This window comes from Patella vulgata, chromosome 9, assembly GCF_932274485.2.
Source record: "Patella vulgata chromosome 9, xgPatVulg1.2, whole genome shotgun sequence".
Lineage (NCBI taxonomy): Eukaryota > Metazoa > Mollusca > Gastropoda > Patellidae > Patella > Patella vulgata.
This window is the reverse complement of record NC_065887.2, coordinates 42,961,042-43,082,427: the sequence shown is the minus strand read 5'-3', so window position 1 is coordinate 43,082,427 and position 121,386 is coordinate 42,961,042. Positions and strand designations below refer to the sequence as shown.

At 37.4% G+C, this 121,386-nt stretch overlaps 2 protein-coding genes and 2 long non-coding RNA genes across 6 annotated transcripts; 3 read left to right on the top strand and 1 right to left on the bottom strand.

Moving 5' to 3' along the window:
• Positions 1 to 5,924: 5,924 nt before the first annotated feature.
• LOC126832354 (uncharacterized) lies at positions 5,925 to 24,685 on the bottom strand. Its single transcript, XR_007684680.2, has 5 exons — positions 24,382 to 24,685; positions 24,139 to 24,214; positions 23,714 to 23,948; positions 16,173 to 16,297; positions 5,925 to 6,360 (listed from the first exon to the last, which is right to left on the bottom strand). It is a non-coding gene; the product is annotated as an uncharacterized LOC126832354 (long non-coding RNA).
• A 33,960-nt stretch (positions 24,686 to 58,645) lies between these two features.
• On the top strand, positions 58,646 to 99,280 carry LOC126831629 (contactin-associated protein 1). 2 transcript variants are annotated; one of them, XM_050562212.2, is made up of 7 exons: positions 58,646 to 58,838; positions 90,682 to 91,052; positions 91,372 to 91,548; positions 91,912 to 92,043; positions 94,052 to 94,435; positions 95,901 to 95,952; positions 97,396 to 99,280. In XM_050562212.2, the coding sequence occupies exons 2-7, from the start codon at positions 90,749 to 90,751 to the stop codon at positions 97,397 to 97,399; spliced, it is 1,053 nt and encodes a 350-aa protein (XP_050418169.1). In that variant the 5' UTR covers positions 58,646 to 58,838; positions 90,682 to 90,748; the 3' UTR covers positions 97,400 to 99,280. The 2 variants fall into 2 exon arrangements, 1 of the variants encoding a protein (XP_050418169.1); XR_007684229.2 differs by lacking the exons at positions 90,682 to 91,052; positions 91,372 to 91,548; positions 91,912 to 92,043; positions 94,052 to 94,435; positions 95,901 to 95,952 and adding exons at positions 86,141 to 86,524; positions 88,097 to 88,148 and having other exon boundaries at positions 58,646 to 59,171.
• A 2,267-nt stretch (positions 99,281 to 101,547) lies between these two features.
• LOC130014300 (uncharacterized) lies at positions 101,548 to 105,477 on the top strand. The gene is made up of 3 exons (XR_008789254.1): positions 101,548 to 101,969; positions 102,825 to 102,956; positions 105,194 to 105,477. It is a non-coding gene; the product is annotated as an uncharacterized LOC130014300 (long non-coding RNA).
• Positions 105,478 to 111,279: 5,802 nt separating this feature from the next.
• LOC130010338 (contactin-associated protein 1-like) lies at positions 111,280 to 121,178 on the top strand. Of its 2 annotated transcripts, XM_050562220.2 has the most exons (6): positions 111,280 to 112,474; positions 112,795 to 112,971; positions 113,336 to 113,467; positions 115,848 to 116,231; positions 118,401 to 118,452; positions 120,141 to 121,178. In XM_050562220.2, exons 1-6 carry the CDS (start codon positions 112,171 to 112,173, stop codon positions 120,142 to 120,144), a joined length of 1,053 nt encoding a protein of 350 aa, XP_050418177.1. In that variant the 5' UTR covers positions 111,280 to 112,170; the 3' UTR covers positions 120,145 to 121,178. The 2 variants fall into 2 exon arrangements, 1 of the variants encoding a protein (XP_050418177.1); XR_008789253.1 differs by lacking the exon at positions 112,795 to 112,971 and having other exon boundaries at positions 111,282 to 112,474.
• Positions 121,179 to 121,386: the final 208 nt, after the last annotated feature.

Here is a 121,386-nt window from a genome sequence, read left to right as displayed (position 1 = left end):
GATCCCCTGCCTTCCATTCTCCACCGTCTCGAGTCTTGGATCGTACGAAAGTGCGCAGTGACTGGACGAGAGATCGGGCTCAACAATCCCCCGCCTTCCGACCGCTTCGTTGCCTTCTAGAGAGAGAACCGTGGGCTAAATGATCCCCTGCCTTCCATTCTCCACCGTCTCGAGTCTTGGATCGTACGAAAGTGCGCAGTGACTGGACGAGAGATCGGGCTCAACAATCCCCCGCCTTCCGACCGCTTCGTTGCCTTCTAGAGAGAGAACCGTGGGCTGAATGATCCCCTGCCATACATTCTCCACCGTCTCGAGTCTTGGATCGTACAAAAGTGCGCAGTGACTGGACGAGAGATCGGGCTCAACAATCCCCCGCCTTCCGACCGCTTCGTTGCCTTCTAGAGAGAGAACCGTGGGCTAAATGATCCCCTGCCTTCCATTCTCCACCGTCTCGGGTCTTGGATCGTACGAAAGTGCGCAGTGACTGGACGAGAGATCGGGCTCAACAATCCCCCGCCTTCCGACCGCTTCGTTGCCTTCTAGAGAGAGAACCGTGGGCTAAATGATCCCCTGCCTTCCATTCTCCACCGTCTCGGGTCTTGGATCGTACGAAAGTGCGCAGTGACTGGACGAGAGATCGGGCTCAACAATCCCCCGCCTTCCGACCGCTTCGTTGCCTTCTAGAGAGAGAACCGTGGGCTAAATGATCCCCTGCCTTCCATTCTCCACCGTCTCGAGTCTTGGATCGTACGAAAGTGCGCAGTGACTGGACGAGAGATCGGGCTCAACAATCCCCCGCCTTCCGACCGCTTCGTTGCCTTCTAGAGAGAGAACTGTGGGCTAAATGATCCCCTGCCTTCCATTCTCCACCGTCTCGAGTCTTGGATCGTACGAAAGTGCGCAGTGACTGGACGAGAGATCGGGCTCAACAATCCCCCGCCTTCCGACCGCTTCGTTGCCTTCGAGAGAGAGAGAACCGTGGCTAAACGATCCCCTACCTTCCGTTCTCCGTTTTCGTCTCCGGGTCGGCCTCGCTCCGTCTCCATCGATTCTTGGATCGTACGAAAGTGCGCAGTGACTGGACGAGAGATCGGGCTCAACAATCCCCCGCCTTCCGACCGCTTCGTTGCCTTCGAGAGAGAGAGAGAACCGTGGCTAAACGATCCCCTACCTACCGTTCTCGCTCCACCGTCTCGCGTCTTGGATCGTACGAAAGTGTGCGGTGACTGGACGAGTGATCGGGCTCAACGATCCCCCGCCTTCCGACCGCTTCGCTGCCTGTGACTTTACATGAGCATTAACTCCTCAGCACTGTACTCAGAGGGAATCCGATGTACCACGCATTTCTCACAGCTCGTCCACATCGTCCCGGAGAGCCAAGCGGAGTTCTCCGGTTTTCGTGACCGTGATAGTCGGTAGGCAGTACACCGACCTTTTATTTCTCGACCATACCTTCTCTAATCTTAAATCTATGGGTCTCCTCCACCCATAGGCTATAAGTTTGAGAACTTCTCAAAGGAACCAGACACCTTTTATTTCTCGACCATACCTTCTCAAATCTTAAATCTATGGGTCTCCTCCATACCATAGGTTATAAGTTTGAGAACTTCTCACGCCCGTGAGAGTGTCAAAGGAACCAGACACCTTTTATTTCTCGACCATATCTTCTCAAATCTTAAATCTATGGGTCTCCTCCATACCATAGGGTATAAGTTTGAGAACTTCTCACGCCCGTGAGAGTGTCAAAGGAACCAGACACCTTTTATTTCTCGACCATACCTTCTCAAATCTTAAATCTATGGGTCTCCTCCATACCATAGGGTATAAGTTTGAGAACTTCTCACGCCCGTGAGAGTGTCAAAGGAACCAGACACCTTTTATTTCTCGACCATATCTTCTCAAATCTTAAAACTATGGGTCTCCTCCACACCATAGACTATAAGTTTGAGAACTTCTCACGCCCGTGAGAGTGTCAAAGGAACCAGACACCTTTTATTTCTCGACCATACCTTGCCTAATCTTAAATCTATGGGTCTCCTCCACAGCATAGGATTTAAGTTTGAGATCTTCCATTAACTCCTCAGCACTGCACTCAAGAGGGAATGCCAGGTACCACCCATTTCCGCGAGCTGTGACCAGGCTCCGAGGAGTTGTCGTCCGCGGGTCGGCCTCGCTCCACCGTCTCCATCAGTCTTGGATCGTACGAAAGTGCGCGGTGACTGGACGAGAGATCGGGCTCAACAATCCCCCGCCTTCCGACCGCTTCGTTGCCTGTGACTTTACATGAGCATTAACTCCTCAGCACTGTACTCAGAGGGAATCCGATGTACCACGCATTTCTCACAGCTCGTCCACATCGTTCCGGAGAGCCAAGCGGAGTTCTCCGGTTTTCGTGACCGTGATAGTCGGTAGGCAGTACACCGACCTTTTATTTCTCGACCATACCTTCTCTAATCTTAAATCTATGGGTCTCCTCCACCCATAGGCTATAAGTTTGAGAACTTCTCAAAGGAACCAGACACCTTTTATTTCTCGACCATACCTTCTCAAATCTTAAATCTATGGGTCTCCTCCATACCATAGGGTATAAGTTTGAGAACTTCTCACGCCCGTGAGAGTGTCAAAGGAACCAGACACCTTTTATTTCTCGACCATACCTTCTCAAATCTTAAATCTATGGGTCTCCTCCACACCATAGACTATAAGTTTGAGAACTTCTCACGCCCGTGAGAGTGTCAAAGGAACCAGACACCTTTTATTTCTCGACCATATCTTCTCAAATCTTAAATCTATGGGTCTCCTCCATACCATAGGGTATAAGTTTGAGAACTTCTCACGCCCGTGAGAGTGTCAAAGGAACCAGACACCTTTTATTTCTCGACCATACCTTCTCAAATCTTAAATCTATGGGTCTCCTCCATACCATAGGGAATAAGTTTGAGAACTTCACACGCCCGTGAGAGTGTCAAAGGAACCAGACTCTTTTTATTTCTCGACCATATCTTCTCAAATCTTAAAACTATGGGTCTCCTCCACACCATAGACTATAAGTTTGAGAACTTCTCACGCCCGTGAGAGTGTCAAAGGAACCAGATACCTTTCATTTCTCGACCATACCTTGCCTAATCTTAAATCTATGGGTCTCCTCCTCAGCATAGTATTTAAGTTTGAGATCTTCCATTAACTCCTCAGCACTGCACTCAAGAGGGAATGCCAGGTACCACCCATTTCCGCGAGCTGTGACCAGGCTCCGAGGAGTTGTCGTCCGCGGGTCGGCCTCGCTCCACCGTCTCCATCAGTCTTGGATCGTACGAAAGTGCGCGGTGACTGGACGAGAGATCGGGCTAAACGATCCCCCGCCTTCCGACCGCTTCGTTGCCTTCGAGAGAGAGAGAGAGAGAAACGTGGGCCGAAGAAGAGAGAAGAAAGGGCATGCCACAAGAGATCCGAATGGGGGACGCAGTCTCAGGTGCCATCCTTCCCCTAGAGCAAGCGGCGCGACAATGGTGACGAGAAGGGTAACCGGGAGCTGCATGAACACACTCTCTAGCCTTCACTCAACTGCCGTGTACGCACCGAGCAAGAGGAGACCGGCCAACCTTCCACTGCGCCTCACTCGTCTCAAGAAACTTGCCCAACCAAATTCTCCGCCAAAGTTCCCTACTGCCCCGCCGAGGACCGGCTGAGCCACATCAGCTTAGCATACTATCACGATTGTTTCAAGCTTGGGCTACAATCAGGATTGTTTCATGCCTTAGGAAACTATCGCCAATTTCGCCAAGCCAGATCAGCTTAGCATACTATCTTGATTGTTTCAAGGCAAGAAAGCCTGGGAAACTATCAAGATTGTGTCAAGCCAGAACAGGTTAGGATACTATCGACCATATTTACAAAGCCAGAACTGTTGAGCTACATTCAAAATTTATAAAGCCAGAACCATTTGGCATATAATCAACCCTTTCCAAGCCAGGACAGCTTAGGATACCATCGCCCGCCATTTGTATCAACCACGTAAAGCTTGGGCTACAATCAGGATTGTTTCATGCCTTAGGAAACTATCGCCAATTTCGCCAAGCCAGATCAGCTTAGCATACTATCAGGATTGTTTCAAGGCAAGAAAGCATGGGGAAACTATCAAGATTGTGTCAAGCCAGAACAGGTTATGATACTATCGACCATATTTACCAAGGCAGAACTGTTGAGCTACATTCAACATATATAAAGCGAGAACCATTTGGCATATAATCAACCCTTTCCAAGCCAGGACAGCTTAGGATACCATCGCCCGCCATTTGTATCAACCACGTAAAGCTTGGGCTACAATCAGGATTGTTTCATGCCTTAGGAAACTATCGCCAATTTCGCCAAGCCAGATCAGCTTAGCATACTATCAGGATTGTTTCAAGGCAAGAAAGCATGGGGAAACTATCAAGATTGTGTCAAGCCAGAACAGGTTATGATACTATCGACCATATTTACCAAGGCAGAACTGTTGAGCTACATTCAACATTTATAAAGCCAGAACCATTTGGCATATAATCAACCCTTTCCAAGCCAGGACAGCTTAGGATACCATCGCCCGCCATTTGTATCAACCACGTAAACCTTTGGCTACAATCAGGATTGTTTCATGCCTTAGGAAACTATCGCCAATTTCGCCAAGCCAGATCAGCTTAGCATACTATCAGGATTGTTTCAAGGCAAGAAAGCATGGGAAACTATCAAGATTGTGTCAAGCCAGAACAGTTTATGATACTATCGACCATATTTACCAAGGCAGAACTGTTGAGCTACATTCAAAATTTATAAAGCCAGAACCATTTGGCATATAATCAACCCTTTCCAAGCCAGGACAGCTTAGGATACCATCGCCCGCCATTTGTATCAACCACGTAAAGCTTGGGCTACAATCAGGATTGTTTCATGCCTTAGGAAACTATCGCCAATTTCGCCAAGCCAGATCAGCTTAGCATACTATCAGGATTGTTTCAAGGCAAGAAAGCATGGGAAACTATCAAGATTGTGTAAAGCCAGAACAGTTTATGATACTATCGACCATATTTACCAAGGCAGAACTGTTGAGCTACATTCAACATTTATAAAGCGAGAACCATTTGGCATATAATCAACCCTTTCCAATCAGTGACAGCTTAGGATACCATCGCCCGCCATTTGTATCAACCACGTAAAGCTTGGGCTACAATCAGGATTGTTTCATGCCTTAGGAAACTATCGCCAATTTCGCCAAGCCAGATCAGCTTAGCATACTATCAGGATTGTTTCAAGGCAAGAAAGCATGGGAAACTATCAAGATTGTGTCAAGCCAGAACAGGTTAGGATACTATCGACCATATTTACCAAGGCAGAACTGTTGAGCTACATTCAACATTTATAAAGCGAGAACCATTTGGCATATAATCAACCCTTTCCAAGCCAGGACAGCTTAGGATACCATCGCCCGCCATTTGTATCAACCACGTAAAGCCTGGGCTACAATCAGGATTGTTTCATGCCTTAGGAAACTATCGCCAATTTCGCCAAGCCAGATCAGCTTAGCATACTATCAGGATTGTTTCAAGCCAAGAAAGCATGGGAAACTATCAAGATTGTGTCAAGCCAGAACAGGTTATGATACTATCGACCATATTTACCAAGGCAGAACTGTTGAGCCACATTCACCATTTATAAAGCCAGAACCATTTGGGATATAATCAACCCTTTCCAAGCCAGGACAACTTAGGATACCATCGTCCGCCATTTTTATCAAGCCCGCAAGGCTTGGGCTACAATCAGTATTATTTCACGCCTTAGGAAAATATCGCCCAATTTCACCAAGCCAGATGAGCTTAGCATACTATCAGCATTGTTTAAGGCAGGAAAGCATGGGATACTATCAGGATTGTTTTAATCCAGGACTGTTTAGGATATTTTTGACCGTCTTTACCAAGCCAGAACGGATGAGCTTACATTCAACAGTTATAAAGCCAGAACAACCTTTACCAAGTCAGGATAGCCCAGGATACCATCGCCCGCCATTTTTGAATATGGAACTTCCTACTTTCTATTTGGATTAGGGTTAGGTATTTAAGATTAAAACCTATAAATTCAGGGTGAGGGGTTAAAGATTAAAACCAATGAGTCCCATTTTCACTATACAAGAAAAGGAGTCACAACATCCATACTGCCACAAACTTAATTTGTGGAAAACACTGAAATTGTTATTTACTTTCTGTGGTGCCACAACAATGAAATATTGAGACACTTAAATGGGAGTCACATCAAACATGAATGCCCAACACTCATGTTCAGATCTTTCAGGAATTAAGGGCAAGGTAAAGTTACACCATTTTGTCACAACACCTGAAAAGATGAAAAAATTATTTCAAAAACAAGAACAATGGCTCTTGGATACAAAAGTCTACAATAAAATACATTACTCACAGACCATTTTTTTTGCTACCACTCGCCCTTTAAACTCATCTTGTGATCACTGAGGTGTTAATTTATGGTGAAAATATCCAGGGGGGATCACGGTGTCTAAGTGGTTAAGACGCTGGCTCGCTAGTCTGGAGGTCGGGTGTTTGATCCCTGCATTGGCCGAGGAAGTTCATCCACATTTTCTGGCGTGGTTCCCCCTAGTCAGTGATGCACGACAAGGACAGCAGTCTAGTCGTTCGAATGGTTAAAAAAACCAAGGTCCCGTGTACACATTGGCGTGCACGTAAAAGATCCCTTGGGGGTTGAAATTCGATATAAGAGTAGACCGTAGTGCCGCTGTCCGGGCAAAATTTACCTCATAGCACACTGTATGGCATATGCCTGTCTTCATTTGTCCAGTTCGGAGCAAAACAGTAGGACGTTAAACCCCATTTCATTTTGCAAAATGTCCCACAATCGCGGTTATACAAGAATTATTTGAACTTTTTGACGTTACTTATCACACGCAACTATTGTCCCATGGTGTGTACAACAACCATCAAGACAAATGTACACATGCATGTACTCGCATGTGCTTTAGCCATTTTGGTATTTCAAGTCCTCCTTCTCCACACTCCAGTCATGCCCTGTTGACCTATCACTGGAGCATGAAAAATCGCCCGGTTGATCGAACCTCCTAACCGAATACAAATTGTGGGAGATCAATTATTTACACACCTATATATTTTTTAAAGCCCCAACCATTGCATTTTCTTTCTGATCACCCATTAAATATAATTCGTACTTTCCAAGACAGCGCAAATGACCTTCATCCTTTGCAGACTATAATTTGCTTTTATATGTGTCATATTATGTGGCATAGTGTTTGACATATATCAGTAAGAGTATGTTGCAAATATTATAATTTGCTGGTAAAGTGTAACTTATGGAATTTAAATTGTCTTTGTCGGAACTCTATTTTGTGAATATTTTGAGAGAAAGGAGAAAATTTGTAAGTTACTGTGGCCACAGATTAAAAATATTTATACTCTGTGCTGTGGCATCATGTAGGTAATCCGAGCCTTCGATAAATAAAATGAATTGAAAGTAGTCTATTTTTAGTAACCAATTTCTTTGCTCAAAATAACCAGTAGCTGCCAGGCAGGATACGCCCACATTTTGCAAGGGATGGATAGAGAACAAGCTAAAAACAAACGGGATTTTTTGTACAATCAGGGGCAATAATCCAGAAAATTATGGTCTGAAATCAAGGGCCATAATTCTGGAAGTTACAATCCGATATGCGCGGATATCGATAGAAACAGATAATTGGGTTATAAACTTACATTTCAAGTTTCAACAAAATCGGATAAAAATTGTGACCTCTTTAGGGTCCACAACCTTGAAATACCATATTTTTGCGCTATTTCACGAACTTCGAACTCCGCCATTCTTAGGGTGTAACGGTGATATATGAAAACTTTTTTTAAAATCAGATAAAATTATGCACCCTAGGGTCCAGAAGCTAAAAACGTGATTTTTCGTACAGAGGCCATAATTCATGAAGTTTCGATCCGATACATGCCAATATCGAAAGCAGTCGAGATCTTTTGGTGATAAACCTATATTTCAAGTTTCGTCAAAATCGGATAAGAATTGTGACCTGTAGAGTGTCCACAAACAAATGGTGGACGGACGGATGTCCAGACGGACAGGGGCGACAACAATATATGTCCACATGAAAATGTGGGCGTATAAAAATACAGTTTTTGCCAAAATGAGACTTAAACTTCCGGTGATACTACAGGCAAAATAATGTGAAAAATGACGCATGCAAACTTGCCTATTTATCGTCAACTGCGCAAGGAACCGGGATCTTTGGGTTATAAACTTACATTTCAAGTTTCAACAAAATCGGATAAAAATTCTGATCTCTATAGGGTCTACAAGCTAAAAACGCGATTTTACGTAAAATCAGGGGCCATAATTCATGAATTTACGGTCCGATATGCGTGATTATCAAAAGGAACCGAGATCTTTGGGTTATAAACTTACATTTCAAGTTTCAACAAAATTGGATAAAAATTGTGACCTCCAAAGTGTCCACAACCTTGATATATCATATTTTTAGGCTATTTGAGTACGAGGGGCTGCCATTTTGTTGGTCAGTTTTGGTACGATTTTTACGAAATTGGAACTCAACTATACTGAGGTTGTAATGGTGGTGATATATTCAAAGGTTTTGTTTTAAATCGGATAAAAATTATGACTGCTATCACTGAGAACTACTAAGTGGTCAATCTGTGCACAGCCCTTATAGAAAATTATGTCTTGGGCGTTATCTCTACGTCTATCGAAAGAAAATTAATTTTCCGACTATTACTCGGCATTACCGCGTTAAAACTGTAAATAAGGTGTGTTAATTAACGAGGGTGAAAAACTGTCTGAGAGGTGAGTTAATTAACGATAGGGGTGAAAAACTGTGCGACGGCGCGTTTTCAGTAGAGGTGTGTTAATTAACCGACCGGTAAAAAATGAATGTCAATGTTGTGTATTGTTTAATTGGCGAGTATAATCAAGGACCAACAGGCTTTATCTGACACGTACGTGTTAAATCAAAATTTGGGAAGTAAAACTGTTTTACCGTGCGATTTATCATTCGACCGTGTGTTTTACGTAGGTCTTTGTATAATTAAAGACAGGTCTTTAGATAGGCGTGTGTGCTCGCTATGAACTACGTTGAACCCTTTTGTATTGCATACTATAAGTTTCATTTAATGAAATAAAAATATGGGCCTTAATCTATCGTATACGGAAAGGCGAATATTATGTTGTCATTTATCAATACCGACCAGTCAGAGCCCAATTTGAATATCCACGGGAATATAGAGAGTAAATTCAGCAAAAACAACCGAACTATATTTCTGCTTTATTATTAAAAGACGCGCACTCACCGTTTGAAATATATTAAATTTATAAAAACGTGCCACGATGCGTAGATTGAGCATCTTACCTTCAATAGCAATATCCATAAAACAGAAATCTCCATATTGATAAATAATACGGCACAACAAACCGAACAGTGGTAATTTCCACACAAATGATATATTTAAACTAAAATTACTTTAGCTTTTCACGTTTCATTACACTATTTGCATATTGTCCGACAGTTTTGGCCCAATTTTCATGAAATTCGAACTCAACAAACATCACCGTGAAAAGGTGATATATTCAAACGTTTTTTTAAATCAGGTAAGAATTGTGACCTCTAGAGGGTCCGCAAGCTAAAAACACGATTTTTCATACAATCAGGTGACATAATCCAGGAAGTTACGATCTGATATGCACAAATATTGACAGTAACCAAGATCTTTGGGTTATAAACATGTATTTCAAGTTTCATCAAAATCGGATCACAATTGTGACTAATTTTTAAATTAAGGGACCACAAGCTAAAAACGTTATTTTTCTTACGATCAAGGACCATAATTCAAGAAAGTACAATCAGATATGTGCGAATATCGAAAAGAACCAAGATCTTTGTGTTATAAACATGCATTTCAAGTTTCATCAAAATTGGATCAAAATTGTGACATTCACATGTGGTTTTTTTTAATTGGATACAAATTTTGACCTCTAGTGGGACAAACTAAAAATGTGATTTTTCATACAATCAAGGGCCATAATTCAGGAAGTTACGATGCGATATGTGCGAATTTCGAAAGAAACCAAGATATTTGGGTTATAAACATGTATTTCAAGTTTCATTAAAATCCGGTCAAAATTGTGACCTTTACAGGTCCATAACCTTGATATACCAAATGTTTACAACATTTGCACATGGGGGGGGGGGGGCATTTTGTCTGACAGTTTTGGTCCGTTTTTCATGAAATTCGAACTCAACCACCAACAATATGGTGTAACGGTGACATATTCAAACGTTTTTTTAAATCAGATAATAATTGTGAACTCTTGAGGGACCACAAGCTAAAAACGCGATTTTTCATACAATCAGGGACCAAGTTCAGCAAGTTACGATCTGATATGCACAAATGTCGAAAGGAAACAAAATCTTTGGGTTATAAACATGCATTTCGAGTTTCATCAAATTGGGTGAAAATTGTGATCTCTAGAGTGTCCATATGAAAATGTAAGGGTATAAAAACTAGATAATGTAAAGGGAATTTGCTGAAAATTTCAGTCAAATTGATCCCTTCATAAAAAGATTTTAGCGATAGAACTTTTGGCCTAGCCTCGATCATTATTACTAAAGTCGGTACGATAAAAAACATAGTCTCAATTATCCATTTAATGATTAAATTATGAATGGATGTCGAACAGGAAATCGGAGCCTAATCCAATAAACATTGCAAGCTAGTTGATTTTGAGCTTGTTTTGTTAATAAATGTCTAATTAAGAATTTAGATAACATTTCAGGCCGAAAGACCTGCAATAGGCAGTTTTAGCTCTTGCATAGTGTATGTATGTTTAAAGAAGTTGGAAATCTAACATCTTCAAAGGGGAGATAATCGAAAAGTTTTTGTTGACATTTTTGGCTTAATCAAATTGGGCCATATGCATGCGTCAGAGAAATGAAATGAAATGGAGTTTAACGTCCTACTGTTCTGCTCCTAACCTGGGCTAATGAAGACGGGCATACGCCATACAGTGTGCTATGAGGGAAATTTTGCCCGGACAGCGGCACTACGGCCTACTCTTATATCGAATTCCAACTGCCAAGGCATGCGTCAGAGTAGTCAATGTCTCGACATAAAAGCCGAGAAATATGAACAGTTACAAATTAGTGAAAGTCGCATCCAAATTGGTTGAAAAACGAAAAAATTCTCTCTGATGTCTAATATAGGTCTATTGTCGTTGATGACATCACTTCCTGTTATCATTTTCAAAGTTTTAGTTATTCACCTTTTGAACTAAATACCTTTCGGATGGTATAGAGTTTTATTTTGTAGAACATGTACTTTTTCCAAACACATGAGAAAAAAAATAATAATCTGAACAAAAACAATAGTTTTTATACGCCCACATTGAAATTGCTTGTGGATGCTCTAGAGGCTGAAGTTAATATCCGATTGACTTTAAATTTATACACAGTGTTTAAGGTCATGAGACGAACAAGCCTATTGATGTTCAGTGATTTCCGATAATTACTGCCAGAGTTATGGCCCTTTATCACTTCAAAATGGGTGGGTGCTCTAGAGGTCAAAGTTGATGATGACTGCCAGAGTTATGGCCCTTGATCACTTCAAAAAATCTTGTAAATGCTCTGTAGGCTAAAGTTAATATCCAATTGACTTTAAATTGATACACAGTGTTTGAGGTCATGAGACGAAGAATCATTGATTTTCAACGATTTCCGATAATTACTGCAAGAGTTATGGCCCTTGATCACTTTGAAAAATCTTGTGACGCTCTAGAGGCTAAAGTTATCCGATTGACTTCAGATTGATACACAGAGTTTAAAGTCTTGAGACAAACAAGTATATTGATTTTCAATGAATCTTGATATAAACATATGTGACAACTCTTGTTTACTGCCCGGACGATTTAGCTGCTGTGGGCGTATGTTTCGTTGCCTGGCAACCTATCTTTATACTACGTAAAACTAATAATCCGAACAAAAATAATAGTTTTTATACTAGGTAAAACTAATAATCTGAACAAAAACAGTAGTTTTTATACCATGTAGTAGTAGTATAAATACTAATAATCTTAGTAGTAACAATAGTCTTTCACCAAAGCCTAGTATGGCCTCTAATAGTTTAAAGAATCCTCCAGCATTGCATAAGAATAATTCATATGTGAGCAGTGGAAAAATGAAGTCAAAATGTGGCAGTTTATAACTGAATTAGAAAAGAGAACCAGAAGTTGCCAAGCAAGATACGCCCACATTTTGCAAGAGATGGATAGAGAAAGCGATTTTTCGTACAATTAGGGCCCATAATTCAGGAAGCTATGGTCTGAAATGCGCGAATATTGAGAGGATCTGCGATATTTGGGATATAAAGATATAATTTAAGTTTCATCGAAATGGGATAAAAATTTTGACCACCAGCTAAAAATTCAGGAAGTTACAATCCGACATGCACGAATATCGAAAGGAACCAAGATCTTTGGGTTATAACGATATATTTCAAGTTTCACCAAAATCGGATAAAATTGTGACTTATAGAGGGTCCACAACCTTGATATACCATATATTTATACTATTTGTGTACGAGGTGCGATCATTATGTCCGGCAATTTTGGTTCAATTTTTATGTGATTCGAACTCAACCATTACATTAGGGTGTAAAGTTAATATATTCAATCGGTTTTTTTTAAATCGGTATATGCAATTACCGAATGGAACCAAATCATTCTGATATCAATATAAATTTAAAGTTTCATCAACATCGGATCAAAATTGTGGCCTCTAGAGGCTCCAAAATCTTAATATACCATATAATTTACACTATCTGCGTACAAGGGGCAACCATTTTGTCCAGCAGTTTTGGCCTGATTTTCACAAAATTCGAACTCAACCATCACTAGGGTGTAACAAAGATATATTCAAACTTTAAATCGGATAAAAATTGTGGCTCCTAGAGAGACCACAAGCTTAAAACGTGATTTTTCGTATAATCAAGGGTCATAATTCAGGAAGTTACGATCCGAAATGCGCAAATATCAAGAGGAACCAAGATCCTTGGGTTATAAACATGTATTTCACAATCGGATCAAAATTGCAGCCACTAGAGGGTCCACAACCTTGATATACCATATATTTATACTATTTGTGTACGAGGTGCGATCATTATGTCCGGCAGTTTTGGTTCAATTTTTATGTGATTCGAACTCAACCATTACATTAGTGTGTAAAGGTAATATATTCAATCGTTTTTTTTTTAAATCGGTATATGCAATTACCGAATGGAACCAAATCATTCTGATATCAATATAAATTTAAAGTTTCATCAACATCGGATCAAAATTGTGGCCTCTAGAAGCTCCAAAATCTTAATATACCATATAATTTACACTATCTGCGTACAAGGGGCAACCATTTTGTCCAGCAGTTTTGGCCTGATTTTCACAAAATTCGAACTCAACCATCACTAGGGTGTAACAATGATATATTCAAACTTTTAATCGGATAAAAATTGTGGCCCCTAGAGAGACCACAAGCTAAAAACGTGATTTTTCGTATAATCAAGGGTCATAATTCAGGAAATATGCGCAAATATCAAGAGGAACCAAGATCCTTGGGTTATAAACATGTATTTCACAATCGGATCAAAATTGCAGCCACTAGAGGGTCCACAACCTTGATATACCATATATTTACACTATTTGCATACGAGGGGGGTGGCCATTAGAAGTCAACAACCATCATTAGGGTGTAATTGTGACCTTTAGAGGTCCATAACCTTGATATACCAAATGTTTACAACATTTGCACATGGGGGGGGGGGGGGGGTGGCGGCTATTTTTTCTGACAGTTTTGGTCCGATTTTCACAAAATTCGAAGTCAACCATCATTAGGGTGTAACGGTGATACATTCAAACGTTTTTTGAAATCGGATAAAAATTGTGCCCTCAAGATTGACCACAAGCTAAAAACACGATTTTTCGTACCATCAAGGGCCATAATTCAGGAAGTTACGATCCGATATATGCAAATATTCAAGGGCACCAAGATCTTTGGGTTATAAACACGAATTCCAAGTTCCATCAAAATCCGATAAAGATTGACCCCTTGAGTGTCCGCAAGCTAATTTGGCCGCAATCATTCTTTTCTCCGAGTTATTGAACGCAAGTAATTATACTGTTAGATACAACAGGTCTGATTTTAACATGAGACTTTTAGTATGTAGAACTTCAGATGAAAACCCTATTATGCTCTATGCTGATCCCTAGGTTAAGAGACCCCCAGTTGTGAGCAAAAGCATACGGGCTCGATGAATGTAAGCGGAACAGAACCTGAAATGCCCCCCAAAATATTTCTGGTTACAAATGGTACAGCCGGTTGTTTGCGAACAGCCCCCCCCCCCCCAAGATAATTTGTAAAATTTGACGAACACAGACTCGTTTTCCTGGCGCGAATCGTGATAGTTGGAACCTAGCACTAAGACAGTTGTATTAAAAAATTCTATTTCTATGTAACACCTCACTGGTTTGTGCAAATAAAATTAATTGTTAGACCATTTATGCCCTATCTTTAAAAATAAGATATTTGAGTAACGTCCTTGTTGAATAAGTATGCCAATAATATATACTCTTCAAAAAAAAGTAGGGGATATTGAAATGGGCACAAAAATTGAACTTATGCAAGAGCTAGTGATACTCGTTTTAAGTATCGGATAAAACTTTTGATCTCTAAATGGTCCATAACCTTGGTATTGTATGGAGAGTTGCCATTTGACTGAAAGTTTCAGTCCGATTTTCAGGAAATTCATAATTATGATGTAATGCCGACACATTTGAACGGTTTTGGAAATAAGATATAAATGGTTTTCTATATCAATTGATGACCACCAGCTGCCAGGCAGGCTACGCCCACAGTTTGCAAGAGATGGATAGAGAACAAGCTAAAAACAAACAGGATTTTTTGTACAATCAGGGGCAATAATCCAGAAAGTTATGGTCTGAAATGCGCAAATATCAAAAGGGACTGAGAAGATCTTTGGGATATAAAGATATGTTTTAAGTTGCATCAGAATCGGATAAAAATTGTGACCGCTAAAGGGTAGACAATATACTTTTACACAATTTTGTTGGGCAGTTTCATTTCAATTTTCCCGAAATTCAAATTCAACCTTCATTATGGTGAAATGGTGAAATATTTGAACGGTTTTTAAAATCGGAAAAAAATTGTGACCTCTAGAAAATCTGCAAGCTAAAAATGCGATTTTTCGAACAATCAGGAGCCATAATCCAGGAAGTTAAGTTTGGGTATCCGTGATTATCAAACGGATCCAAGATTTTAGCGTGTAATGGTGATATATTCACACATCTTTTTTTTTTTTTTTTTAAATCAGACAAAATTGTGACCTCTACAGGGACTACAAGCTAAAAAGGTATTTTCCGTACAATCAGGGGCCATAACCTTCGACAACCTTTGCATATTATACTTTTACACAATTTGCGTACAAAGAGCGCCCATTTTGTCTAGTGGTTTCATTTCGATTTTCAAATGAATATCAAAAGGAACCAATTTCTTTGGGTTATAAACATGTATTTCAAGTTTCATCAAAATCGGATCAAAATTGTGACCTCTAGACGGTCAACAACTTTGAAATATCAGATGTTACACACTATTTGCGTACGAGGGGCGTCCATTTTGTCCGTCGGTTTTAGTCCGATTTTCACGAAATTCAAACTGAGCCAGAATTACGATGTAACGGTGATATTTTTTAACTTTTTTTTAAAATCAGATAATAATTGTGACCTCTAGAGGGAGCTCAAGCTAAAAACGTGATTTTTCATACAATCAGGGGCCAGAATCCATGGAGTTACGGTTCGATACATGCCAATATCGAAAGGAACCGACATCTTAGCGAGATAAACCTATAATTCAAGTTTCGTTGAAATAGAATAAAAATTGTGACATGTAGAGTGTCCACAAACAATTGTGGACGGATGGACAGACAGGGGCGACGACAATATACTTCCACATGAAAATGTGGGCATATAAAAAACCCTGTAGCTTCTTGAACTTTAGCCTGATCATAAAAAAATTAAGAACATTTACATACCTGACCGATGTATCATCAGCATAGTCATCAAGCAATCAGAACTTCACCTGTTCTTTATGTTGTAGGGCTCAAAATATGGATATATTAACCACACATGTACAAGACATGCCCATATTTTCCAAGAACTGTGGGGAAAAAACAAAGCATAGGTGAATCTATCAGCAATGATAACCAGCAGACCTGTCAACTCTACCGCATCACGCAGTAAAGTGCCGCGAAAAGGCCTCATGTACCGCTCTACTGCCCGGTAAGAGATATCTACCGCATTTTCAAACAAAGAGTTTTTTAATATTCTCGCCAAAACTATGGAACTAAGGGAAGCAACTCTTTGCATGTAAACAATAATGATTGCGACTTTCGGTTATTAACATCGATTTGGGATATTGTAAGGTGTAATTTAGCTAAGATTTTTTCTCAAATTCTTTTCAACCTATTTTAGAGTTAATAAAGCGGATATAATTATTGGCACGTGTTCCAAATACTCTTAAAATGCGTAGCGATAAACTAAACAAATAGCGACCAATTTACAGTGGCAGTGGTACGTCGCACGTACGTCACAAGGAATCAAGATATTTTTAAAATCATGCTAACACTAACACAGACAGCTAAGTTAAAACAAAAGAGAAGTGGCAGTGGTAGGCCTACTGCCAGTAGTTACTAATTATTTCTTTCTATAGGCTACATATTCAATTTTGGTTTAATTACATAGGCCTAATGATAAATAATTTTAGATAAGATATGGTTACCATTGTTTGTGTACATTTTATCTAATTACCCATTTAATGCAATTTTTGTATTGTTAATTGTTGGACCTGCAGTTCAGCGTATCATTTCTAAATTAATTACCCTTGGAAGTGCAAATTTACGCTTTTTTGGGAATCTGCCAAATCATGGTTTCTACTGCATTTTTTACACTACCCTACTGCATTTCAGCAGTACCTTGAAATAAATGATTAATTGTGCTGTAATTAAATAGAGATGTTGATAGTTGACCAGAAAATAAAAGAGTGAAGTTAGTAACTAGGATAAACAAAGCAGGTTTCTAAGACACTTAAATCTACTCACTATCTTACAACAGCATCTTTAAACTAAACTAAAGTAATTATAACTACTGGAAATACAAGGCTAGCTGGATAAACAGGACAATGGAAACTGACTAAAATCTTTAAACAGAATATAACACCCTACTAAAATAGTTAAAGAGAATATAGCACCCTACTACACTATCCCCCCAGCACAAGAAGTGGCGTCCTAACCAGTCTATGATCCACCTTAATAAAAACAACAATATACATATAATACAAAAACCAAATAACCAAATCATAATCCATAAACAAATCCAAGTCGTCATCACCTAAAACTGTAAGCAACTACATACATTTGTAATATAACCAACCTAATTAATAATGCAGAAATCAATTATAAAAGTAGATATAGTCACTGAAAATCAAACCCAAACAGTATTCCCTAAAACCCAAGCATCCGATTTCATCCATCCCGATGGTTTTCGTTGACGTTTTAAAGGAACAGGACTTTCTGACGAATGAGAATCTGACACAACTGGAATAGAAATATCCGGTGGTAAAATATCGGGAGCTTTTTGCAAAGAAATATTAATATCAGTAGAACAGTGACCATCAGAAACCAAATTACTATCGTTAATATTAACCACAGACCCATCTGCATCAGAAGACTGAGAAACACCACTACTTACATCAGAAAGAGGAATGACATCACTATTTACATCACTAGTACTGACCCGAGTTATAGGTTCTTCAGAAATACTGCAATCAATTGACAAAGTAGTATCAAGTGACACTTTAGATCGGGGAGCTGGAATAGGGCGCCCTGACGAACAAATAGGTAAGAGAAGATTTCTGTGAAGGGTGCGTCTTTCGGAAGTGCCATCTTTTTGAACAGTGTAAACTGGAATGCTGAAATCAGGCTGTGAAACAACAGTATAACAAATATTTTCCCACTTATCAGCCAATTTATTTTTACCTCTAATTTGAACATTTCTTACCAAAACAATATCTCCATAATGAAGGTTAGCGCCTTTAACTTTTGTATCATAGTGAAACTTGTCTATGTTGAGCCTTTTCTATGTTTTGTTTAGCAATTTCATTAACCAAATTGAATTTATCTTGCAGCTGAGAAGCAAATTGTGTGTATGAAGAATTGATATCAGAAGAATAATTGTCACCAAGAATTATATCCACCGGAAGTTTTGGATTTCTACCAAACATGAGATAAAAAGGAGAATAAGAAGTGGACTCCTATTTTGTTGAATTATATACATATACTAAAAATGAGAGTCTTTCCAGTGAACTTTCTGATCTTCTGTGAGTGTACCAAGCATATTTAATAAAGTTCTGTTAAAACGCTCACATAACCCATTACCCATGGGATGATAGTGTTGTTCTAGATTTATTTATACCTAAGATACTGCATACTTTAATAATATTCGATTCAAAATTTCGACCCTGATCAGAATGAAGTTGTGAAAAAATGCCATATGGTAAGAAGAAATGTTGTATTAAGATTTTAGCGGTGGTTTTAGCGGTCTGGTTTTTTGTTGGTACTGCTACAGCAAACTTTGTGAAATGATCCGTTATAATTAAAATATTCTCAATACCACCTTTAGATGGTTCCAAAGAAAGAAAATCAGTGCAGACTAGTTGTAAAGGTTCTGATGTTGAAATACCGACTAAAGGAGCACGAATATTCTGTTGGGGAGACTTTCGACGGATACATCTGTCACATATACGAACATAATTTTCTACATCTCTACACATATGTGGCCAATAAACTCGAGATTTAACCAAATCCAAGGTTCGATCTCTACCCATATGACCCAAATTGTCATGAAGTGCAGACAATACCAGACGACGAAGAGAAACAGGTAATACAATTTGTAAAATAGGGTCAGATGAAGATGAAAACTTTCTATATAAAATATCTTTTATAATTAAGTTATCCCAGGAACAAAGTATAGCAGCTGTATCCTTATCAACACCATGAAAATCAGTAGGTTTACATCCATTTCTAACTGCTTGAATTATAAACTGAATCCCTACACAATCTTGTTGTGCCTTGTAAACTTTTGACTTATCCATTAAATTTGAATATTCCACAGGAACACTAATAATAAAAGAAACAAAACAATCTAGAACATTCTGACTAAAAGAAAAAGTTTCAATTTTACCAAGATCAACGTCAGTGAAATTAATTATAGCAGATACAACTGTATTATCTAGACTTGAAACTGGAAGTCTTGATAAAGCAGTTAAAGGTTTAGCTATCCTTGAGTAATCTTTAATGTATCTTATAAAATAACCACAAAAACCTAAAAAGCTACGAATTTCAGAAACATTTGAAGGAATCGGCCAGTTCTTAAGTGTAGAAATTTTGTCAGGGTCAGCTTTTACACCATCTTCTGAAATAATATGCTTCCTGAGACGAGAAAATACGGACCCTAAACGAATAAGATGTTCCTCGAATGTTTTGGAAAAAACAATAATGTCATCTATATATGTAAGACAATGAAACAGATGAATATCCGCCATACACCGCTCTAAACAACGCTGGAAAGAACTAGGCGCGTTGGTTAATTCGAAGGGCATAGCATTAAACTCCCAAAAGCCTAAATTGCCAGTTGTAAATGCTGTCTTGGGTTTATCTTCTTCAGCCATTTCTATCTGCTAGTACCCACTTTTTAAATCTAATGAAGAAAAATATTTAGAACCATGAAGCGAATCAAGAGTCTCTTCTATCCTGGGAAGTGCATATGAATCATGGACAGTTCTGGAATTTAGTTTTCGGTAGTCCACACAGAAACGTAGTGAACCGTCTTTTTTTCGAACAAGATCTACTGGAGAAGCAAAGGGACTATTTGAAAACGTCTTTATAACTATGTAAAAGATCTTTAAGTTGGTTAGCTTCTTCTGTACATTTTGAATGAATAGACTGAAAATTAAACAAATCATCAAACGGCTTTACTGAAGAATTATTTGATGATAAAAATGGAGAATTATTTACGACTTCAACTTGCTGAAGTTGACAAAGAACTGCTTTACCAGGAATAGTAATGGGTCTGTCTGAAGAATTTGTGATGTTAATTCTCACTTTATTAGATGACTGTAAAATTACATTTAACTATACCAGGAACAACATGAAGAGAACCAGGAAGTGATATATCATCTAGCGCCATATAACATTTACCGGGTAATGGTTTAGTTAATTTTGAAGTACCAGCCACAAGCATTGACGAATTTGCAGGAATCTTCACCGGATTTGAACTGGACTTTAAAAAACAAGGAACTTTACTAGATTGAACTTGTGTAGTTAAAAGTGAAAATGTGGAATTCCAAACATCTGAATCTGTTGATGTGTTACATAACATTGGAGTCTTAGAATTAAAAGAATTTGTAGGTACAACTAAAATTAAATCTTGCAAATGTTCACTACTATCAGGAATTCTAACAGGAACTGAAATATATCATAAGTATGAAACTTTAATCCCTCCTACGGTACGAACTTCTAATAAATCGTTAAGCGGGTAAATTTGAAAATTAGGTAAAAAACGACGATGAAAATCAGCAGAAATGGTAGAAACCATTGAACCGGAATCCAATAATGCAGAACATAAAATATCATTAATTAAAATATGAGCAACGTTCGATGAACCAACTAAATCGGAAATAAAAGATGAGGCATTCTGTTGACAAGAAACATTAGGACTTACCGACCGCCCCGTGGAATAAGTCCTTGCGAGTTTAAAGAACACTCGATCCCCTCTTCTGTGACCAGGTTGTTGACAAGCGTAACAAATAGGAGTTACCCTGGGACGATAATCGCTTGTATTTAAAAACTGATTCGGTGGGCGAAATGTGGGATTGAACAAAGGAGGAGGAGGAACATGAACTTGACGAGGTGGATCTCTCATATTCGAAGAATTGAACTGTGTAGGTGGCTGTCTATAGTACCTCTGTCGTGGTTGCTGCATCTGGTGCTCCATATCAGATATACGAGAATTAACTGTTTTCAATTGCTCTGACAAACCGGAAATCTGCTGAAGAATTTTATTTTGAAAAGTGTGTGAAGAACTTGAAGTTGTAGATGTTAAATAAAATGATTACCCAGAACTAGCGAAATTAGAAGTGACTGGAAATTATGCATCTCTTCTTCAGCTTTCCTAACTGCAGTCATTAAAACTGAAAATGAAACATCAGCATCAAGAATGTGCCTAGTATTAGATTTGACTTGTGAATTGATCAGGCCATGCCAAAATCTGTCCTTCAATATCTTATTTGAAGAATGTTCAACTAGAATACCAGCATTAATTAATTTTGAAAGAATATGTTTGATTTTACATGCCCATGAGGAAATGGATTTTCCTGCTGCTTTGCAGTGTATAGTTTATTCATCAAGACATCTACAGATAAAATATCAACAAATAATGGGTCAAAGTGCATAAATAAATCAGTTATTGTTTGAGGATTAATACCAATTAAAAATTCAGCAGCTGTACCTCGTGCGGCTCTACGAATGGCATTAATAATAGATGGGATAGAATATTGGCCTTCTCTCTCCAATCCGACAATCTCCAGACGCCATTGATAAGAAACGTCTCCTTTGTTGCTGTCTCCGGAAAATGAAGATAATCGTGGTGAAGATGAAAAAGGCAAGTATGAACAAGTGGGCATTTCAAATCTGGAAACTGAAGAAGATCTTTGAAATGTAGTAATTGGATTCATTTGAACAGATGAAGAATTTTGCTGTAGTGTATGGGGTATGGAAACAGAAGATGCTGATGCCGGATAACTCTGCACTGGTGTTGTATTCTGAAAATTTGATGGTTGACATCTCAATCGATGATGGTGTGGAATTAACATAAAAAGTCTCATTGCCTGATCTTGGGGTTCTTCGCGAAGTAGAATTTCTAACAGTGGAAGTTGTGTGAGCACCTTGGAGTTGAAACCGTGCATGACAAATTTAACAAAGATGAAGATTGATATGAAATGAAATGGAGTTTAACGTCCTACTGTTCTGCTCCTAACCTGGGCTAATGAAGACGGGATGAAGATTGATGAGGACGAGTATCAATCAAAGGGCCATATACTAGTACATCCTTACAAAACTTCATGTTGCATTTCCAAATTTAATTGCAACATTACCACTTTTAATTCATTAGTAATTGAACGAGTTGCGTCTTCATTTGCATTTGCTTCTGCCATTGTGTAAACTAAGCACCGATGTAACAACAAAATATAAATGAATAAATACCAAATAAATGACCTAAAAAAAATTTGGAAATTCACATTACACACCATGTAGATGAAAATATCTACGTGAAAATCAAAATCAAAATGTAGATGAAAATATCTAAGTGAAAATCAAAATCAAACAAAATTTTTGGACTGGAATGTGAAATTCGCTACCGAAAACAATCTACAAAGTTGAAGTCACAACAACAAAACCAGAATATATATCAAAATTAACACCGAAAATCCAAGTCCAAAAGAAATACCCAACTGAAACTTTTCAAACCTCTTCAGAAATGAAAATACAAGAAAACAAAAACAATCAAATACTGGAACGATAAGGTTAAATGAAAATCAAGCAAGTCATGAGCAATCAGTTTACCTTCATTAATTAAAGTCAAGTTACAAGGAAAGAAATGCTGAGGAGAAATAGAAATGGAAAGTCAAGTGCAAGTGTTTTGATAATGTTAAGTTATGGAACTATGTAGAATGTAAACAAATAAAAAATGGCTGTCAATGTCAATAGGTCAATGTCACAGTCAGTAGGTCAATGTCAATGTAACCTATCACCTATAAGAGAAATTTAAAGCTACCCTAATTATAAAATACATATGTCTGTTTTACACAGAATTTAATATTATAATGTTATGTAATTAATAGCACCCTAATAATTATGATTCCAATGATTTAAATATTTATGTAAGGTTGATATTTGTAATGTTAGAAATGTATTTTACCAAATAACCATTGAATGATTGTACTAATATGACCAATGAATTTTATTACTACATAAATGTATAATGTAAGATGTACTATATGAACAATTATTAATAAAATATGTACCTATATACAAGTAGAATAAGTAAATATGTAAAATAACCGGTATTTATTTATGAAGTAAAGAATTTAATGCATTAGTCACCTAGATTATTTATAATAATATAGCTGTCTAAATTACGATATGTGTATTTTACTAACTTTGTAATTTATGTACGTTAATAATAAGAACAAATATTATACACTATAAGTATAAGACTAAGACAGACAATCAAGGCGTCCCCAGATATACATACACATTCACACTTACAACAATAAACTACTCAATATTACAATTAATACAATTATAATAATATATTCATACAAACAAAATGTTTACTTGGCCAACTTTGTAATTTATATACTATGTACGTTAATAATAAGAACAATTAATACAATTATAATAATATATTCATAGAAACAAAATGTTTACTTGGCCAAGTATAAGAAAAAACAACTTACATAGCTCTTTCGCAGAAATCCAGAAAAATCCAAGAATTCCAACACAAACACAAATCAAGTAAGAGTTCGCAAAACACAGATCACAAAACACACCAGGAATCCACCGTCTCTATACCACGTTGGGCGCCATTTTGTAGCTGGAGGATCGCATGATCGACTCCAGGTCGGGGTTGAACAGAACAGTTGAGACCAGTGAACAACAGGACAATATAATATTTTACAGAACAAAAAAACCCTGAAAAGATACAAAATGATTATTTACACAAGTGAATTATTAAATGATATATATTCTATTAATTACTAATTCAGGAGGCAAGTTATAATATAAGTACTATATTATATGTATTAAAATATCAAGACTATATATTTACATTTAATCCGTTATGACAAAGAATGATATAAATATAGATATCAAACTAACATACCCTAAGACGGGTGCTTTCCAGGAAAATAAATGTGACCATAGAGTTGTAAACTTTACAGACAACACAATTAGGAACGCTATAGTATAAAACAATTAACAAGACATTACACAGGGGATAATATATTTAATCAATGTTTATTTATGAAATATAAAGTTACCTAATTTGCTAATAATTAATTTATTAGTTTAGAATTACTTATATAGTTTAAAATGTCTAGTCCAGTCAAACAAATATTAAACCTACCTTGAAATAAATGATGAATTGTGCTGTAATTAAATAGAGATGTTGATAGTTGACCAGATAATAAAAGAGTGAAGTTAGTAACTAGGATAAACAAAGCAGGTTTCTAAGACACTTAAATCTACTCACTATCTTACAATATCATCTTTAAACTAAACTAAAGTAATTATAACTACTGGAAATACAAGGCTAGCTGGATAAACAGGACAATGGAAACTGACTAAAATCTTTAAACAGAATATAACACCCTACTAAAATAGTTAAAGAGAATACAGCACCCTACTACCGCGAACGCGGTTACAGTTTAGAGATGAAGCACCAGAGCATATAGGAAGAACGTCAAAAAACCTCATGAATTGAAATAACAATATGCCCTGAAAGAACAAAAATACATTCCATACTAAACTAATGATACAAGTCAATGTTATACAATCTTAATCATATCACAGTAAACCGAATGATTGACTTACATCTTTGGATAAAGTCTATGAATTATTTCATAAAATCATAATATAGAATCATTCATTCTACACACTTTATTTCACAAAATAAAGTCACATATCAAGCATTCATGTGTTTTAAATTATATGTAATGTAAATGTGTCTTACCAGTTTGTGGAAATGAGCTGTATGAATCTCAGGAACCAGTCATCCAAGTAGAAAAAGAAGAGTGAGAGAAAATACTAATTCATATCTTTTAATAAAATGCGCCACCCAAATAACCAATCAGAATACAGCAAATCATATCACCTGATAAACAACCTCCAAGTGAAATGTACAACAAAACCTTCTAGAACAAAAGTAACTCCTCAATATTTTAGACTAAGGACACAAAGAACAAATTCCACCAAACATAAGAATCAAATCCTAGTTCCCATAAAACCAAGACCAAAACTTCAAAAGTATAACTACAATAGAAACATATATACACCACAACCCATAACATCTTTTTTGACTTTTTTAACTATGAAAAATAAAACTCGAAATCCCATTAATTAAATAACAAGACCAAACAACCAAACGGACAACCTGAAAAGTAGCAAATTAATCCCCGCTACAATAATTTAACAGTATTCCTTGTCGCAAGACCAGATGACATGACCAACTTGAGATAACCAACTTGTGAAGTACAAATTGATTTACGATTACTTTCTTTAAAAAGCTTTCTATCTGATTTAAATTGTTAAACATATAATTATATGTGTTTTTCAAATAATGGAGCCGGAAAACATTCTCCCCAAGGGAGATTACTCCAACCTACAATTTCATCATGTTAGGATCAAGACCAGTAATTTTCTTCATATGCACTACCCAAGGAAGCAGTTAGAACCTCCTCTCTGACCGAAACGACACAATTTCTTAGACTGACCACACAGTTATACTTTTCTAATACGTCCAAGTCAAGAATCACTTTGTTAAAAATTGGAGCAACACCAACATTTAATATGAAAGAAGAACTTCCAATTGTAATAGTAACATCCGGCAATAAGTGACCAGAAATCAGCTTAAAACTGATTCCCTTCAGTCGGACGGCTTTCCCTAGCTGCAACTTCTCCACCCCATTCAAAGCATCAACTTGCATCACAACAAGTGGACGGGCAACACTAAGCTCACCCCAGAAGAGCCCCTCCGAACATGAAGAATATTGTCATGCAGTGGACCTCGATTGCTGGTAGGGTGACCCACCATAAATAAATATCTCCAAATATCTCGACAATTACGCCACAATATTTATATATATATACCAAGCCTTAAATCAGTTTCACACAATTATAGTCACTAAATAAACGATCATGCTGTACTTAATAAGCTATGACCATTTAATGATCTATAAATAATAGGCTGAAACTGGTTCCAAGTTTCGTCCATAACATCCAGACACTTTTGAGTAAAAGATAGGTTACGTGCCCCTGTTTTGAAATTCGTCTCGCTTAACCAGTGTACCGACCATTCTACGTCTGATTGACAGGTCGGGATAATCAAGACTACCTTTTTACGAAACATAACAGAAAGCTGGAACAAGAAATTGAATTTAGAAAAACGCACGTTAGCCAGCTCAACAATTGTTTTAAGAAGCTTGTAAAAGTAAAATGAAACTACTGCTAGTATCACGTTCCTGCTAACGAAAGTGATTCAGAGATATTATTTGTACTAAACCAAAAGATGCCGCTCTTAACGGTACAGTTAATGATAAAGCAATTTAAAAAATAAAACGAACGTAATTTCTAAATCTGCTGTAATAACCAAGAAGCTTAATTTTACTGCTATTCAAAATCGTCTACAATAAATTTTTGACGGCTGTAATAGTTAATAGATTTGTAGAGAATTGCAAGTGCCATGGCTATTTATAGTATTATACTGTCAGAAAGTTGGTCTCGACACGGCTAATGTGCACGCTTCAGTGGTAGTCTCGAACTATCAGCGGTGGACTGTATTGCTGGATGTGAAATGGTGATCACAATTCAAGATAGCGGCTGGAGAAAGTGGTTTTCATCAGCGCTCTGCCTAAAGCAATTCTTCTCAACCTTTTTTCGCCAACGGCACACATTGGAACACATGAAAAAAATAGTGCCACACCTGGCTAAATATATATGAAAAATATTTGAATTTTGCACAATAAAAACATGGCAAGTCATAGACGGCATACAACCGTAGACACAGACTAGTCATAGACACACCCCTGTAAACGTAGGCAGTGATGTTGATAGCTTCCATGAACGATTATAGAAGATTATAGAACTGTCTCGAGCTATTCCACAAAATAATTAAGGACAGATTAAAGATTGATAAGTTGATATTGATAGATGCCGCGCATAGAGTCGGACCCAAATCTTAACCAAACCAGGCTGTTGTCGGACAAGTCCATCCAATACCAACACATCATAGACGCATCATTGTGCGTTTTATGAGACGCGATGAAAGACAATTAGTACAATCAAATAGGAAACAAACTGGCATATCTATATCCGAAGACATGACACAAGTCAATGTGAAACTACAATCAGCTGTACAAAAACACCCCCTTGTGAAATCAGCGTGGTTTTTCGAAATGGTAAGGTTCGAGCAGAGGGCCATAGTGGCAAAACTTGCCATGTTGAATTATACCCTGATGTAAATGATCAACTTATAAAGTATTTATCTGGCTGAAGAAATCTTTAAAAACATGTGCAAAGCCAAATTCTGAATGTTGGTTCAACGTATGGTCGTAATCTGTTAAATATACGAGAATAACCCGAATGTGTGTCTCAAAATTATACTACGCATGCAGATGTCTACCCCCACAGTCAATAAACTTAAAATCAAACTAACAGTTCAACTGCTGTGCACACTTCGATGTTCATAATTGGCTACCATATTCTTTGTCATCTACTCGCTTGTTTGAAGTACATGTAAAACCCATGACAGCTATGATAGATGTGCAGATACTGTTATAATAATGCCTGTCGCTGTGTCCACAAACACTAAACTCTACAGCTGATGTGTTCCACCCTTTTACCTCATTTCCTTGTTATCTTATGAGGATTATAGACTAGTTACTGAATACAAAAAAATTATTATATCATTGTATAATATAACATAGCTCCACCTATATATTCTTATGTAATAATGTTAGGAATTGTATAAACTCCAATTGTTTATAAACTGGAAGTATACTAAAATACAATTGTCTTCATGATCACTATCCCTCTTTCTTTCCTTGATTACAGCAAGTGCATTTAATGAGTAAAATTGTATAGTAGCAGACAGCTTTTTTATTTGAAGGACCTTTTAAATATCGAAAATAAATTTAATCATTACAATTTCAAAGAGCATATTTCAAGTAAATGTAATCATATATGTACGAACATATATACTTCCAGCTAAATTTGTTAATACTTAAATATTCTGTACATATAAGTATATTGTATATTCATAAACCTTCCACCATTTTTTTATATGTGCCTTTTACATACCTTACATCATTCCACATAAATTGATAGAGATAGCACACTTAAGCTTGAGACAAACCTGTTTTCTAAAGCACATCATGTAAAACCTTGTAAAATTGTTTGATAGCATAACTATAATCAAAAATCCAGACTACGGTAAATATGTTAATCAATAAAGATATGTGAATTTAGATATAAACGTCATATGTAGCACTTGATAACTTTTAAAAAGGAAAGATTTCGCTGGCACAATTATAATTCATTGAAAAATGTTAACATGAAATAAATACAAAACGTTAAATTTCAAGTATAAACTCCAATTGTGTGGTGTACACACAAAACCAGTCCCCTGCTCATTTGATAAACGCACTCACTCTGTGACTTCTGTCACAGACATAATTACCGTTATAATGTTGTCTTGATTGAAAAAACCAAAAGCAAAATCCCACGCCCGAAAAGGTGGCACAAAAAATCTAATTTCTGTGATATAATATTGGTTACACGTTCTTGTAAATAAACCTAGGTATTTGAATATTATAACCATTATCACCATCCACAACTATTAGTATTATATATATGCATTTATACAATATATGTGGACCCATCACGGCATAATGAGTCGCAATGAGGAATTTTTTAAAATTGAGTTATTGTTATTTTGACATTCTCCAGCTCAATACCTTCAATTTGAATCGGGCAAAATCTGACTGAGCTGTGTCCGTTTGAAGCCACCCAAATCACCAAAGTAAGTTTAGAGAAAATTTCAAAAATCAAGTCAAAGATTTGTTATGTTTCAAAACAAAATCCCATGGCAACCAGGCCATTTATTTGCTGTTTTGTCGTTGAATATTGTTTTCTAAAGGTTTTCAGGGGTGCTGAAGACGAAAATTGTAGTAAAAATTTAATCCAACAATTTCCGCCATCTTTTTTCAAAATGGACGCCAAAATGACAAATTTTCAAGTTTTCACAAGCTTTGTGTTTACTAATGTCATTGTATGTGTTTTTAGGGGTGCTACATCCAAAAATTGTAGTACCAGATTTTATCCATGAAAATGGCGACCAAAATGACAATTCTTATCTGGAGAGCATGCACTGGAATAACCGAGAAATAGGCAATTTTGTATGAGTCAATTATCTTTCGATTTTCATTTGATGCCTAATGCCCATTATGACTAGGTCAAACAAATTTACAGTGTTACTGGAAATGACGTCTTTTGGACAAAAACTATATTTTTAGCCTTAAAACATATATTTTATTCAAATGAGTCTTATTAGGGTTTCACACTGCGTAGCTTGTGTGAAACACTATTGTTTTTGTTCGGATTATTATTCTTCTTCTTCATATTATTATTTTTCCATTTGAGCATATCTCAGAAACTACTCGTCCGATAGTGGGTTTGACTTAAATTTTAAAGCTATTTCTAACGTTCTGCGTCAATGCGAAATGTCCGAAATCACCGAAGTTGTCGTTTTTCGAAATTTTGCCGTAATGGTTTCAACAATGGTCGGATTGTAATATACTATTCAAAAAAAGTAGGGGATATTTGATTTTTAAGCGTTATTAAAGTCACCTAATGAAACTGACGAAGAAACAAATGACAAAATGAAATGAAGTTCACATTCATCGATTTATTCCAAATGATCGTTAGACTAAGTAAGGCACAGACTGACCATTATAAGGGTAAAATGATACCCGGAGTCAAACAGCAAAGTTACCACAGCATCACAACCAAGTCAGTAACGGGTAAATCCTCCTCTGTTTGCCAAACAAGCATTGATCCGACGTGGCATACTCCTAATGAGACGTCTAAGGTCATTTTGGTCCAGATTGTCCCATTCCTGTTGCAACGCAGCAGCAAGTTCTTGGACATTGGCAGGACGTTGTTGACGTTGACGTAACCTCTGTCCAACCATGTCCCAGACATGCTCGATGGGGGAGAGGTCGGGACTCAGTGCTGGCCAAGGTAATGTGGTGATGTTCTGTTGTTGGAGGTAACCTGTAACGATCCTGGCCCTGTGACATCTTGCGTTGTCATCCTGGAAGATGAAACGGCGGCCATGACGTCGTGCGAACGGCACAACATGGACTGCCAAGATGTTGTCCCGGTAGTACTGGCCTGTAACACGCCCTGCAACAACATGTAAAGCCGTTCTTCCAGCAACAGTGATGCCTCCCCACACCATAACAGAACCACCCCCAAATCGATCATGTCTGATGACGTTAACGTCTTGGAAGCGCTCGTTTCGACGACGCCACACCCTCCTACGTCTGTCCAAAAAATCAACAGTGAACCTTGACTCATCTGAAAACATCACATTGCTCCAGCGTCGATTATCCCAGTGTTGACGATCCCTACACCAACGACGTCTTGCCTGAATGTGGTCGACCTGAGCGTGGTCTGTCCTGTACAGATTGTATCACGGTATCTGGACCATAGCCTGCTTATGACAGACTGAGAAACATTCATCGTCCGCGCCACAACCGCCTGTGTTGTGCCGATCTGTAGCATGCCAAGGGCACGTAACCTTTCATTTTGGGTAAGCCGACGCATATCAAAATTTGTTTTCTGGTCACTAAAACAATTAAACTGATGTTTCCACCCTGGAATTCAATGCCACAATGACTGTAACATTCAAAGTCAGAGTCGTGCAAATCTTGGGTTGGACCCCCATGATGATCCCAAGCATCACCTGCATTCCATGCGGTAGCTATTGGTGCGTTTGGGCGTCACATGTAACTGGAAATGTTTCTTCTGTTAGGTTCTATAGTGACTTTTTTCGTAGTCATTTGCATATTTTAGTATTATGCCCCCAAAATCAAATATCCCCTACTTTTTTTGAATAGTATATATATATTAAATACAGAATTCATGTATTCGTTCAAATTTTTAAGTGCAAATTTCTGGGTCGTCCGGTTTCTTCCTTCTGTTAAAGACCCCTACATGCATGAGAATTATTCAAATAAAATAGTATGCTGCCATATTTTAGTTCCAAAGTTGAGTGGGAGTTAAACCCAGTGTTTTTACCAGTGCAAAATCATAGGTAACAAATTGTGTATAATTTATCTAGACATTTATTTCCCTTTGAATCTTAGGTAATTAGCTTTATTCCTTGGCGGCGGGCGGGGGTGGGGAGGGAAAAAATGAACTACCTAGATATAAGCCCCATTGTGTTCATGCTATTGAACATTATCTGTATAACTTTGCTTTGACAACCACCCCACCAGTCATAACTCAACCCGAGGGTATCACAGTGTAGGAAGTAGACGGGGTGGGGCTTACAAGTTTTACCTTTGTGGTCTCTCAACCCAGGGTCTGGGGACTTTCCCTAGGGCTTAATAGAGTAACTAGTACCCTGTGTGTAGCCCCATTACAGATTATCCAGGTAGTACACTACTGGGGAGTGCTCAATGTATTATATACCAGCTTGTTTACTGACTTAGAAAAATAATGGCAACATTTTGGAGGAGATATTGGAAATAGATTGAAGTTTATAAATTATTCTATGAATGACAATATGAATTGACTATGATTAACTTAACAAATGTGTTCACTACCCGTTTTTGGTTTGATTTTTATGTAAAGGAAGATGGAAATCACTTTTCCTTTCTCCCTGTCATAAAATAAATATGCAAGGGTTTTTTTATGGATTTTTTCAGGTCAGTTCACTTTACGAGACATGTACGAACAGTTTCAAAATATTATGAAGATGGGGTCTGTCAGTCAAATCATGGTAAGACATATAATGATGTACATTTAAAAAATATTTGTTAAATTTTTATTTAATTTTCTGTAATTTTTTTTAATTAATTGGTGAATTATCTCCCTTAAAATCAGAATGGAAATTTTAATACATATTCCTGTAGAACAATAATTCAGATGGATGTGGCGTAAGGGCGCTGTATTCTCTGGTCACAATTTAGAGATTTTGACTCTGTAAATACATTATGCAAGAGCTAAATCTGCCTAATGCAAGTCTTTCCTTAGGACTGAAATTATTAATTAGCTTATCAAGACCATAATCAACCCTCAATGACATCGTTAGCCTGTAATATTTACTGGATTTGAATACCTTTTATGACAGATGATTTAACGTAAAAATGGATAATCGAGACTTTGTTATACCAACGTCAGTAATGATGACCGAGACTAGCCTAAAATTGAATTGCTAATATCGCGGTTCAGAGTGAAGCAATTTGACTGAAATTATCAGCACATTCTGTTTCCCTTATCTACTTTTGAACTATTATAGCGAGAACTGTCAGCTCTTTTTCTAAATCTTCCATAATGCTCCTTTAAATATAATATAATATTAAATTAAAAGTGTTAGAACCTATTCAAAATGTTGATTAAAGACAAGGACAAATTATTCTGGTTGGAACAAGTAAACATAATTTACTTGTATTTATGATTATTAATAAAATTATTTTTATATTTTTTCAGGGTATGATACCTGGTTTTAGTCCTGATTTTATATCAAAAGGTACAGAACAAGAATCAATGGCTAGATTGATGAAACTGATGACGATGATGGACAGTATAAATGATACAGGAATATAGATTAATCCAGCAGTAGAAAAATGGGATAGCCCTTAAACCTCCCTCTATCATGTTCCTGAAGTAACGACAGCAAGTTTTACCACATATAGAAGTTGCTACACTGGTTTGGAATTCCCAGGTGGGGTGGATGGCCGAATGGTTAGCGTGAGCGCGCTGTATCATAAGGACTGTCATTGGTTTCGATTCCACGGTTTTACGTGACAAGGAGTAGGGTGGCCTGTCCACCCTCGTGGGTTTTCTACGGGTCTTCTGGTTTCTTCCTACTGCTAAAGACCCCTACATGCAAGCGAATTATTGAAAAAAAGTTGAAGCATATGTTAGTCCCAAAATGACCTAGTTTGTGTTAACCCCCCTCTCTCTCTCTCTCTGCAATTCCCAAACATAACTACGTTACCTATCTTTAACACAGACACGGCCAAGGAAAATTATCTGGACAAAAATTGTTCACATTTTTGCTCAAATCACAAGACCCTTTAATCCTGGGTAAAATTTCAGAAAAAAAAAGTATTCAACTGACGTGGTTTCGATTCCCCGGTTTTAAGTGACAAGGAGTAGGGTCGCCTGTCGAACCTCGTGGGTTTTCTACGGGTCTTTTGGTTTCTTCCTACTGCTAAAGAACCCTACACGCAAGAGAATTATTGAAATAAAATTGAACCATATGTTAGTCCCAAAATGACCTAGTTTGTGTTAAACCCCATTCCTCTCTCTCACCCCCTCTCTATCCCTATCTGTCTCTTTCTGCCTCTGCAATTTTTAAACATAACTACGTTATCTATCTTTAACACAGCCACGTGAACGATAGTGTCCAATCTGAGGTTGTGACACAAACACACTCAAATCAAACATGGCAATCTCCACGGAAACCTTGACACTGAACGAACCTTGAACTTTGCAACCCAATTATCACAGACATTTTACCCTTGAAAGCGCGAGACTTGGAATATGCGATGATCGAGGAATCTGATAGGCTCCCCAGCTGGGTCAGTATCCAATCGAAATTAGTGCCGAAATATGCAGGGTATTACTTGAAGGGCTTGATAAGATGTACAGAGTTAAAGCGAGATAAAGCCTTCTATTGAAGATGCCCCTCTATTAGCCCCCTAACAAAATGTAAACCTGTTAAGGTAAACTTCAGGTAACGTGAGTTTACGTTATTTTCACCGAGCTCAGGGTTGACAATTATATAACTCTATATAGAGAAAGTGTGACCGTGATCGCCGTCTGTGAACAGAAATATTAAATAATAAGGGTCAGTACGTGTTGCTGTCCTTATCACTACTGTCACAACAATTGACTAATGTCTATGGTCAGACTATTATTTAGATATTCTCTTTCAACTCTGGAGAGTATTTCCCTCTTCAAAAATACATTCTTGTTATATGTATTTAGTGCTAATTGTGCCCTGCCTTTCGAAGAAAGCAGGGGACTACTAAAATGGATTCCTCCGTCTGTCTGTCTGTCTATCCATCCATCTGTCTGTCTACTGTCTGTCCGTCACACTTTTTGGGACACAATAACTCTCCTTCTAATTGATCTAGACTGTTCAAACTGTTTATTAGGTCAATTCGAAGTTAAGCATTTTCTGCTTATGGTAAGCAAAGATTAGCAATTTGATTGGTTGATGCTTTGGGACACGATAACTATAGTTTTAATTAGGTGAGAGTGATGAAACTTGGTGTATAGTTTCATTACATCAATACCTTGACTAAGTTCGATAATGAACATTTTCAGCTCAGGGTAAGCAGCGTGATAAGCAAGTCTCCTTCGAATTGAGGTAGAATGTTCAAATTTGGTGTAGGTGTTTATTAGGTCAGTGCCTTGATGGTGTTCGAAGATGAGCATTTCTTCGTAGGGTAAGCACATATGAGCAATTTGATTGGTTGATGCTTTGGGACACGACCACTTTAGTTCTAATTAAGTGAGAGTGAGGACACTTGGTGTATAATTTATCATATTACCTTGACTAAGTTCGATGATGAGAATTTGCTGATTAAGCTAAGGAGCGCTTAGCGATTTGTTTGGCCAAGACTTTGGAACATAACAACTCTGCTTTTAATTGAGGTAGAATGTTTAAACTTGATGTAGATGTTCATTAGGTAAATGTCTTAACTGAGTTCAATGATTAACATTTCGAGCTAGAGCTAAGCACAGCTAAGCAATTTCATTGCTCGATGCTTTGGGGCAAGATAACTTTGATTCTATAAGCGTTTCGATGGATAGTAGGTTGTAGCTTCCGTACCCCTTTAGTCACAGGAGTCTGACCTTCTATCCGTATATATATGCATACACCATGTCCAACCAGACAATATATAATAAAAGAAAGAACACGAATGCAATGCCTGTTGAAGCCTCGATTTTACCTGCTCTCGCTTCGGCTCGGTTTTTTTTCAACAATTTGTAATGTCAGGCAATCAAACCTCTGTCGATTCACTCATATGTTTTTTCTTCAATCTAGTCGTTTTGATTTGCATAAATACTCCCTACAATTGTATGGTATCCATTAAGAATCCTAAACATACCGGATTATATTGTCAGTGAGATCGAATTATCTATTAAGAATTTCCTGTGGTTTGGTAAAAAAAAAACGTTAATAAAAAGTTCCACTATTCTTGGCAGTCATGCCCAAGGAGGTTTAAATATTAATGCTTTTAGACTTGTTTGGCTAAAACGATATATTGATAATTCTTATAATGCTGCATGGAAACACTTATTAAAATTTTATTACTTTTTAAAGACATATTATAAAATGAATTTAGATATACATGTAGAAGTATTTTCTATGAAATGTTTCAAATGTTGTCTTGAAAATATACCAATATTTTATAGAGCTTTGTTAATTGCCTGGAATAAAATTATTAATAATGACACCAGTGGCGGCGCCAAGGGGGGGGGGGCAAATCTAATCTGCCCTCTGTTTGCTCCACCCTCTCTATTCGGATAAGCTGGTGATTTGGCGACGAAAAGTATCTGGTCAGCTCTATTTATCTCGACAACCAGTGTCTAAAATGCTGTCAGGCTGCATTTCCGGCAGTCTATGTCACAAAATATCGTGGCGAAAATATTCATTCACTTTGAGCCACTCACTCTGTGATAGTGATTTGGCGACAGGCAGTATCTGGTAAGCTCTATTTATCTCGACGACCAATGGCTGAAATACTGCCAGACTGCATTTCCGACAGTCAATTTTTTAAAATTTTCGGGGGCTTCGTTGAGGTTCGCAAGTCCGTTCATTTGACACTTTCCTCTCTGGGGTCAGATAGACTAGTGATCAGGCGACAGACTGCATCTGATCAGCTCTATTTATCTCTACAATCGGTGCCTGAATACTGTCAGACAGCATTTCCGACAGTTTATTTTTCAAAATTTTCTTGGGGAGGTCCCCAATACCCCCACAACGACTCGCTACTTTGGCGCTCACAAGGGGACTTAACTCTATTTATCTCTACAACCGGTGTCTGAATACTGTCAGACAGCATTTCCGACAATCTATTTTTCAAATTTTTCTTGGGGAGGTCCCCAATACCCCCACAAGGACTCGCTACTTTGGCGCTCACGAGGGGACTTAGCTCTATTTATCTCTACAATCGGTGTCTGAATACTGTCAGACAGCATTTCCGACAATCTATTTTTCAAATTTTTCTTTGGGAGGTCCCCAATACCCCCACAAGGACTCGCTACTTCGTTGAGGTTCGCATGTTCATTCGTTTTACATTTTGTTCTCTGGTCGGATAAACTAGTGATCGGGCGACGGACGGTATCTGGTCAGACCTATTTACAACGACGATCGGTGCCCGACAGAATACTGTCAGACAGCATTTTCCGCAGCCTATTTTTCAAAATTTTCGGGGGAAGGTCTCCCATTTGGCGCTCGTGATTGGGCTTTGTCGCGGTTCGCAAGTCCGTTAGTTTGACACTTTACCTCAACGATCAGTGCCTGAAATACTGCCGGGCTGCATTTACGGCAGCCTGTTTTTCAAAATTGTCTGAAGGAGACCTCCCTACCCCAAGTTAAAGCTCGTGTCTTTGCCCCCTTAACCTTGGACTTTGCCCTACTTTGCCCCTTCAACCACCGACGGCTGGCACCGCCACTGAATGACACTGGTATAATGCCTACTAGCTATAACGATATTTTAAACCAGCCTTTGTTTGATAATCCACATACTCTATTTAATGGTAAAACTCTACATTTTGATTATTATATAATCTTCAAAACAAGTAGGGGATATTGAAATGCAAATACCCATGGAGGTTGTGATATGATAAATAGTCATGGACGCTTGACATGCTTTTTTGAGAGTATGTTCACAGATGAAGAACCTATCGCGACACGCAATAGCGCCATACACGTCGGAGGGGTTCATTGTCAAATTTGACACTTCCAGGAAGGGTTGGTGAAAACTGCCGCTTGCTGATTTATCCTATCCATGTTTCCTTTCCTATCGGTTCTTGCATAAGATTTACTGTTTAGCGTATCTTTGTTTTAGTGTGTTATGTTTAATTTGATCGGGAGACGTGTTCGTTGACGTCAACGTCAACCGACAACACTGCAAGAATTGACCGTGGCAATGCAAGATGAGTGGGTCAGATTGCCCCAAATCGTGATTGGACTGTTGATTAGGAGCATGCCATGGCGAATTGCTGAATGTTTGAGTATTTGTGGAGCAATTACTCAATATTAAGACAAAAAAAAACGTCCATTTTCACTTTTGACAGTGTATCTCTTTGCGAGTGAAATGGGGCCGTCAGATAAGCCGCCAATAGGAACTGTTTATGTTCATATGTAGGCAATTGGCCTGTTATTAACATACACTGGTTACCTCTAATAAAAACAGCAGTGCATTTCCGCAGTTTTGTATTGTTTCTGAATGTCCCCTACTGTTTTTGAAGAATAGATATTGCACAAGATTGTAAAATTGCTGACATATGTTATTGTGTAATACCGGGTTTGCTCCCTTTAACACATACTAGATTTGTTTGATTGTGATGATAAAGACTTTAATCATGCCAAAATTGAAAAAATGTTCTAATATTATTTGTTCGTCTATACCTCCAGCTTGGTTAAATATTATTGATAACGAAAGCCATGTGATTCATAACGAAATATATTTATGTATCCTTTATGGAGAAAGAACTCTGTCGGTTGAAAATTGTACATCTAAAATATTTTATAATATACTATTCAAAAAAAGTAGGGGATATTTGATTTTGGGGGCATAATACTAAAGTATGCAAATGACTACGAAAAAAGTCACTATAGAACCTAACAGAAGAAACATTTCCAGTTACATGTGACGCCCAAACTCACCAATAGCTACCGCATGGAATGCAGGTGATGCTTGGGATCATCATGGGGGTCCAACCCAAGATTTGCACGACTCTGACTTTGAATGTTACAGTCATTGTGGCATTGAATTCCAGGGTGGAAACATCAGTTTAATTGTTTTAGTGACCAGAAAACAAATTTTGATATGCGTCGGCTTACCCAAAATGAAAGGTTACGTGCCCTTGGCATGCTACAGATCGGCACAACACAGGCGGTTGTGGCGCGGACGATGAATGTTTCTCAGTCTGTCATAAGCAGGCTATGGTCCAGATAACGTGATACACAATCTGTACAGGACAGACCACGCTCAGGACGACCAAGGGCGACAACTCAAGCCCAGGATCGATTTATCCGTACCTTGGCCTTGAGAAATCGTGTCATCACAGCAAATCAGATCAGCGCTCGTCTTCAAACAGACACTGGTGTGAGAGTGAGTGGCCAGACGATTCGGAATCGACTGCATAGGGGTCACCTTCGCGCCCGACGTCCTCGCGTGATCCCTTGTTTGAGAGATCATCACATTCAGGCAAGACGTCGTTGGTGTAGGGATCGTCAACACTGGGATAATCGACGCTGGAGCAATGTGATGTTTTCAGATGAGTCAAGGTTCACTGTTGATTTTTTGGACAGACGTAGGAGGGTGTGGCGTCGTCGAAACGAGCGCTTCCAAGACGTTAACGTCATCAGACATGATCGATTTGGGGGTGGTACTGTTATGGTGTTGGGAGGCATCACTGTTGCTGGAAGAACGGCTTTACATATTGTTGCAGGGCGTGTTACAGGCCAGTACTACCGGGACAACATCTTGGCAGTCCATGTTGTGCCGTTCGCACGACGTCATGGCCGCCGTTTCATCTTCCAGGATGACAACGCAAGATGTCACAGGGCCAGGATCGTTACAGGTTACCTCCAACAACAGAACATCACCACATTACCTTGGCCAGCACTGAGTCCCGACCTCTCCCCCATCGAGCATGTCTGGGACATGCATGGACAGAGGTTACGTCAACGTCAACAACGTCCTGCCAATGTCCAAGAACTTGCTGCTGCGTTGCAACAGGAATGGGACAATCTGGACCAAAATGACCGTAGACGTCTCATTAGGAGTATGCCACGTCGGATCAATGCTTGTTTGGCAAACAGAGGAGGATTTACCCGTTACTGACTTGGTTGTGATGCTGTGGTAACTTTGCTGTTTGACCCCGGGTATCATTTTACCCTTATAATGGTCAGTCTGTGCCTTACTTAGTCTAACGATCATTTGGAATAAATCGATGAATGTGAACTTCATTTCATTTTGTCATTTGTTTCTTCGTCAGTTTCATTAGGTGACTTTAATAACACTTAAAAATCAAATATCCCCTACTTTTTTTGAACAGTATATATTAAGAGACAAATTCTATCAGAAACCAACAAGTGAATTATTTTGGGATCAGTTACACTTTAATATTGTATGGAAAGATGTTTGGGCATCTATGTTTTGTTATTTTAAAAGCAAGGAATGTATTGAAAATGACTATAGAATTGTACATAATATTATATACACCAATGAGAAATTATATAAATATAGACTTATTGATGAACCGTTTTGTACACTCTGCCAAAGAAGACAAATTGAAGATATGAATCATCAACATATCCTGGTATTTTAACATTTCGTGAATATTTAAGATCTAGATTTTTTATCCTGAAGGATTCATCTTGTCTGAGTTTCATCATCTCATTCTGTTTGGTACAAAAAAACATACATTAAGGGGAGTATAAAGAATTATGTACTTATTCTCCTACTTTCATTTGCTCGCCTAGCCATAGTAAAACGTCGCAATATGTTTGTTAAAACTGAGAAAGTAATAGATGTAATCAAATTATTCATTAAATGTACCGAGTCTCATTTTCGATATCTTTTGTTTCATTATAAAGAAAACCACTTAAGAGAACTTTTCGAGATATCGAATGTATTACGTATTATATATACAACTTTTAAAATGTAAATATCCCGTGAAATTATTCTTATAGAATGAAAATAGAATTATGTATTTTGTATATTGTGTGAATAAATATATCTACAAGAAAAAAAAGACACTGGCTCACTAGCCTGGAGATCGCGTGTTCGATCCCTGCATTGACCGAGAAAGTTCATTGTTATTGGTGCAGGACGGATGGGGCATAAATCCTAGGTCCCGTCTATACAATGGTGTGCCGTATATAAACTACTCAGATATCCCAATTTATGATTTCTTCGGTTAGTTTAACAAAAACAATTGAATGAAATGGATTTCACAGCCATTCTCCATCCATCACTAAAATCTGAATATCGAAAAAATAGAATCTTGTTTTCGTAGGGCGCGTTTGAGTTTTATAATTAATAAGGTCGACTATCTCACTTGTCCATTCCAACCTGTGCACGTAAAGATTCCTTGGCAGTTGGAATTCGATATAAGAGTAGGCTATAATGCCGCTGCCCGGGCAAAATGTCCGTCATAGCACACTGTATGGCGTATGTCCGTCTTCATTGGCCCAGTTCGGAACAGAACAGTAGGACGTTAAACCCCTTTTCATTTCATTTCATGTTGGATTGCCCTTATTCATGCTGGAGGGTCCTCGTATTTGTGTTGGATTTCCCTGATCTTCATGCTGGATGGCCCTGATCTTCATGCTGGATGGCCCTGATATTCATGCTGGAAAATCCTGATATTCATGTTGGATTGTCTTGATATTCATGTTGGATTGTCCTGATATTCATGATCAATTAATGGATTTATTATACAATTATTTACGTTGTTGTTTTATTTGTTCATTAAAGAGGGAGACATGGGTTTAACGTCCTCTCGACACAAACTAGGTTTTTGGGAGTAACATATGATTTAATTTTATTTAAATAATTCGCTTGTGCTTAGGGGTCTTTAGCAGTTGGAGGAAATCGGAGGACCTGGAGAAAACCCAATGGGTTGGACAGGCGAACCTACTCCTTGTCAGGTTCAAGCGGGGAATCGAAAACACACCACTTTACTGAATGACAGACCTTGTGATTTCACGCACACCTATTAAACCACTAGACCACCCAATCCGCATTGTTCATTAAATGCACAACCAGTCAGATGTTCATAAATTTTAAAAAATGTATAATTTTACTGTATAGACTGTTAATAATAAATAAACTGGTTTTTTTTCAAAGGGAGCCTCGGTGGTGCAGGACGGAGAGCCTGGCAAGGAACAATGTAGAGTCGATCGGATGGGACTAAAAAACAAGGTCCTGTGTACACACTGACGTACACGTAAAGTAAACCCTAGCAGTTGGAAATTGATATAAGAGTAGGCTGTAGAGTCGCTGTCCGGGCAAAATTTCCATCATAGCACACTGTAAGGCATCTTCACTATCCCATTCGCAGCAGAACAGTGGGACGTTAAACCCTATTTCATTTCATTTCTTCATATCCTATCTATATGAATAAAAACGGTCGGTGTTTGTTTATTTGAAACGCAATTAATTTGTTTGTGACAGTATGAGAAAAAAGGGATAGGGTCAATAGAGTCAAGTCTAAATTTGTATTGTTTTTAAATACTGGTAAAGAACATTGACCGGGTATTCTGTCAAGGCCAATGTCCATATAAGGGTGGAAAGTAACCAATTACATAATTAATTTCATAAATTTGGCTAATTGAATAATTAATAGCAGAAATCTGGGCATATAATAAAGAGTTGGACCTGGGCTCTACTTTTAAATAGCATGTAGAACAGAATTGGTGGCACAACATGCCCATAATCTTGTTGTTAATTTATGATTACATTGCCACTTTGTAAAGTGCCCCTGAACATGTTATATGAAAAGGCGCACTATAAATATGCTGTAATAATAATAATATTCGACCGACTATAGTACTACAGTCTTCGTCTAAGACACACAAAGATGATGGTCCGCATTGCCTTTTTATCTTCAGATTTTAAGTAAAACACACAAAGACTGAGCATGATGCAATCACAACCATCTAGGAATTTCGTCAATCGGTGCGCAATTGTCTAAGGAACAAACACACGACGTTTTATATCGATCGTATTTGAATTATCTAAAGTCATACATGTTTTTGTTGTACTGCATATATATGCTTAACATCAACGTTACATGTAACACTTTGGTCCTTAAGACAATATTATTGGGTCTTTGAAAAATTGTTGCTTCACTCTTTCTATAGAGTCAAATCACACGTACTTAATGAACGTGAATGATATATTTATATATAAAAAACCGTGATATTTTGGTAAAATCCTAACCATTGTCAAAATATCCATCAAATTATATCTGTTTATTGACCTATGGTTGGTAGACCAAATAAGGTAATGTTCGCCCCCCCCCCCCGGTCTTGTGCAATGGAGATGTTTATATTCCATATTTGGGATGGAAAGTAACGTCAAGATCAATCTAAGACGTGCAGAAATTAGGGGGTTATAAAGGAGGGAGTTAAGCGAGACTGGTCAGAGCTCACCCAGGTATTCCAAGCAGCTATTATTTATTGAGAACGAGGAACCCGTAGTGTTATATATTACGATCACGAAGAAAACAAACACAACAAGGAAATCCGATAATACTACAAACGTTATATGAAGCGAGGGTGGGGACTGGGAGTCGGTTGTTGCCAGAAGAGTCAGTGGGTAAACGCCCCCGATTGGAAAAATTAAATTAACATAATATATTTATTTCAGAATAAATATAATTCATCATGGCATCCACTGAAAAATATAATGGTCTAAAGCCAGGAGAGAAATGAGCTATGAGTGGGGTGGGGAATAGGTGAATCATCTAGTTTCGTTTTCTCGTTATGTCACGTATTCTTCACCGCAATGTGGGCCAAAAGGGAAACCAGTTGATCCGTGGTCACAAAGTTACACAGTCTACCCCTAATATCATATAAAGATTGTTTGTAAATAAACAATAATGATCAATATATATTGTTTTTCGGTGGGGGTGGGAGGTTTCAGAAAGAAAGGGCGTCAAATCAATCTTATTGGCCTAATTTGTACTTTTAATATGTTAAAAACAAATGTTAATTATGACGTCACTTTTATTTTTATATAATATAAAAGAAATATTAAAATACAAATCGGAAAAATACATTTTGATATTTAAAGATACATTATTTGAGATTAGATAGAGAGCTGGTAGTTCTCACTATAATAGTTAAAAATTAAATGATATAAAGGCAATATGCTGAAAATTACATTCAAATTGATAACACTATGAACTATGAAGGAAAGTTATGCATAATCCACTAAATATCGCAGGCTAGCGATGCCATCTAGAGTTGATTATGGTCTGAATAAGTTAATGTATGTCTAATTAATAATTTAGATAACATTTCAGACCTAAAGAAAGACCTACAATAGACAGATTTAGCCCTTGCATGATGTATGTTTAATCTAGAATTGATTAATAAGAACACGTGCCCAGAAAACTTGTAGTCACTTGGCCTAGACAGTTGTCCCGGTAAGCATACCTACAATAAAGAATATAAAATTATATCAATAGTACACAACAAAAAAAACACACGGTAGCCAAGCGACAACATATATAAATTTTATAAAGATCGGATAATAAATGTATTCTGGGCGTCATATTTTAAAATTTCAGTCGTAGCTATGAGTGACACCTTCGTACCGGGGAGAGACACGGGTGACAAAGTTTTAACGCCTTGTCGACACTAGCGACCAATGGGGTACATACAATTTTGTTTGTTGCAATTCAAAACATGTCTAGACATTTGCGAAACGTGATTTCGGGCAAAAATATATTTTTCAAGCACCGACAACACGTTCAATCGCAGACAACCACCGTATAAATATATTTAAGTGATGTCCCTTATAAATATCATTAAGTGATGTTCCTTATAAATATCTTTACGTGATGTCCCTTACAAATATCTTTATGTGATATCACAAATTCTTCTGGAAAGCCTTATTGACACGCATATTTTTACTGCTTCCTTAATAAAATAAACTTACGAGAAATTGTAGGTATTTCCATGCTCTCGCTTGAGTTGCTTAATGCATGCTACGTCATCTGTTAGGTTGTCATCTCTAAAAACTACAACAAATGTTAAACACATTAATATAATATAATATTGGATGCCCATGTGTCAAACTCCAAGAATTTTTAATCCAAAGACACCCATCAATTAACTTTGGATTCATTGTCCTTTATATCGAAACCTTGCTGTTAAAGGTGTTCTTTGATTCTGTAGAAATGTTTGTGATAAAGTTTACAGTTTTTACAAAGCTGCATGGTGGCGGGCGTATGTTTCGTTGCCAGTAAAACTATCTTTTAAACGGTAATTCCGAAAACAACCTTGTTTAGAAACTGGACCCACACAGTTCGCCTTTTTTCGACAATAATGATTAAAGGGTCTTCTAGAATATCAAAAGGTACTGGAAAAATTATATTTGCATGGCTTACCGGAACAACTTTTATTGCAGCCATTTTTTGTCCTCCCATTGCCATTATCACAATTCCAGTAATCGTTGATCTGGAATAATCCATGGTCTCTGGAATTGTCAGAATTTGGAGGACTTTGAGCAGCCGTATTAAGTGATGATTCGTACTGAGCCATACATACCCCTTTAGTGAGAATATAAATCAAATATGAAATTATTTACACCTGTATGCATATCTAAATTAAGAATTATATAATAGTTAAATTTACAGAGTTGACATTGATTAGACTCATTCTACCTTGTCATGCATGTCTAAATAATTTGCTAAATGAGCGAAACCTCTAACTCAATATTTTCCATAATATTCGAAATTAAAAACACGAATTAGAATTCAATATTGATGTTGTTATCTTGCCGCGAATATCTAATATTTATGACACAATAGATATTTTAAAATCAGTACACGATTTCGAGTTGCATTTGTAAAGAAAAATCGGGCTATTGAAGATGGGTGTACGCCATACAGTCTGCTCTATCGAATTCTAACTGTTAAGTTGTTCTTTTGCGTGCACGCCAATGTATACATGGAACCTAGGTGTTTTTGTCTCAGACGAACTACTAGACACTGCTTCCTTTGAGGTATCCAAAAGAACTCGGTTTTTATATGAACGGCTGCCATTCCGGCTTTTTAAAAATAATATACATACAATGATGCACATCGTTTCTAGGCACACCGACTCTCACCAACTCCTTAGCTAACTCACACCTTGAAAATACTTTGCTCTCTACTGAAATTTAAAAGTTTATAAATGATTTCCCAAACCATATTGTGGCTGAGTGATGGGTCAAGTGTGGCTTGGTCAAGGGCGGGGGAAGGATGGGCTCGGGGTTCTACTGCAGCTACAGCACACCCATTCAGAATCAGAATTACAAACTGCCATTAATGCCATATATGAATAGAAATAAATACACAGAAAACTAATATAATGGTATTTTCTAGTATGGAGATATCAAGCTAGAAAATGTTGATGAATATGCATATTTGGGCATCATGTTTGATTACAATGGATCATTTATGAAAACAAAGCATAACCTTTATAATAAAGCATCGTCAGCAATGTTTTCTCTTCTACAAAAAGGTAGAAATGAAATGAGGTTTAACGTCCTACTGTTTTGCTCCGAACTGGGCTAATGAAGACGGGCATACGCCATACAGTGTGCTATGAGGGAAATTTTGCCCGGACAGCATCACTACGGCCTACTCTTATATCGAATTCCAACTGTCAAGGGATCTTTTACGTGCACGCCAATGTGTACACGGGACCTCGGTTTTTCGTCTCATCCGAATGACTAGACAGCTGTCCTTGTCAGGCCCTCCGTCCTGCATCCCTGACAAGGGGGAACCACGCCGGAAAATCGGGATGAACTTTCTCGGCCAATGCAGGGATCGAACACCCGACCTCCAGGCTAGCGAGCCAGCGCCTTACCCACTAAGCCACCGTGATCCCCCAAAAAGGTAGAAAAACTGAATCTCGATATTGACACATTGCACACAGGTCCATCTATTTAACTGCCTGGTCGTACCAATTATTTTATAAGGGTGTGAAGTCTGGGGATGTACTGACATTATTATGTTGGAAAGACTCCAACTTCGATTTTGCAAAATCTTACTACTAGTAAAAAGTAGCACTCCTAATGTAATGATCTATGGCGAGCTGGGTATTTATCCACTGCAGGTACTTATAAAATGTAGAATGGTTAGATTCTGGCATAAAATTGTAACTGGATTAAAGTGAAAGTTTACATAATGTATAATATACTGTATAAATCAGATGATCCCAACACGTGGTTAACATGTATAAAAGAGACATTGGAATATTCAAGCTAGTAATATTGACGGTAAATGGTTTTAAAAACAATGTTTGTTATTAAGGTTAAGAGACCAATATCTGCAGGATTGGCATAGTTCTATTAATACCTCAAATAAATGTGCTAATTACTGTCTGTTTAAATCTACTCACAAGCATGAAGAATATTTAACTGCTTTACCTGTAAAATATAGTCGCTATTTTGCTAGATTTAAATGTCGAAGTCACAGACTAGCGATCGAGTCTGGAGTGATTTTACAAATCCCCGGAGAAAATCAAATCTGTGACCTTTGCTCAGATAACGAAATAGGCGATGAATTCCATGCAGTTTTTAAGTGTTCATTTTTCCAGAGTGACCGAATAGAATATTTAAAATCTTATTATCACCAATATCCTTCCTATGTAAATATACAAACTTTTAATTGCCATGGTGCCGAATTAGAAAAACTATGTAAATTGATATCAATTATTGTAAATTAATTAAAATGAACTGTCTAATGTAGATAACTTTATGTGTGAATGTAGCGCATTGTCCAAATTCTGCCATTGATTGTATGAACTATTTTTGTAAACTGTATTCATATGTCTCACAGTGAGATCTGAATAAAGATTATTATTATTATTATTATTATTATTATTATAATAGATCTCAACTGACTCACTGCTTCTGCTTGAATAGATTTCAAACTCCTTCAATCTAAGTTTTCACCTTTTATTTTTTACATTTATTGCCAATTATCTGTCATTTTTTTTTTTTTTTTTTAAACGGCCCAATCGATGTTTCTGAAACTTCTAAAACATGCAGTCATACGTCCAAACTTTGCATAAAGCTATTCCGACATTGATCCAAAAACCGAAAATAGCCGATAAAAAGTCCGGATTTTGAAAACAAATGACAAAATCAAATGATACCATTTGGGATTCTTTTTTTTTTCGAAAATGACGCCTACAATTTTTCGGTAGACTATCGTATGATGTGAGTAGTTCCAAATGGACCCAAATGTGAAAACAAGCGGTTGTCGTGCAAGATAAGCACTCATTTTGCAAGAGATGGACGGAGAACCGGGAAATCAATAGGACTTATCGTCTGATTGTTCCAGTGATTCTCATCGAATTTGAAACACACGTCAGTTAAACACTGTTTCAAGATTTACCATTATAATTTAGTCTGTCATACGCATGCTGACAAAGGTCCAGTTTTAAAAATAGCGCCCTTGTTGGTTAATGCTATTGTATAGTTATAGGGAACTAGTCAATTTGGGGTCAATGAACAAAATATACATTGTGTAATGTGTTGATTCTTTTATGTGCACGCCAATGTGTGCACGGGGCCTTGGTTTTTCGATCGATCCTGCCAGGCCCTTCGTCCTACACAATTCGTTCCACCCGAGCGACTATACGTGGCTTCCTCAGAATGTTAAAACAATTCAATATTTTGGTTTGAGTAGCAGGATTATTATCACCGAGGCTAGGATTTCCGCATGAAGGTCGTCTCATTGCTGTTTCGCAGGTCTAGTTAGTGTTATTATCCCCCGCGCAATTAGACCTCATCGTTTTGTTGTCAATGATGGCCTTTTACAAAACTTGCTAGCCATGTCAACTCCGCAAATGGTATCCGGTGACACGCTAACAATACACTGCCTCACGCACAGCATACAAAAAGGTACTATCTATAGATAACTATGATAGGGTGATGGTCGGTCGGAACTTATAACTGGAGCAAAAACATTTTAAAATTCAAAGAATAAAATTCTTACCTGCAGCAAAAGTAAACAGGGCAACCAAGCAAACGTAAGCTAACATGTTGAAGGTAAAACTCTTCGGTTTATTAGATAAGGTTTAGTAAACTGTGTAGGCCTATTTATACCTGCATTCGAGGATTTAAGATCGCAAAACATAAAAACTGTTGTCATTTATTACAATAAACAGCCTGTGTTACGGTGACATATGAGATGTTGCCGGATTTAAATTTGCTATTCTCGTTTTAAATTTGCTATTCTTAAGAATTCCTCTTGTGCGTTGGGAAATAAACAAGAACTTATTTGAAAGTTATGGAGTCGAGGACACGACACCACGACAATAATAACACGATGTTACGAGAGCATTAATTGTCGTATGACTGTGTTTATGTTGTCATGATGACGTGTTATATCGGGTTATGTCCATTATCAGCCACTATAAATTTGGGCTTCAACTGCACGGACTCAATATGACTTCAATAATTCCATTATGATAAAAAAAAACTCAGGAACACAATATTTATCTCAGTACGTTTTTACATTAGACAGGATACAGCTGAAATGTAAATTTTATAAATTATACGTTACACTAGTTACCAAGAAAATCAGTGTATGGCGACCTTAAAATTAACTCAGATCACCAGAATCCCTTTTTCCCCTGTGATTGGCCATAATGGTCTTCCACGTATGTCGTAATTACGAGATTATTATATCGTAATTACGAGATAATCGGTATATTTATGTTTCATCTGACTGACCCTAATGGTCTTCCATAGTATGCCCGTCTTCATTTCTCAAATGTTGACGCGCATTAAATTACTGTTTACGTGCAAAGTCACACCTAAGCTTAAACCACGCGAATCTGTTTTTTATTTCACAATACTGTTTACTGTTTACGTGGAAAGCCACACCTAAGGTTCAACCACATTAGTTCGCGAATCTGTTTTTTATTTCACAATATAGAATGAATTAAATTCGGTGAGCCTTTATATTCCCAGTTTGCGGTTAATGCATTCCAATATTTGATTAATTTCAAAAAATAGTATAAATCTTATTTGTTGAACTTTTATATCCCCAGTTTGCGGTTAATGTATTCCAAACGAACAAAGTAATGGGTCATTCCATGTCATCTGGACCAATCGTGGGAACCTGGCCCGTTCCCAAAAATTATAAAAAATATATGTTATAGTATATAGCCTTAAACTATATAACCAATTCGAAAAGTTACCTTTCTGGGTCAAAAAGTCACTGAGATATGGCCATTTGAAATTAGGGTGTTGAAACTGAACATAAATTCAGTAATTTATGACAGACCTTAAGATTTCACACACACGCGTTAAACCACTAGACCACCCTACTCCCCCATTCTTTTAAAACACACTGTTCCACTTTTATATTTGTTAACCCCATTTAAAAAGTAGGCCTACTGTAATGAGTGCCATGTAGTAAACATATTCTAGTATCGCATTCGGAGGTCCTAATATCGCCTACGTAGGTCCTAATATCGACTACTCAGGTCCGAAAACCTATTACATAGGATTTGATATCTTCCATATAGTATATCTAATAGTATTGTGACTGTATTGAGAAAAGCTTTCCTGGCGATATAAGGAAGATTCAATTCATCGATGCGGTATCTAACTAAGATTGTATTACTGTGCGTGGTACCGCACTAAGATTGTATTACTGTGCGTGTTACCGCACTAAGGTTATATTACTGTGCGTGGTACCGCACTATGGTTGTATTACTGTGCGTGGTACCGCACTAAGGTTGTATTACTGTGTGCTGTACCGCACTAAGGTTGTATTACTGTGCGTGATACCGCACTAAGGTTATATTACTGTGCGTGGTACCGCACTATGGTTGTATTACTGTGCGTGGTACCGCACTATGGTTGTATTACTGTGTGGTGTACCGCACTAAGGTTGTATTACTGTGCGTGGTACCGCACTAAGATTGTATTACTGTACGTGGTACCTCACTATGGTTGTATTACTGTGCGTGTTACCTCACTATGGTTGTATTACTGTGCGTGGTACCGCACTGTGGTTGTATTACTGCGCGTGGTACCGCGCTATGATTGTATTACTGTGTGCTGTACCGCACTAAGGTTGTATTACTGTGCGTGGTACCGCACTAAGGTTGTATTACTGTGCGTGGTACCGCACTATGGTTTTATTACTGTGCGTGGTACCGCACTAAGGTTGTATTACTGTGCGTGGTACCTCACTAAGATTGTATTACTGTGCGTGGTACCGCACTAAGATTGTATTAATGTGCGTGGTACCGCACTAAGGTTATATTACTCTGCGTGGTACCGCACTATGGTTGTATTACTGCGCGTGGTACCGCGCTATGATTGTATTACTGTGTGCTGTACCGCACTATGGTTGTATTACTGTGCGTGGTACCGCACTAAGATTGTATTACTGTACGTGGTACCTCACTATGGTTGTATTACTAAGATTGTATTATTGTGCGCTGTACCTCACTAAGATTGTTATTACATATTAAACATTAATTATATCCCTGATATCTCTCTAATTAGACAAAATGTATTGAGGTTTTTATTTCGTAAGAAAGGCCTTCATTTCCATTACAGTATTATTGATATTTTGTTATAATTTACTGTCGATAAATCCCTTATTAATCTGATGCACATTACTTGTGAAGTTTTAAAACGACATATAACGCTGTGCTGTGTCGTGCGTCTGTGGTGTCATGTTTTGCCGCTAATTCAGACTTGATTTAAGAACAATGGCACGGTGCCCCACCATAAATAAATATCTCCAAATAGCTCGACAATTACACCACAATATTTATACATATACCAAGCCTTAAATCTGTTTCGCACATTTATAGTCACTAAATAAACGGTCGTGTTGTACTTAATAAGCTATGACCATTTAACCATCGATAAATAATAGACTGCAAATGGTTACGCGCCTTTGTTTTGAAATTAGTCCCGCTTAACCAGTCCGATTGACAGGCCCTGATAATCAAGACTACTTTTTTACGAAACATAACAGAAACTCAAACAAGAAATCGAATTTAGAAACACGCACGTTAGGCAACTCAACAATTGTTTTAAGTACCTTGGAAAAGTAAAATGAAACTACTGCTAGTATCATGTGCTTGCCTAACCCGAGTGTTTCATAGATAGTATCTGTACTAAACCAAAAGATGCTGCTCCTACGCTCCTAACAGTATAGTTAATGATAAAGCAATTTAAAAAATAAAACGATCGTAATTTCAAAAGCTGCTGTAATAAACAAAAAGCTAAATATTACTGCTATTCAGAAACGTCAACAATAGATTTTTTACGGCTGTTATAGTTGATAGATGTGTAGAGAATTTCACATGCGACAGCTCTTTATAGACTCTTGCGCTGGTTCTATCGCCAGAAATCTCTCCGAGACAAGCCATTGAATCGTGCATTTTCGCCATATCGAGTTCAACTTTCAGTAGAGAAAATTTTCGCTGCATGGGGCACCCTAACAATGGTTTCAAGACTTACAGCCTATTTTTATGGTATTTAAAGCTAAAGTCTATAGTTCATTACAAGGTCACAAGTGCACATATTCTAACAAAAATAGCCTTCACATAATTAAAAGCACGACTAAACCAATGTGTTTGACATATAATATTAATTCTATATGAAATGACATGAAATGCTGGGCTAATGAAGACGGGCATACGCCATGCAGTGTGCTATGGGGGAAATTGTGCCCCGGCAGCGGCACTATCGCCTCTCTTATATCGAATTCCAACTGCCAAGGGATCTTTTACATGCATTTAATGTATACACGGGACCTCGGTTTTTCGTCTCATCCGAAGGACTAGACAGCTGTCCTTGTCAGACAATTCTATATGTGACACTACGAGCGACAGGTGTGACTGTCCTGGTCACGGCACCAAAATACATTGATGTGACACTATCCTGGTCAGGGATCTGAAAAAAAACCCCAGATAGATGTGACACTACGATCGATTAAGAACTAACGTTGACTTCCACTTTGTGTATAAACTATTTCCAATGATCAATTAACTGACTGGAACACTGTTTGTGTTAACTATGTTTTATATCTTTATAACACCCATAATACAAAGGTTAAATACAGGAAACTACGCACACAGCTATGGCATTAAATATAAGCTAAATATAAGTTTTCTGTCACTTAGCGCGTATTCTGTGGAGAGAGCCATTCCGGCCGTTAGCCGAGACGGCTAACCGTCCCTTCGTGAACGGTAATGATGTCTGAAAGATGTCTTCTCTTTAGCCTTTCAATAAGCCGAGCAGACTGTGGGTAGGTTACTATTCTAGTCACTGAACATAACCACCAGATGCTGCTGAAAGACTTCATGCTGAGGAACTCCATGTAGGTTACTCATGGAAAAGAACACTGAAGAAAATAATCCGAGAAAAAGAAAAACCGAGGCCGATAGTCCGAGATTTTTCTTTCGAGGGTTTTCTCTGAAGTATTTCTTCCCCAGCATAACTGGTCCAAAATTGAATTCTAATTTGTGTTTTTCATTTCGAAGATTTAGTCTAGTCAATCTAGCATTGAAATTGCCCAACTTGCAACACAATCTTTTCTTAGTGCAAATTGGAGCATGTATTAGCAACATACTAAAAATATACATTAATATAATTTGTGGAAAAGGTATTTTTGGGATGTTTTTAATAAAAAATCGTATAAAAGTGGAAAAATAGGGAAAATTCGCTTTTTTATGATTTTTGAGAAAAAATGAAATTTTTATTGGAGCATGGACTTGTATTAACAAAATTTCTAAACATAAAAAAATATAATTGTTAAAAAAGGTCTTTTTGGGATGGTTTTAAGAGAAAATTGTCAAAATAAAATTATCTACAGATCTTTAAAATCTATGAATTGTGAAAGAAAGGCAAATATTTATTGGGGAATGGATTTATTAACATCCACAACATACTAAAATTAGTAAAGTATAAATAAATATATAATTTGTGGTAAAGGTATTTTGGGGTGAAAAAGTGGAAAATCTATGAATTGTTTTGGGAGAAAGGCACAATTTTATTTGGTGGATGTTTTATATTATACCCCTCCTCCCTTAGTAAGTCAAATAGTTACATTTTAATAAATTATCAAATATTGTCTTATGCTTTCTTTTTCGATAAAACAGTTCTCATATTTAGGTCATTTTTCATCTTCAAGATCTTCATCTGTGATGGCTGTTGAATTAGAACAGTTGATGCCTCTGCATCCTCCACACCCAAACGAGCAACTAAGGCCATTTTTTCGACAACCACATCTGTTATCACAGTTGCAGTGGATTTAACTTCAGCAGAAAATCAGGAGCAGGCTGCTGTGACATTTCAATTGGGAGCAAGTTTTCATTCACTGTTGTCCAACCCCACGCCGTTGGATTCATGTCAATAACACCCTTGTTCAACCAATACTGGCACTGTAGATACACACGCAAGGAATGAAATTGTGCTGCATTTGAAGTGGGTGGAAGTGACTGGACTTGGACATTTACAACACGACCGGCGGACATTGTTTTTGATATAAATTTCCTCCAGCGACATAAATCAATTCCCTCGAATGGAATTCCACCATACAAACTGACAAGTGCTTCTTTTCCAGCTTTAATTATAGTCTGTTTTGACATGTTGTCAGTCATGAACACGTTCGCTTGTTCCTGAAGATATGGATCAGACTTGATTTTCTTTAAAGCAAATTGTTTCCCTATTCCAAAGAACCTACTGGTTGTGTCACAGCCCGTTATAGCATGAATAAATGGGAGCTGATAGCATAGATCTCCACCAATTAATGATTTTGTTTTGGATATATCCAACCTCGTGGGTTTTCTCCGGGTCCTCCGGTTTCCTTCCACTGCTAAAGACCCCTATGCGCATGCGAATTATTGAAATAGAATTGAACCATGTGTTAGTCCCGAAATGATCTAGTTTGTGTCGCGTGGACGTTAAACCCCATATCTCTCTCTCTCTCTCTCTTTGAAACTACTTATATACTCAGCCAAATTAAAAACTTGACACCTCGTCTGCGGTACACTCGGACCCTGCCATCGGCAAATCTCAAAGTGAATCGAGATTCGTCACTAAAGACAACCGAATTCCACTGTCTTTAAGTAAATCTTATGTGTCTTGTGGCCCACACAAGTCGGTTACGGCGATGAAGAGGTGTCAATATTGGTCCATTAAAGGGGCCTCCGAGCTCGAAGACCAGCAGCCTGCAAGCGATTTCGAACATTTTGTGCAGTTACCCTTCCACCAAACATCTCTCTACTTGTGGAGGCTGCAGTGACAAATCTGTTTCTAAGATGACGTAATCGTATTGCTTGATCTTCCTGGAGTGATGTCACACATGGCGCTCCCGTCCTTGGGCGGTCGGCAATAGTTCCAGTTTGAAGCACTCTCATTCTAAGATTAATTATTGTCTGGCGTGAACAATTAAAGGCTCTTGCAACAGTGACCACAGACTGACCAGCATAGAGCCTACATATAGCACGTAGACGTTCTACATTTGAAAGGCGCGGCATTTTCTAACAAAGATGAAAATAACAATTTTAATTTGTTTTTCCAGTTCGAGTTACGTGTGCGTGTTCAGTTTAAGCAAACTTGCATCGATTGACCTCACGAGTTTGTGTTTGCACGTGTTTTTCATGTTTTTCATCTTTATATGCTCAAAAGTCACGTGATCCACGTGACTTTACAATTTTATGAAATTAAAGGCTTCTTACTACTTACCATCGTTAGAAACACTTTAAAATTTATTTGACTTACCAGAAAAAAAAATTTGTTGAAATTCATCAGTGTCAAGTTTTTAATTTGGCTGAGTATATCATGTTCTTCATATCATAGCCTTCCGAGAAATTGTAGGCTTTATTTTCAAGACAAGGGCGTGTCAAAATCGCCAAAACTTGATAATTGGTTTCATATAGCTGTTTTACAAAATACATGTACTAAGTCTGTATCAATTGGGTATAATTTGATAGACAATTGTGGGGAATTTTACATTTCAGTAGAGAGCAAAGTATTTTCATAATATAAAAATATTTTTAAGGGATATCACATAAAAATATCTATAAGGGACATCACATAAGGGATTTATAAGGGACATCACATAAAGGTATTTATAAGGGACATCGCATACAGATATTTATAAGGGATATCACATAAAGGTATTTATAAGGGATATCACATAAATATATTTAATAAGGATATCACATAAATATATTTGTATGGTGTTGGTGTTTAAAAATATATATTTACCGATCTCGCGATGCCGAGATCATTATTTGCAAATGGCTAATTATGTGTGGAATTGCGACATGTACCCAATTTATCGCTAGTGCTGACAAGGCGTTAAAACTTGGTCACCCGGTGTATAGTTTCATTACATCCATACCTTGACTAAGTTCAATAATGAGCATTTCCTGCCTAGGGTAAGCAGAGCGATGGGCAATTTGATTGGCCGAGACTTTGGAACACAATAACTCACCTTCTAATTGAACTAGAATGTTCAAACTTTGTGTAGGTTTTTATTCGGTCAAGGGTAAGCAGAGATAAGCAATTTGATTGGTTGATGCTTTGGGACACGATAACTTTAGTTCTAATTAAATGAGAGTGATGAAACTTGGTGTATAGTTTCATCACACCCATATCTTGACTAAGTGCGATGATGAGCATTTTCTGCCGGGGGTATGCAGAGCAATATGCAATTTGATTGACCAAGACTTTGGAACACAATAACTCACATTCTAATTGAATTAGAATATTCACTCTTGACGTAGGTGTCTATTAGATGAATGCCGATGAGGATTTTCTGCTTAGGGTAAGCAGATATAAGCAATTTGATTGGTTGATGCTTTGGGACACGATAACTTTAGTTCTAATTAAGTCAGAGTGAGAACACTTGGTGTAAATTTTCATTACATCAATACCTTGACTAACTTCGATAATGAACATTTTCTGCCAAGGGTAAGCAGAACGATAAGCAATTTGATTGGTCGAGACTTTGGAACACAATAACTTTCCTTCTAATTGAGGTAGAATATTCAAACTTAGTGTAGGCGTTCATTAGGTGAATCCCTTGATGGAGTTCGATGATGAACATTGTCTGTTTACGGTAGGCAGAGATAAGCAATCTGATTGGTTAATGCTTTTGGGCACGATAACTTTGGTTATAATGAAGTGAGAGCGATGAATGTCCGAATATAGATTCATTATATTATTACCTTGACTAAGTTCGATGGTGAGATTTTTCTGTCCACTCAGGCTAAGGAGCGATAATCAATTTGATTGGTCAAGACTTTGGAACATAACAACTCTGCTTTTAATTGAGGTATAATGTTTAAACGTGATGTAGATGTTTATCAGGTGAATGTCTTGACTTAGTTCAATGATTAACATTTCGAGCTAGAGCTAATCAATATCATTGGTCGATGCTTTGGGACAAGATAATCTTGATGCTATCTGATAGAGAGTGGTGAAACTTAGAAAAGATAGAAAATCTGTAAATATTAAATACAGAATTCATGTATTGGTTCAAAGTTTTGAGTACAAATCTCTGGGTCGTCCAGTTTCTTCCTTCTGTTAAAGACCCCTACATGCAAGAGAATTATTCAAATAAAATGGTATGCTGCCATATTTTAGTTCCACAGTGACGTAGTTTGTGTTGAGTGGAATTTAAACCCTGTGTTTTTACCGCTCTGAAGTGCAAAATTGTGCATAATTTACCTAGACATTTATTTCCCTTTGTGGTTCAGGTAATTAGCTCTAATCCTTGGTAGGCTGGGGAAAATGTACTACCTAGATATAAGCCCCATTGTGTTCATGCTATTGAACATTATCTGTATAACTTTGCTTTGACAACCACCCCACCAGTGTAGGAAGTAGACGGGGTGGGGCTTACAAGTTTTACCTTTGTGGTCTCTCAACCTAGGGTCTGGGGACTTTCCCTAGGGCTTAATAGAGTAACTAGTACCCTGTGTGTAGCCCCATTACAGATTATCCAGGTAGTACACTACTGGAGAGTGCTCAATTTATTATATACCAGCCTTTTTACTGACTTAGAAAAATAATGGCAACATTTTGGAGGAGATATTGGAAATAGATTGAAGTTTATAAATTATTCTATGAATGACAATATGAATTGACTATGATTAACTTAAATGTTTTCACTGCCTGTTTTTGGTTTGATTTTTATGTAAAGGAAGATACAAATCACTTTTCCTTTCTCCATGTCATAAAATAAATAAGCAAGGGTTTTTTTATGAATTTTTTCAGGTCAGTTCATGTACGAACAGTTTCAAAATATTATGAAGATGGAACCTTTCAGTCAAATCATGGTAAGACATATAATGATGTACATTTAAAAAATATTTGTTAATTTTTATTTAATTTCCTGTATTTTTTTCTAAATAATTGATGAATTATCTCTCTTGATCATATATTTTAATTTGAAGTGTGTAATCCAGTCAAGCGCTAAAAATTTACAATGTACTGATGTAAGTAATCCCAAAAAAACACTTCCATACCTACAGTTTCGTTCAATCTATTCCTGTTAAATATGTTTCAACAAATTTGCTTAAAAACAGGTCGCCTGTCCAACCTCGTGGGTTTTCTCTGGGTCCTCCAGTTTTCTCCCACTGCTAAAGACCCCGACGCGCAAGCGAATTATTGAAATAAAATTGAACCATGTGTTAGTCCCGAAATGACCCCTCTCTCTTCTCTCTCTCTCGGGTATTCCAACTAAACTGTGGTAATTAATTTTATTTCTGTCTTAACATTTCAGAACCTAGATTAATTAAATTTGGTGGTAGAAGAACCTTCATAATGGCAACCGATTACCTATAGTTCCCACAGTGGGAAATCAGCTGCTGCTGAAAGACTTCATGCTAAGTCCATGTGAGGTACTATTCTAGTCACTGAACAAAACCATCAGCTGCTGCTGAAAGACTTCATGCTAACTCCATGTAAGGTACTATTCTAGTCACTGAACGTGTGATGAGGTTAGACAGAGAACCCTACTTGTCACGTGAATTGAAGCTACGCAACTTGACTGAATGATCGGTCTTATGACGTAAAGCGCGCCCGTTAACCCATTCTGACACCCAACACCTCTTGGCAGATTGGAGAGGACAATGCATGTGCCCATATTTTTGAAAGTGGATTAGTGCTAATCAGAAATTTAATCTGAATAGCTGATTAAGTCTTAAACTAACATTTTTTATATACTTTGATTAGCCTAATCATTGAGTTAATCATTGTTCGAGAATAACATAAAATGTGGTACTCTGGATTAAATCACCCAAATATCAATGAGATACATCATTAAGAAATTAAGTGCACTGATATCCCATTTTGATGTATTAATCATTTATCGAATTTGAAAACGATCCGTCGAAAACGGACCGAAAACAGAGTTACGACATAATACGCCCACACTGAAATGTGGGCGTATAAAAAGTAAACATTCTTTTAAGTCTGTCATGTTATGATGAAGTGTGCACCAATAAACAAGAGACCGTAGAATACACGACTCGCGGTGTACTGATTGTAAAAATGTTCACTGTGTCTTAAACAGTTGATAAGAAAATCTCATATTTTAACAGTAAGATAACTACATCAATATTGATTGTGGTTCAAAATTGAATTCTAATTTGTGTTTTTCATTTCGAATATTATGGATAATGTTAAGTTAAAGATTTAGCCCTGAGAGAGAGAGAGAGAGAAAGAGAGAGAGGGAGTTTAACGTCCACTCGACAAAGACAAGGTCATTTCGGGACAAACATATGGTTTAATTTTATTTCAATAACTCGCTTGTGCGTATCGTTGTTTAGCAGTGGGAGGAAACCGAAGGACCCAGAGAAAACCCACGTGTTGGGACAGGCAACCCTACTCCTTGTCACGTACAAGCGGTGATTCCTTATGGATATGCTAAGTGGTATGTCTTATATTGTTACATGAAATAGTATCTTTTATTGTCGGTATTGTTTCGTACATATATATTAGTCCTTGTTTGTGATTCCATTATACTTATTAGTGGTAAAAAGGTTTGGTGAGACATGCATGGGCTCTTATATTGTTACATTAAATAGTATCTTTTATTGTCGGTATTGTTTCGTACATATATATTAGTCCTTGTTTGTGATTCCATTATACTTATTAGTGAAAAAAAGGTTTGGTGAGACATGCATGGGCTCTTACAACATTCCTGTATATACATTAAATCTATCCATCACACAGACATGTCAGTGCTTTTATAAATTACATTTATTCTAGCTCACTGAAGCTTGGTAAATAAATAAATGATGTTATCATAATGTACCTTATGACGCTTAACAAGTTCGAAAAAAAAATTATATAAAAGATAATTTTAAAATATCTTGGAAACATTATACGGATACATTGTCTGCTTATATTTATAAAGGATGAGCTGTGCGAAGCGGTGACAAAATAATTGTTGGTAAGATTAGTATTATGAGAAACCCTAAAAACGGAAAGGCAAATTTACAAATAATGATTATTACGAATGTTAAGCCGAGAGACGTTCTTATTCTAGTAAGACCTCCCCCAAACAAAAGAAGGTTTCAGTCAGAAAAAGACAAGCAGCTACGAAGATTCATAGTCCGAATACCAAAATTTTCCTTTTTCATGAACACTCTTTTTCCCGTGGACGCCCCACTCCCACCCCGGGCCCCTTTGACTTCACAGACCCCGGTTCACCGTTCTCAAACATTATGCTTTTCTAATCTACGTCTTATAATTGGACCCCTTTCATCCGGTTTTGTAAAAGGCGATCGTTGACTACAAATCGATAAAGTCTATAGGTACTCTAAAATCACAAAGTTGGTAATCTTTATTTCTCAAATTTTGTATTCATATACAGTCAATATCAATATTTACTAAAATTTCTTTGACGCAAAATATTTAACATAGATCAGCCAAACTTTTCTGCAAGGAAGACCACTAAGCGTGGATATAACAGGAATAACTAAACATGCGTAGCAGTACCCAGACGGCCTTCAGACAGCAGATGTCATATAATTGTTGATTAATGCTAGATGAGTTATAAATTATGTGAATATGAGAACAGTTTGACCTACCAAAACTTCTGTTTATTTAAAACGTAATTTGTTTGACCTACTAAAACTTCTGTTTAGTTAAAACGTAATTAATTTGTTTACAAATTCGAGATTCTGACAGTCCTGATATATCTGTCACCAACAGATATTGTTGTTGTGGTCCATCATACGATAAGAGCCAATTAGTTCATGTTTCAAACTGGTATAATAATTGAAATTTAGTAGAAATTTAGCAGGTATGGCATCAGACTTAAATTTCCGTATTCAGCTAATTTGTAGACGACAAAGGGTGAATAAAACCCGTAGTTATCTTTACCAAAGTGACCAGAAAATGTTAGTACTGACAGGGCCCGACGTTGCTTAACTTCAAATTTGTAAAAAAAAATGAGCCTTTGTCATACTCAATTATAAACCTTGAATCAATTTTTCACTGACTTTTGTTTCAAATTCATGTGAAGCATTGGGACAATCAGAGGATGAATTCTATTGATTTCCGTCCAACTCTTGCAAAATGCGTGCGCATCTTGCATGGCAACCGCTTGTTTTAATGTTTAGGGTCATTTGAAACTACTTATATCATGTTATATTATAGCCTTCCGAGAAATTGTAGGCTTTATTTTTAAGATAAGGGCGTGTCAAAATCGCCAAAACTTGATAATTGGTTTCATATAGCTGTTTTGCAAAATACTGAGTCTGTATTAATTGGGTATAATTAGATAGGCAATTGTGGGGAACTTTACATTTCAGTAGAGAGCAAAGTATTTTCATAACATAAAAATATTTATAAGGGACATCACATAAAAATATTTATAAGGGGCATCACATAAATATATCTATTTATAAGGGATACCACATAAAAATATTTATAAGGGACATCACATAAAGATATTTATAAGGGACATCACATAAATATATTTACATCACATAAATATATATATTTATAAGGGATATCACATAAAAATATTTATAAGGGACATCACATAAAGATATTTATAAGGGATATCAAATAAAGATATTTATAATGGATATCACATAAATATATTTATAAGGGATATCACATAAAGATATTTATAAGGGATATCTCATAAATATATCTGTAAGGGATATCACATAAAGATATTTATAAGGTACATCACATAAATATATTTATAAGGGACATCACATAAATATATTTATAAGGGGTATCACATAAAGATATTTATAAGGTACATCACTTAAATATATTTATAAGGGATATCTCATAAATATATTTGTAAGGGATATCATATAAAAATATTTATAAGGTACATCACTTAAATATATTTATAAGGGATATCACATAAATATATTTATAAGGATATCTCATAAACATATTTATAAGGGGTATCTCATAAATATATTTGTATGGTGTTGGTGTTTGAAAAATATATTTGCCGATCTTGGATTGGAGAGATCATGTTTCACAAATGGCTTATTATGTTTGGAACTGCGACATTATCCGATTTGTCGCTAGTGCTGACAAGGCGTTAAAAACTGGTCACCCGGGTCCCTCTCTATTAAGAAAATGCCACTCTCCACATGGGTACTCTTTCGGGATATAAGAAATACATTAATTAGAAGTGTCACCGAACAAAAATATACGACGATAGCAATCATTGAAATTTGGATATTTAAAAATAAAGAGAGTAGAAGACGCTTTGCCATTGCAGCCAATTTTTTTTTAATTTTACTTTAAGACTATGACGCCCCATCCATTACATAGAACGAGATACCAGTGAGATTTTAAACCCCCGCGGAAATTTGGTAACCTCAACGTTATCTATACTCTTAAACAAATAGTAGGGAATATTCAGAAAAGAGCGAATTCAAGATGGTCGACAGAAGTTAGACGTGTACCTGGTCATAGCAGGTATTTATAAATCATGAGTGGTATACTTTAAATTATGGTTCTAAAAACTGCATAGCTTAGATAAGTATGAAGACGAAGTGTTCTGTGAAATTAGATTAACATTATGTAGAGCCGATTTTAAAATATTTGATGTTTACAAGTGTAGATATTTTTCTCGGTTGACATATACTCAGTTGTGTGAGATTGTTGTGAGTAGATTTTGTAACAGCCAGATTCGTTCAACCTTACACTAAAACAAAAAACATGCCTAAAGTGAAAGAACCGGTTGTATCCAAACTTAGAGGTCGGTCTGTATCCATAAAACGTGAACGTGGAAATCTTGAGTCGAGTGCCAGTTCCCATAGCATTTCTGAGTTTTTAGATGATGTTCTTTCGAATGAATCATCCTTAAAGTCATTCGTTGGAGAATTATTCAAACGAGATCTGATCATGGACCACATTATAAAAATAATTCATCCAACATTAACAGACCCTCTACGCAATCGTATAGATGATTTAGAGAACCGAGTCGATGACTTAGAACAGTATTCTAGGCGACCATGCCTAAAATTTAGTGGCATCCCCGAAACACCTGAAGAAAACACTGATAATATAGTTTTAAATATTATTAACAATGACATACTTCCTGAAAAACAGGCTAAACTCACACTAAGTCAAATTGGCCGAACTCACCGGGTTGGAGCCAAACGCAGAGAAAAGGGCCGTGATATAATAGTACGTTTCAATAGTTATAGAGACAGGGCAAGGATATATGGTTCTAAACTCAACTTAAAACAGAGAAACCTCACCCAGATTCACAAGATATTTATCAATGAAGCCCTCACTCGTAAACGCGCTGCACTTTACAAAAGATGTCGTGATATGTTTAAATCAAAGCTAATTAAAAACTGTTGGACGTATGATGGTCGAGTTTACATACGACCTCTAGCAGACGACCGAAATATTGTCATAACCTGTGAGCAGGACTTCGATAACTTTCATACATCAACAAACAGAATAAATTCACAAGCTAATAAGTCTTTGTTTAACTACAACGAAGCTACTTTATCACATTCTGCAATCAACACATCTTCCGACTGTATAGACGATGATAACAGAGTTGGGCCATTAAAACAACAATCCTTACGAGATTTTGGCGGATTTGCCTCGACCCCACAGCCTGATAAAAAGAAATAATGATGCCTGACAGTATCTTTATATTTTTGAACCAATTTCATTCATCAATATCATTCCCAAACTACTGTACCTTATTGTGTACTGATTTTTCCTGTTTTTCTTAATGTCTACAAATGCATGAATATATATACGTATTTAATTATATACTATTCAAAAAAAGTAGGGGGAAATTTGATTTTTAAGTGTTATTAAGTCACCTAATGAAACTGACGAAGAAACAAATGACAAAATGAAATGAAGTTCACATTCATCGATTTATTCCAAATGATCGTTAGACTAAGTAAGGCACAGACTGACCATTATAAGGGTAAAATGATACCCGGGGTCAAACAGCAAAGTTACCACAGCATGACAACCAAGTCAGTAACGGGTAAATCCTCCTCTGTTTGCCAAACAAGCATTGATCCGACGTGGCATACTCCTAATGAGACGTCTAAGGTCATTTTGGTCCAGATTGTCCCATTCCTGTTGCAACGCAGCAGCAAGTTCTTGGACATTGGCAGGACGTTGTTGACGTTGACGTAACCTTTGTCCAAGCATGTCCCAGACATGCTCGATGGGGGAGAGGTCGGGACTCAGTGCTGGCCAAGGTAATGTGGTGATGTTCTGTTGTTGGAGGTAACCTGTAACGATCCTGGCCCTGTGACATCTTGCGTTGTCATCCTGGAAGATGAAACGGCGGCCATGACGTCGTGCGAACGGCACAACATGGACTGCCAAGATGTTGTCCCGGTAGTACTGGCCTGTAACACGCCCTGCAACAACATGTAAAGCCGTTCTTCCAGCAACAGTGATGCCTCCCCACACCATAACAGAACCACCCCCAAACCGATCATGTCTGATGACGTTAACGTCTTGGAAGCGCTCGTTTCGACGACGCCACACCCTCCTACGTCTGTCCAAAAAATCAACAGTGAACCTTGACTCATCTGAAAACATCACATTGCTCCAGCGTCGATTATCCCAGTGTTGACGATCCCTACACCAACGACGTCTTGCCTGAATGTGATGATCTCTCAAACAAGGGATCACGCGAGAAAGTCGGGCGCGAAGGTGACCCCTATGCAGTCGATTCCGAATCGTCTGGCCACTCACTCTCACACCAGTGTCTGTTTGAAGACGAGCGCTGATCTGATTTGCTGTGATGACACGATTTCTCAAGGCCAAGGTACGGATAAATCGATCCTGGGCTTGAGTTGTCGCCCTTGGTCGACCTGAGCGTGGTCTGTCCTGTACAGATTGTGTATCACGGTATCTGGACCATAGCCTGCTTATGACAGACTGAGAAACATTCATCGTCCGCGCCACAACCGCCTGTGTTGTGCCGATCTGTAGCATGCCAAGGGCACGTAACCTTTCATTTTGGGTAAGCCGACGCATATCAAAATTTGTTTTCTGGTCACTAAAACAATTAAACTGATGTTTCCACCCTGGAATTCAATGCCACAATGACTGTAACATTCAAAGTCAGAGTCGTGCAAATCTTGGGTTGGACCCCCATGATGATCCCAAGCATCACCTGCATTCCATGCGGTAGCTATTGGTGCGTTTGGGCGTAACATGTAACTGGAAATGTTTCTTCTGTTAGGTTCTGTAGTGACTTTTTTCGTAGTCATTTGCATATTTTAGTATTATGCCCCCAAAATCAAATATCCCCTACTTTTTTTTAATAGTATATTTAAACATCAATTGCAAGAGCTGAATCTGCGTATTGCAGGTCTTTTTTAGGCCTGAAATTTTATCTGAATTATTAATTAAGACATTAATTAAAACTTATCCAGACCATAATCAACTCTCGATGTCATCGCTAGCCTGCGATATTTACTGGAGTAGGATCCGATTTGCTGCTCAGCTTGCATTCATGATTTAATCATGAAATGGATAATCGAATTCCATTTACATTATCTAGTTTTTAACTATTATAGTGAGAGATGCCAGCTCTTTACCTAATCGCCCATAATGTATCTTTAAGTTGATGACCAACTGGATAGTACCTCAAATCGTTTCATGCATTCGCCATTGCCCCAATTATCCTTCATGTAATAATAAGTTTGCTTAGAATTTTAAAACAATGACAAAATCTCTCTGTAAAGTAAAGTCATGTACATGTATTTTACTTGTTTGTTCCCTATTGTCTAACTTTTACAGAGTAATATTAGCTTAGACCACTGTTTAGTTTATAATACATAGTTACATGTAGTTATACATTTATATTATTATATAACTAATTATGATATAAAAAGAATCGAATGTATAAAACTATGCCCACATTATTTATGCATTTAAAATGGGCGTATCTTTTAAAAGTTCTCAATTATCTACTTAAAAGTTCCATTCAAATATTAACTAATTGGGTTATCATCTCAGTTTAAACTTTTGATTTCGTTTTTTATTCCATTTAACTTACTGAAATGTAAACAGCCAATTATCTAAATAATTGTCAACTATGGGAACTCAGTCCTTGCATCAAAATTGCATATCGGATTGTTAAACTGACCACCCTCTAAGTATTACCACTTTAACTTTCATCTTCATTTTTTGTCCAAATTGCCTGCTTTAGATATCATCGTACGATATTGTTATATTAACTTAACTATGACCGAAACATTCAATGTTTATGTATTATACTATTGCTTTAACTGTAAATAATTCACTGTTTTTGTCTGTATGTATGTTTTATTTGTTTACTAGTTATTTACATCATGTTCTAATGTCTCTATATCCACCAAAACTAACCACTAAATATTTAAGATCTAACTGTTTGATGATTTCTCAGTCCCCTCGTGCAATACTGGCGCAAGTGCAACACTCATTATATTTTCATTGCTACTGTAATAGTTGACATTTACTACACAGTAAAGCACGAGGCATCTGAGAAATGGCAATGTCGATTAATATCTCTAATAGTTTTATGTGAACTTGATAATTTATGTCTGCTAAGTACTGTTTTAGCCTTATTGTCCCCCGCCTTTCGAAGAAAGCAGGGGACTATTAAAATGGGTTCGTCCGTCTGTCTGTCCGTCTGTCTGTCCGTCACACTTTTTGGGACACAATAACTCTCTTCCTAATTGAGCTAGAATGTTCAAACTTGGTGTATGTGTTTATTAGGTCAATGCCTTGATGGAGTTCGAAGATGAGCATTTTCCGCTTAGGGTAAGCAGAGATAAGCAATTTGATTGGTTGATGCTTTGGGACACGATAACTCTCTTCCTAATTGGGCTAGAATGTTCAAACTTGGTGTATGTGTTGATTAGGTCAATGCCTTGATGGAGTTCGAAGATGAGCATTTTCCGCTTAGGGTAAGCAGTGATAAGCAATTTGATTGGTTGATGCTTTGGGACACGATAACTTTTAATTGAGCTAGAATGTTCAAACTTGGTGTATGTGTTTATTAGGTCAATGCCTTGATGGAGTTCGAAGATGAGCATTTTCCGCTTAGGGTAAGCAGAGATAAGCAATTTGATTGGTTGATACTTTGGGGCACGATAACTCTCTTCCTAATTGAGCTAGAATGTTCAAACTTGGTGTATGTGTTGATTAGGTCAATGCCTTGATGGAGTTCGAAGATGAGCATTTTCCGCTTAGGGTAAGCAGAGATAAGCAATTTGATTGGTTGATGCTTTGGGACCTGATAACTTTAGTTCTAATTAAAAGGGAGAGTGAGGACACTTGGTGTATAGCTTTATTATATCAATACCTTGACTAAGTCTCGATAATGAGCATTTTCTGCTTAGGGTAAGCAGAGCGATAAGCAATTTGATTGGCCGAGACTTTGGAACACATTAACTCCTTTTCTAATTGAGCTAGAATGTTCAAACTTGGTGTAGGTGTTTATTAGGTTAATGTCTTGATGGAGTTCGAAGATGAGCATTTTGTGCTTAGGTTAAGCAGAGATAAGCAATTTGATTGGTCGAGACTTTAGAACACAATAACTCTCATTCTAGTTGAGTTAGAATGTTCACACTTGGCATAGGTGGCTATTAGGTGAATGCCTTGATGGAGTGTGAAGATGAGAATTTTTTGCTTAGAGTAAGCAGGGATAAGCAATTTGATTGGTTGATGCTTTGGGACACGATAACTTTAGTTCTAATTAAGTGAGAGTGAGGACACTTGGTGTATAGCTTTATTATATCATTACCTTGACTAAGTTTGATAATGCGTATTTTCTGCTGTCATGTCATGGCTGAGTTCAATTATTAACATTGGTCGATGCTTTGGGACAAGATAACTTTGATTCTATCTGATAGAGAGTGCTGAAACTTAGTGTATAATTTGATTGCTCGATACTTTTGAAAAAAATAAATGTGCGATTAATTAATGTGTCATCTATTTATTTTGGGATTTCGGCGGGGGACATCAGCCTCACTGTTGGCTTGTTAGTTCTAAGATCAGGAGACGTTCATAAAAATCCTGGACCTTCAAATCACGATTCAAATGAAAACCCATCAGTCTATCACTTAAATGCACGTAGTATAAGACACAAACTTGAAACAATATACAACGATGTCAATGATTACCATATTTGTAGTTTCACTGAGACTCATCTGGATAACTATGTGTTAGATTCATCTCTAAAATGGGACGGTTACCATTTTCCATACCGAAAGGATCGGACTGGGGAGTAACATAGGCCAGGTGGAGTTAGTCTACCACTTCCGGTTTCGGAGTTATGACCCCCGAGCGAAGCCGGTCTGTTCGGGGTTGGCGGCTACACTAGGTCTGCCCCGAGTCTGAAATTTTGGGTATAGAGGTAGCTCGGACCGGGGAGTAACATAGGCCAGGTGGCGTTAGTCTACCACTTCCGGTTTCGGAGTTATGGCCCCCGAGCGAAGTCAATCTGTTCGGGGTTGGCTGCTACATCTGCCCCGAGTCTGAAATTTGGGGTATAGGGGTAGCTCGGACCGGGGAGTAACATAGACCAGGTGGCGTTAGTCTACCACTTCCGGTTTCGGCGTTATGACCCCCGAGCGAAGCCGGTCTGTTCGGGGTTGGCGGCTACACTAGGTCTGCCCCGAGTCTGAAAATTGGGGTATAGGGGTAGCTCGGACCGGGGAGTAACATAGGCCAGGTGGCGTTAGTGTACCACTTCCGGTTTCGGAGTTATGACCCCCGAGCGAAGTCTGTCTGTTCGGGGTTGGCGGCTACACTAGGTCTGCCCCGAGTCTGAAATTTGGGGTATAGGGGTAGCTCGGACGGGGGAGTAACATAGGCCAGGTGGTGTTAGTCTACTACTTCCGGTTTCGGAGTTATGACCCCCGAGCGAAGCCGGGGTTGGCGGCTACACTAGGTCTGCCCCGAGTCTGAAATTTGGGGTATAGGTGGCATTAGTCTACCACTTCCGGTTTCGGAGTTATGACCCCCGAGCGAAACCGGGTATACTGCTAGTATGTTAATAAAACCATTTATTGCAAACGGCGAGATGATCTTGAGGTTACAGGTGTAGAGAGTATTTGGGTGGAATGCAAATTTCCAAACACCGTATTACTTGTTGCCATATTTTACCGCCCGCCAAACAGCACAATTGAATTCTGGTCATTGTTCGAAAGATCCATTGAACTAGCCTATCAAACCACGCTTAAGGTTGTAATTTTAGGTGATCTAAATGATGACTTGCTAGCACCACGTTGCAAGCTACGGGATGTTTTATCTTTAAATAATCTCAGAAATGTTATTGATGAACCTACACGCGTTACTCTGACGTCATCAACCTTATTAGATGTAATTTTAGTAAATGATGAAATTCAGATTAGTTCCAGTGAAACGATTACAGTCATTCCTGACATATCCGATCATAAGGGTGTTTATGCATTATTAGATTTTCCAGTTTCAAGTCCCAGGAATTTTAAACGGGAGATATTTGTATATAAGGATGGTAATTATAATAGGTTAAATACTTTTATCAAAGAACACGATTGGGAGAGTACCTTTGCAAATTCTGATATTAACTTAGTATGTTCAAAATTTTATGAAATTCTAAATAGCTATATTACATTGTGCATACCAAAGAAATCAATAACTATAAGACTAACTGACAAACCGTGGTTCAATACAGAAATACGTAGAGCGATAAGAATCAGAAACAGGTTACACAAAAAAGCTTTGAAAACACAACATGAATGCGATTTAAGAAAATACAAAGTTCAAAGAAATAAAGTAAATAATTTTTAAAAAGCGTTAAAAACAAAATACAAAGAAGAAATCACAAATTTCTTGAATTCTAACGATACAAATAGCCATAATTACTGGAATAATTTAAGGAAAGTATTAGGCCAAAATGTATCAAATGATATTCCTCCACTTTTAGACCCCAATGGAAGAATTGCTCATTCAAATTTTGATAAAGCTGAATTACTTAACAACTATTTCGGATCAATTTCAAATAACACTCAGCAAGGAGAATTACCAAAATTGTCTACTTGATATTCCTTTAGTCGAAGAAAAGGAAATCGCAGATCTTATAAGTACACTGAAATTGAAAAAAGCCAATGGGTTTGATAATATTAGTAACAAGTTACTAAAATATACCAAAACCTCAATATGTGTACCATTAAAATATATCTTTAACAAATCACTAGAATCAGGCGTTTTTCCAACAATTTGGAAAAAAGCAAATGTCCTACCTTTCTATGAAAAAGGAGACAGCTCTCTAGTTTCAAACTACCGACCTATAAGCCTATTAAGTTCTTTGAGTAAATTATTAGAAGGGGTAGTTTTCAAACACCTGTTTAACTACTTTCATGAAAACAATCTCTTGTACAAATACCAATCAGGGTTTCGACCGAACAACTCTACTGTTCATCAACTTTTAGAAGTGTATTGTAGCGATTCGACCCCCTGACCCTTAATGCTGTATCGCGCCCTTTCCCCACAGGCTTCCAGGCGAACGTGCTACACAAATATATATGTGGATCGTTCGTTCCCAGCCTAGAACTACGATCGAAGGATTGACACAAGCCAAGTTTAAAATCTCAACAATTTATTAACAGTTAAAGACTGTAACGATATATATATATTAATACTGTGTAATAATTATAAATACATGCAATATATTATATTTTACAATTCAGTTAAGCTTGTGAGCTATAGGCTATATTTACTATATAATATGGAATAATTTATAAATAAGAATAAGATGCTTGAAGCTATAATATTAATGAATGCAGGTCACGGATGGCAACACGTTATAATTATAAGCGGAACTGTTATACATTAAACAAGTACTGAACTTGTATTACTATTACTATCAATAATTATATAGGCCTATCACTAACAGTGAGTTGTCGATGGAACACACCTCTAGACAATAAATAGTTAAAGTAGTAAAACTATAGTAAACTTATTATAATTATATTAATATGCTAGTTAAATTAATAACAGTAGCAAGTGTCTGAAAATCCAATCCTTGTTAAATTACAACAGGTTTGTTATGGATGCAACAAGTTTGTTATGAATGCAACATGAACATGTTCCGATTACAACATGTTAGCTTTTAAACATTTAGTTATGTTTGCAACATGCACTTTGTAATTGAATAGAACAAGGTTGCTTATGTTGCAGCACGAACTTGTTTAATCACGGTCATAACCGTAAGCAATCCTTACCATATTGAAATGAAAATTGGTTGACAGAGATCCGCAGTGAAAGGCGATCTGTCAAAATAGCCGTCTGATCTCTATTTATAATACCCGCGGAAAACGACTAGCCAATCAGAAGACGGCATGTAGCCGCGCATGCCAAGTGACGTCTCGCGCTTCAGTTCCGCCATGCCGGTTGACAAGCGAACGGAAATAGCTGTGCTGTAGGAAAAATACGAATTACAAAGTTATACAAGCTCGACAACAGCCTATTATGTCGTAGTTTACAAATAAGGTATTCGGGAGTAAATCACATTCAGGACGATCCAAGACAATGCATAGTTTAATGGTTATTTAATGGCGAAGTGTGATTTACGCGAGTGTGAAAATTTGACAAGCGACATGACTATTGCGCACGATAACTGCGCATAGCCCATAATAATAACAAATAGTAAACAATGGAAGCGGAGAAAATACAACTGGATATAATAACGAAATAACATGACAATAATATAGAATGGAGGATGACATAGGAGGCAAATGGTATAATCATTACAGTATCATGATATCTCGTCTGCAATAGACAAGCAACTATATTCCTGCTATGTTTTTTGCGATATATCTAAAGCGTTTGACCGCGTATATTTACCTGGTTTGATACACAAATTAAGTCAATATTGGGTTTCAGGCATGCTAATTACGTGGTTGTCTAGTTATGTCCAAGACCGGACTCAACGGGTATTCGTAAATGGCTCTGTGTCATCAGAAATTACTCTTCAATCAGGAGTTCCCCAGGGATCAGTTTTGGGCCCCTTTTTGTTTTTGACATACATCAATGATGTACAAGATGTACTCCATAATGTGGCTAGATTATTTGCAGACGACACGGCACTTGGGTGTAGCAAACAGTCAGTTTCAGAGATAGAGTCTGATATTCGATAATCAAGCACTTGAAGTGGTTAAATGTCACAAACACTTGGGCATTACCCTTTCAAATGACGCCAAATGGACCATTCATATAGAAACTATTATCTCGTCCACCTCAAAATTATTAAATATTTTGCGTAAACTAAAATTCACCTTTAATAGACAAACTCTAAATAACGTATATTTGATATTCATAAGGCCAAAATTGGAATACGCATGTGAAGTGTGGGATGGGTGTAACGTTTCCAATACCGAAAAACTTGAAAAGGTACAGCTAGAAGCTGCCAGGATTGTGACTGGACTAACTAAAACTTGTTCTCGTGAAGCGCTTTATTTTGAAACCGGATGGAATAAATTGTCAGACAAAAGCGACTAACTACATTTTTTCAAATTAAAAATCAGAGAAACCCAGCATACTTATATGACATTCTAGAATATTATCAACAAACACCACAAAAATATAATTTAAGAAACATTAGCGAATATAGATATCCTTATTGTAAAACAACATTACACCAAACTTCGTACTTCCCCACAACAATTCGAGATTGGGAATTATTAGAGGACCCCATAAAGCAATCAACCAATCTTAAATCCTTCAAATATCTATACAAACAAAAATTACGTTCCTTAATACATAAAGCGCCAATCTACTACTGTAAAGGTAATAGACATGAAAATATTATTCACACTAGAATACGGCATGGGTGTAGTTCGTTGCAAAATGATTTGTATGAAATAAACGTTGTGAATGATCCCACATGTTCTTGTGGCAAATTTATAGAAAATGCCGAACACTATTTCCTGCAATGTCACTTATATGATGTAATTCGTGCCGAACTATTAAATACAGTGTCAAGTTATTCTGTTATAAATATAGATATCCTATTGTGCGGCAATTTAGAATTGTCAATTAAGATGAATACAAACCTTTTCCTTGAAGTTCACAAATATATCAAACTTTCAAAACGATTTAAATAAAAGTTATTGTTAGTAGTTACATCTTAGAATAAATTATTAGCTTTAGCTTTTTTGGTGGATAACATTTCCCCCACCTTTTTTTTTTTTTTTTTTTTTTTATCATTTTGTACATGCATCAGTTCATTTATATCCCATTTATTAAACTTTATTTTTCAATGTTTTAAATATAATTTTATATTCTCTTTATCACCTCTTCACTTATTTTATATAGAGCTTTGCGATAATTCATCTGACCTTACTTATATTACTTATAAATTATTTATTATTGTATATACTATTTCGCAATCTTGTTTGTATTAAATAATGTCTATCATTTCTATGTATGGAAACTTGTGCTCAATCCGTTTGATATTTGTCAATAAAATATGTTTAAACTAGAAACAATACAAAACTGCGGAAATGCACTGCCGTTTTTATTAGAGGTAAGCAGTGTATGTTAATAACAAGCCAATTGCCTACACATGAACATAGACTTATCTGACGGCCCCATTTCACTCGCAAAGAGATACACCGTCAAAAGTGAAAATGGACGTTATTGATTTTTGATTTAAGAATGAGTAATTGCTCCACCAATCCTCAGACATTCAGCAATTCGCCGTGGCATGCTCCTAATCAACCGTCCAATCACGATTTAGGGCAATCTGACCCACTCCTCTTGCAGTACCACGGCCAATTCTTGCAGTGTTGTCGGTTGACGTTGACGTCGACGAACACCTCCCCCGATCATGTCTCAGGGTCAGGACTCATGGCTGGCCAAGGCATATGGACAATATGGTGACGCTGTAGGTAGTCATTCACGACACGAGCGCGGTGAGCACGGGCATTATCATCTTGAGCAAAGGGCAGAACTATTGGTGCCAGGATGTGGCCACGGTAGTACACACCAGTGACCCTTCCTTGAACAATAATGCAAGTCCGTTCTGCCAGTCATGGTGATTCCTCCCCACACTATAACAGACCCACGCCCGAATCTCTCATACTGTCTGACGTTAACGTTAGCATGAAGCTCATTTACACACCTCCAAACGCGAGCACGCCTATCGGTGAAATCCAGAGAAAATCTGGACTCATCTGAGAACATTACACGCGCCCATCGACGATTACTCCAATTTCGTTTCGCAGGACCTGTGTACGAATGTATCGATCCTGGGCTTGTGTAATGGCTCGAGGACGACCTGAACGAGGTCTTTCATCAGAATTGTGTGTTTGTTGGTACCGGCGCCACAGTCTGCTGATCACAGACTGTGACACATTAAGCATGTTGGCTACTGCTCGCTGTGTGGAACCCATTTGAAGCATGCCAATAGCACGTAGACGTTCATCATGTTGAAGACGTCTCATTGCAAATTAAACGTAACACACTAAAGCAAAGATACGCTAAACAGTAAATCTTATGAAAGAACCGATAGGAAAGCAAACATGGATAGGATAAACCAGCAAAGCGGCAGTTTTCATCAACCCTTCCTTGAAGTGTCAAATTTGACAATAGACCCCTCCCAGGTGTATGGCGCTATTGCGTGTCGCGAGTGCAGCTCAGTGGTTCTGTTGGGGCGATAAGTTCTTCATCTGTGAACATACTCTCAAAGCATGTCAAGTGTCCATGACTATTTATCATATCACAACCTGTATTTGCATTTCAATATCCCCTACTTTTTTTGAAGAGTATATTTCTCGTGAACACTCTACAGAACACATTTATTATCCGATCTTTATAAAATTTATATATGCTGACGCTTGGCAACCGTATGTTGTTTTTGTTATGGTGTACTATTGATATAATATTATATTCTTTATTGTAGGTATGGTTACGAGCAGAACTGTCAGGGCAAAGTGACTACAGGTTTTCTAAACACGTATTTTTATCATAATTTTATACGAATAATGAATATCACATACTTTAAACAAATATTTGTTTTAGAGGCTAAAAATACTGTTTTTGCCAAACTGACATTACTTCCGGTGATAATGAAAATTGTTAAATTAGTTTTATGAGATCACAAATGACATTAGGCATCACATGGTGAAAATCGAATAATAACTGACATTTTTATGGACCAATTCGTTCAAGGTCACACATCTAAAGTACCGGAGCTATGTTATATGTATCAAATGTTAAAATTCGACGATTATTGTTAATATTACGACAATATTTCCAAAAACGACGACTTCGATGATTTCGGACATTTCGCATTGTTGCAGAACATTCGAAATAGCTTTAATCTCTAATGGTGACCATCAGTTGATCCAAATCCTAATTGTGCTCTCAACGTTTTATAGGCATTCCTTTAAGGATTCAGAAAAGGTAACTCCCATGGCTGTAGGTAAATTAAGGAAAAGGCCTTAGGGATTATTCACGTTTCAAGATGGTGGCACTTTCGGTTTGATCGACAAACTTCATTTTTTTGTGTACGCATCAGTACACAAATTTTGTTTTCAAGGAAATCCGGGATAAGTCGAATCAAACTGGTGTACTCGCATTCCAAATTTCGTAAAAACGTGCTGAAGAATATGTCAAGTTCGTTTTTAATTCCGGGATGAGATGTCAATGACGTAATTTTCGAAATTCGAAAATAGCAGATTTAAAGTAAATGTTTCAAGGTACTCAAAAACAAAAGAATTAATAAAATATGTTAAAACTTACAGCTAAGTAGATGAATTTTTTTTGTCACTAAAATTCGGTGATGTCGGATACGTAAAACCTTTTGAAAATACATTTAAACTTAACTCATCACCCATTCTGGTGTGGGTGGGGGTGGGGGTCAATGTATCAGAAAGATCATATGGTTAGATTCTGAGAAATCCGATTTGCAGGAAACAAAATGATAATAATAATAATATCAACTTTAAAAAAAAAATCTTAACAAAAAAAATAATATTTTACACAACCCTGATTAGTATTATCATCAATTGTAATTTCTGTGACACTTCACTAAACTTATATAAATTCCTCTCCATACTGTGTTGTATTCCAGCTTTACCTTTTAAAAACTATTAAAATCACCCATTATCATAAAGCTTCACCCAAAGTTATCAATAATGTAATAATGTCTGTAAATATTTAATAAATAAGTCGATTTTAAAACATGATGGCATGTATATGACAATTATACCCACATTTCTTATTTAAATTCTACTCCATACATTATTGTAATCCATTTATACCTTTCAAAATATCTTCGTTAAACGCACAACCTATTATGTAGCACCATGAGCCTTCTGTCTGACGTGGAGAGCGTCTATGGGAAACCGGTCGCCACATCCTACGTATGACCCATGCATCTTTTCTTACTACATATTTCTGTAGCCTTGTGATCGTCTAGGATTTGTCTCTAGCTGTCTTTACTTCTGCTCCACGTTGTGTATTTACTTCTTCTAGTTTCTTAAGACGTTTGTCTTACCAGGAATAATAATGCATAGTTCGCTTCTACATTTTATATAGCATATAACTGAATACAGGTATACAAGCATAGCACAAATTACAATACTATATAGTTAAAACCACTTCTCCACCCTATCCAGCCTCTCGGCTGTCTAGGAACTCAGATTTACCCTCGATCTCTGGAATCTAATGCAAGTCTAACGAATTCTCACCAGTATGATAGTTTTGTAGCTGTTTAAAAACAATGCCGTAACGACGATAGTGCTACAATTCTTCCCCCTTTAAGAATATATATAAAATATAGATATTCTAACTAATTATTCACGCATCAGGCAAATATAATGATTACTATACTATAAAACCAAGCTGTGAAAGAAAAACACAAATAATCAAAAATCAACAATCAAAAGTCAAACGTCGCATGCAAAAGCTCTTCAAAAAGTTCATATGTACTTTAAAGTCCTATGAAAATTCACTAAGCCTAAACCTAACCACAGAAAACACAAATTGTCTTTTTTAAATCTTCAAGTGTCCTAATTTCAAAACACTATAACACATCACATAATATTAATAAAGTTCAGGTTTCACTTTAAATTCTGTCCCAGGAAATCTCAATTTGGTAAACTGATAAACCATTTCTTCGTCTTGGATTTGTATTGGTCTGTTTCAACTACCATAGTGTCATGTTGAAACTTTCTTTTTTTCTTCTAAGTATGATTGGTTTATACAGTTTTATCCGTCAATCAAACATGTCATTGCCATCAGACCAAGAACTAACTATTCCTAAATCTTTATTTTTAAAACTTTATTTTCATATTAATCTAACATTATTATTTCGAAAAATTATTTTTAAATCTTACTCTTAATTAAAATTAACTTTATTTAAGTATTAATAATTTTGATGTGTCCCTTTAATTATAAATCTTGAAACTAACTTTGACCTCTTGACCTAACTCGATCAGTAATTTTATAATTGCGTTTTCTGTTTTAGAATTTCCGTTTGTGTTTTAGAATTCCTACATTGTTATTTTATATTTCACCGTCAGTAATGTGACCTTTTTGACCTAATCATATAAATGTACCATTTTGTATGTGAATTAAAACAAATACACCAACACATGAAACAAGCCCATGGTTACTTATTCCACATTAGTATTACCTAACAGGTTATTTAGAATAGAACTGTCAATCAAATATGATCAGTATATGAATGACACTCCATTCCATCCTACAGTTTGATGCAAAACCCCATTTTCATTTAATTTATAACCATGTCCCAAGTGAATGAGTGCACTTTCATCCACAGGAACATTAGTCTATACACATATACAGTTTACTATATCCTATATATTAACGCATCACGTAAAATTTAACACAGTGTTAGAACCTATTGTTTATTATAATTCGACCTCATGTAAAATTACACATTCCTATCCTCTTGTGTCGACAGCTTAAAGCAATTAGCAGTATATATTAAACGTTAATATTACGTTTCTAAAGCAAAAATTTAATTACATAAAATTATATACTGACAAAATTTACCGTATTCCTCCACATTCCTAAAAAGTGTTGTATTCTTAACTTTAACCTCCTATTAAACTCGTATTGATGACTTTGCGATAATCTCACAATTTAACGAGCCAATGATTTTAGTTTTTCCCCAGGAAAACTATAACCAACATCCCTAGATTAACCATATGGGATTTTCAATATAACCTAACTTTTTAATCAAAAGTTAAATTACAACAACTCTAAGGCCTGGACTAAGGGCCTTAAAATTATATAGTATACGAAACAACAAAAAACACAAATTAACGAATCACAGTAGAAACCACCGCCAACTAGGAAACTAGAGTTAATCACTCACAAACTTCATCCTTAGCTCTGCCGTCGTTCTCACTGCGATCCGGAGACAACATTAGTTCCTTACTTTATTCCCTATTCCGTTTCCTTATTATTCCTTAGTTATATCAAAACTTTACTACAAATTTACTACAGGTCATGTTAACCTGATAATATGCACACCTAACCAGTGATATTATATTGTTTAATATACCTATCAATCAAAACTTATGAATGACTATATTTTATTCTATATATAGTTAAATTTTAAATATTTAGATTCTAATAAGATTTTAACTTTAAATTAATATTATTTGGTCTTTAAACAAATTTAACACATTTAATTTTCCAAACAAAATGTATTTACCCAATTTTTCGAATATCTCCACCAGATTTTTTTTCCACCAAACTTTTTCTGTTGCTGGATTGTACAGGTTTTCTTCTTAACGTCTTCAAATATGTATTCTTCTTTTAAAGTGACTTCTTACCCCAAAGGTCGAAACTGCGTTACGGTATCAAATTAGAATATGTAAGACTATGCAGTGCTATGCAGTCACTGATTAGATGTGGAAAATATGTGATGCTTACTCTCTTTTCTTCTAATCTTCTTCCAAATTTTCTGCTTACCCTAAAGGTCGAAACTGTCACGGCAACCAAATAGAATATGTAGCACCATGAGCCTTCTGTCTGACGTGGAGAGCGTCTATGGGAAACCGGTCGCCACATCCTACGTATGACCCATGCATCTTTTCTTACTACATATTTCTGTATCCTTGTGATCGTCTAGGATTTGTCTCTAGCTGTCTTTACTTCTGCTTCACGTTGTGTATTTACTTCTTCTAGTTTTTTAAGACGTTTGTCTTACCAGGAATAATAATGCATAGTTCGCTTCTACATTTTATATAGCATATAACTGAATACAGGTATACAAGCATAGCACAAATTACAATACTATATAGCTAAAACCACTTCTCCACCCTATCCAGCCTCCCGGCTGTCTAGGAACTCAGATGTACCCTCGATCTCTGGAATCTAATGCAAGTCTAACGAATTCTCACCAGTATGATAGTTTTGTAGCTGTGGGTTTTGGACGTTCAATTATCTAATTGGTCAAATATCATGTAAATAAGTATAGAGATTGGTCAAACAAGCTAAATGATGCAATCGTAATTTTCCGTCACATGTTTCTCGACACAATCTATCCTTGAACTCAGACCCCCTTTCCTGTTATTCTCACGCTATTTCATAAACAGTTAATTTGCGTTTTAAATAAACTCATACCTTAATATACTGACAATAGACAATAATTTGTAAAGATAAAAAATGTTGTTTAACCCATCTTATTTCTCTATTCCTTGTCTATAAGTTTAAAAACAATGTCGCAACGACGATAGTGCTACAATTATCATAAAACTGCCATCAAAAGTCATCAAGTTTATCTAATATTATATGTAAATATTTGATAAATAGGTTTTATAACATGGTGGCCTGTGTACATGACAACTGTAGTCCGATTTATGTCTGGTATACCACATGCTATATGCTCAATATTATAGGGGGTAAATCGATAATATTTGGCACCTAGAAATTGACACAAATGGGTCACAACGCATATAATAATGTAATATGGATGTATATAAACTGATTTACATTCAATTGTTTCTGTTTTTACTGTAATTTCTTATCAGTTATGTTTGGCAAAATACGCCAGAGGTCTCAATCGAATGACAATCTCTAGCATCTATTTATTCCAGTCTACACCGATAGTATTTATTGCATCTCCAGATACGAATATATGGGTCACCGTTTGATATGACTAGTGAAATATACCCAGCCTCTTTTTTCTAGTCCCCTATTACAAATGGCGCTGAAACGCTATATGGTACACGATCCGTGTACCAATAGTAAAATGTTTATTTTGTCTTAAATATTGGATATCAGAAGCCCATCTTTTCCCATCACAACATCAATGTTGATTTAAATTGACAAATAATTTGGGTTTTCAATGTTGAAGATTTTGGATGATATTGAGTTACAGACTTTAAATACATCTAACTTATATAAATGACACATTCTACTCTTTCTGTAATATAAGCCAACCTCACCATGGAGTGTATTTCTAAATTCCGTAAAAATGGAGAATTATCGTAAAATGTATGTCATTGGGGATGCTCCATTCTCATCCCGGAACGGAGCCACGGTGGCTAGGTGGGTAAGACGCTGGCTCGCTAGCCTGGAGGTCGGGTGTTCGATCCCTGCATTGGCCGAGAAAGTTCATCCAGATTTTCCGACGTGGTTTCCCCTTGTCAGTGGTGCAGAACGGAGGGCCTGACAAGGACAGCTGTCTAGTCTTTCGGATGAGACGAAAAACCGAGGTCCCGTGTATACATTAGAATGCACGTAAAAGATCCCTTGGCAGTTGGAATTCGATATAAGAGTAGGCGATAGTGCCGCTGCCCGGGCAAAATTTCCCTCATAGCACACTGTATGGCGTATGCCCGTCTTCATTAGCCCAGTATCGGAGCAAAACAGTAGGACGTTAAACCCAATTTCATTTCATTTCATTTCATCCCGGAACGTCCCGAATTGACAAAATTGCTATCGAGTGACGTGGAATTCAGTTCTGTCACAGTTCTGTCAGTTCCGACAACTAAGGTGGCGTGTGAGTAGAATTGTGGCGTAATTAAACACAACGAATATGTTTCAGCTGTCATGGTTGGTTGAGATATTTTCTTATATAAAGTCGGCGCATGCGTTCTAGCCCCAAATTCCCATTTTCACTCGATTGTCATTATTTTTGAGGTTGACGGAATTGAATTCCGGAATGTTCAATCGAGCATCTCCTAGATGTATTGTGTAAACTAAAATCAAAATTTCTATCCTAGGTTTCAGCTAAACACATATAATCACACTGAGTAAATATGTAATCATTTTCTTTTAATCTTCAAAATAAGAGAAGTATGGTGGCTGATTGGTATCATGTCGTGATGTCGTGGTGTCGCCCTTCATAAGGCCACAACCCGACATCACGACATTATAACCCGACGCCACGACAACCCGACATCACGACATTTTTAACCCGACACTACGACATTTTCACCCGACATTAAGAATGTCGTAATGTCGCGTAAAAATGTCGTATTGTCGCGTAAAAATGTCGTGATGTCGGGTTGTTGTGGTGTCGTGATGTCGGGTTGTCGACAATATTTATCTATGTTGAAGCGGCCACGAGATCAAGTCAGCCCTCACTATCTCATCCTTCACTAAGAATACTTACCCTTCACTAACTGCGAATCAAGATGCCCTAAATTATGGGTCTTAATACGAAATTCCAGATATCATGCTACATATCAGTAGAAAGCACGTTCACTGTTCTTTTCAATATATAAATAATTTTCGGGCACATTTATATTTACTTGCCTTGAAAAGTGAAAGGGGGGCGGGGGTACTTGAAATAAAAATGCGGGGCTTAATCCAAAATTCCGTATTATCTATACTGAAAAGTAAAGTGTTAATCCTCTCTTGAAATGTATTTATTATATTTTCTGCGGAATGCATATATACTTTTTAAAATTAAAATTGATACTGGTTTGGTAGCCTTCACTGTCTGAATTAAAGAGAGTGGCGGGGTGGGCGAGTGTTTAATGTCAACATACGTGTCTTAATACGAAATTCCAGTTATTGTGTCATACATCGGGGGGGGGGGGGGTCGCCTATCCAACTTCGTGGGTTTTCTCCGGGTCCTCCGGTTTCCTCCCACTGCTAAATACCCCTACGCGCAAGCGAATTATTTAAATAAAATTAAACCATACGTTAGTACCGAAATGACCTAGTTTGTGTTGAGTGGACGTTAAACCCCATTTCTCTCTCTCTCTTAATGTCGTGGTGTCGGGTGAAAATATCGTAGTGTCGGGTTAAAAATGTCGTGATGTCGAGAATTCGGGTTGTCGGGTTGTCGTGGTGTCGAGTTATAATGTCGTGATGTCGTGATGTCGGGTTGTCAGGTTGTCGCCTTACGAAGGGCGACACCACGACATCACGGCATGATACCAATCAGCCACCATAGAGAATAATTAGCTCAGTTGCTGAACGTTCTTCAGTACTTTAGGGGGTTGGATGGCTGAATGGTTAGCGTGCGCGCGCTGTATCATAAAGCCTGTCATTGAGTTGACTAGCGTGGGTCGTCTGTCCAACCCCGTGGGTTTTCTCCGGGTCCTCCGGTTTCCACCCACTGCTAAAGACCCCTATGCACAAGCGAATTATTGAAATAAAATTAAACCATATGTTAGTCCCGAAATGACCAACTTTGTGTCGAGTGGACATTAAACCCCATTTTTCTCTCTCTCTCTCTCTCTCGCTCTCTCTCTCTCTCTCTCTCTCTCTCTCTTCAGTACTTGGTTCAGTATAAAGGGGTATTTCATTCAATGCATCCGCTATAATAGCCTTATCACAATATAAAAGCTTCTCATTCAAATCTTTAACAAGTTACACAACTACATTAACTTGGACACATTGTAAAAATTATCCATTTTTTTCTTTTAATCAATGGTTTTGTTTTTTTTCCGGAGAAAATGTGTTAAAAGTGTGAATTATTTCTTCAAATTACCTGTGTTATATTATATTTCTATTGAATATTCAGTATTAAAAAGGAAATTTCCGTGACCAGAAATTTACGAATTATTTCTACTTGCATATGCAACTATAAGTAATCGTATACATATATAACCATTCCTAATAATTATCATGTTATAATATTCATTTTAATTTATTAACCATAATATGTAGAATCATATTTTGTAAATTTTAGTATATTGCAAGTCATGTATATCTAATTTCCATCATTTATAAAAGATCTATAGTAAAAAAAAAAATACTTTTTTACTTTATCGACGAGTGTTGATATGTTTTGATATCAAAAAAGAGGAGTAGGAGATTTTATTTATTACCCAATCCTTTCTTACATGCACAAACAAATAAATATAATCTTCACTTTTACTGAACCTGATTCCATTACGGCGTAGTGATACATCATTTTTTGACACCTATTCAACCATTGCAAAGTCCTTTATATTGACCCAGTGTTTCCATCAAGGTCTATTAAATAAAAATAGTTCATTTTTAATATAAAAAAAAGAAGTTATTTTTTGACAAAAAATGAACTGTTCTTTGAAAATTAGAAAAAGTAGTTCCTTTTTAAATGACCAATCAAACTCATGTAAAGCATTATGGAAGATTAGATAAAGAGCTGGTAGTTCTTACTATAACTCATACAGTCTGAAAGATACATTATGAATTAAATAAACTCATAAGTCTTAAAGATACATTATGGAAGATTAGATAAAGAGCTGGCAGTTCTCACTATCATAGTTAAAAACTAGATAATGTAAAGGGAATTTGCTGAAAATTTCAGTCAAATTGATCCGCTCTGAACTGAGATTTCAGCGATTGAATTTTGGGCCTAGTACGATAAAAACGTAGTCTCTATTATCCATTTCATGATTAACTCATGAATGAAAGTTAAGCCGCAAATGGGATTCTAATCCAGTAAATATCGCAGGCTAGCGTTGACATCGGGAGTTGATTATGGTCCGGATCGGTTAATTAATGTCTAATTAATAATTTATATAACATTTCAGGGCCTGCAATGATACAGTCCTAGGCCTGTAATGATACAGTCCTGGGCCTGTAATGATACAGTCCTGGGCCTGTAATGTTACAGTCCTGGGCCTGTAATGTTACAGTCCTGGGACTGTAATGATACAGTCCTGGGCCTGTAATGATACAGGCCTTACCCAAAATGAAAAAAACAAAACAAACAATGATTTACAAGAAAGGCGCAATAATGGGACCGATCTTGGGGTGGCTGTCCATGGCGTTTCTAGTTGGCCTTAGTCTACCACTTGACCTGTTGAGTGACCTAAATGGAATAAAGCCTGGTTATTTAGTCATACATATTTGGTCACCTATATTACACGGGCCCTTAAGGATGTATCAAAAACGTTGTCCATAAATGTTGGGCGACAGTTTGATACAGCCACAGCGTACATATGAAATGGCGAAACGGCATAAGCCAACTATAAAAATGATAGCATAGACAACTATACGTGACTGAATGTCCATCTGAGGTGTGTAAGGTGTGTGTGTGTGGAGGGGGGGGGGGCTTTGTATGATAGACCTTAACAACTATAACACAAATATAATGAGCCTATCGAAAAAACAAGTGGACACTAACTAGAAACTGTAAGCAACTAATAAAGACCAGTATAACATAAAACAAACAATCGTTATAAAATATAGGTACAACTAATGAAGCATTACTCCCGAAATCGTAATCCGTAAACGAAGCCTAGTCGCTACCAACTGGAAACTGTAACCAACAAATAAAGAATGTTACCACCTAAAACAAACTAATCCATCATAACTGGTGTCGTCCATTAAAACTGCTAAAACGACCACCAATGTACGATGTGGTGTTGTGCATTAAAACTGATAGAGAGACCATCAAGATAGTTAAAGAGACCATCCGGGTACGATGTGGTCTCACGTATTAAAACTATTATAGAGACCACCAAGATACGATATGGTCTCGCGTATTAAAACTGTTGAAGAGACCATTAGGGTACGATATGGTCTCGCGTATTAAAACTGTTAAATACACCATCAAGGTACGATATGGTCTCACGCGTTAAAGTAATATATGGTCTGATACAATTAAACCTGTTAAAGAGACCATCAAGGTGTTATATTATGGTCTCGTGCAATAAAACTGCTAAAAAGACCATCAAGGTACGACATGGTCTCATGCATTAAAATGAGACCATTGATCGTATTTTATCGTTGAACCTTTTCAGCCAAATCGGGATCCAACCGTCTGATTATCGAGCCAGGGCTTTGTCCTTGATCTACCGCGGCTCGTTTTTTTTCGTAACAAAAGCTACTTAGTCTTGCTAAAGTGACGACATTATTATTAATATTTATGGTCAGCGTTCGTAGGAAGGTTGCTTGGTGTTCAGCAAGTCTTATTAGTGTCTTGGTATTCGAGTCTAAATAGCCAACAAGGAAAATGGCGATCTGTTTCACAGAGTATTACGAATGTCTTCTAATATCTCTGTATTTTAGAATTTAATTTGTCGGAGGAAAAAAGTTAATAATTGTGGCTCATTAAGTTGCATCGATGTCATCCTTATCCGTGATTGTCGCAGACAAGCGAATATTCACTGCTGATCAGTGTGGGAAAATGGCAGCCGTTATGAAAAAGTATTTCTCGCCAGACAATAATCTCTGTCATCTAGAAAAATATTCTACGAATAAAAAAGTGCATTAGCGCTGAGATGCACATGCACATTTTCGTGCAATTTAACTGGGATTATTCCCTAATTTGGTCAGCTAGATAATATTGCGTCACTGCCGGTACATTCCATCGTTTAGTTTGATAATCACGAGGGAAATGGTGTCTCATCAATCTGATTAAAACACAGATCCTATTTCGTTTCGTTTTTTATAGTTCAAAATTTCTTTTTACTTGTCTTTACTACACTAGGGTCTGGAAGAGTTGTTATCATTGCATTGATGTGTTCTGGGTGGTGTGTGGATTAGCCAATGAAACGATCTGTTACAGCAAGCTTTAGGCGTGTTTTGCACGGAATTGTGGGAAATCCACTAGAAACATCAATAATGATAGGGTAATTAAATGTCTGACGTCATAGGTTCAAATGCCGCTTGTACGAACTCTGACGTGACCTGTCGCTAAAACTTGCCAGATCCTCAGTAGTGTAGGCCATTAATAGTATAAAAAAACGAAACGAAATATAGATGTGTATTTTAATCAGATTGAATAATTAAATAGAAATGGTAGTACCAGCCAGCCTTTATAAAATTATAAATATAATATCTATTACATGGTGTCCTATCTAATAAAATGTTTAAACAATTTAAAACCAATATAATGCAGGTGCCATAATATTGCACACGGTGTCAACAATGGGGGGGGGGTATAATATAGGTCGTGATGTTGCCAAAAGATCATAATGTAATGCTATGTATATATTATATATATTTCAGGTCATGATGTAGCCAATAAAACGTATGTAACAGGTTACGAAGCAGCCAGAAGTTATGTGGGAACAATAAACTACAATGTTGATCTGCAACAAGTTATAAACATAGTTGATGTCTCAGCCGAATGTGAACAATATATTAAATTTGAATGTCATGGTGTTGAAATAACTGTAGATGTTGGATTAAATACACGTACTGGTACATTAGCAAGTTATTTAATAGGGGGAGTCAAGGGTCAGAATGATTGCGCCTGTCATCTTAATAATGCCTGTGTTGATGATTTGCCTTGTAATTGTCAAAAGAATGATGGTGTATTAAGAGTTGATGAGGGGTATATTCGATATAAAGAAGACCTTCCAATTACTGCTATCTTGATCGGTGATACGGGTATGTATACTGTTTTAGACATTCTGTACACGCCACCCACCCTCCAATGGAAAATTGGAATTCGATCACGTGGTAATCTAATGAGCACTTTGCCCTATTATGTTTTAGACGAACTCGGCGTTATTTCTCATTATGTTCACCTGGGCTTATTAGGCATGAGTAATATAATGACAAGGCATTTCACTTTCTTGAGGTGACTAAGTAATGGATTTCTGATATTGCCTGTGCTTGTTCATCACCCATGTCACTCTCTACATACCAACTACTCTCTGTGTTATACATGTACTGCTTGTTAAGAGAAATATATTAAAGGCGTTCGCTTTCCTTAGTGCGCTTGAGTTCCCCAGCCTTTTGTACCTGCTATATTATGCATGCCACGCGTCATCAGTATCTGGAAAAAATATATTACTATTCATTTGTTGTTCTGTCAAGGGTTTATTCAATGACTATTTACATTTAAATAATTGTTTGTTTGTTTTAATATTATCTACGTTAGATTCGTGGCGTTTCAGATTGTAACAGTATTGGCTCTTCAATACGCAACTCAATAATGCTTTTACAAGTCTCCTTAGTGACATTCTGGTGCGGGAGGCCTGGTCCTCTGTTGTGTTGTGGGAGCCACGATGGCAGGAGTAGTCAAGACGCTGGCTCGCTAGACTGGAGATCGCGTGTTGGAGCAGCTGTCTAGTCGTTCAGATGGGACGAAAACCCTTAAATCCGTGTATGCATTGGCGTGCACATAAAAGATCCCTCCGCAGTTGGAATTCGATATGAGATAAGGCCATAGTGCCACTGCCTGCGCAAAATTTCCCTCATAGTACACTAAATGGCGTGTGCCCGTCTCCATTACCGCAGTCGGAGGAGAACAGTAGGATGTTAAATCCCATTTCATTATTTTTCCGTTGTTTTGTCCGCGCTCTGGTGTTAACCGACGACTATCGTTGTTGTTGTTCTTAGTGTTTAACGTCCGCTTCCATCAAAGGTGATATCGCAGACAAGTTGTTGTTGTTGTTGTTCTTAGTGTTTAACGTCCGCTTCCATCATTTTCATTATCTTAGCGCACGCGCAGGGGTCTTTCCTGGGGGAGGAAACCGGAGTACCCGGAGTAAACCCACGAGGTTGAGAAGGCGCCTCTATTTCCAAGTCACATACGCTCACACCAGGGATCGAAACCACAACCGCAGTCCAGAGGTGATCGACCAGCGTAACACTCTAGATCACTAGGCCATCCCAACTCCCCGACGACTATCGTTCAGCACCCCGCTTTTAATCATTTGAACATTAGTCAGATGTCCAACCCCACACTGTGGCCTGATTGGATAGTCTTCAGATGGACTATGCTCCGATTGAGCAGAAAACATTAGCTACCGACAGATATCGGCTGTGTAACCAACCCTAACAAAGGATGTCAAAGCGATTACATAGCTGGGCTATTGCATAATGCCAGATAAGCTTTCTGCACAAATTACTTCACAGGTCAAAGGACATTAAATAACTCAGGCCAACCATCTGTTAATGAGTTAAACATCTGGTCGTGAGTGATATTAAATTATATCTTTAATGTTTTGACAGGAAGCAGTGATGAGTTCGCATATTATACAATCGGTAATCTCAAGTGTAAAGGGTGAGTAGCCCTGAATATATCTATATTGTTACAAACTTAAGGTTTTGGATAAATAAAGAATCTCCTACGAGTTATTTTTTTATATCAAAAATATCAACATAATTCAATAATGTAAAAAAGAACGAGGCCATGTCGAGTATTTTAAACTTTTTTGGCGAATTTTACTATTTTTAATATAAAAAATTACGAGTAGAAGATTTTATTTACCGCGAAACCCTTTCTTACACCACAAAAAATATATATAATTATTTAGTATAGATTTTATTTTATGTAAAGCGATGTTCAGTAGATTATGAATGTTATCATACAAGCGATGCTCAGTATATTATGAATGTTATCATACAAGCGATGATCAGTATATTATGAATGTTATCATACAAGCGAGAAAGTTAATCGGGATTTTTCGGCCTGGTTCCTTCTTGTCAGTTAGTGGTGGATGACTATAAACATTTCATGGGTAGTTATTTTCCCAACAAAACCACTGACATTCTTTTAATTAATTTCATTTTGAAGTGTGTTAATGAGTTTGATTTGAAAATGTACAATAATTTTATCCCTGCTTTGACACCCCCCCCCCAGCGCCCACGCACCTTAGACTTCCTGTATTTATACTCTGAGAGTCGACAATTCTAGTTTTTGATCTGCAACTGTGCCGTGTTAAGCTAGAGGCAAATGTACCATATGATATGCGGCCCACATTTTCAAGCCCTCCACTCTAAGTGTTTCAACTTATCAATAACAATGTAGAAATTTAATTACTTAACTATGAAAGTAAAATATTTGTTTGTTGTAATATTTATGTGTAGTTATTAAATTAGACCACAGTAATAACACATGTTACATTCACTTTAGGACTAACATATGTTACAATTTATTTAAATAATTGGCTTACCCACAGTAGTCTTTAGCAGTGATAGAGCAAGGAGAAAACCCACGAGGTTCGGCAGGCGAGCCTACTTCTTGTCACAAACAAGCGTTGGGATCTAAACCATGCCACTTGTCGGTCCTAAATACAGATTGGTAGTACACGTGAAAGGTAGCTTGGCGATTCGAAGACTAGGTAGAAGATCACTGACAAGGCTAGAGCTGCCCCCCCCCCCTCTTTGGACGCAATACGATACGAAACCAACGACCGGCTTGCCCATGTCAGTATGAACGCGCCATAAAGCCGAGACACATTGGTTGGGCGCACCCGCGACGAGATAGACGGGTGCCCAACCAATGTTACTCGATGCCGAACATGTTATATATGAGGCGCCCCCCCGCCCCACACCAAATGGTGAGGCGCCTCATAATGAATCACACGATCAAAATTGTGGCATCTAGAGGTCCACAAGTTAAAAATGCGATTTTTCGTACAATCAAGTACCATAATTCAGGAAGTTACGATCCGGTATGCGCGAATATCGAAAGGAACCAATTTCACGAAATTCTAACTCAACCGACATTACGGCGTAACGTATTCGAACGGAACGGGGTTTTTTTAAAATCAGATACTAATAGTGACCTCTAGAGAATTCCGTAAGTTACGATCCGATATGAGTAAATATCAAAAGGGGCCTGTAGAGTGTCCACAAAAAAATTGTGGATGGACGCTCGGACGTCGAGACGGACAGGGGCGACGACAATACACGTTCACATGGAAATGGGCGAAGTATTGTGTTGACGAGACGTTAAACCCCACTCTATTCAAGAAGTTTCGGTCTAGTCATGGCACAATTATCATTTCATATGTATATATTATCACATAAATATAATTTGAAAATCAAATCCAATTATCCCCGATTGATATATATTATTGCACCATGATTATTTACTGCTGAAAATAAAATATATTTTAAATTAATAGTTTGTGAATTATTGTATTTTGTACATAGCCACGAAGACGCCGTATGGCTGTAAGACATTGTCAAATATGTAAATGTAATTACAATAAAGATTGTCTACCCAAATCTTAGTACCGGTATTTTTGGTATATAAACCTGAGGGTTTATTTCAACGATTGAATTTTGGGCCTAGCCTCGACCATCATTACTAAAGTCGGTATGATAAAAAAAAAACATAGTCTCAATTATCCACTTCATAATTATCTCATGAATGAAAGTTAAGCAGCAAATGGGATCCTAATCCAGTAAATATTGCAGGCTAGCGTTGACATCGAGAGTTGGTTATGGTCTGGATAAGTTAATTAATGTCTAATTAATAATTTAGTTCTTGGATAATGTATGTTTAATATATCAGTGATAATAATGTATGTTTAATACATCACTGATTGTACGCCAATCATTATTTTGCCATCGCTCGACTATGGTCACGGCTACACCAGACGTATACAAGTCATTATTACAAAACTAGTTCACTGGCTCTTTAGTTGTCTTAAATAATTCAAGGAATGTATTTTCCTGAAAACATATCAATATTTTATTTTCCAATTAAGACATACTTATCAACCGTGACATTTACGAGAGTAAAATATCAAAACTTGAATATTCTTTGTATTTATTGATTATTTTCATTCATTTACAAAACAAAGAAGAACATAAGGTTGGGGACCAGTGAATAATTTCATTTAGCAAATTAAACTTTGGTAAAGCAACAACATGCCGGAATATGACAAGCTAGTTTTACTGTGTTTATTTCTTAAAACTGTAATGACTGCTAATGGTTGTGAACCCGCGGAAAAAAAATATGTTTTAGAAAACAAAAATGTTTTGGCGAGCCCTTGGACAAGAATGACATCCGTAGAGAGTCGAAGTTTATGTGCTTTTGAATGTCAAATCGAACTGTACTGTGTGGCCTTTGCGTTTAATGAACATGACAGGGAATGTTATCTGTATGATAGAGATATTACCGGTGAAGTTTATGATCAACATTTGAACACAAATATTTACATAAGTAACACAAGTAAGTATTAATTGATTCTTTTTACATGTACTCCTGTCGTAATCAGGGGACGAAATCGTCGGACCGAAGTCCTGACCTACGTGACTGAAGAAAATATGAAGTAAAATGTACAAATGGGATAAAAATAACCATCCAGTTATCTGTGAACAATGATTAACAATATATTTTTATTACATCAATAACTGAAGCGATATTTAAACAACAATGAATTTAACCTTTGGTTTTGCAAAAACAGCAAATACTTTATTAGGAATAACAAATACTTTTATTAGGAATAACAAATACTTTATTAGAAATAAATAAATATTATCCTTTACAGGATGTGGGTTATTACCTACCAAAGAAAACGCATCACCAGAATCAATGCAAGCTACATATGCTGCTGGTGCTAGAGTTAACTACATATGTAGTTCTGGTTGTAATTTAGACGGGTCGCCTCAGGCGCATTGCCTTCCATCTGGTGATTGGCACATTCCAACATTTACATGTAAAGCAAGTAAGTTTCAAATATAAAAAAAAGAAGAAAAACCCGAGTATGTAGAAATAAAACGAGTGAAACGAGGGAGGTGTATTAGAAGGCGACAAGTGGGATTTACTTTTGTTCAAAACCAATTACAACCTGTCATGGGATCTCTAACGTCCTGCCAACGGTTTCATTACACCGAAACCTTGAATAAGTCTGATAATGAGCAATTTGATTGCTAGATGCTTTATGAAAATAGAAATATATAATAGTTAATGGATGTTATTTATTTTATTTTTATTGGGGGGGAGGGGCTGAAGATGGGGGTCAGCTGTACTGCTGGATTATTAATATAATTAACCAAACGCCATTTTATGTATATTATTATTGTTATAGTGAAATCATGCCAGGAAGCTTACAATCTGGGGGTAACTGTTACACCAACCGTAATCATCAGACCAGATCCAAATGAAGAAGCTGTGACGGTATCTTGTGAGATTACAAACAATGTTGTTTATACTGTTATAGGTAAATAGTATTGCCAGTTATAACCCATTAATAGTAAATGTAGGGGGGAGGGGCTGGATCGGGGCGGGGCGGGGGTGAAAAACAATCCTGTGGACAAGACACAAACTACACCAATATGAAACCAAGTGAATGGATCCAAGGGCCCAATGTACAGTCCTGGGCCTGTAATGATACAGTCCTGGGCCTGTAATGATACAGTCCTGGGCCTGTAATGATACAGTCCTGGGCCTGTAATGATACAGTCCTGGGCCTGTAATGATACAGGCCTTGCCCAAAATGAAAAACAAAACAAACAATGATTTACAAGAAAGGCGCAATAATGCGACCGATCTTGAGGGTGGCTGTCCCCTGTATGGCGTTTCTAGTTGGCCTTAGTCTGCCACTTGACCTGTTGAGTGACCTAAATGGAATAAAGCCTGGTTATTTAGTCATACATATTTGGTCACCTAAGGATTTGCATTAAGGATGCATTAAAAACGTTGTCCATAAATATTGGGCGACAGTTTGATACAGCCACAACGTACATATGAAATGGCGAAACGGCATAAGCCAACTATAAAAATGACAGCATAGACAACTATACGTGACTGAATGTCCATCTGAGGTGTGTACGGTGTGTGTGTGTGTGGGGGGGGGGGGGGCTGTGTATGGTACACCTTAAAAGCTATAACACAAATATAATGAGCCTATCTAAAAAAACAAGTGGACACTAACTCGAAACTGTAAGCAACTAATAAAGACCAGTATAACATAAAACAAACAATCTTTATAAAATATAGGTACAACTAATGAAGCATTACTCCCTAAATCGTAATCCGTAAACGAAGCCTAGTCGCTACCAACTGCTAACCGTAACCAACCAATAAAAATTATTATCACCTAGAACAAACTCATGCATTAAAACTGGTGTCATGCATTAAAACTGCTAAAACAACCACCAATGTACGATGTGGTGTCGTGCATTAAAACTGATAGAGAGATCATCAAGATAGTTAAAGAGACCATCCGGGTACGATGTGGTCTCACGTATTAAAACTATTATAGAGACCACCAAGATACGATATGGTCTCGCGCGTTAAGTATAATATATGGTCCCATGCAATTAAACCTATTAAGGAGATCATCAAGATGTTATATTATGGTCTCATGCAATAAAACTGCTAAAAAGACCATCAAGGTACGACATGGTCTCATGCATTAAAATGAAACCATTGATCGTATTATATCGTTGAACCTTTTCAGCAAAAATCGGGATCCAACCGTCTGATTATCAAGCCAGGACTTTGTCGTTGAGCTACCGCGACTCGTTAGTCTTACTAAAATGACGAAAATTATTATTATTATTTTTAGTCTAAATAGCCAACAAGGAAAATGGCAATCTGTTTCACAGAGTATTACGAATGTCTTCTAATATCTCTGTATTTTAGTATTTTAGAATTTAATTTGTCAGAGGAAAAGAATTAATAATTGTGGCTCATTAAGTTGCATCGATGTCATCCTTATCCGTGATTGTCGCAGACTAGCGAATATTCACTGCTAATCAGTGTGGGAAAATGGCAGCTGTTATGAAAAAGTCTTTCTGGGTGGTGTGTAGATTAGCCAATGAAACGATCTGTTACGGCAAGCTTTAGGCGTGTTTTGAACGGAACTGTGGGTAATCCACTAGAAACATCAATGATGATTGGGTAATCAAATGTCTTGTCAGATCCTCATGTAGTGCAAGCCACCAAAAGTATAAAAAAACGAAACGAAATATAGATGTGTATTTTAATCAGATTGAATAATTAAATAGAAATGGTAGTACTAGCCAGCCTTTATAATATTATAAATATACTATCTATTACATGGTGTCCTATCTAATAAAATGTTTTAACAATTTAAAACCAATATAATGCAGGTACCATAATATTGCACACGGTGTCAACAATGGGTGGGGGGTGATAATATAGGTCGTGATGTTGCCAAAAGATCATAATGTAATGCTATATATATATTATATATATTTCAGGTCATGATGTAGCCAATAAAACGTATGTAACAGGTTACGAAGCAGCCAGAAGTTATGTGGGAACAATAAACTACAATGTTGATCTGCAACAAGTTATAAACATAGTTGATGTCTCAGCCGAATGTGAACAATATATTAAATTTGAATGTCATGGTGTTGAAATAACTGTAGATGTTGGATTAAATACACGTACTGGTACATTAGCAACTTATTTAATAGGGGGAGTCAAGGGTCAGAATGATTGCGCCTGTCATCGTAATAATGCCTGTGTTGATGATTTGCCTTGTAATTGTCAAAAGAATGATGGTGTATTAAGAGTTGATGAGGGGTATATTCGATATAAAGAAGACCTTCCAATTACTGCTATCTTGATCGGTGATACGGGTATGTATACTGTTTTAGACATTCTGTACACGCCACCCACCCTCCAATCAGTAGCGGATTATCAGTGAGGCTGGTGAGCCTGCAGCCTCAGGCCCAAAGATTTTGTAAAAAAAAAATTTTTTTTTAGACTTGTCTGATACGATTAAAAACGCATAGACAATGAATTTTAGGTTGGGTGGGGTTTAGGCCCAACGGGAATCAACATAGGCCCTCACCCGAAATTAATTAGGCCCACGCCATTTTAAATCTGCCCTATTGTTTGGAGATCTTATTTTTTAAACGTAGGCCTACAATGTACGTTAAATCCTTGTAAGTTTTCGGTTATGTCTTGCTTAATATATTGTATCCACGTGACGTCATTTATGGGCATATAAACCAATATCAAACGACTTTGGCTTAAGAAAAAATATCTAGCAAATATTATCCTTGAAAATAGGTGTATATACAGTTGGTTTCCGGTGACGTTTCTGCTGTCAAAGCATTTTGTACGACAAATTTCAATAGTTATAACTAATATTTTAATAATATTATAACCTCAGTAACGAATCCCGTTTTTAATGTTAGCAACTACCTTGGCTCTAACTTTAAAAACTAAATAGGCCCTCCAGCAACTGCCGCCTCAGTGTATGCATTGGCGTGCACATAAAAGATCCCTCCGCAGTTGGAATTCGATATGAGATTAGGCCATAGTGCCACTGCCTGCGCAAAATTTCCCTTATAGTACACTAAATGGCGTGTGCCCGTCTCCATTAGCGCAGTCGGGGGAGAACAGTAGGATGTTAAATCCCATTTCATTATTTTTCCGTTGTTTTGTCCGCGCTCTGGTGTTAACCGACGACTATCGTTGTTGTTGTTCTTAGTGTTTAACGTCCGCTTCCATCAAAGGTGATATCGCAGACAAGTTGTCTTTTTTCATTTTCATTATCTTAGCGCACGCGCAGGGGTCTTTCCTGGGGGAGGAAACCGGAGTACCCGGAGTAAACCCACGAGGTTGAGAAGGCGCCTCTATTTCCAAGTCACATACGCTCACACCAGGGATCGAAACCACAACCGCAGTCCAGAGGTGATCGACCAGCGTAACACTCTAGACCACTAGGCCATCCCAACTCCCCGACGACTATCGTTCAGCACCCCGCTTTTAACCCTTTGAACATTGGTCAGATGTACAACCCCAAAAGTCAGCCCCCACACCCACACACTGTGGCCTGATTGGATAGTCTTCAGATGGACTATGCTCCGATTGAGCAGAAAACATTAGCTACCGACAGATATCGGCTGTGTAACCAACCCTAACAAAGGATGTCAAAGCGATTACATAGCTGGGCTATTGCATAATGCCAGATAAGCTTTCTGCACAAATTACTTCACAGGTCAAAGGACATTAAATAATCAGGCCAACCATCTGTTAATGAGTTAAACATCTGGTCGTGAGTGATATTAAATTATATCTTTAATGTTTTAACAGGAGGCAGTGATGAGTTCGCATATTATACAATCGGTAATCTCGTGTGTAAAGGGTGAGTAGCCATGAATATATCTATACTGTTACAAACTTAAGGTTTTGGATAAATAAAGAATCGCCTACGAGTCCTTTTTGATATAAAAAATATCAACATAATTCAATAATGTAAAAGCGAGTATTTTTTGCATATTGGCGAATTTTACTATTTTTAATATAAAAAATACAAGTAGAAGATACTATTTTACCGTGCAATCCTTTCTTACACCACAAAAAATATATATAATTCTTTAGTATTGATTTTATTTTATGTAAAGCGATGCTCAGTATATTATGAATGTTATCATACAAGCGATGCTCAGTATATTATGAATGTTATCATACAAGCGATGCTCAGTATATTATGAATGTTATCATACAAGCGATGCTCAGTATATTATGAATGTTATCATACAAGCGATGCTCAGTTTATTATGAATGTTATCATACAAGCGATGCTCAGTATATTATGAATGTTATCATACAAGCGATGGTCAGTATATTATGAATGTTATCATACAAGCGATGCTCAGTAGATTATGAATGTTATCATACAAGCGATGCTCAGTATATTATGAATGTTATCATACAAGCGATGCTCAGTTTATTATGAATGTTATCATACAAGCGATGCTCAGTATATTATGAATGTTATCATACAAGCGATGCTCAGTATATTATGAATGTTATCATACAAGCGATGCTCAGTTTATTATGAATGTTATCATACAAGCGATGCTCAGTATATTATGAATGTTATCATACAAGCGATGCTCAGTATATTATGAATGTTATCATACAAGCGATGCTCAGTTTATTATGAATGTTATCATACAAGCGAGAAAGTTAATCGGGATTTTTCGGCCTGGTTCATCTTTGTCAGTTAGTAGTGGACGACAGAGGGATAGGCAAGGCACAGTCTATAGTCGTTCGGATGAGGTGTCGGCACAAAATTTCCCTCGTAGCACACTGTATGGCGTATGCCTGTCTTCATTAGCCCAGTATAGGAGCAGAACAGTAGGACGTTAAACCCCATTCCATTTCACTCATGATCCCGGTGTTGGCCGATAAAGTTCATCAGTGGTGCAGGACAGAGGGCCTGGCAATGTACAACATATAGTCCTTCGGATGGGTCGAAAAAACAATTTCTTGTGTGAACATAGGTGTACACATAAAAGTACCTTTGAAAGTTGGAATTCGATATTACAGTAGAAAGTAGTGCCGCTGTCCGGCACTGTATGGTGTATACCCTTCTTCATTAGCCCAGTCGCGGCAGAACAATAGGACGTTAAACCCCATTTGATTTGTATGAATATATTTGATATAACAGGTACCTTTACTTGAGCAGTATAAAACCTCCACAAGTAACAAAAAACGTAGTTTTCTAGTTTTTTATCCCTGTAATATAGCTGTCTACCCTTGGTCGTTATTAATCCAGTTTAATGAAATCATTCCATTGCAGATAATTAAAAGATAAAGTTGGATTAAAGGAGTCACGGTGCCTAAGTGGGTAAGACGCTGGCTCGCTAGCCTGGAGATACATCTAGTTGGATACCTACTGTAAACAGATACATTCATATAAATTATATGGGTTTTATTTTACATAGTTATTGTCAAATTTCTAACCCAGTTTATTTTATAATCATCTAATTAAATTTTCGATGACTATAAACATTTCATGGGTAGTTATTTTCCCAACAAAACCACTGACATTGTTTTAATTAATTTCATTTTGAAGTGTGTTAATGAATTTGATTTGAAAATTTACAATAATTTTATCCCTGCTTTGACCCCCCCCCCCCCCGACCGCGCCCACGCACCTTAGACTTTCTGTATTTATACTCTGAGAGTCGACAATTCTAGTTTTTGATCTGCAACTGTGCCGTGTTAAGCTAGAGGCAAATGTACCATATGATATGCGGCCCACATTTTCAAGCCCTCCACTCTAAGTGTTTCAACTTATCAATAACAATGTAGAAATTTAATTACTTTACTATGAAAGTAAAATATTTGTTTGTTGTAATATTGATGTTTATTTATTAAATTAGACCACAGTAATAACACATGTTACATTCACTGCACTTGCTTAATGGTTTTTACATATAACTGAACATTGATGTTTTTATATTTTATTGTATTCTTGATCCAATTCGTGCCACACCAGTCCAATTCTAGACCGAAATCTTCCCCTCTATATAGTACTATGTACACATATAAAGGTAAACTCCACTAGACACAAACTAAGTCACTTTAGGACTAAAATATGTTACAATTTATTTAAATAATTGGCTTACCCACAGTAGTCTTTAGCAGTGATAGAGCAAGGAGAAAACCCACGTGGTTCGGCAGGCGACCCTACTTCTTGTCACAAACAAGCGTTGGGATCAGGGGCGTACATAACGATTTTGTTTGGGGGGGTGTTTAGCCAAAATGCGACCGACTGATTCCCATACCCCTAGTACGAGTGACGCAGTCAGGAGCCGAGCACCATAGGTGCGAGTTTTGTAGGGGCCATGTGCAGTAGCGGATCTAGATAGGGGTGGGGGGCAAATCTAGGGCGCCACCCTAGCCACAATCCCACCCCACAATGAATGTCAACAAAATACTGGCTTTAACATTAAGTCTTCCGGTAGAACATAGATGATATTGTATAATTATATAGTTGTTTGCCGATCGTTGTCTCGCCGGAAAGCAGTTTTATTTAAGTTGACATAAAGTTTATGTCATATATGATTGTGCCTATAACACTGAGCAACCTGAGAAAATTTTGAAAAATTGAGTCAATATCTTGGCATTTGAGGTCATTGCTGGGAGAAATTCTTGTGGACGAGAGGACCAGAAATGTGAATCAATTAGACAAAATCTCGAGATCTGCCCCTGTCAATTCCGCCTGTTTTGCAAGAGTTGACAGAACTTTTGTATAGTCTGACGCCCCACGATCCACACACCAGTGGTACGACTAATATAACTGGGCAGTTCACTATAACCGTGAATATGATAGTGCTGAGACAGTATAAGACAACAGAGGAGTGGAAGAATGATGTTATAATGGAATCGAGCGCCGCAGGCTCGAAAAAATTTCAGATGTGTAACCGAGCTTTTAATTTTTGGGACTGGGCCTGACAATTTTAGTCAATGTCATGGCAAATGGATCCTCGTTAATGAGAGGATAAGAAATGGGACAGAATCTTGAGGCCTATCTGTCAATGTCGCCTGTGTTGTGAGAGTAGAACTAACAATTCTACAGTCTTTTGACCCACGACTCACTCACTAGTGGTACTACTAACTGGGCAATTCACTGTAACTGTGAATATGATAGTGATGAGATAGTATAAGACAGAGAAGGAGTTGAAGAATGATGGCATAATGGAACTAAGCGCAGATATGTAACTGAGCTTTTAATTTTTGAGGACTGGGCCTGAGGGCACTTTACCTCAATTGGGCACTTACTTGGTCTCTGAAATGCCCTGGACTTTGGGGAGAGATTTTGCAGAATTCTGGTGGTCAGAAAACACCCCATTAATTCATTTAGTCTGAGACCGACTGCGGTGCCATGGGGTGAAAAACATTTTTTTCAAACATGATAAGTTTACAAGGTTATTTTATACTAAAGTTTTGCGTGAGTAGCGTGACGTGTGCAGTGAGCACTTATTTTGATACCGACTGCTCAAATCTTACGACCGACTGCACTGATTTTGCGACCGACTAGTATTTGGGATCTATTCCGGCATTATTTGTTTACCTCATTTATTCATTAAGACGGCGATGCATAATTTTGAGACCGACTGCAGTGACTGCACTTATTTTGAGACCGACTATTTTTCTCCCTGGGGGAAATTTTGTTCTTAGATCTACATACTCACAAAGTTATTTTATACTAAAGTTTTGGGTGAGTAGCGTGACGTGTGCAGTGAGCACTTATTTTGATACCGACTGCTCTTATTTTGCGACCGACTGCACTGAATTTGCGACCGACTATTTGTTTCCTGGGGGGGGGTGTACCCCCCCACCCACCCCCACATTTACGCCCCTGGTTGGGATCTAAACCATGCCACTTGTCGGTCCTAAATACAGATTGGTAGTACACGTGAAAGGTACCTTGGCGATTCGAAGACAAGGCAGAAGATCACTGACAAGGCCGTAGCTAGAGCTGCCCCTCCCGCCCCCCCCCCCCCCTTTGGACGCAATACGAAACCAACGACCAGTGTGCCCATTTTGGTATGACGCGCCAGATCCGAGTCACATTGGTTGGGCGCACCCACGACGAGATTGACGGGTACCCGAACAATGTGACTAAGTTTTAGGGGCGCCTCGCCAAACATGTTATATATGAGGCGACATCTCCCCCTCCCCCCACCAAATGGTAAGGCGCCTCATAATGAATCACACCATGAAAAATTTTGGCATCTAGAGGTACACAAGTTATAAATGCGATTTTTCGTACAATCAAGTACCATAATTCAGGAAGTTGCGATCAAGTATGCGCGGATATCGATAGGAACCAGTATCTTTGGGTTATAAACATCAAAATCAAATCAAAATTGCCGCCAGTAGAGGTTCCACAACCTTGATATACCATAGTTTTTACATTATTTGTGTACGAGGGGAGGCCATTTTGTCCGACAGTTATGGTCCGATGACATCTGTAGAATTCCGGAATTACGATCCGATATGCCCAAATATCAAAAGGGGCCTGTAGAGTGTCCACAAATAAATTGTGGACGGACGCCCGGACGTCGAGACGGACAGGGGCGACGAGAATATACGTTCAAATGGAAATGAGGGAAGTATTGTGTTGACGAGACGTTAAACCCCACTCTATTCAAGTAGTTTCGGTCTAGTCATGGCACAATTATCATTTCATATGTATATATTATCACATAAATATAATTTGAAAATCAAATCCAATTATCCCCGATTGATATATATTATTGCACCGCGATTATTTACTGAAAATAAAATATATTTTAAATTAATAGCTTGTGAATTGTTGTCTTTTGTACATAACCCTGAAGACGCCGTAAGGCTGTAAGACATTGTCAAATAATTACAATAAAGATTGTCCACCCAAATCTTAGTACCGGTATTTTTGGTTTATAAACCTGAGGGTTGATTTCAACGATTGAATTTTGGGCCTAGCCTCGACCATCATTACTAAAGTCGGTATGATAAAAAAAAACATAGTCTCAATTATCCACTTCATGATTATCTCATGAATGAAAGTTAAGCAGCAAATGGGATCCTAATCCAGTAAATATTGCAGGCTAGCGTTGACATCGAGTGTTGGTTATGGTCTGGATAAGTTAATTAATGTCTAATTAATTTAGCTCTTGGATAATGTATGTTTAATATATCAGTGATAATAATGTACGTTTAATATATGACTGATTGTACGCCAATCATTATTTTGCCATCGCTCGACTATGGTCACGGCTACACCAGACGTATACAAGTCATTATTACAAAACTAGTTCACAGGCTCTTTAGTTGTCTTAAATAATTCACGGAATGTATTTTCCTGAAAACAAGATATACCATTATCATATCAATATTTTATTTTCCAATTAAGACCTACTTATTAACCGTGGCATTTACCAGAGTAAAATATCAAAACTTGAATATTCTTGGTATTTATTGATTATTTTCATGCATTTACAAAACAAAGAAGAACATAAGGTTGGGGACCAGTGAATAATTTCATTTAGCAAATGAAACTTTGATAAAGCAGCAACATGACGGAATATGCCAAGCTAGTTTTACTGTGTTTGTTTCTTAAAACTGTAATGACTGCTAATGGTTGTGAACCCGCGGAAAAAAAATATGTTTTAGAAAACAAAAATGTTTTGGCGAGCCGTTGGACAAGAATGACATCCGTAGAGAGTCGAGGTTTGTGTGCTTTTGAGTGTCAAATCGAACTGTACTGTGTGGCCTTTGCGTTTAATGAACATGATAGGGAATGTTATCTGTATGATAGAGATATTACCGGTGAAGTTTATGATCAACATTTGAACACAAATATTTACATAAGTAACACAAGTAAGTATTAATTGATTCTTTTTACATGTACTCCTGTCGTAATCAGGGGGACGAAATCGTCGGACCTAAGTCCTGACCTACGTGACTGAAGAAAATATGAAGTAAAATGTACAAATGGGATAAAAATAACAATCCAGTTATCTGTGAACAATGATTAACAATATATTTTTATTACATCAATAACTGAAGCGATATTTAAACAACAATGAATTTAACCTTTGGTTTTGCAAAAACAGCAAATACTTTATTAGGAATAACAAATACTTTTATTAGGAATAACAAATACTTTATTAGAAATAAATAATTATTATCCTTTACAGGATGTGGGTTATTACCTACCAAAGAAACCGCATCACCAGAATCAATGCAAGCTACATATGCTGCTGGTGCTAGAGTTAACTACATATGTAGTTCTGGTTGTAATTTAGACGGGTCGCCTCAGGCGCATTGCCTTCCATCTGGTGATTGGCACATTCCAACATTTACATGTAAAGCATGTAAGTTTCAAATATAAAAAAAAGAAGAAAAACCCGAGTATGTAGAAATAAAACAAGTGAAACGAAGGAGGTGTATTAGAAGGCGACAAGTGGGATTTACTGTTGTTCAAAACCAATTACAACCTGTCATGGGATCTCTGACGTCCTGCCAACGGTTTCATTACACCGAAACCTTGAATAAGTCTGATAATGAGCAATTTGATTGCTTTATGAAAATAGAAATATATAATAGTTAATGGATGTTATTTATTTTATTTTTTTTTTTGGGGGGGGGGGGTGAAGATAGGGGTCAGCTGTACTGCTGGATTATTAATATAATTAACCAAACGCCATTTTATGTATATTATTATTGTTATAGTGAAATCATGCCAGGAAGCTTACAATCTGGGGATAACAGTTACACCAACCGTAATCATCAGACCAGATCCAAATGAAGAAGCTGTGACGGTATCTTGTGAGATTACAAACAATGTTGTTTATACTATTATAGGTAAATAGTATTACCAGTTATAACCCATTAATAGTAAATGTAGGGGGGAGGGGCTGGATCGGGGCGGGGCGGGGGTGAAAAACAATCCTGTGGACAAGACACAAACTACACCAATATGAAACCAAGTGAATGGATCCAATGTACAGTCATGGGCCTGTAATGATACAGTCCTGGGCCTGTAATGTTACAGTCCTGGGCCTGTAATGTTACAGTCCTGGGACTGTAATGATACAGTCCTGGGCCTGTAATGATACAGTCCTGGGCCTGTAATGATACAGTCCTGGGTCTGTAATGTTACAGTCCTGGGCCTGTAATGATACAGTCCTGGGCCTGTAATGATACAGTCCTGGGCCTGTAATGATACAGTCCTGGGCCTGTAATGATACAGTCCTGGGCCTGTAATGATACAGTCCTGGGCCTGTAATGATACAGTCCTGGGCCTGTAATGATACAGTCCTGGGCCTGTAATGATACAGTCCTGGGCCTGTAATGATACAGGCCGTGCCCAAAATGAAAAACAAAACAAACAATGATTTACAAGAAAGGCGCCAATAATGCGACCGATCTTGAGGGTGGCTGTCCCCTGTATGGCGTTTCTAGTTGGCCTTAGTCTGCCACTTGACCTGTTGAGTGACCTAAATGGAATAAAGCCTGGTTATTTAGTCATACATATTTGGTCACCTAAGGATTTGCATTAAGGATGCATTAAAAACGTTGTCCATAAATATTGGGCGACAGTTTGATACAGCCACAACGTACATATGAAATGGCGAAACGGCATAAGCCAACTATAAAAATGACAGCATAGACAACTATACGTGACTGAATGTCCATCTGAGGTGTGTACGGTGTGTGTGTGTGGGGGGGGGCTGTGTATGGTACACCTTATAAGCTATAACACAAATATAATGAGCCTATCTAAAAAAACAAGTGGACACTAACTCGAAACTGTAAGCAACTAATAAAGACCAGTATAACATAAAACAAACAATCTTTATAAAATATAGGTACAACTAATGAAGCATTACTCCCTAAATCGTAATCCGTAAACGAAGCCTAGTCGCTACGAACTGCTAACCGTAACCAACCAATAAAAATTATTATCACCTAGAACAAACTCATGCATTAAAACTGGTGTCATGCATTAAAACTGCTAAAACAACCACCAATGTACGATGTGGTGTCGTGCATTAAAACTGATAGAGAGATCATCAAGATAGTTAAAGAGACCATCCGGGTACGATGTGGTCTCACGTATTAAAACTATTATAGAGACCACCAAGATACGATATGGTCTCGCGCATTAAGTATAATATATGGTCCCATGCAATTAAACCTATTAAGGAGATCATCAAGATGTTATATTATGGTCTCATGCAATAAAACTGCTAAAAAGACCATCAAGGTACGACATGGTCTCATGCATTAAAATGAAACCATTGATCGTATTATATCGTTGAACCTTTTCAGCAAAAATCGGGATCCAACCGTCTGATTATCAAGCCAGGACTTTGTCGTTGAGCTACCGCGACTCGTTAGTCTTACTAAAATGACGAAAATTATTATTATTATTTTTAGTCTAAATAGCCAACAAGGAAAATGGCAATCTGTTTCACAGAGTATTACGAATGTCTTCTAATATCTCTGTATTTTAGTATTTTAGAATTTAATTTGTCAGAGGAAAAGAATTAATAATTGTGGCTCATTAAGTTGCATCGATGTCATCCTTATCCGTGATTGTCGCAGACTAGCGAATATTCACTGCTAATCAGTGTGGGAAAATGGCAGCTGTTATGAAAAAGTCTTTCTGGGTGGTGTGTAGATTAGCCAATGAAACGATCTGTTACGGCAAGCTTTAGGCGTGTTTTGAACGGAACTGTGGGTAATCCACTAGAAACATCAATGATGATTGGGTAATCAAATGTCTTGTCAGATCCTCATGTAGTGCAAGCCACCAAAAGTATAAAAAAACGAAACGAAATATAGATGTGTATTTTAATCAGATTGAATAATTAAATAGAAATGGTAGTACTAGCCAGCCTTTATAATATTATAAATATACTATCTATTACATGGTGTCCTATCTAATAAAATGTTTTAACAATTTAAAACCAATATAATGCAGGTACCATAATATTGCACACGGTGTCAACAATGGGTGGGGGGGTGATAATATAGGTCGTGATGTTGCCAAAAGATCATAATGTAATGCTATATATATATTATATATATTTCAGGTCATGATGTAGCCAATAAAACGTATGTAACAGGTTACGAAGCAGCCAGAAGTTATGTGGGAACAATAAACTACAATGTTGATCTGCAACAAGTTATAAACATAGTTGATGTCTCAGCCGAATGTGAACAATATATTAAATTTGAATGTCATGGTGTTGAAATAACTGTAGATGTTGGATTAAATACACGTACTGGTACATTAGCAACTTATTTAATAGGGGGAGTCAAGGGTCAGAATGATTGCGCCTGTCATCGTAATAATGCCTGTGTCGATGATTTGCCTTGTAATTGTCAAAAGAATGATGGTGTATTAAGAGTTGATGAGGGGTATATTCGATATAAAGAAGACCTTCCAATTACTGCTATCTTGATCGGTGATACGGGTATGTATACTGTTTTAGACATTCTGTACACGCCACCCACCCTCCAATCAGTAGCGGATTATCAGTGAGGCTGGTGAGGCTGCAGCCTCAGGCCCAAAGATTTTGTAAAAAAAAATTTTTTAGACTTGTCTGATACGATTAAAAACGCATAGACAATGAATTTTAGGTTGGGTGGGGTTTAGGCCCAACGGGAATCAACATAGGCCCTCACCCGAAATTAATTAGGCCCACGCCATTTTAAATCTGCCCTATTGTTTGGAGATCTTATTTTTTAAACGTAGGCCTACAATGTACGTTAAATCCTTGTAAGTTTTCGGTTATGTCTTGCTTAATATATTGTATCCACGTGACGTCATTTATGGGCATATAAACCAATATCAAACGACTTTGGCTTATTAAAAAATATCTAGCAAATATTATCCTTGAAAATAGGTGTATGTACAGTTGGTTTCCGGTGACGTTTCTGCTGTCAAAGCATTTTGTACGACAAATTTCAATAGTTATAACTAATATTTTAATAATATTATAACCTCAGTAACGAATCCCGTTTTTAATGTTAGCAACTACCTTGGCTCTAACTTTAAAAACTAAATAGGCCCTCCAGCAACTGCCGCCTCAGTGTATGCATTGGCGTGCACATAAAAGATCCCTCCGCAGTTGGAATTCGATATGAGATTAGGCCATAGTGCCACTGCCTGCGCAAAATTTCCCTTATAGTACACTAAATGGCGTGTGCCCGTCTCCATTAGCGCAGTCGGGGGAGAACAGTAGGATGTTAAATCCCATTTCATTATTTTTCCGTTGTTTTGTCCGCGCTCTGGTGTTAACCGACGACTATCGTTGTTGTTGTTCTTAGTGTTTAACGTCCGCTTCCATCAAAGGTGATATCGCAGACAAGTTGTCTTTTTTCATTTTCATTATCTTAGCGCACGCGCAGGGGTCTTTCCTGGGGGAGGAAACCGGAGTACCCGGAGTAAACCCACGAGGTTGAGAAGGCGCCTCTATTTCCAAGTCACATACGCTCACACCAGGGATCGAAACCACAACCGCAGTCCAGAGGTGATCGACCAGCGTAACACTCTAGACCACTAGGCCATCCCAACTCCCCGACGACTATCGTTCAGCACCCCGCTTTTAACCCTTTGAACATTGGTCAGATGTACAACCCCAAAAGTCAGCCCCCACACCCACACACTGTGGCCTGATTGGATAGTCTTCAGATGGACTATGCTCCGATTGAGCAGAAAACATTAGCTACCGACAGATATCGACTGTGTAACCAACCCTAACAAAGGATGTCAAAGCGATTACATAGCTGGGCTATTGCATAATGCCAGATAAGCTTTCTGCACAAATTACTTCACAGGTCAAAGGACATTAAATAATCAGGCCAACCATCTGTTAATGAGTTAAACATCTGGTCGTGAGTGATATTAAATTATATCTTTAATGTTTTAACAGGAGGCAGTCATGAGTTCGCATATTATACAATCGGTAATCTCGTGTGTAAAGGGTGAGTAGCCATGAATATATCTATACTGTTACAAACTTAAGGTTTTGGATAAATAAAGAATCGCCTACGAGTCCTTTTTGATATAAAAAATATCAACATAATTCAATAATGTAAAAGCGAGTATTTTTTGGATATTGGCGAATTTTACTATTTTTAATATAAAAAATACAAGTAGAAGATACTATTTTACCGTGCAATCCTTTCTTACACCACAAAAAATATATATAATTCTTTAGTATTGATTTTATTTTATGTAAAGCGATGCTCAGTATATTATGAATGTTATCATACAAGCGATGCTCAGTATATTATGAATGTTATCATACAAGCGATGCTCAGTATATTATGAATGTTATCATACAAGCGATGCTCAGTATATTATGAATGTTATCATACAAGCGATGCTCAGTATATTATGAATGTTATCATACAATCGATGCTCAGTATATTATGAATGTTATCATACAAGCGATGCTCAGTATATTATGAATGTTATCATACAAGCGATGCTCAGTTTATTATGAATGTTATCATACAAGCGATGCTCAGTATATTATGAATGTTATCATACAAGCGATGGTCAGTATATTATGAATGTTATCATACAAGCGATGCTCAGTAGATTATGAATGTTATCATACAAGCGATGCTCAGTATATTATGAATGTTATCATACAAGCGATGCTCAGTTTATTATGAATGTTATCATACAAGCGATGCTCAGTATATTATGAATGTTATCATACAAGCGATGCTCAGTGTATTATGAATGTTATCATACAAGCGATGCTCAGTATATTATGAATGTTATCATACAAGCGATGCTCAGTTTATTATGAATGTTATCATACAAGCGATGCTCAGTATATTATGAATGTTATCATACAAGCGATGCTCAGTATATTATGAATGTTATCATACAAGCGATGCTCAGTATATTATGAATGTTATCATACAAGCGATGCTCAGTTTATTATGAATGTTATCATACAAGCGATGCTCAGTATATTATGAATGTTATCATACAAGCGATGCTCAGTTTATTATGAATGTTATCATACAAGCGAGAAAGTTAATCGGGATTTTTCGGCCTGGTTCATCTTTGTCAGTTAGTAGTGGACGACAGAGGGATAGGCAAGGCACAGTCTATAGTCGTTCGGATGAGGTGTCGGCACAAAATTTCCCTCGTAGCACACTGTATGGCGTATGCCTGTCTTCATTAGCCCAGTATAGGAGCAGAACAGTAGGACGTTAAACCCCATTCCATTTCACTCATGATCCCGGTGTTGGCCGATAAAGTTCATCAGTGGTGCAGGACAGAGGGCCTGGCAATGTACAACATATAGTCCTTCGGATGGGTCGAAAAAACAATTTCTTGTGTGAACATAGGTGTACACATAAAAGTACCTTTGAAAGTTGGAATTCGATATTACAGTAGAAAGTAGTGCCGCTGTCCGGCACTGTATGGTGTATACCCTTCTTCATTAGCCCAGTCGCGGCAGAACAATAGGACGTTAAACCCCATTTGATTTGTATGAATATATTTGATATAACAGGTACCTTTACTTGAGCAGTATAAAACCTCCACAAGTAACAAAAAACGTAGTTTTCTAGTTTTTTATCCCTGTAATATAGCTGTCTACCCTTGGTCGTTATTAATCCAGTTTAATGAAATCATTCCATTGCAGATAATTAAAAGATAAAGTTGGATTAAAGGAGTCACGGTGCCTAAGTGGGTAAGACGCTGGCTCGCTAGCCTGGAGATACATCTAGTTGGATACCTACTGTAAACAGATACATTCATATAAATTATATGGGTTTTATTTTACATAGTTATTGTCAAATTTCTAACCCAGTTTATTTTATAATCATCTAATTAAATTTTCGATGACTATAAACATTTCATGGGTAGTTATTTTCCCAACAAAACCACTGACATTGTTTTAATTAATTTCATTTTGAAGTGTGTTAATGAATTTGATTTGAAAATTTACAATAATTTTATCCCTGCTTTGACCCCCCCCCCCCCCGACCGCGCCCACGCACCTTAGACTTTCTGTATTTATACTCTGAGAGTCGACAATTCTAGTTTTTGATCTGCAACTGTGCCGTGTTAAGCTAGAGGCAAATGTACCATATGATATGCGGCCCACATTTTCAAGCCCTCCACTCTAAGTGTTTCAACTTATCAATAACAATGTAGAAATTTAATTACTTTACTATGAAAGTAAAATATTTGTTTGTTGTAATATTGATGTTTATTTATTAAATTAGACCACAGTAATAACACATGTTACATTCACTGCACTTGCTTAATGGTTTTTACATATAACTGAACATTGATGTTTTTATATTTTATTGTATTCTTGATCCAATTCGTGCCACACCAGTCCAATTCTAGACCGAAATCTTCCCCTCTATATAGTACTATGTACACATATAAAGGTAAACTCCACTAGACACAAACTAAGTCACTTTAGGACTAATATATGTTACAATTTATTTAAATAATTGGCTTACCCACAGTAGTCTTTAGCAGTGATAGAGCAAGGAGAAAACCCACGTGGTTCGGCAGGCGACCCTACTTCTTGTCACAAACAAGCGTTGGGATCAGGGGCGTACATAACGATTTTGTTTGGGGGGGTGTTTAGCCAAAATGCGACCGACTGATTCCCATACCCCTAGTACGAGTGACGCAGTCAGGAGCCGAGCACCATAGGTGCGAGTTTTGTAGGGGCCATGTGCAGTAGCGGATCTAGATAGGGGTGGGGGGCAAATCTAGGGCGCCACCCTAGCCACAATCCCACCCCACAATGAATGTCAACAAAAGTCTTCCGGTAGAACATAGATGATATTGTATAATTATATAGTAGTTTGCCGATCGTTGTCTCGCCGGAAAGCAGTTTTATTTAAGTTGACATAAAGTTTATGTCATATATGATTGTGCCTATAACACTGAGCAACCTGAGAAAATTTTGAAAAATTGAGTCAATATCTTGGCATTTGAGGTCATTGCTGGGAGAAATTCTTGTGGACGAGAGGACCAGAAATGTGAATCAATTAGACAAAATCTCGAGATCTGCCCCTGTCAATTCCGCCTGTTTTGCAAGAGTTGACAGAACTTTTGTATAGTCTGACGCCCCACGATCCACACACCAGTGGTACGACTAATATAACTGGGCAGTTCACTATAACCGTGAATATGATAGTGCTGAGACAGTATAAGACAACAGAGGAGTGGAAGAATGATGTTATAATGGAATCGAGCGCCGCAGGCTCGAAAAAATTTCAGATGTGTAACCGAGCTTTTAATTTTTGGGACTGGGCCTGACAATTTTAGTCAATGTCATGGCAAATGGATCCTCGTTAATGAGAGGATAAGAAATGGGACAGAATCTTGAGGCCTATCTGTCAATGTCGCCTGTGTTGTGAGAGTAGAACTAACAATTCTACAGTCTTTTGACCCACGACTCACTCACTAGTGGTACTACTAACTGGGCAATTCACTGTAACTGTGAATATGATAGTGATGAGATAGTATAAGACAGAGAAGGAGTTGAAGAATGATGGCAGTATGTAGAAATAAAACAAGTGAAACGAAGGAGGTGTATTGACGGGTACCCGAACAATGTGACTAAGTTTTAGGGGCGCCTCGCCAAACATGTTATATATGAGGCGACATCTCCCCCTCCCCCCACCAAATGGTAAGGCGCCTCATAATGAATCACACCATGAAAAATTTTGGCATCTAGAGGTACACAAGTTATAAATGCGATTTTTCGTACAATCAAGTACCATAATTCAGGAAGTTGCGATCAAGTATGCGCGGATATCGATAGGAACCAGTATCTTTGGGTTATAAACATCAAAATCAAATCAAAATTGCCGCCAGTAGAGGTTCCACAACCTTGATATACCATAGTTTTTACATTATTTGTGTACGAGGGGAGGCCATTTTGTCCGACAGTTATGGTCCGATGACATCTGTAGAATTCCGGAATTACTATCCGATATGCCCAAATATCAAAAGGGGCCTGTAGAGTGTCCACAAATAAATTGTGGACGGACGCCCGGACGTCGAGACGGACAGGGCCGACGAGAATATACGTTCAAATGGAAATGAGGGAAGTATTGTGTTGACGAGACGTTAAACCCCACTCTATTCAAGTAGTTTCGGTCTAGTCATGGCACAATTATCATTTCATATGTATATATTATATTATCACATAAATATAATTTGAAAATCAAATCCAATTATCCCCGATTGATATATATTATTGCACCGCGATTATTTACTGAAAATAAAATATATTTAAATTAATAGTTTGTGAATTGTTGTCTTTTGTACATAACCCTGAAGACGCCGTAAGGCTGTAAGACATTGTCAAATAATTACAATAAAGATTGTCCACCCAAATCTTAGTACCGGTATTTTTGGTTTATAAACCTGAGGGTTGATTTCAACGATTGAATTTTGGGCCTAGCCTCGACCATCATTACTAAAGTCGGTATGATAAAAAAAAACATAGTCTCAATTATCCACTTCATGATTATCTCATGAATGAAAGTTAAGCAGCAAATGGGATCCTAATCCAGTAAATATTGCAGGCTAGCGTTGACATCGAGAGTTGGTTATGGTCTGGATAAGTTAATTAATATCTAATTAATAATTTAGCTCTTGGATAATGTATGTTTAATATATCAGTGATAATAATGTATGTTTAATACATCACTGATTGTACGCCAATCATTATTTTGCCATCGCTCGACTATGGTCACGGCTACACCAGACGTATACAAGTCATTATTACAAAACTAGTTCACTGGCTCTTTAGTTGTCTTAAATAATTCAAGGAATGTATTTTCCTGAAAACAAGATATACCATTATCATATCAATATTTTATTTTCCAATTAAGACCTACTTATTAACCGTGGCATTTACCAGAGTAAAATATCAAAACTTGAATATTCTTGGTATTTATTGATTATTTTCATGCATTTACAAAACAAAGAAGAACATAAGGTTGGGGACCAGTGAATAATTTCATTTAGCAAATGAAACTTTGATAAAGCAACAACATGACGGAATATGACAAGCTAGTTTTACTGTGTTTGTTTCTTAAAACTGTAATGACTGCTAATGGTTGTGAACCCGCGGAAAAAAAATATGTTTTAGAAAACAAAAATGTTTTGGCGAGCCGTTGGACAAGAATGACATCCGTAGAGAGTCGAGGTTTGTGTGCTTTTGAGTGTCAAATCGAACTGTACTGTGTGGCCTTTGCGTTTAATGAACATGATAGGGAATGTTATCTGTATGATAGAGATATTACCGGTGAAGTTTATGATCAACATTTGAACACAAATATTTACATAAGTAACACAAGTAAGTATTAATTGATTCTTTTTACATGTACTCCTGTCGTAATCAGGGGGACGAAATCGTCGGACCGAAGTCCTGACCTACGTGACTGAAGAAAATATGAAGTAAAATGTACAAATGGGATAAAAATAACAATCCAGTTATCTGTGAACAATGATTAACAATATATTTTTATTACATCAATAACTGAAGCGATATTTAAACAACAATGAATTTAACCTTTGGTTTTGCAAAAACAGCAAATACTTTATTAGGAATAACAAATACTTTTATTAGGAATAACAAATACTTTATTAGAAATAAATAATTATTATCCTTTACAGGATGTGGGTTATTACCTACCAAAGAAAACGCATCACCAGAATCAATGCAAGCTACATATGCTGCTGGTGCTAGAGTTAACTACATATGTAGTTCTGGTTGTAATTTAGACGGGTCGCCTCAGGCGCATTGCCTTCCATCTGGTGATTGGCACATTCCAACATTTACATGTAAAGCAAGTAAGTTTCAAATATAAAAAAAAGAAGAAAAATCCGAGTATGTAGAAATAAAACAAGTGAAACGAAGGAGGTGTATTAGAAGGCGACAAGTGGGATTTACTGTTGTTCAAAACCAATTACAACCTGTCATGGGATCTCTGACGTCCTGCCAACGGTTTCATTACACCGAAACCTTGAATAAGTCTGATAATGAGCAATTTGATTGCTAGATGCTTTATGAAAATAGAAATATATAATAGTTAATGGATGTTATTTATTTTATTTTTTTTTTGGGGGGGGGGGGTGAAGATGGGGGTCAGCTGTACTGCTGGATTATTAATATAATTAACCAAACGCCATTTTATGTATATTATTATTGTTATAGTGAAATCATGCCAGGAAGCTTACAATCTGGGGATAACAGTTACACCAACCGTAATCATCAGACCAGATCCAAATGAAGAAGCTGTGACGGTATCTTGTGAGATTACAAACAATGTTGTTTATACTGTTATAGGTAAATAGTATTGCCAGTTATAACCCATTAATAGTAAATGTAGGGGGAGGGGCTGGATCGGGGCGGGGCGGGGGTGAAAAACAATCCTGTGGACAAGACACAAACTACACCAATATGAAACCAAGTGAATGGATCCAAGGGCCCAATGTACAGTACTGGGCCTGTAATGATACAGTCCTGGGCCTGTAATGATACAGTCCTGGGCCTGTAATGATACAGTCCTGGGCCTGTAATGATACAGTCCTGGGCCTGTAATGATACAGTCCTGGGCCTGTAATGATACAGGCCGTGCCCAAAATGAAAAACAGAACAAACAATGATTTACAAGAAAGGCGCCAATAATGCGACCGATCTTGAGGGTGGGTGTCCCCTGTATGGCGTTTCTAGTTGGCCTTAGTCTGCCACTTGACCTGTTGAGTGACCTAAATGGAATAAAGCCTGGTTATTTAGTCATACATATTTGGTCACCTAAGGATTTGCATTAAGGATGCATTAAAAACGTTGTCCATAAATATTGGGCGACAGTTTGATACAGCCACAACGTACATATGAAATGGCGAAACGGCATAAGCCAACTATAAAAATGACAGCATAGACAACTATACGTGACTGAATGTCCATCTGAGGTGTGTACGGTGTGTGTGTGGGGGGGGGGGCTGTGTATGGTACACCTTAAAAGCTATAACACAAATATAATGAGCCTATCTAAAAAACAAGTGGACACTAACTCGAAACTGTAAGCAACTAATAAAGACCAGTATAACATAAAACAAACAATCGTTATAAAATATAGGTACAACTAATGAAGCATTACTCCCTAAATCGTAATCCGTAAACGAAGCCTAGTCGCTACCAACTGCTAACCGTAACCAACCAATAAAAAATATTATCACCTAGAACAAACTCATGCATTAAAACTGGTGTCATGCATTACAACTGCTAAAACAACCACCAATGTACGATGTGGTGTCGTGCATTAAAACTGATAGAGAGATCATCAAGATAGTTAAAGAGACCATCCGGGTACGATGTAGTCTCACGTATTAAAACTATTATAGAGACCACCAAGATACGATATGGTCTCGCGCGTTAAGTATAATATATGGTCCCATGCAATTAAACCTATTAAGGAGATCATCAAGATGTTATATTATGGTCTCATGCAATAAAACTGCTAAAAAGACCATCAAGGTACGACATGGTCTGATGCATTAAAATGAAACCATTGATCGTATTATATCGTTGAACCTTTTCAGCAAAAATCGGGATCCAACCGTCTGATTATCAAGCCAGGACTTTGTCGTTGAGCTACCGCGACTCGTTAGTCTTACTAAAATTATTATTATTATTTTTAGTCTAAATAGCCAACAAGGAAAATGGCAATCTGTTTCACAGAGTATTACGAATGTCTTCTAATATCTATGTATTTTAGTATTTTAGAATTTAATTTGTCAAAGGAAAAGAATTAATAATTGTGGCTCATTAAGTTGCATCGATGTCATCCTTATCCGTGATTGTCGCAGACTAGCGAATATTCACTGCTACTCAGTGTCGGAAAATGGCAGCCGTTATGAAAAAGTCTTTCCCGCCAGACAATAATCTCTATCATCCAGAAAAAATATTCTACGAATAAGAAAGTGTATTAGCGCTGAGATGCACATGCACATTTTCGTGCAACTTAGCTGGGATTATTCCCTACTTTGGTCAGCTAGATAATATTGCGTCACTGCCGGTACATTCCATCGTTTAGTTTGATAATCGATCACAAGGGAAAATGGTGTCTCATCAATCTGATTAAAACACAGATCCTATTTCGTTTCGTTTTTTATAGTTCAAAATTTCGTTTTACTTGTCTTTACTACACTAGGATCTGGAAGAGTTGTTATCATTGCATTGATGTGTTCTGGGTGGTGTGTAGATTAGCCAATGAAACGATCTGTTACGGCAAGCTTTAGGCGTGTTTTGAACGGAACTGTGGGTAATCCACTAGAAACATCAATGATGATTGGGTAATCAAATGTCTGACGTCATAGGTACAAAAGCCGCTAACGTGACCTATCGCTAAAACTTATCAGATCCTCATGTAGTGTAAGCCACCAAAAGTATAAAAAAACGAAACGAAATATAGATCTGTATTCTAATCAGATTGAATAATTAAATAGAAATGGTAGTACTAGCCAGCCTTTATAATATTATAAATATACTATCTATTACATGGTGTCCTATCTAATAAAATGTTTAAACAATTTAAAACCAATATAATGCAGGTACCATAATATTGCACACGGTGTCAACAATGGGTGGGGGGGGTGATAATATAGGTCGTGATGTTGCCAAAAGATCATAATGTAATGCTATATATATATTATATATATTTCAGGTCATGATGTAGCCAATAAAACGCATGTAACAGGTTACGAAGCACGCAGAAGTTATGTGGGAACAATAAACTACAATGTTGATCTGCAACAAGTTATAAACATAGTTGATGTCTCAGCCGAATGTGAACAATATATTAAATTTGAATGTCGTGGTGTTGCAATAGCTCTAGCTGTTGGATTAAATACACGTACTGGTACATTAGCAACTTATTTAATAGGGGGAGTCAAGGGTCAGAATGATTGCGCCTGTCATCGTAATAATGCCTGTGTTGATGGTTTACTATGTAATTGTCAAAAGAATGATTATGTATTAAGAGCTGATGAGGGGTATATTCGATATAAAGAAGACCTACCAATTACTGCTATCTTGATCGGTGATACGGGTATGTATACTGTTTTAGACATTCTGTACACGCCACCCACCCTCCAATCAGTAGCGGATTATCAGTGAGGCTGATGAGGCTGCAGCCTCAGGCCCAAAGATTTTGTAAAAAAAATTTTTTTAGACTTGTCTGATACGATTAAAAACGCATAGACAATGAATGTTAGGTTGGGTGGGGTTTAGGCCCAACGGGAATCAACATAGGCCCTCACCCGAAATTAATTAGGCCCACGCCATTTTAAATCTGCCCTATTGTTTGGAGATCTTATTTTTTAAACTTAGGCCTACAATGTACGTTAAATCCTTGTAAGTTTTCGGTTATGTCTTGCTTAATATATTGTATCCACGTGACCTCATTTATGGGCATATAAACCAATATCAAACGACTTTGGCTTAAGAAAAAATATCTAGCAAATATTATCCTTGAAAATAGGTGTATGTACAGTTGGTTTCCGGTGACGTTTCTGCTGTCAAAGCATTTTGTACGACAAATTTCAATAGTTATAACTAATATTTTAATAATATTATAACCTCAGTAACGAATCCCGTTTTTAATGTTAGCAACTACCTTGGCTCTAACTTTAAAAAACTAAATAGGCCCTCCAGCAACTGCCGCCTCAGGCCTTGGTGGAGCTTAATCCGCCACTGCCTCCAATGGAAAATTGGAATTCGATCACGTGGTAATCTAATGGGCACTTTGCCCTATTATGTTTTAGACGAACTCGGCGTTATTTCTCATTATGTTCACCTGGGCTTATTAGGCATGAGTAATATAATGACAAGGCATTTCACTTTCTTGAGGTGACTAAGAAATGGATTTCTGATATTGCCTGTGCTTGTTCATCACCCGTGTCACTTTCTACATACCAACTACTCTCTGTGTTATACATGTACTGCTTGTTAAGAGAAATATATTAAAGGCGTTCGCTTTCCTTAGTGCGCTTGAGTTCCCCAGCCTTTTGTACCTGCTATATTATGCATGCCACGCGTCATCAGTATCTGGAAAAAATATATTACTATTCATTTGGTGTTCTGTCAAGGGTTTATTCAATGACTATTTACATTTAAATAATTGTTTGTTTGTTTTAATATTATCTACGTTAGATTCGTGGCGTTTCAGATTGTAACAGTATTGGCTCTTCAATACGCAACTCAATAATGCTTTTACAAGTCTCCTTAGTGACATTCTGGTGCGGGAGGCCTGGTCCTCTGTTGTGTTGTGGGAGCCACGATGGCAGGAGTAGTCAAGACGCTGGCTCGCTAGACTGGAGATCGCGTGTTGGAGCAGCTGTCTAGTCGTTCAGATGGGACGAAAACCCTTAAATCCGTGTATGCATTGGCGTGCACGTAAAAGATCCCTCCGCAGTTGGAATTCGATATGAGATTAGGCCATAGTGCCACTGCCTGCGCAAAATTTCCCTCATAGTACACTAAATGGCGTGTGCCCGTCTTCATTAGCGCAGTCGGAGGAGAACGGTAGGATGTTAAATCCCATTAAATTATTTTTCCGTTGTTTTGTCCGCGCTCTGGTGTTAACCGACGACTATCGTTGTTGTTGTTCTTAGTGTTTAACGTCCGCTTCCATCAAAGGTGATATCGCAGACAAGTTGTCTTTTTTCATTTTCATTATCTTAGCGCACGCGCAGGGGTCTTTCCTGGGGGAGGAACCGAAGTACCCGGAGTAAACCCACGAGGTTGAGAAGGCGCCTCTATTTCCAAGTCACATACGCTCACACCAGGGATCGAAACCACAACCGCAGTCCAGAGGTGATCGACCAGCGTAACACTCTAGACCACTAGGCCATCCCAACTCCCCGACGACTATCGTTCAGCACCCCGCTTTTAACCCTTTGAACATTGGTCAGATGTCCAACCCCAAAAGTCAGCCCCCACACCCACACACTGTGGCCTGATTGGATAGTCTTCAGATGGACTATGCTCCGATTGAGCAGAAAACATTAGCTACCGACAGATATCGGCTGTGTAACCAACCCTAACAAAGGATGTCAAAGCGATTACATAGCTGGGCTATTGCATAATGCCAGATAAGCTTTCTGCACAAATTACTGCACAGGTCAAAGGACATTAAATAACTCAGGCCAACCATCCGTTAATGAGTTAAACATCTGGTCGTGAGTGATATTAAATTATATCTTTAATGTTTTAACAGGAGCCAGTTCTGAGTTCGCATATTATACAATCGGTAATCTCGTGTGTAAAGGGTGAGTAGCCATGAATATATCTATACTGTTACAAACTTAAGGTTTTGGATAAATAAAGAATCGCCTACGAGTCTTTTTTGATATAAAAAATATCAACATAATTCAATAATGTAAAAGCGAGTATTTTTTGCATATTGGCGAATTTTACTATTTTTAATATAAAAAATACAAGTAGAAGATACTATTTTACCGTGCAATCCTTTCTTACACCACAAAAAATATATATAATTCTTTAGTATTGATTTTATTTTATGTAAAGCGATGCTCAGTATATTATGAATGTTATCATACAAGCGATGCTCAGTATATTATGAATGTTATCATACAAGCGATGCTCAGTATATTATGAATGTTATCATACAAGCGATGCTCAGTATATTATGAATGTTATCATACAAGCGATGCTCAGTATATTATGAATGTTATCATACAAGCGATTCTCAGTTTATTATGAATGTTATCATACAAGCGATGCTCAGTATATTATGAATGTTATCATACAAGCGATGCTCAGTATATTATGAATGTTATCATACAAGCGATGCTCAGTTTATTTTGAATGTTATCATACAAGCGATGCTCAGTATATTATGAATGTTATCATACAAGCGATGCTCAGTTTATTATGAATGTTATCATACAAGCGATGCTCAGTATATTATGAATGTTATCATACAAGCGATGCTCAGTATATTATGAATGTTATCATACAAGCGATGCTCAGTATATTATGAATGTTATCATACAAGCGATGCTCAGTTTATTATGAATGTTATCATACAAGCGATGCTCAGTATATTATGAATGTTATCATACAAGCGATGCTCAGTTTATTATGAATGTTATCATACAAGCGATGCTCAGTAGATTATGAATGTTATCATACAAGCGATGCTCAGTAGATTATGAATGTTATCATACAAGCGATGCTCAGTATATTATGAATGTTATCATACAAGCGATGCTCAGTATATTATGAATGTTATCATACAAGCGATGCTCAGTATATTATGAATGTTATCATACAAGCGATGCTCAGTATATTATGAATATTATCATACAAGCGATGCTCAGTTTATTATGAATGTTATCATACAAGCGAGAAAGTTAATCGGGATTTTTCGGCCTGGTTCATCTTTGTCAGTTAGTAGTGGACGACAGAGGGTGTCGGCACAAAATTTCCCTCGTAGCACACTGTATGGCGTATGCCTGTCTTCATTAGCCCAGTATAGGAGCAGAACAGTAGGACGTTAAACCCCATTCCATTTCACTCATGATCCCGGTGTTGGCCGATAAAGTTCATCAGTGGTGCAGGACAGAGGGCCTGGCAATGTACAACATATAGTCCTTCGGATGGGTCGAAAAAACAATTTCTTGTGTGAACATAGGTGTACACATAAAAGTACCTTTGAAAGTTGGAATTCGATATTACAGTAGAAAGTAGTGCCGCTGTCCGGCACTGTATGGTGTATACCCTTCTTCATTAGCCCAGTCGCGGCAGAACAATAGGACGTTAAACCCCATTTGATTTTTATGAATATATTTGATATAACAGGTACCTTTACTTGAGCAGTATAAAACCTCCACAAGTAACAAAAAACGTAGTTTTCTAGTTTTTTTATCCCTGTAATATAGCTGTCTACCCTTGGTCGTTATTAATCCAGTTTAATGAAATCATTCCATTGCAGATAATTAAAAGATAAAGTTGGATTAAAGGAGTCACGGTGCCTAAGTGGGTAAGACGCTGGCTCGCTAGCCTGGAGATACATCTAGTTGGATACCTACTGTAAACAGATACATTCATATAAATTACATGGGTTTTATTTTACATAGTTATTGTCAAATTTCTAACCCAGTTTATTTTATAATCATCTAATTAAATTTTCGATGACTATAAACATTTCATGGGTAGTTATTTTCCCAACAAAACCACTGACATTGTTTTAATTAATTTCATTTTGAAGTGTGTTAATGAATTTGATTTGAAAATTTACAATAATTTTATCCCTGCTTTGAACCCCCCCCCCCCCCCGACCGCGCCCACGCACCTTAGACTTCCTGTATTTATACTCTGAGAGTCGACAATTCTAGTTTTTGATCTGCAACTGTGCCGTGTTAAGCTAGAGGCAAGTGTACCATATGATATGCGGCCCACATTTTCAAGCCCTCCACTCTAAGTGTTTCAACTTATCAATAACAATGTAGAAATTTAATTACTTTACTATGAAAGTAAAATATTTGTTTGTTGTAATATTGATGTTTATTTATTAAATTAGACCACAGTAATAACACATGTTACATTCGCTGCACTAGCTTAATGGTTTTTACATATAACTGAACATTGATGTTTTTATATTTTATTGTATTCTTGATCCAATTCGTGCCACACCAGTCCAATTCTAGACCGAAATCTTCCCCTCTATATAGTACTATGTACACATATAAAGGTAAACTCCACTAGACACAAACTAAGTCACTTTAGGACTAACATATGTTACAATTTATTTAAATAATTGGCTTACCCACAGTAGTCTTTAGCAGTGATAGAGCAAGGAGAAAACCCACGGAGTTCGGCAGGCGACCCTACTTCTTGTCTCAAACAAGCGTTGGGATCTAACGCATGCCACTTGTCGGTCCTAAATACAGATTGGTAGTACACGTGAAAGGTAGCTTGGCGATTCGAAGACTAGGCAGAAGATCACTGACAAGGCTAGAGCGCCACCCCCCCCCCCCCCCCCTCTTTGGACGCAATACGATACGAAACCAACGACCGGCTTGCCCATGTCAGTATGAACGCGCCATAAAGCCGAGACACATTGGTTGGGCGCACCCACGACGAGATTGACGGGTGCCCAACCAATGTCACTTGATGCCAAACATGTTATATATGAGGCGCCCCCCCCACACACACACACACCAAATGGTGAGGCGCCT

Bases quoted from the DNA above. Each gene is read 5' to 3' on its own strand.
- LOC126831629 (XM_050562212.2), top strand. From the start codon at position 90,749: ATGCCGGAATATGACAAGCTAGTTTTACTGTGTTTATTTCTTAAAACT. The intron at 91,053-91,371 runs GTAAGTATTAAT...TATCCTTTACAG, and splicing joins TATTTACATAAGTAACACAA to GATGTGGGTTATTACCTACC. The intron at 94,436-95,900 runs GTATGTATACTG...ATGTTTTAACAG, and splicing joins TATCTTGATCGGTGATACGG to GAGGCAGTGATGAGTTCGCA.
- LOC130010338 (XM_050562220.2), top strand. From the start codon at position 112,171: ATGACGGAATATGACAAGCTAGTTTTACTGTGTTTGTTTCTTAAAACT. The intron at 112,475-112,794 runs GTAAGTATTAAT...TATCCTTTACAG, and splicing joins TATTTACATAAGTAACACAA to GATGTGGGTTATTACCTACC. The intron at 116,232-118,400 runs GTATGTATACTG...ATGTTTTAACAG, and splicing joins TATCTTGATCGGTGATACGG to GAGCCAGTTCTGAGTTCGCA.